Source organism: Solea solea, chromosome 19 (assembly GCF_958295425.1).
Source record: "Solea solea chromosome 19, fSolSol10.1, whole genome shotgun sequence".
NCBI lineage: Eukaryota > Metazoa > Chordata > Actinopteri > Pleuronectiformes > Soleidae > Solea > Solea solea.
Genome location: NC_081152.1, coordinates 4,528,339 through 4,630,519, shown reverse-complemented (window position 1 = coordinate 4,630,519; position 102,181 = coordinate 4,528,339). Strand labels below are relative to the sequence as shown.

At 42.0% G+C, this 102,181-nt stretch overlaps 4 protein-coding genes across 5 annotated transcripts; 3 read left to right on the top strand and 1 right to left on the bottom strand.

The window, feature by feature from the left end:
* Positions 1 to 514: 514 nt before the first annotated feature.
* Positions 515 to 22,783, top strand: dmgdh (dimethylglycine dehydrogenase). The gene is made up of 16 exons (XM_058618124.1): positions 515 to 728; positions 2,010 to 2,178; positions 4,423 to 4,521; positions 4,623 to 4,787; positions 5,030 to 5,234; positions 13,436 to 13,684; positions 13,772 to 13,970; positions 15,416 to 15,585; positions 15,686 to 15,839; positions 17,656 to 17,821; positions 19,212 to 19,342; positions 20,084 to 20,301; positions 20,660 to 20,817; positions 21,108 to 21,167; positions 21,737 to 21,871; positions 21,983 to 22,783. The coding sequence occupies exons 1-16, from the start codon at positions 604 to 606 to the stop codon at positions 22,193 to 22,195; spliced, it is 2,616 nt and encodes an 871-aa protein (XP_058474107.1). The 5' UTR covers positions 515 to 603; the 3' UTR covers positions 22,196 to 22,783.
* Positions 22,784 to 24,535: 1,752 nt separating this feature from the next.
* On the bottom strand, positions 24,536 to 29,847 carry LOC131445816 (arylsulfatase B-like). The gene is made up of 8 exons (XM_058616502.1): positions 29,419 to 29,847; positions 27,951 to 28,137; positions 27,284 to 27,474; positions 26,700 to 26,907; positions 26,381 to 26,624; positions 26,205 to 26,275; positions 25,702 to 25,833; positions 24,536 to 25,309 (listed from the first exon to the last, which is right to left on the bottom strand). Exons 1-8 carry the CDS (start codon positions 29,662 to 29,664, stop codon positions 25,053 to 25,055), a joined length of 1,536 nt encoding a protein of 511 aa, XP_058472485.1. The 5' UTR covers positions 29,665 to 29,847; the 3' UTR covers positions 24,536 to 25,052.
* A 1,191-nt stretch (positions 29,848 to 31,038) lies between these two features.
* LOC131446653 (arylsulfatase B-like) lies at positions 31,039 to 43,656 on the top strand. Its single transcript, XM_058618037.1, has 8 exons — positions 31,039 to 31,423; positions 32,549 to 32,735; positions 33,233 to 33,423; positions 33,567 to 33,774; positions 36,030 to 36,273; positions 37,364 to 37,434; positions 42,195 to 42,326; positions 42,396 to 43,656. The coding sequence occupies exons 1-8, from the start codon at positions 31,178 to 31,180 to the stop codon at positions 42,650 to 42,652; spliced, it is 1,536 nt and encodes a 511-aa protein (XP_058474020.1). The 5' UTR covers positions 31,039 to 31,177; the 3' UTR covers positions 42,653 to 43,656.
* Positions 43,657 to 50,105: 6,449 nt separating this feature from the next.
* Positions 50,106 to 100,698, top strand: lhfpl2a (LHFPL tetraspan subfamily member 2a). Of its 2 annotated transcripts, XM_058617847.1 has the most exons (4): positions 50,106 to 50,350; positions 71,935 to 72,024; positions 89,470 to 90,168; positions 99,399 to 100,698. In XM_058617847.1, exons 3-4 carry the CDS (start codon positions 89,748 to 89,750, stop codon positions 99,653 to 99,655), a joined length of 678 nt encoding a protein of 225 aa, XP_058473830.1. In that variant the 5' UTR covers positions 50,106 to 50,350; positions 71,935 to 72,024; positions 89,470 to 89,747; the 3' UTR covers positions 99,656 to 100,698. The 2 variants fall into 2 exon arrangements, with proteins under 2 accessions (XP_058473830.1, XP_058473832.1); XM_058617849.1 differs by lacking the exons at positions 50,106 to 50,350; positions 71,935 to 72,024 and adding an exon at positions 84,941 to 85,040.
* Positions 100,699 to 102,181: the final 1,483 nt, after the last annotated feature.

Here is a 102,181-nt window from a genome sequence, read left to right as displayed (position 1 = left end):
AAATCTTATGTACAATTTACATCCAAAAATGACTTTTGATACTTAAGTACAGTAAATGTCTTATACTTTAAGACTTTTACTTAAGTAATGTTATAAAAAAGTGACTTCAACTTCTACCAAAGTCCTTTTCTGGTAAAATACTTTTACTTTTACTCAAGTATCCCTTTATACAAGACTGTTTACTCTATTTAACACCCTAGCATTCTTGTTATTGCTGGTTGGTAGCATGTTGATTAAAAAGGGACAATTAAAATACTTATTTAAAACATTTGAACATAGGAGAGAAAGGGAGAAAATGCCAGACAAATGAAACGCATTTTTATTGATGCTCTCTAAGTTGTTGTTTATGGATAAACTCAATGTTCTACAGTGGACCTTTAAAAACCTTTTTAAAACAACATTAGGCTGCAGCGGCGTGACCTGCATTCACTGTGGCACATGAAGTGTTAACTCGGTTGATGTGGGTAAAGTTTCTTCACCGTGCACATGTAGGCGTTCCTGCGCCGCTATCTGTCCCTGTCAGAGTGCGATATTTGTGCCCGCACTGCGCAGTGCCGTGTCGCTCACGCTCCGGGACCCACGCATGTCGCGAGTTATTATTTAATGATGTCTCGCATTTTAAACGTAATCAAAGTGCAGCTGCGCAGAGACGTGGCTGCGTGTCGAGGGACCGCGCGGCTGCCACTGAGGACCATCTGCTGCACTGCGAGAAAACGCGCCGAAGACAGGTTGGCAATGGCACCGTTGACATTTATTCACAAAGCGAGTCACGTGGCAGATGAGCATTTATTGAGAACTATTCATGACAAATATGATTCTTTTTTAAAATCCCTCTTAAAGTGCTTGCACGTGCGTGCGTAAAGCTGCGCAGCTGCGTGGATCCATCGTCAGCTGCGCAGCTTTACGCACGCACGTGCGTTAAATATGTGACTGACTCGTTTGATTCAGACAGTTTTTACACTTTAACAGTCAGTGGACACTGTTGCAACAATGGCACAATGTAAAAAGACACAGATACAATCTCATTACCATACATTTTCCACCCATATATATGTACATAGACAGTATAACGTGTTTTTGTTTTTTTATAAAATGCCTTATCACAGGTTTTCATGGTCACACATGAGTGTTGCCCATTTTATAGATTTTTTTTTTTTTTAATCGTTCTTTTAAGTTCTAACAGCAAGGGCTCAAAGTGTCGCTTGCACATTATCAAATTAGAACTTCTTGATCATGTCATAATTAGTGGCTTAACTTAATCGATGAGGAAATGGTTGTGTTGGATGGTAACAGGATGTCAAATGGTAACTGGTAAATGGTCTGTTTATATAGTGCATTTCTAGTCTCGATGACTATAGAAAACCACTGTTGCATTTATTTGTGACAACCTAAAATTCTCAATTATACAACCGCACTGTGATGAAACACAGCGTTTACTGTCGTCAGGTTCATCCATTTGAATTGTTTTGTCATCGTCGTGACTGAACAACAAGAAAGTAAAGGAAGAGTTCCTTGAAACTGAGTATATTTAGTATTTATAAAAACATACACAGTGTGTCTGCTGGATGTTAAAATACATTTAGATGTATTCACCTATAATACACATTACCTAACTTACAAAATCTTATATATAACAACAACATGGTTATGGCAAGAGCCATCTGATTGTGTCTGTTTTGCAAGGTTAAATCACTCTTTCCTTTCTATTTATTTCAGTATTTAAGGTGTGCCACAGTTTGAGCCACCTGACTGACAGAGAGACAATGCAGTGACTTGTATCTTTGGTTTATCAACTACCAATGTTCCTCTCACACTGAATTGACTGTTATATTTTAAACCGACATTTACATTTTAAATTTTCCTAATGCATTTCCCATTCAGAAATGATAGTAAACTGTATATTTTGGAATTCTTTGTTTAATTTTTCTCTAATTTATTGCCACATTTTAAATATAATCAATGAAAACAAACCCTTTAAAAACCAAAAAAACGTTCCTTTGTTCCTTCAGGAATGCATCGTCAGTCCTGGGAAAGCGGTGGAAGGACACGGCAGAGACCGTCGTCATCGGCGGTGGGTGCGTGGGGGTCAGCCTGGCATATCACCTGGCCAAAGGGGGCATGAAAGACGTGGTGCTGCTGGAGAAGAGCGAGCTGACAGCTGGATCCACCTGGCACGCTGTATGTCAACTGAAGTCTACTTTTTTTCTTTTTTAACAACATAATGCACTATTCTTCCCACAGCGGTTTCCCACCGGGGCAAAATAACCTATCTGTGTCCAGTATGATACTGATTAATTGATTTATCTCTAGGTAATTTTCTTCATCTGTTGATTTTTCACTGTAAAAGTTTGGATTGTTGTAGAAAAATGCACAAAACAGTTTACATAAGTGAGATATTTATGTATATATATATACTGTATATATATATATATTGTCATCAAGTATTGGCACGTACTGGATGATACCAGCTGTAAATCACACCGGTGTCCACTCATGTGTATTGCTTTATCATTTATTTCCCGCAAAATTGACATTGTTTTCTATTGAAGACGAGCTGAAACGAGTGATTGAGACTTTTCCCATAGACCTTCATTCAAATGTATTTCTTTTTTGCACCCCTTGGTGTCTAATTGCTACTTCTGTCCTCCTACCTTGGCTAACTAACTAACTTGAAGGCTTTGTCCACTTTTATACACAGACTATGGTTGTATTATAACAATGTAAAGGCTATATATAAAGAAATTAAGTATTTGGAATTGTCCGGTAGTTGAATTTATTCATTTTCTCTCACACAATCACGACCATCTTCCCTAAATTAAGAAGCTGGAGTGATAGCACTTTACATTCCATAGATTGATTTTAATTTCTTGATAAATATCAGTGCGATGTGAGTGTATGTACTTTGACTTTCTGGTCATGTTATTAATGTGTGATCTGACAGCTGGTGTACTAGGAAATCAGAGCATGTGCTGTTTGTTCCTCAATTGTCTCATTTAGTGAATGTGTTTACAACCACGTCTTGACCCACTTTCCCCTCTGCACTGGCCCTCATGCAGTCACAGGCGCTTCACTGTGACACTATTACCACATGGTAAAACTTTAGTGCTTTACTTTCACAAGTATGTTACCAGAAAATGACTTGGGTAGAAGTTGAAGTCACTTTTTATAGTATTAATGAAGTAAAAGTCTTAAAGTATATGACATTTACTGTTCCTAAATATCAAAAGTTGTTAGGATTGAGCCATGGTAGCTCAGTGGTAGGGTGAGTTGTCTTTCAACTGGAAGGTTGTGGGTTCAATTCCTGGCTCGGCTGGTCTGTGTCCTTGAGCAAGACACTTACTAAATATAGTTAGAGGAAATGTAGTGGAGTAAAAGTCAAAGCTAGAAATATAAATATAAAGAATTTTGAAGTTAGTACACTGGTTACTTTTAAACACAATTCTTTTAGATGGAAACCATTAATTTAAGGTATCAGCTCCATGTCCCGTGTCACCTGCTGCACACAGGAAGTTATTAATTTCTTGTCAGGACAGACTTCATTGTGTGAAGCGCCCACAAAAAGTTTCAGAAGTGAATTCTTTTGCTCTTAAACAGCTGCTTGTTGAGGCTTCTTGTGCCCGCCTGCCCCTGCGCTGCTGCTGCTGTATACACACAAATGCTCCCTCGGTCAGGTCTGATAGTTTTGCTCGACAGACTCAGCAGAAAAATACGATTACGTTGTTTATGGTCGAATGATAAAACCAAAAAAATTACCAAAACTTACACTCTACGGTGATGTGAATGGTGAAGGTGAACAGCATGAATTATAGGGAAGTGAATTTAAAGGCAAGGCTTACTCTTACTCTTCACAATGACTGCAACACGATAAAGAGAGTGAATTATATGGACCAGGAAGAAACTGTTGGAGTCAGTCATTGTACTTGGAAATACCTGGACACAGCCAACGCTGAAGACATTTCACAGCTGCAGGACAGATTTTGGACTGAAGCTCTAAAGGTTAAAGTTAAAAACCAGACTCTCATTATTTGTTATGGTCAGTTCTAGCTGCTTATGTTAAAAGTGTACAACGTAGGAATAATATCAGGTTTGGAGGAGACAAACTGTGGAGAATTCATCAGCAAAGACCCAGATAATGTTTCCTTCAGTAGTCGGTAGAGTACAAAATGGAGCAAAAACAAAAAGGGACAATGTGGGCTATGGTGAAAGGACAATATAAAATTTAACCAAAGTTTAAAGTTTAACTTGGTGGTAAAAGATACAAAAATCACAAAAAATAGAAACAAATAAGCTTTATTCCATCACAGATCAGATCCACACAGATAATAATTCATACAGAATTATTATCATTGCTTTTTTCAGTGCCTTGTGCAATAATATTGTGCATCATCGTCACCATGGTAAGTTGTGTTTTCTGCATTTCAGGCTGGTTTGACAACATATTACCACCCCGGCATCAACCTCAAGAAAGTCCACTATGACAGCATTAAACTGTACGAGAGTCTGGAGGCTGAAACTGGACAGGTGAGACGCTTTCGCTCGTCTGCCGGGACTCGGATGTGAAGAGAGGGTGTGGCCACGTGTTGTGCGCTAATATTGTTGTGTCACGTTGTCCTTCTCTGCAGGCGGTGGGCTTTCACCAGCCGGGCAGTGTCCGTATTGCCTCGACGGCGGCTCGCGTGGATGAGATGAGATACCAGATGACCCGCACGCACTGGCACGTGACGCCACAGTCCATGATCGGACCTGAAAGAGTCCAAGAGCTTTTCCCTCTGGTCAACGTAGACAAGGTGTGTATGAATTATTGACAGATTGGCTTGTAAGCTACAGTTTTTTTTTGTTTGTTTGTTTTTTTTTGCGTTTTTTCAAAATAAAAGGTCTTTCAGACTCTGATAATCAATAAAATATATTACCAAATGACCCAAGGACCGGTGAGGCTGCAATTACGGCTAAAATTCAGTCTTTTACTTTTACGTATTGACAATCAGGAAATGATATTGAGTGTAACTTGTACCCTTCTGTGTAATTCTAGGTGCTGGCAGGTCTGTACACCCCTGAAGACGGCCACATTGACCCGTACTCTCTGACTATGGCTCTGGCTGCGGGGGCTCGTATGTACGGCGCACAGATCTACAACCCTGCCCCCGTCACTGCCCTCAAACCAACCGCTGATGGCAAGTGGGACGTGGAGACTCCTCATGGAACAATCCGTGCCAATCGGATCGTCAACTCTGCAGGTTTGTAGTTCATCGGGGGCAAATCCTGTACACTGATAGAGCTTTTCTCTTTTGGGTGTGTACATATTAGGGGTCCTCATGCTATACGATAATCAATGCTCCAGGGCAAATATCGATATTGGAATGAACAAATTAAGGAAGTCCCTGCCAGTTTTGCTCACTGGCTGTTGCTACTTCATGCTTCCTTGAGGTGACACTGCTCTAATGAATGAAGGGAACTTGGTGCGTAAGTTACCTGGCTGAAGAACAAAAGAGTTTACGGCGGGATAATAGTGTAGAAAGCTACGTTAAGAGATGCTCCAGCTACGTTCAACACATAGACTTTATGCACTTCGTCCTCTATGTTGTGAATAAGTCGAGAAATCCTGCACTTTTAACTTTTTACGGACAATTAGTTTTCTTCAGTCGTGATGCATCGCTTTATGATTGTCTTGCAGGATATTGATTATCACAGAATGGTTGTATTGTGATATTATTGGTATCGTGGACCGTGTATCGTGAGGTACCGTGTGATTCCCACCCCCTAGAACATAAGTTGTAGGCCACCATTGCTATAATGACCATATAGTATGATTCAATTTGATCAATTATCACTCTATTGGAACATATTTTTCAGCTTATTGAATAATAATATGACCCTGTCTGGAGTTGAACCCAAAATTAACCTGTTTGTCCTGCGATTTTCATGCATTACATTCACACATTGTATCAGTTAAACTCATTGATAGTTCATATATAAAACTTATGCAGTGGTACAAGGACATTTAGTGCCAAATTAAACAGAAATGAAACGGTTATATATTATAATTGTTGGCCTCTCATGGATTATTTGCTGAGGGGTCATCCTGAGGGAAGGTGCTATTTGATTTGTTGTTGCTTTAAATCATTGTGTTTTGATTGAGTTTTTAATTTGTATTACTATTATTATTATTATTATTATTATTATTAATAATAATAATAATAATAATAATAATAATAATAATAATTTATTATTAGTTTCTAATCCTTTGTATTTGTATACATTTGTTTGCCCGCTCAGGCGACTACTGTGCTACTCATGGACACTTACATTAGATTACTGTAATGTAAGAAAATAAAAAAATATATGATTATTTAAAAACAAACATAAACCCACACAATCATCTGAGAGATTAGCTGAAAAAGAATCCATTGAGAAACGCCTGAAAATGACAAATCCTGATTCAAGAATATTTATAATCAATAGCACGCGTTGATTTGATTTTCATGTGATCATTCTGATCCAATAACGAGTGAGTGACACAAGTCTCTTGTCTGACCTGGACATCCCAAAGTCACTGCTCTATAAAACACGTTATCTTGTTATTATACAGCAGCAGCAGGAGACCTTTGCCCACACTGACCACTGCTCGCCGAGTTCAGAGAAAAGAGCGGCTTGGCTTGAACCGGGTCAGACCAGTTCTAGGGGGAATTTGTTGACACTTGCTGTTGCTTTTCAAGTGTTTGCTTTAGTCTCTGCAGCCCCCCCACCTCACCCACTGTAGAAGATATTGTATAACGCTTAATTGTTTTTATTTACAGGTGCAATGGCAAATGATATACCAAGCCAGATAATTAGGAAATATATGTAAAACAATAAAATAATACATGTCCTGTCCAAGACAGGCAGCAGTGTGTACACTGTAGGTTAGGGCACAGATACACAACATAATAAATCATATCAGATATACTTGAATTAAATGACTTAAAATGTACACAATCTACTGAAAATATACAACCGTGATATATATAATAACATAATCATCTAATTATTCAATAAAAATCAATAAAGTGCAGTTAGGCAACACATCTACAGCCCTTTGTTTCAGTTCATTTAAAAACATTTAAAAAGATTTTTCAGTTCAGTTCAGGTTAATCGTGTTCCAGGAGGAAGGAGCAGATAAAACGGTGATATAAAGAGAGAACAACAATAGTTCCGCCAAAGATCCAGGGATCAATGTCTTCTGCCGTGTGTCGACAGTAATCACTATCAGAATCAGTTTTTATTGCCAAGTACTTTTTAAACATAAAGATTAAAGAAGTATCAGGAACAATATCAAGGCAAATTAGGTTAAGACAAAAAACAAAAGAACTAAATGTCATAAAATGTATACATATATTTATATATATATATATTTATATATATACATTTAATGTATTCATATACAATCAAAGAAAGTATAATGCAATAATAATGTTGCAATTCTATATTTTTAAGGAGAAATAAATGGATCTAAAGAGTCAGTCCTGATTAAGAACTCAAACTTTGCTGAGACTTTTCTCTCTTTTTGAAAGCAGTTTAGTTACTTTTCTCTGATTTTATTTCGTCTGATTCTTCCTCCCGTCATCTCTTGTGGGTGTGAGATGATTTGTCGTGCATGTCACAGTCAGAATGTTATAGGATGATATTTGGTCTGCCTGTTGGTGTCCTCTGGTATGTATGTGTGTATATACTGTATATATATATATATATATATATATATATATATATATATATATATATATATACACAGGGTATATAGTAGTCGAAGTAGTAGTGACACATAGTGGGTATCAAATGGCTTTCTCTGTGCTCTGAAGTCGCAGTGTGTAGACTTCACTTGGCACCAAAATTGAACTTACATTTGTCAAAGGGCTCCTGATATAAATATAAAAAGCTCATTCTGCAGTAATGAAAAACAGCAACACATACATGTACAGTCGGGCGATTTGTATACTTGACGAGTGATTTCGTCTTAAACCTACATGTTGTGCAAAAACAGTGCTTTGATGGTGTCCGCAGTGCAAATGTCACGTCACACTTGACTGTAAAACGCCATCATTAAAACACCCGTGTATCAAACGGCTCATTCATATGTCGCTGCTCCACTTTTTCTCCCTGAATCTGCACATTCTGTTCTCTGGTTGAAGCCAGTTACGGTGTGGGGGCTCCGCTGACCCTTTGCCCTCTCTTGCACCTGATAGCCAATCCAAGCTGGCCATCACTGTCAATTTCCTCCAATCTTTAGGCAGCAGCACATGCACTCCTCCCGACACTCGCTTTTTACGTCGCTCTCGTCTCACGCCTGAAACTAATGTCAACGAGTTTGCAGTTGATCTGTTGGTTGGTTTTTTTTTTAGGCGACACACGTGTGTTTGTTTGCTTGTAAGTTTGTGAAGTGAAGTGCCAATACTCGATTTATCCATATGAGGCGTGTGTCTGTATGTTTTACTAAACCAATAATAACACTGTGATGTTCACAACTATCTATTATTGAAATATTTAGTCCACATTAACCCTTAGAACGCAGAGCATTTTGGCTGCTTTTTTCCATTACTATGTTAAAACATACAGTATATACAGAGGTTATAAGAATGTGCAATATAGAGTGTCTTATATCCTTTTTTTTTCAGCACAACCCAGGCAATCTGATAAAAAAAAATATATTTTCACCAACTATACAAACACACCTGAGCAAAAAGAAAAACGCTCTATTTTCTGACGTCTGCACAATTATTGCTACTTTATATCACTACTAAAAATGGGGTATAATATGAATAAACAATTTGACTCAACAACACGTAAAAAGACGAATAAACCCACAGCCTTAATGGAAAAAAGCAGTAGAAATGCTCTGTGTTGTCAGGATTATACACAAATGTGGCAAGAAGGCAGTGATTATAACTCAACGTGAGTGGAAAAATTCAAATGCTACAGATATTAGACACCAGACTCTCAAGAGAATGGGTAATTGTCACATAGCGCACCCTGAGAAATGATTATTCTGATATGCGCATGGTTTGTTTTTGTCTCTATGTGGAGTTTGTGCCAGTGATTTAATTGTTGCCGTGGTAAAGCAGCAAGAAGCGAATGCATTGTGCTCAGATGCCATTTTTAAAACCCACAAAACTCCCCAAGCAACAATCTGTAGTTGGACTCTTCTCTTTCTTGGCCCTCGTATAGTTCCACATTCTCCATCACCAATTAAAACAGAGCTTCATCCAGATCCACAGAGCCTAAGAAAAGGTCAAAGGTCATCATTCTTAGAATGGGAAGGCAACTGCAAATCAGTACATTTTATCATCAGTGTTTAAATGCTCTTTATTTATTGTTAAGGTTAATGATTCCCAACCTCCACCACATCATTCAACACCCTTAACTCTATAGCAGATCAACTTATATTATATATGGACGAGTAACGTTTAACTTGTTTTAATAACCGATTAATCATTTTTTTTGATTGTTTAAAGATAAAAGAAAGTCTTGTGATTTCATCTTCTTAAATCTGGTTTCTTTGTCCCACTATAAAGGTAGATTTGCCATGTTGAGGTTTCTTAAAATTCTGTAATTTATTTATTTTATTACTTAGTTTGGTAGTCAGAGACAACGGGGAAAAAAAAGTTACAATAACATAAAACCCCCGCTACTGTAACATAAATACAATATACAGAACATTAACTTAATGTAATGTATATTGTGACTTAACTCACTTTAACAGCACAGTGACAAAGTTGTAAAAGAAAGGTGCTTAATTATTATTATTATTATTATTATTATTATTATTATTATTATTTAATTCATTATAATTTTTCATTTGTTTCGATCACATACTCTAGTTTATACAGTAGAGCAGTATTTCTGATTTTCCTCCAAGTACCAACAGAGGAAGCCCGCGTACCACTGGCGGTACACATCCCACAGTTTGAGAAGCAGCAGGAATTCAGAGTTTGTTTCATTTTGACTGCACTTGTTGACTCGGTGCACTATTCCAGTACAAGCGAGTGAATGGGCCCAGTGTGCAGGCAGCTGTAAACATGTGCTCCTGAACTGCTCGCCTTCACCAAGATGTGGTGTTTATGCATCCCCACCCCGTCCTTCACTGTGGGACAAAGGTCACACGTGGAGCTTATATTACACAGCCTGGATATAAATGGACATAAGGTTCATTTTAATAGAATGCATAATACTCTAAAGTATATCAAGAAGAGTGCATTTAAACTTTGAATTGAGGTTGTTTTCGTGGAACACTGTTATGTATACACATTGCTCTTGCAACACACAGCTGAAGATAAGCAGTATTGATTAACAGGTCCTCATGGTCCAGGTGACTCTGGTCACAGGGGCTAAATTGGCACATGCCTGTATTGATTTTTGTTGCGTTCAAATGCCTACTTATAGATTCAGAACACACTATTTGCACTGTGGACATTAGTATACCAAACAGCTTATGCTATATATTCTATTCCCGTCTCTTCCTCTCGAGTCAAGCCAAGCCAAGCCAAGCCATGCTAGAACTGTATAATGGAACAGTGCGGCCACACCAAGGAATGTTAATGTCAACTTTTATTTATATAGCATTTAAAGCAACCCTAGTTGGCCAAGGTGCTTTCACAGGCACAACAAACACACGGGTAAAAACAAATCAAAAAGCCAACATTTTGAAATAAAATAAAATAATAAAGAGGCAGCACCATAGAAAAAGGCAAGATGATGATAATAACAATAATAATTTATATTGAAGGATTGCAGCTCAAAGTGCTTCACAATAAAAGGAGAATAAAATTAAAAAGCAAATACAACAATAAAACACAACACAAGAAAAAGTCTAAAGTAAAAAAGTAAAAACGCTGTTTTAACTTTAAAATAAACTAAAAATGCAAATAAAAAACACACATGGTGGATTAAAAAGGAGCCAGTTGAAGGCTAGAGTTTTAAGTCTTCTTTTAAAGATGTCTAGTGAGCTATCTTCACTGATATCTATGAGTAGTGTGTTCCAAAGTTTAGGGGACGTTCTGGATGAGCTGAAGTCTGTCAGTGGTTTTCTTTGGGAATAAATACATGACAATAGTCAAGTCTGCTGTCCAGATGTCCAGCAAAAGAGGTGTGTTTTCCGGAGGGACTTAAAGGTTTCTAGCGTCTGGGCTGTTCTCACGTGAGAAGGTAGACTTTATTCCAGGCACTGAAAAGGCTCAGTCACTGCTGCTTTTGTATCTTGTTGTAGGAACATCCAGGAGCAACTGTTTGGAGGATCTCGTTACTCTGTCAGGAGTCTGGAGGTGTATCAAATCACACATTTAAGTTGAGGCCAGCCCATTTAAAACCTTAAAAACAAGCAATAAACAAAATGAGAAATTGAGAATTACAGTTGTCCAGTCTTAAAAGTAGTAGTAAAGTACATGAATAACGCTCTCAAAGACTTTGTCGAAGAGGTAGGGTTTTATCTTTGTCAAGAGATGTAACTAGAAACCCCCCCGATCTGTTTGTCCAGTTTTGTCCAGGAGCTGTCAAAAATCACGCCAAGATTTCTGGCAGAAGAACAGGCAAAATTAGTTAAAGTGCGTGGACACAGTTTTCTACTCGTCCAAAAACAACAATTTCTCTCTTGTTTTCATTTAAATTCAGGGAATTTAATTCCATCCAGGATTAAATATCAGTTATACAATTTATTAGGGACTGAAAAGGATCTTTGCTAACATAATTCTGGTTATCATCTGCAAAACGATGGAGCAGCATGTACAGCACAAAGAATGTGGCCCAAGATAGAAGTCTGTAAGATATTAAGATTGGTGAGATGTATTTTATTTGATATTTTGTTGACTGGTTAGTTGGTTGGTAGGGGTGTTTAATGACCGTTAGCATTTGCCATCATCTGGATTCTTCTTTCTTCTGAATTTTTCCTCGTGTTGTTGACTAAGGCAGGGAAAGATAAGCTTGACCTCATTTTGAAATATTTAGTTTGGATAACAGAATGGAAATGGCAGTTGAAGCCAAGATGTTGTGTGAAATATGATGCTGGGATTTCTGGCTTGTGTTGGTGCAGATAGATGAGGATGAAGCAACTCAGTTATGTGGGATATTTGAGCATATTTCAGCTTATTGCTTTCTTTTTCTTTCTGTTTTTGTAGCTGCTCTCATTAGCTTTGTATTTTAGATACACGTACATGTTTTCATTCCCTCTTAGTGAACCTGCTGAACATAGTAGAGACCCAAACAGAGCTAAAAGAAAACTGAAAAAGAGAGAGAATGACATTAACTTGAAGTGAACCATCCCAATGTTGTTATTCTTGTCAATATTTCTGTCAGCTGACTTTTATTTCAGCCTCATTTTGCAGCTGCACGTGAGAGGATTTACTGTTTCTTAAAGCCAAACCCCATGGCAAGATACTGTCTTATACTGTGCACCTGAATAATATCCTGTTTGGTCACAAACAAATAAAATGTGCTTTGACGCTGTGCCTTTGGGCAACATTTGGTTGTAGTTTATCTGCCCTTTTGCCCTTTTACTTTTGTGCCGTCCTTGAAACGCAAAGATGGTAATGGGGAGAATTCTTGTGGTCACCGCCCTTCAAAGTCTTTTCCTGTGGCTGACACGACAATATTTCTGTGAGAGTTTGTCCATCTGTCTGAGTGCTGTATATCTTGATGCTGGTAGTCTGAACGTGTACATACTTCTAATCTGTTGGTACATAGGTCTTGTCTAGTTTGCAGTAGATGTATTATTTCAATATAATTTGACCAAAAGTCAGAGATGTCAGGGCTGGGTTTCTGCCCTCTGTGCAGATATTCCGTCATCCTCATGTGGACAAATCTGCACACACACATCGAGTCCCAATACTCCAGTTGGTTGTTCGCCATTGTTTTTGTCAATAGAGACATCGTAGAAGATGGTAACCATGGAAACTTGCTCAAGGTTATATGCGAAAGTCTGCCGGTAACCACTCATGCACATATGTCTGCTACTTTTCTATACTGAGCTAAAGCATGAACCATAAAGCATAACAACTGCCTTTGCTGCTTTGCCTTGGTGCCACGCTGGCAAAAACTCTTTAAGCTACAGTTTGGCTATGCACCCATTCATACAGCCACATCTACTGTATATGCAGCACACACTACCAAAAGGGTTTTTTGGGTTCAGTGTCTTGCCCAATGACATTTTAGCACACACAGGAGGAGCCGGGGATGGAACTTCGGCCTTTCTGCTCTCTCTTTTAAGTCAGAGTCATGGGAAACTGCTGTGAGTGAGATGAAAACATCAATACTAATTTTGTTTTCCGCTTGTTTACATCTAAACACTCATATGTAAGCTACTCTTTACCCATTGTTGACATATTTAAACTGAATGTGTTTGTCTAAATTTACCAAGTGATGCATGCCCACCACAGAGAGTGCTGCCGTAGTTGATCCCACTTGTGTTTGTTTTCAGGATTCTGGGCCAGGGAAGTGGGTCAGATGATTGGGTACGAACACCCAACCATCCCTGTGCATCACCAGTACGTAGTGACCGCAACAGTTCCAGAGGTGAAGGCTCTGAAAAAGGAACTGGCGGTCATCAGAGACTTGGAGGGCTCTTACTACTTGCGTCAGGAGAGAGACGGTCTGCTGTTTGGCCCATATGAACAGATGGAGAAGATGGTGCTTCAGGACTCCTGGGTCCGAGACGGTGTTCCTCCAGGTCTGGATTAAGCTGTGTCCACTCTTTTGGATTTAGTACCTGTCGTTTACATGTTAACGTATCCTTCCATTGTGTGTTCCGCTGCAGGCTTTGGTAAAGAGCTGTTTGAGTCGGACCTTGACAGGATAATGGAGCATGTGGAGATGGCCATGGACATGGTCCCCGTGCTGAAGAAAGCGGACATTATCAACATCGTGTCTGGACCAATCACATACACCCCTGACCTGCTGCCCATGGTGGGACCACAACAGGGAGTTCGCAACTACTGGAATGCTATTGGCTTTGGGTATGTGTGGGACTTAAGGTCTAGTGTGTAAGAATTAGTGACATCTAAAGCATGGGTCAGGCTTTATGCATCGGAGTGTCCACAGAGGTCTGTGTGATCCCCTTTTTTGTGGTGGTCAGCACCAAACCTTACCACGACTCCACGCAGAGTGTATGCACCAGCTGCACATGCTCCATGCACAACGGTTGGTGGCATGTTCAACACATAGCATTTAAAGAATACAAGGAGACGAACTCCTGGTGAGGAATCACCACGACTCAATGGGAACGTGAGATTAATTCTGCATGTGTGGAATGCTTCATTTGACATGGGCCCTCGTTTTAGTACGATCAGAACTACGGGCATGTACAAGAATGCAGAAATGTGAAGCAGCTATTCGTGGATGTGGAATGCGGTAAGTAAGTATGACCCGGCCCTAATGGTGAGAGTGCAGAGTGTATCAGGGAACTACGGTGGTGTACCACTAAGAATGTTGTTTTTCATTACTCGCAGATAAAAGAAATAAAGAATAAAAGAAAGTGACTTATTGTGACATGCAGAAGGTAAAGTTAAATCCGTGTTTTCCAAGCTTTTTTAATGGGGAACCGCGCACAATTTGTACTGTGACAAGTGTGCACAATATAAAGCTTCTTCTTTTATTGACAAGGTTTGAAAAATGAGACAAATGAAGTTTGTTTAGGGTGATAAAAAAATTCTCTTGTGACTTTGTCTCCCCAAAGAAAAATGCAGGGGTGTGTCTACTGGAGGAACGTGTGGACTTTGGTCCCCACTTAAGTGTGTACTTAAGTGGGGACCAAAGTCCTCAAACGTCGTTGTTCGTCAGTATTTGTAGAGAACACGAACATATTGTTAAACTCCCTTGTTCAACAAACATGCACAGAAGCGACGTTCACCTGCTGTGGTCACAGCAAAAGCGTGCATGAGTCCGTGTCCATTGGAGGAGTTAGTTCTATCTTCTCCTCACATATTCTGGCCAATACATTTTATGTGGGACCAAAGTCCGCAAATGTGGCGGTTTGTCAGTGTTTGTACAAAATAATAACGTAAAAATAAACGGTGATAAAGTGTTCTAAGCTTTTTTTTTTTTTTTTTTTTTTTAATCATTACAGCGATTGAGGAGGGGTTATGTTAACCCTAGGATATTGACCCTAATTTAAAAGCTTCTGAGTCCTTGTTATACAATGGTTCTGTCTGACCGAGCGAGTGGGCCACACGAGTACACATGGAATCAGATTTTTTCGAAGTTATCATTTTGAAGAGGAGAGATTTTGTATTTGCTGAAAGGCTGGGGAAATAAGATCTGCTAATTTTTTGGTCACCCCCCCCCCCCCCCCCCCCCAAAAAAAAATGTTTTTTTAAATGCTACTTTGTATTTAGCATTTATTTTGTTTCGTTCATTTTTTTTTAAAACGGTTACATTCCAATCTTGTCCCTTGTGTGTTCAGGTACGGTGTTATCCACGCTGGTGGTATTGGCAAATTCCTCAGTGACTGGATCAGGAATGGAGAGCCTCCCTACGACCTGATCGAGTGTGACCCCAACCGCTATGGCAGATGGGCGGATGTGCCTTTCATGTGTGCCAAAGCCCGAGAATCCTACGGCTTCAACAACGTGGGTAAGGTCGATGTAAGATGATCTCTCATTCATTGGGTTAAAACTTCTTCAGTTACATTGAAAAAAAACAAAAAACTGCTTAACTCTGTGCTGCCCTGCAGTCGGTTACCCCAAAGAGGAGCGCTTTGCCGGCCGCCCAACCAGCCGAACAAGTGGCGTTTACGAGCTGCTGAAAGACAAAGGCTCCATGGGCTTTCATACTGGCTGGGAACAGCCACACTGGTTCCACAAACCTGGAGATGACACTGGATACAAGTAATGCCTCATCATGAGTCTCTTTTGTTGAGAAACTGCATGTGCAAGTATTTCAGACCTGAATATAGCCAACATTTAGAAATTTGAACAAGATGTTTTGGCTTTTGTTATGTAACTGCTTTCACTTTAATTGCCATTGCTGTCCTCCAGCCAGATCACTCAGATTCCTGCTCTAGATCCACACCACATCCACCTTCCTGTTTTTTTTCCTTCACTGCTATGAGAGAAGGATAATGCAGTGGTGGCTCTTGAATACCAATGCATAAAGAAGGAAGCAACAATAGTCAGTCAACAGCAGGAACTCTAAATGCATGCATATACTGTATATTATTATTATTATTATTATTATTATTAATAACATAAATATACATAAATGCTGAGTCTGTGCAGAAAGACATGATTGAAGACCAAACAGTCGCCTCTTACTTCACACTGCACCATTTAGATGTGTAAATAGCACTCAGAACCAACACTGTGGGATGTTTAATTCGAGGCCGAAAGTTGCCAGAGAGGCGAGTTGTCAAACATTGTGGTAGACATGTGGAAACACAGAATAATATTCCCCATTAATGGGATGACTTACTTTCGCTCCTCCGCCGCAAAATCCGCTTGCGTTTCAGTCTATTTCGGATCAGGCACAATAAAATAACCTCTTCAGTGGTCACCGTGTTTGTTGATGCGTGCAACTTGGCACTCGGCACTGCCCTCAAGAGGAAGTATTGCGTAACGTCCATGCCAGCACAAAGGATGCACGGAGGTATGTAGAGTAGTGACTGGACGGATGTAAAACAGACAGAAATGGAGCAGAAATGAACTTGTTAGTAACTGCAGTGAGAACGTCTCATCTGAATTTTCATTAAAAACTGCTTGAGATGAGTTTCTTACCAGTACAAATGCAGCGGTCATAATCTTGCTATATAATGCCATTTCCAACATTTTAAATGGCTGTAGGGCTGGTTCACACTTAAACATATCTCAATAACATGGATTGACATGAAACTTGGGATATGCACAGGATGATTTGGGAAGCCTTTTGAGCAGGTTGACATTGATTGGATCCATGTTCCTTTAATGAATCATTATAGTAACTGTGGATGTTGCGCCAGTGCCAGGTAAAATGTTAAATGAGACTTTGCTTCATGATGATCAAATATCTGCAAAAAATGTATTACATTAATCAACAACAACCTTAGTTATGTTTAAGTTGTCGTAATATTAAAGAACATGGAAAACAAATCTTTTTACACATGTTTTGGAGGTCTTACATTTAAGGACTCATTTGAGTTCCCTTAAACCTAGCCCTAATTTAGTGGTGACCTAACAAAATAACTAATGTCTTCCTTGGACCATAACCTCCATCCTCAGAAAATGTCAACAAAATCCATCTTTACTTTTTTAAGTAATGCTGAACACAAACCGACAGGCAAACAGACGAATAATGTCCAAAACCAACTCCTTGACGGATGTAATTTGTAAAATGACTCTGATTATGACCTCAGAAAATCACAGAGTCAGCTGACCTTGTGTCATTGGGCGCATCGTTCCACCAGTGCGTGAGAGTCATGTGGGGTTCATGGCGTTATTGAGATGCGATGAGGAGCAGATGACAAGATGCATTCAGCGAATCTGGCAAAATTCATCATGTCTTGCATGGTCCTCAGTTTACTCTGCTCAGAGGAGGAGCTTCAAGATGCCTTCAAGAATAAATGCAAACACACATACAGTCCACTCACCAAATGCTTGCTGCTTTTGTCCTTGTTACTCATTTGAAATTTGGAATGAGATCTAAAGATCCACACATTGTGCTCGTTCCTAGGCCCAGTTTCCGTCGCACAAACTGGTTTGGACCCGTTGGTAGAGAGTGTAAGCTGATCATGGAGAAGGTGGGAGTGATCGATCTGACTCCTTTTGGCAAGTTCATTGTGAAGGGGAAGGACTCACTGAAGCTGCTGGACCGCCTCTTTGCTAACACCATGCCGAAGGTAGAGACCCGATGTGCTGAAGTGCCCGTGAATGTTGGGGTTAGAGGTCAACTGCTTCGGGATGCAGGATGTGTGCTTGCAGATTAAATTGAACTAGTTCTAGTAATTAGATGATCGTTAACCATTTAAAACTGAAGTTTACAGCACCAAAATAATCAGATGACATGATAAGAAAATACTTACGACAGGGTAAATTTGCAATGTTCATGTTGGGTTATTTAATCTTTTAGTGAGCTGCTTCAAGTTATTGTTGTTTTTTTAATTGATTTGTTTGGTACAAAGTTCCTGACTCCTCTCAGACTTTTGTTTTTCTCAGACATAAACTTTGAATTTTAAATTAAGACCAGTCGTGACCACATCTGCTTTATATGTATAAATCATTGCTGTATAACAATAAAGCAGATAATTTGTAGCCAACAATTGTTTCAGCTGCTATCCCTAACTGTAGCCCCTTTAGGCTAAAGTTAGGCACATGGATATGACACAACAGGGAGAAGCGATGTGATTAAAAGGTGGTAGAGATGTCGCCGAGTTGTCTGTCCACAAATTCCCTAAAGAATTACCGACCCCCACGTTCAGAGGAGTTGGTCAGAAAAGCTTTATTTTATTTATTTATCTTTTATTATTTGATTTACTTTATTATTTAGCTTTTTTTTGGTTTAAAGGCTGCATCACCAGTGGCATATCGCTAAAAGTGTGATCGAGTTATGACAGGTTTGATCCAGCTGGAGACTGGACATAAACTGCACAGTACAACCTTAAGAGGCTGCACATGGTCCTGTCAGTCACTTCATCCCATGCCAAACACCTGTCAGACAGTCTGAGAGTGAACAAATGCTGACACAGCACTGATCTGCTTCAATGTTTATGATTGGCTATGGTCAGGTAACAGCAATGACATCATGTTTAGATGATTAGGTAATGAAAATAATCATTATAAGTTTACAGGTCTCATTCATTTGTTCTGTTCTTTTAGTAAGAAGGTAGCGTTCCCTTGTAGTGTGATCTTTTTAGAATGATTTTTAAAGCTCTTTTTAGGTCAAAATAAACTGTCTTTAACAGGCGTAAAATTCTGTACAGCTAGCAGCAGTCATGCTGTACCGATGGAGAGGTCATGTGGTGTAAGCCCATATTTTACCTCACGTATATAACTTGATTTGTGATTGATTTAGTTCAGTATTACCCCCAAAAAAGGAACATGTATAATGAATAACGATCAACAGCTTTTAGTCCCCTCTTGCCCCGGATCCCCAAAAATCTGTGGACTCACCCCTGCCTTTTTACCACCTTACCACCTGCTCACGCACAACACTGCTGATAGTTCGACGTCCATCACTTAAATCCATCCTCTCTCTGACTCGGTGTCTTTTTACCTGTGTGTCTTTTTTAGGTGGGCCTGACTAATATCAGCCACATGTTGACGCCCACTGGGAAGGTTTTTGCTGAGGTCACCATCACCCAGCTGACACCCGGAGAGTTCCTGCTCATCACTGGCTCGGGGTCAGAACTACATGACCTCAGGTGAGAGCAGCTAAGAGCCAGTGATTTTTCCCTCAGGAGTAGGTCGAGGTCAAAAGTGAGCTCAAATCTAGGGCTTTTGTGTCCTCAGGTGTACACAAACACAAACACTTGTCCAAATCCATGTGTTGGATGGAAAATACTGTAATATGTTGTCATATGCCAAGCCATACTGCTTTTACAATAGATTCACTGACTTTGTGCATAGACGTATGGGGCCCTGCCAGTTTTAAGTGTCCTATCAACATCTTGCACATGGAACATAGTGTTGTGTGTGTGCGACAGTGAAGCAAACACACACACACATAGTATTGCTGTGCTGAATAAGTTACTGCAGGAACCTAAAACCTCCGAGCAGCTGTTGACGCGACGCCTCTCCATTTGCTCCAATCGGAAGGCAGAAGATTAAACCATTCATGTCCATTCCTTCACTCTAACCGAGGCTTTGACCACAGCTCAGGGCGAATGAGGAAGGTTTGATGCTATCTAGTGACCTCTAGTGGTGACAGGGTTAGACTACACAAAGTATAGGATTTTGAAGACTCAAAATGAACTCAAATGACACTGAACATCCAGTCTGGTCAGGAGGGACCAGTCAGCCCAAGACAACTTGACTCTAATAGAAGATATAATGCATTTAGTTGTCTTGAATTATGCTGAAACATGTTAGAAGTTAAGAAAAGGGAGATGCTAAAATGATGTTATATTAAAATGTCTTTGTTATGCTTGTGTTTCAAACTCTAGGTGGATCGAGGCAGAGGCCGCAGATGGCGGATATGATGTCGACATCAGCAACGTGACGGATGAAATCGGCGTGCTGGGAATCGCAGGTCCAAACTCGCGCAAAGTCCTCCAGAAACTGACCGACGAGGACATGAGCGACGCAGGATTCAAATTCCTTCACTGCAAGTCCATCAAGCTTGGCGGCATTCCTCTCCGCGCCATCCGAATTTCCTACACCGGTAATAAGTGCGCCGTCGGACAACTTAGGTCCCAGAAACTGTTGTTCCTTGAGACACACACAAAGACGTGATTGACTCAGCCATCACCTGTCTCACCTGCTGTGGAGAAGACGTGTGTCCAGGGTCCTGCGCCACAAGAACATCATATCAAGATGTTTATATCCGGTTATCTGGGTGCAAAATTGGAGTGTGTGCCACTTATAACTTCTAACTTTCTTTGTTGCCCCAAAGGAACAGGAAACATTTTGAACCTACATTTGAATGCAGATTTCACACAATAGTCCCAGACTGTATGGATCTCTATGGATGGGCCGCCCCAGCATTCACAGTATACCATATGTGTTGTGTGCTTGTACAGGTGAGCTCGGCTGGGAACTGTACATTGACCAGAAGAACATGGCAGCTGTGTACGAGGCCATGATGGAAGCAGGAAAAGATGAAGGCATTGATAATTTTGGCACCTACGCGATAGCCTCCCTCAGATTGGAGAAAGGCTTTAGAGGCTGGGGAGCTGAGGTAAGCACACACACACACACACACACACAAACACATGCTTACTTCTTTTTATATCTCAGTGAGGACACATCATAGACATAATGCATGTTCTAGCCCCTTACTCTAACCTTAGTCATCACGACTAACCCTAAAACCACATCCTAACTCTGAAAAAGGCAATTTAAAGTTGTCAAATTTCCCACAAGCTCCAAATGTCCTCACAAAGATATGTTTTCTTGGAAGTCCAAACACACAAACAACTGTTAGGAAAATGCAATGTGTCACAGGCGGAAACTTGTTGATCTTTACAGATGAACTGTGACACCAATCCTCTGGAGGCCGGCCTGGATTATTTCATCAAACTAAACAAGGTAAACCACTGGTCTTGTTTTTGGAGTTGGGCATGAACTCGGTTGAATTGGACGCATTGAGATAAAGGTCACTGGTTCGAATCCCGGTCCGGGATGCTTGCACGCTGCTTGTGTGTTTTGTGAGTTTGCAAATGTCAAACTTCTCTATTTTTCTTCCCAGTCTAGGAGAAGAGTATTTTTTTAACCTGCATGTCTGTCTTCAACTTCCTCTCCATTTTTAGCCGTCTGTTCTTGAATGCATCTCCACTTTTAGACGGGGAGTGAGGCTAAGGTGTGGTCAAGTGCAGCGTTTCTGACCCACAGCTGAAGCTGCTGTGTAGAGGCGACCGAATATCTAGTGCTATGATTTTGAAGGGTTGTACTACTGTTTGCATGTTCTCCCTGTGTGTGTGTGTGTGGGGGGGGTTTCTCCAACAGTACAAAACTGAGTGCTTCCCTTAGACAGCACTTAACAAAGGGCTTTTGTGTAACCAAGTGGACAACAATGCTTTCGCAAACTTGGCACTGTGTAAATTTTTCAAAAATACTCAGTGATATATCTCTAACTGTGTGTGTGTGTGTGTGTCCAGCCGGCTGACTTCATCGGCAAAGCGGCGCTTCAGGAGATTAAAGCCAAAGGCCTGAAGAGGAAGCTGTCCTACATCGCAGTAGATACAGACAACATTGATCCAGAGGGCAATGAGACTGTCTGGCTCAATGGCAAGGTCAGTGTCAATTGAAGCCCTCACTAATGTCCTCTGTTCAACACGTGCTGCTGTGGTGGGTTATTTCCAGGCCACTGTAACTCAGCTGCCGTCCATCATGTTTGTCTCCAGGTGGTCGGCAACACGACGTCCGGAGCCTACAGCTACAGCAGCCAGCAGAGCCTGGCGTTTGCATACCTGCCCCTGGAGCTGTGTTCTGTGGGCCAGAAGGTGGAGGTGGAACTGCTGGGGAGGAAATACCCGGCCATGGTCATCCAGGAACCCTTAGTCCTCACCGAGCCCACAAGGACCCGGCTGCAGAAGAAAGCAAAGAGTAAAGCATAAGCAGCAACTGGTCCTGGATCAGTTTGTCACCGGCGAATAAAGAACGATGCCACTGTGAATTATGAATGAGAGTGTGAGAGGGTGATGGGTTAAAGGTGTGAAGGGAAACGAATCATGTGCAGTCAGTGCCGTGTCCTGCGGAACACCAACCATGTGACGGTTCAGAGTGGCTAAACAATGGCCTTTTACAGTAACACAAACTGCTGCATGATGCCTTTGTGCCACAGTGTCTTAAAATGTTGGAAGAGTAATTACATTTTTTATTGTAATTCCATGGTTTACAGGTGAATTTGTTTTGAGGGGCGAGGGAAATCCACTTGTTGCTCAAATTGCGGCACATTTCATTGTTACAGGAGCACTGTGACAAAAATAAAATACAAATAGCCTAAAGAAACAGAATGTTTGCAAACTTCAAAATCAGCTCATTATGTATATAAATTGGTGTACATTCATACCTTGATAATTAAAGCAATGCACACACTGTCTTGCGACTCCCTCCTCCCTCCTCCATCCTGTCCGTCTCCCCACTTCCTCCTACTTGAAGCATTTACTGTTCCTGTGCGATGACAATAAAGGCTTTCTATTCTATTGCTTTGTAATTTTGTCCCGTCATGGCGTCTTTTTCCCAGAAACTCCATCTTTATTTCAACAAGACATTGTCTGTTAAATAAAGGTTTGAGTGAATTAATAAATTACACAGTTTACTTTTTGTAAACCATCTGTAAGATATTTCTAGGCCAGACTCCTCCCATTTCTGTTTAATACAATATGATGTAAGAGTTTTTGGATTTTGTGGGGCTTTGTAAATTTGTGATACGAGGTGTTTGTTGCCGCCTTTAGCCTTATACTGTATGTATCAATTAATATGTTGATCACGGGTCATGGACCACGCGGTGGGTGTAGTGGTTAGCTCTTTTGCCTATGCAGCAAGGGTTTGCGACCCGGTCGGCACAAGGGCTTTTCAGCATGGAGTTTGCATGTTCTCCCCATGTGCCGTCGTGGGTTATTAATTCACCCCATGAAGTGGGAGTGAAGTATTGTCTGTAGTGGCTCTGTGTGTCTGTTTGTGTTTCCGCACTTGGCAATATGACCAACAGAGGGCGACAGAGGCTTGGTGCGTGTCTGCCATCTCTGATTGCCTTGTTGTCTCTGGTTTCCTCTCACAGATTATTTGAGGATTAGGGGAAACTGGACATTCTAAATTGACTGTGAGAGCGGATTGTTGTTTGTCTCTTTCTGTGGCTGTGTGTGGTGGACTGGTGACTTGTCAAGGGTGTACGCCGCTTTTCGCCCTATGTCCACATGGTGACCCTCATGTGGCATAAAGTGGTAGAAAATGAATGAGTGAGGTTTGGGTCATTATTCACTGATTGTTTAATTTCTTTGTTGAAATGATCCCTTACCTGGAGATACCTGGCAAAATAATTTCTCCCCAAATTGTATGCACTTAAAGCACATGTGTCAAACTGGTGGCCCGGGGGCCACATGTGGCCCTCCAATCGATTACATTTTTATAATAGTAATAAGACATTCGGTTGTAATCATTGTTTTATTAAATGTATTACACTCAACATGAAATTACATATATTTAAGCTGTTTTAATCACAATTATCCTCGTCATTATTTGCTAAATTTTCAATTTAATTCTCTGTTTTTGTGCATCATAATTTTTTTTTATTGTGAATCATTTTATATCAAAACAAGTAATTTTACTTTGCAATTCTGTTTAATATCATAATGAATATCTTATATTGCCCACCGTCTACTAAATAGTTATTTTTCCCACTTTTTTTCCCTCTATGTCGGCCCCCACTTGACCAGACTAGATGCTCATTGGGTCATTTGAGTTTGACACCCCTGACTTAAAGGAATACTTCACTTCACTTGCATTTAGCTTTGTATTACTAGAATAGTGGTAGTATTTTTTGAAAAATTGTGCTTCCCAACCTCAGTTTCCCTGAGTTGAGAAATATCTTCATTATTTTCTTTGTTACGTGCCCACTGGGTGGACACTGTTTACATTCTGGGAATGAGGTCCCGCCCCCCACGAGTGGGTCTAAAAATTAGCGCTGCAGTTTCAAGGCTCGGACCAAGTGTCAGTGGTGGGCACGTAACAAAAAAAAGAATGACAGACTTTTAATTTGCTCTCATCATCCTCCTCTTTCTCACATTTCTTCAGACACTGGAAGAGTGATAATAGATTAAGACAAGGTGACTCTAACTATTATTTATTTAATTTATTATACTTTATTGTGCTTTGTTTCATTTTCTACTCCCTCCAGTCAAAACTCCTCCTGGGTTTTGGGAGTTATAATATAAGAGAGACCTGAAATCCAGCAGAAATCCCTCACATTCACATTTATTTACAGTTCAGTCGACAATGACAGATAGATAAAAAAACACACAGCTGGCCTGACCCTTGAACGGATTTTATGAAAATAAAAGAAATCTGAAAACAGAGAAATACAATTTTTGATCAACATTTCCATAACAAACTAAAAATATAATAAAATCCATCAGTTACATTTTTTTTTATTAATTGGTTGCCAGATAATACTGAAGCTGATGGGTTCTGAGATTGGTATTTAAACGATGTACGGACATAAAAAATAGTTTTTTTTCCCTTTCCTGCCGACAGCAGCGTCAAAAAGCTAAAAAAAAAAAAAAAGTGCAAATACCTGAAACCACAGTGAGAAAGTTACAAATCAGTAACACGTGTCGTAAACACTTCATTTGAACCGATGAGCGCTTTAAAGGATTGAAAAAGAAGGACCTAGACGAAATCTGTCCCTGAATAAATGTATAACATTTTTCAATAAACCCATCCCGTATGGCTGCTCATCACTGCCTTCTCCATCTAAGCCCAGGGTCCCCAGGCTCCCCTGGAAGTCGGGTCACACCTGGGGTCAGATTTGGGGTAGTTAATGGGCAAGGCACTCTTCTGGTATTGGCTGAGTCTTTTGAGGAGATAATCCACCACACCAGCGAACCGATCTGATAAGTCGTATCTCTCCTGAGGATCTCTCTCTACGTCAAAGAGCATTACAGGCTTCAGTCGGTCACTCTGCGACAGGCTTGTGTTGTGGGGGGGCCGAGGGAACCACTTGTCACACCCTGGAAGTACAAGGATGAAGGGCATGAGCAGCAGTGGTGGTACAGTCAAGGGTCAGTCATCGTCTATTCAGTTGTTGAGTTCTACAAAGTGTGAATGCACCATGTGAATGTACCTTGAATCACATTTGGAGGCTGTTTCGGACAAACTGTGTGTGCAACTACAAATCTATCCTCAGGACGATTTATCACCCGATTTATTCTTTTTCTGGCTGGTTTGAATCTTATATCCTTCCCCTCTCTCCTCACTTCATCACCTCATGAATTCACAAATTCACCAACAATCAGTCTTACAGTCTCACTGCCTCTTTGTACAGTTCTGGCTCCATGTGTGCTTCATTTTCCACTCCGCACTTTGACTAAACATGTCATTATGGGTGACAGAGGACACTGACCTGGGTTGCCAGTCAGCAGCTTCCAGTTAGAGACTCGAATAGCAGCGTGAATGGACACATTGAAGCTATACTGTGTCCAGGGTTCTCTGCTGGCCACCTCAGATAAAGCTAACCGATACTCCTCGTCTTGACCTGCAGAGAGAAGAGGACAGAGCTGATCATCAAAGTCATCCATCTACAAAACAATCAGAAAGGTTAGGTGGTTAAAAGGTTATCGGACAACGATTGTAATGTAAGACACCCTCTGTAAAGTGTAAAGTTAGTGTTGGAAGACTGTGACAGTAAATATTTTAGGAAGAAAAAGATGTCCTTTGGGAAGCAGCAGTAATCTAGTGATTGGAAAAGTGACATAAACAATAAAGGTTGAAAAGCTGTCATTTCTTGAAGACTGTACAAGCAAACCTATAAAAAAAAACAGTTTATATGATCAAATTACACGTGTCAACTGCAGCCTCCTGCTGCATTATGAAGAGAATGAACGGTCAGTGGAAAAGGGAACTTACATGGAGTTTCGTCTTGAAACATAGGGTCGATGTTGTGCAACAGCTCCTGTCTGGGTGAGGGAAGCCCATAGCTGTAACATAAGAGTAAGTGTTCCTCGTAAACACACGATTGCACGAAGGGAACAGTCCGAGCAGTGAATTCCCAGATCTGTGAGAATCTTTATTCCCCCGCTCACCTGATCGATTTCCACATGTCGAATCCATCCAGGGGCTTTGTGGTGTTGATGCTCCCTCCTGCCAGGCCAACAAATGTAGGCAGCCAATCAGAGATGTGGATGAGTTTGTCGCTGACACTTCCAGGTTGTTTGAGTAGCGGGCTGGCGACAAATCCAACTCCACGGACCCCGCCTTCCCACAGTGACCATTTCCGGCCTCGCAGTGGCCAGTTGCTGCCACCAGTCATTGTCTGACCTCCGTTATCTGCCAACATGAGACAGCCAAGACTTCAAAAACCTCGCCCGACGGAAACAGTATCGTTCAGTACGATAAACATACCTGTCGAGAACACAAGCACCGTGTTGTCCCAGAGTCCAGCCCGATGCAAAGCCTCTGTGATGTTGCCCACAGCTTGGTCCATAGCTGACACCATGCCAGCGTAGATCCTGCGATCATGGTTTTCGATGAACTGGTAAGGTTTCATGTATCGCTCTGGCACCTGCATGGGAGAATGGACGGCCTGCAGGGCCACGTAGAGGAAGAGTGGCTAAAAACAAACAAACAAAAGAGGACATGTGATGGTTCCTCTTCTCTGTGACTCAGAAAAAAAAGCTGGTTCTGAAACTCTAAGTCAAAGGTCTGGACAATCATTAAAGCAGCAGTAGGCAGGATTGTTTTGGGAACACAGCTCATCTCATATGTTTCATTTGTGACAGGTGATGAGACGCAATCTCTGGTCCAGTAAAGGTAAAAACCTTTGGGGACACTTTGTCTGGACATTAAAGGGCTTTTTTCAGGGTTAGGAATAGAGTTAAAATTGGGTTTAGGCCCTTAGTTGTAATGGTTAAGGTTAAGGGAATGCATTATGTCTATGATGTGTCCTCACCAAGCTATAGAAACAAGTTTCTGAGCGTGTGTGTCACCTTGTTGGAGTTGTGGTTTTCGATGACACTGGTGGCCTTTTCGCTGAACAGCTCCGTTGAATATTGTCCTTTGTATGTAGTAGCGACCTCTTCTCCATCCCTCAGGTCCAAGGCACAGAAACTCTTATTTAAAGCAGAGTCGGAAGCACAGCGTATATGACTGTAGTAGTCCTCGCCGCCTGTCAGGTAGCCTGCAGGAAGCAATGAGCCCAAAAACAATTGGTTAATGTTATGATTCGTGCAGCTTTCTAGTTAATTGCCTTTTCTATGTGGGGTTTGCATGTTCTCCTCATGTGCACGTGGGTTTTCTCCAGGTATTGCATTCTAAATTGACCTTAGTGTGAGTGTGAATTGTTGGTCTTTGTGTGTCCAGGACGTAACCTGCCTTTCACCCTCTGTCAACTCTCCACAAAATCCTAATGTGGAGGATAAACCAGCAGACGATCGCTGTTTCTTATGATGCATACTTCTCTATAGATGTGTCCTTGTGAAACTCCAAGTACGCAAGTACACAAGGCAATTAATCAGGTCTCTATAGAATATGTATGTGTTTTAAGTATAGCATTACTGTGGAAAATTGATAACCAATGAAAACATTATCTATGCTACATCACATGAACTTATATAAAGATAAATCATCTTTCTCAACACTTTAAAATATACAAACCAAAGTATGTATCAAAGCCCCGGCGGGTGGGCAGACAGTCCTTCTTGTACATGCCCAGGTGCCACTTGCCCACCATGTGTGTAGCGTAGCCGGACTCCTTCAGATACTGGGGCAGCAACTTCTCATCCAGAGGTACACAGTAGGGCTGACAGGGCCAGATAATCGCGTGTTGCATACCTGTGTGAATCTGCAGAGGAGAACATTTATACTTTGTTTATGTTTGAAAAGCACACAGAGCCAAGACGGATCTAAGAGGCTATGTGGGGACAGAAATGCAAACAGACGTTTCAGAACAAGTGAGGCAACTTTATGTCACGCCGCTTGACGTAAGACTAGAGGGATGAATAAACAACTACAAAAATCCATCAACTATTATGATGCATCATCAGGTCTATGTGGGATAATTAATTAAGAGATAAAAACAGTATCTGTGATTTCAGCTTCTTAAATCTGAAAGTGCTCTAGTTTCTTTCGTCCTCCGTGAAACTGAACTGAAAATGTTGGTTTGTAGTCAAAACAAGACATTTGAGGAAGTAGCTGGTTGGCGGTTTGAGAAACATGTTTCAACATTTTCTGACATTTATAGTCATTTATGAATTGAATAAATACTGGGCTGGTAAATTCATAATGAATCTAATTGTTTATTACATCCACAATCAGATTTGTTCATTAATATGTCCACTTTTTAGTCTCTTTTATTTGCACCTGAGAGAGCAGATGGACTGTTATTAATGATAACTAAGGATAATGAATGATACATACACTTTCATTGTTCAATGTACACTCAGGTATTAATGCTAAAGATGCACAATATTTGACTTTTTACTGATATCCAATATGCCGATATATTGGGAGTGCTTGGGCTGATAACTAATAAAGTGTATATAGAGCAAATGTGTATAATCACAGTATTGTCAAATGAGACAATTTGAAGTGGGATAGGATGAGTTACTGAAATTGTACGATTATTGTGTGTTACTGTGTTTTATGGGAGCGGCAGCTAGCCCACTGCTCTTTGAGTGCTTTCTAGAATTAATAATAACAATAATAATAACAAGTTGAAAGTGGACAGTAATGTTTGCTTCTTTACTTGGATGAATGGAAGGTGCACAGAAGATAAACAACATAAAAAAACATTCATGTTGTCACATTTCATAGTGATAATCAAAGCCAAACAAACAACAATGACACTGGTTTGGAGTAAATAACACAACTATGATTAATGCATTTTAAAGTGTTTCATTTGTATCAATAATAGTCTGATGGGAGGGGGCCCCACAAATCAAATTCAGCTTAGAGCCCCAAACAGGCTTGGACCAGCCCTGGTGATAATGACAGTACTTTTTAAACATTTAAAGTCATTAATTTCGTCACCAGCACTGTATTAACCACCAGTATCGCACTTCTCCTCTCGCCTGACCAGGAAACTAAAGCACGGCCATGAGCAGCAGAGGGCGGGGGCTCTCACCTGGTACCTCCCGGTCATGAGCTGGTTGCGGGAGGGGGTGCAGATGGGCTGGACGTAGTAGTTCTCCAGACGGACCCCACTGGCTGATATTTTGTCCAGGTTAGGAGTGTTGATTTCTGATCCGTGGTATCCCACATCGTTCCAGCCGTAATCGTCGGCGAGGATTAAGACTATGTTTGGCTGCTGAGCAACAACAACCACAGGGAAAGCAAAGAAACACACAAGCAGGAAAAGTCCCTCACTCATCTTAGTGTCGCAGTCACACAGCGGCTTAAGTCTCACCGAGTCCACGACCGAGACAAGCAGCTCAGCATGTGACCTACATACGCATCACTTGGAACCTGTTTTTATTTATTAAAACCACCCACGGAACTTTAACCGCTCCCGGCTCATAATTGCTGTCAAGTCATGTGCTCGTGCCTCTTCCTGTGACGTACCCGGAAGTCAGACACTTTTTCGGAGCCGTCCGCGTTCTCGACTTGCTCGGCGCGTTCACGAACAGTTAAAGGCGTGATGGGAGTAACACAGTATTGACAGCTGCTGAGAAAGAAGAACTATCTTGTTTACTGTGATATTTAAGAATTTAATATGACATATTTTCATACATGTTATTTCACAATGCTGTATTTAGCATCTAGTGTATTTGTGATGCATTTTAAAAATGTTGATCCGCCCCAGCTCGTCATTTAACGGACATATACTGTATGATAATAATCAAAGTTACTGTCAACTGAAAAAAACACATTGTATAACATTTTCTGTTAACTGTATGTTTATTTGACATCATCAAACTTATGAGTAAACACATTTTAAATAATTCTACTACTGTATGTAATGTTGTTGTCCAATAATGTTGCTTTCACATTTATAAAGCTCACAACCAATCAACAATATTATTATTGTTATTATTATTATTATTATTGTTATTAGTAGTAGTAGTAGTATCATCATTCTTACATTGATATTATATTAATACAATAATCATAACATATTAAAATAAAGCCAGAACACCTGCAGACTCATGATCATATTGTTAGAAACAATAACAAAGTGTTAAAAGTAGTTTTATAACTCCAGATTAGTTCACTCAACCTGTTTATCTTCAACTCTAATTCACAAGTTCAGTAACTTTATGAACTGATAGTGACGATAAGACCTAAAACCTGCTTTGTCGTAATATTTTAAATAAATAAATTTAAAAAATGTAAACGAAATCCCCCATTTCCTTAATTTATTCAAATAAAGTTTTCCTATCGTGTGGTTCACTGACAGTAGCGCCGTTCCCGAGACGCCACATGACCGCGCTTTGGCGTGCTCGTACTCAGCTGTGACGTCACTCTGGGAAATAAGATTTTTTCCGGGCTTTTTATGGCCTTTAGGAAAGTTATACAAATATGAAACTCTATGGATAGAAAATATAGAATCTAAAGATCTATAAAAGCCTCTCAATGTGTCCTGTGGACACTTTTACAGGCGTCTCTTTTACAAAGTGGTCAAACGGAAAAACTGCTTTTTGGGCCGCATGAGTATTTGTTGTTGCAGTACCATGAAAACAACTGTCTGAGGGGGCGCTGCACCTATACAGTTGCCCAGGAGCCGTGCTTGTGATTTGCGGAACCGGGAGCGGTTAAAGTTCCGTGGGTGGTTTTAATAAATAAAAACAGGTTCCAAGTGATGCGTATGCAGGTCACATGCTGAGCTGCTTGTCTCGGTCGTGGACTCGGTGAGACTTAAGCCGCTGTGTGACTGCGACACTAAGATGAGTGAGGGACTTTTCCTGCTTGTGTGTTTCTTTGCTTTCCCTGTGGTTGTTGTTGCTCAGCAGCCAAACATAGTCTTAATCCTCGCCGACGATTACGGCTGGAACGATGTGGGATACCACGGGTCAGAAATCAACACTCCTAACCTGGACAAAATATCAGCCAGTGGGGTCCGTCTGGAGAACTACTACGTCCAGCCCATCTGCACCCCCTCCCGCAACCAGCTCATGACCGGGAGGTACCAGGTGAGAGGAGAAGTGCGATACGGGTGGTTAATACAGTGCTTGTGACGAAATTAATGACTTTAAATGTTTAAAAAGTACTGTCATTATCACCAGGGCTGGTCCAAGCCTGTTTGGGGCTCTAAGCTGAATTTGATTTGTGGGGCCCCCTCCCATCAGACTATTATTGATACAAATGAAACACTTTAAAATGCATTAATCATAGTTGTGTTATTTACTCCAAACCAGTGTCATTGTTGTTTTTTGGCTTTATCACTATGAAATGTGACAACATGAATTTTTTTTATGTTGTTTATCTTCTGTGCACCTTCCATTCATCGAAGTAAAGAAGCAAATATTGCTGTCCACTTTCAAATTATTTTTATTATTTTTTTTTATTATTAATTAGAGAAAGCATTCAAAGTGCAGTGGGCTAGCTGCCGCTCCCATAACACACAGTAACACACAATAATCGTACAATTTCAGTAACTCATCCTATCCCACTTCAGATTGTCTCATTTGACAATACTGTGATTATACACATTTGCTCTATATACACTTTATTAGTTATCAGCCCAAGCACTCCCAATATATCGGCATATTGGATATCAGCAAAAAGTCAAATATCTTCCATCCTTGGCATTAATTACTGAGTGTTCATTGAACAATGAAAGTGTATGTATCATTCATTATCCTTAGTTATCATTAATAACAGTCCATCTGCTCTCTCAGGTGCAAATAAAAGAGACAAAAAAGTGGACATATTAATGAACAAATCTGATTGTGGACGTAATAAACAATTAGATTCATTATGAATTTACCAGCCCATTATTTATTCAATTCATAAATGACTTGTTTGATTAATGTAATGTCAGAAAATGTTGAAACATGTTTCTCAAACCACCAACCACCTACTTCCTCAAATGTCTTGTTTTGACTACAAACCAACATTTTCACTTCAGTTTAGTTGATGGATTGTTGTAGTTGTTTATTCATCCCTCTAGTCTTACGTCAAGCGGCGTGAAATAAAGTTGCCTCACTTGTTCTGAAACGTCTGTTTGCATTTCTGTCCCCACATAGCCTCTTAGATCCGTCTTGACTCTGTGTGCTTTTCAAACAAAAACAAAGTATAATTGTTCTCCTCTGCAGATTCACACAGGTATGCAACACGGGATTATCTGGCCCTGTCAGCCCTACTGTGTACCTCTGGATGAGAAGTTCCTGCCCCAGTATCTGAAGGAGTCTGGCTATGCTACACATATGGTGGGCAAGTGGCACCTGGGCATGTACAAGAAGGACTGTCTGCCCACCCGCCGGGGCTTTGATACATACTTTGGTTTGTATATTTTAAAGTGTTGAGAAAGATGATTTATCTTTATATAAGTTCATGTGATGTAGCATAGATAATGTTTTCATTGGTTATCAATTAAAATATTGATAACCAATTAATCAATGTGAATTGATTAGGGTACATCCTGGACACACAAAGACCAACAATTCACTCAACTCACACTAAGGTCAATTTAGAATGCAATGTCTGGAGAAAACCCATGCACACATGAGGAGATCTTGCAAACTCACTCCCACACAGAAAGGGCCTGGTTCAGACCGGGGTGCAGACCCAGACCTTCTTGCTGTGAGGCAACAATTCAATTCTTTCTAGTTGTTAGTGGTTGAGCAAGAACAGAACAATGTTTAAATGTGTTTTATAGAGTGAATCCAACAGAACCCTTAAAAAGTAAAGGGACAAAATAGAATTTAACAGCCTGCGTTGTCTCAGCTGCACGAATCATAACATTAAGCAATTGTTTTTGGGCTCATTGTCTCCTGCAGGCTACCTGGCAGGCAGCGAGGACTACTACAGTCATACATCCTGTGCTTCCGACTATGGTTTAAATGAGAGTTTCTGTGCCTTGGACCTGAGGGATGGAGAAGAGGTCGCTACTACATACAAAGGACAATATTCAACGGAGCTGTTCAGCCAAAAGGCCATCAGCGTCATCCAAAACCACAACTCCAACAAGGTGACACACACGCTCACAAACTTGTTTCTATATCTTGGTGAGGACACATCATAGACATTACAACTAAGGGCCTTTTTTCTGAGTCACAGAGAAGAGGAACCATCACATTTTGTCTTCTTTTTTTGTTTTTTGTTGTTGTTTAGCCGCTCTTCCTCTACGTGGCACTGCAGGCGGTCCATTCTCCCATGCAGGTGCCAGAGCGATACATGAAACCTTACCAGTTCATCAAAGACAATTATCGCAGGATCTACGCTGGCATGGTGTCAGCTATGGACCAAGCTGTGGGCAACATCACCCAGGCTTTGTATGAGGCTGGACTCTGGGACAACACGGTGCTTGTGTTCTCGACAGGTATGTTTCCGTCGTGCGAGGTTTTTGAAGTATTGGCTGTCAAACGTGTGATGAATGAGGGATAATGAACTGGTTGTTATTATATAAAAACATGAAGAGGAGACACAAGGTGGCAGTTCTTTTCTACGCTTTATATACTCCGCTGAATAGACTCATAAGCACAGGTGAGGTAGGCAGGTACCTGCTCGGAGGGAGAAGAAAAGGAAGGAGGAGGACAACAGAGAAACTGATACATAACAAGCTCGAAACTCTGTTTACCAAAGTTGTTTCTAACAGCGTTGTTGGTCATACCGGTTCGTGGGTAAATGCAGCTCGTTTTCTGCCGGAACAGCGTGCGATTGCTGTGTTCACACAAGCCCATTAGAACCGATCTAGGGGAGAAACGCTATGAAAGCACCCTAAGAGTCGATTATAGGATCTATGCAGGCAAAATAAGCAAGTGTCATTTATCAGACAGAAAAAAAACCTAACTAAAAAGTAATTGACAGATTGTTTATTAATGAAAATATTAGTATTTTTAAGTAGTGCCAGAATAGAAAACAAATCAGTAGAGTAAAGTAGAATTAAATTATATGTTTAATTCTCAGGTTGTCCACTAGAGACCAGTGTTCCGCTGTGTTTGTTTCATTTGCAGAAAGAGGGGGAGGACGACGACACTTGGCTCATGTATCTTCTGCTGGTGCCGCTTCTGTTGACTCTTGAAAAATATCCCTGCTTTTAACCTTTGGGAGAACATAATAAGGCCAAGATGAGTCTCAAGCCATTATGTAAACATGTGCCTACTCATTTGTTTCCACATGTGGAACTTATAATGAATTGCATCTGAAGTAGGTAATTCCTTTTAAGGGTTATTTTTAGGGGTTTAAATGGGTGATTAGAGGAGAGGAACAATGCTGTGAGTAAAGTGTGAGGTTTTCTTTTATGGATGCAGTGTGTAATAGGTGGCCTGTTTCATTGTACTTCTGCACATTTACGTTGGCTCTGTCTCACAGGATTCTGCCCGCCATATGCTTTTCACTGGTTATATAATCTCTAATGTGACCAAAATATAATTCATTAATAACGGCTTAATCGTCCCTTTACTGAAAGGTTATCTAAAAAAATATCAAACAACGGCTTTATTAGGGATTTTTCCATATGTGTCAAGCCCAATGGGAAAGAAATGAGCCCTGAACTTGTTCCTTTATAATGAAGTGTTCAGCCAGCTGACGGCCTCACTGGGACTCCGCTCTGAACAAATGAGCGAGAGAGACACAGTGGATGTGTGTGTTGGGGGGTGTGGGGGGAGGAGGGGGGGAGAGAAGTGGTCAGCAGAGAGCCAGAGCAGCTTGAAAAGGCATTTAAGGGGCTGACGGTCTTTTCCAGAACAGTTCAGGAATCGACACAGACTACTTCCTGCACTTGGGTGCATGACAGTCGGCCACTGAAAGGGGAGCTTTGGCTGAATATGATTGGTCGAGACTGTTTATACTGGACTGACTGATTGAGAGGATGACAATCAGCTGGCTCTGTGTGTGTGTGTGTGTGTGCAGTATGTGTAATGTGTTGGATGTTGTGCAGGACTATCTGTCGAGTTGGGGGAGACAAACGGATGAACATGACTGTTCACGGTCTTGGATGAAGGTTGTACAAGGTACTGGACACCTGAGACACAGAGACACGTGTCTTGACTGGAGAACATGGCTGCCAGTGGATGTTCACTGCTTTATCTCGATGTTGGACTGGAAACTTTACTTGTATGTAGCGTTTTGGCATAAAACCACGAGTCATGTGGAGCTGATTCGCTTTATTTGACGCTGGTTGAATATAGTGGGTGTTTGTTTATAAAAGTTATAATGCTGCAACTAACGATTATTTTCATAATCCCATAATCTGACGATTATTTTCTCGATGAATCGATTGAAAAATGTTGAGCGGTGTTCGTCAAACCTGGAAATGATGTTGTTCTCAAATGTCTTGTTTTGTCCACAAACCAAAATGATTCAATTTTAATGATTTCTTTGTTGTCCAGAGTAAAGAAACGAAGAAAATACTCACATTTAAGAAGCGTAACAATCAGAAATTTTGTTTTGATCATGAAAGAAGCTTTGAACCGATTGATCGATTATCAAAATAGTTGTCGATTAACGTAGTAATCAATTACTTGTTTCAGCTCTATAATGCACTACAACTTTGATTAGTCTAGATCCTTGTTAACATTCTAATGTAAAACCCTGTATTTGCCTTTGTCTCGTTTTCCCTCCTCATGTTGGCAGATAACGGGGGTCAAACAATGTCTGGTGCCAGCAACTGGCCACTGCGAGGCCGGAAAGGGACCCTGTGGGAAGGCGGGGTCCGTGGCGTGGGATTTGTCGCCAGCCCGCTACTGAAACAACTCGGAACTGTCAGCGACAAACTCATCCACATCTCTGATTGGCTGCCTACATTTGTTGGCCTGGCAGGAGGGAGCATCAACACCACAAAGCCCCTGGATGGATTCGACGTGTGGAAAGCGATCAGGTGAGCGGGGGGAAAAAGCTCGGACTCGGACTGTTCCCTTTGTGGCAGGTCAGCCTGTGGCCTGCAGTGGAAGCAGGAATGAGAGCAGCTCTTGAGTTGTGACAGTCTACCCTCTCTGTGTGCCCCTTCCTGAGTCTTTCCCAAACTCCCTCACGCTCAAACTGCCTCTGCCTGTCTCCCTGTCTCCCTGTCTCCCTGACCCAGCGTCTTTTTCTTATAGGAGCTCCTGCTTCTTCAATAAGCCCTTTGTTACTGTGGCAATAGGAGCTCAAAGAGAAGGAAATTCCATCAGTCATTCTCACACAAATCCACAGTCCCTCCATCCTTGTTGTTTTTTTATCATGACCCACTCTCCATCCGCAGCTTTGTCTCTCACAACTGTGAAAGCTACAAATCCTACTATGTTGAATTATTTATATCTATAGATATATCAGCAGTATTTTAGTGATTAAACAAGTCGTCCGTTCTCACATTTGTGCGTGGTCATCACATCAGCTGTCACTGAGACTCTTTATGTTTGTAAACTAAATGTGGACACCACAGTGGAGGAGGTGAAATTGAGGCCTGCAGCAGAGCTCCAGCAGAAAATCAAGGCTCAGCCAGCACCGCAAACTACTACTCACGTAGTCTCTACATGACTCGGTCGGCCGGCGTACGTCAGCTGACCCAAAACGCTGCTCGCGCCGCTGTGCGAGCCGCACAACAACACTGGGGAACAAACTGCTGTTTGTTTTCACTGCTTTACGCTTTCACGTTGTGTTTCATTGGCTCACCGCTTCCAGACAACGGCAGCCTGACAGCTTGGCCCGTGAAATAGGAACCAAATGAAAGTTAAACAGTAGGCAGGGCAGGCAGCAGAGAGGGAGAGTTATTTTAGTTGTGTTATCACACACTGTGGTCAGTGAGAGCGGTGCGCTTTCTCGGTGGTGGAGTGCGGTCGGAGCATGTGACTGTGCCTGGTGAACAGCGGCCAGCTGGTTCATATTTACAGCTCCGAGTGGACCTCGCAGTCCATGTGTTCCACGTTGTTGTGCATGTGTGTATCTTTTGGTTGTGTGTTTTAAGAGGAACACTTACTCTTGTGTTACAGCTATGGGCTTCCCTCACCCAGACAGGAGCTGCTGCACAACATCGACCCTATGTTTGACGACTATACTCAATGTAAGTTCCCCTTTTCATTGACCGTTCATTCTCTTCAGAACGCAGCGGGAGGCTTGGGTTCAACCAAGAGATCAAAATTGCGGGTAAAGTCCGGAGATTTGAATCTGAACATTTCTTTAAGTGTACTATTCACACATGACAACCACAGCGGGGCCACACCGATGGCCCCCGCAACGTGGCGTTGTATCGGTGCTTCGACAACGGGGACGGCGACATTGAACGCAACACGGCACAGCAGACCCCAGACAACAATGGAGGACATCCAGCAGCTCTTTTTTTTGAAACACAGATCTTGAGGGAGTTAGGTTACGTTATAAAGGTTTATTCTAGGCTAATGAAAACCAAAAGTATTTAAGTAATAATGATTATTTGATTCATCGATTATTGACTATTTTCTGGCGTCTTTGCTCCATAAGAAATCATTAATACTGAATAGCTTTGGTTTGGGGACATAACAAGACGTTCAAGAACGTCATTATTTCCAGGTTTGGTGAACACCGATCAACATTTTCCAACATTTTCTTTACGGACCAAACAAGGACTCGATTCACCGAGAAAATAGTTGACAGATGAATTGAAGATAAATCCAAGATCTTACAGACTCTGCTGGTCTTCTATCTTCTCCTGCAGCTCCCATCAGGCCCATTTCTAAACACATACTGAGGAATATCATTATATAATCGTCCTTTTAGAGGATAAATCGGAATATTTTGTTGAGTTCACTGCAAAAACGGCGTTCTCAGCTGCACCTGTTGGATCCGGAGTTGTTCAGAAACCTGTGAACTGTGCTGGAATGTTTTCTTAAAACTGCGTTCATTTGTTTTCATTTAAATTTACTGGCACAACACTCATGGTTTCCAGAGGATGAAGCTCAGTTATCCCCTTGGCTGTCGACTACATCCCCTTTAATTATCTGCTGACCTTGCATCACTCTGGGAACCACTAGTTTAACTCCCATCCACCTACCCATTATCTATGTATGGGGCAGATGCCTGAGGCCGGAGAGGAGGGGTTCACAGTGGGCAGGTCACCACAGTCTGTCACAGGACAGATGATCCTTCACCACTCCAGACGACTCAGAGTCACCAGTTAACCTCAGCAGTATGTTTTTGTACTGCGGGAGGAAACCTGTGCAGACTCCTGGCCGATTTTAAACGCTCTGGGCTCTTGATAACCTGAGCCCTCTCATTTACCGGCGCTACCCCCTTTCTATTATTGTGTTCCTTCTTTCCTAATGATGTAATTCCACTGTTTCCACTCTCTCTTTTACCCAACAAGGCCACAAGTATCAAGGCCTCATTGTTTGAGCCAGTACTCACAACAACCAGACATTGTAAAATCCAACTGACGCAAGTAAAACAGAGCGGGGAAGTGGATTACATAACATCTGACTAAACCCCAGCGTTTTAGCCTATTAGAAATTAACTAAACTAACACTCACTGGTGTGTCTGGATGACCGTCAGTGGAGCTGATAGATTAAAATGATTGTGTGTGTGTGTGTGTTTTTTGTATTTTTTTTATCTCTGGAATGTGCACTGATGACATCAGGTTGAAAATGTAATCAGTCAATGTTGAAAGTCTAATCAGTCGTCTGAGATCGCTGACATTTGTGAGCCGTGTGTGTGTGTGTGTGTGTGTGTGTGTGTGTGTGTGTAAAATAGAAACTCGGTTTCCTGGAAATGAGTGAGTCTTGCAACTGTAAGGTTTTTTTAAGCTGTGAGACACCGTGGAGTGTCTCACAGTCTCATTCTTGTCAAAAGCACTCACTATTAGGTGAACCACAGGGTCCTGGTTCTGTGGCTGGCAATTTCTGACTCTGTGGAGGACGCTGCACCTTTGTTGTACTTTCAGAAATAGTCGAGGGATGGGAGGGAGTGCGTTTTTGTACAGAAATGTTTCACAGATGTAACATAATTGGCACATAGTGGATTTCTAAAGAGAGCAGATGTGTACCGTTTTCATCCCCCATGAAGGTATTGCATAGTGTCTGATTCATCTGCTCTTTTCCAAGGTTTATGGAATCCCATTTTTTCTCTTTCATGTACATTTCTTTCCCTTTTTTTTAATCACATTCTGAATTTGAGTGCCCAATTACCGATGATCAATGGGGATTGGGTACCATGCTCAGGGGTACCCCAGCCCTTGACCTGTTGGGAATTTGAACTGGCACCCCTCCGGTTACAAGCCCATTTCCCTTCTGCTCGGCCATTAAAATATTATAATCTCTTGTCCACAACAAATGTTTGATAGTTTGGTATCGAGCCGTGGTTTATCCTCATGTTTCCTCACCACTCAACTGCATTCTTCAATTATATTTCATGAGGAGGTCCCAGATTATTCCCAGATTACGGGGTTTTGGAGTATATTTTTTTACATCCATCCACGGTCTACTGCTATATCCTCCCTCCTCCCTTCCCCTCTCCATCATCACCATTTAAATCATATGGACGATGAGGGGACCCACTGAAGCGTTCACCCCCATGTTTTATGTTTGAATCTTTATTGTCAACCTCCTCCATGACAACCGAGTGCATTCCAGTGCGAGATCCCTCTTTTCTTCCGCTCTCTTTCCGATGAGCCCGTCTCTCCGTCCCTCTTCATACTTCTTTGGAGTTCTCTATTTAGCTCCCTTTATCTTTACATGCCTCTCTCCTTTCAAGTAACCTTTCAGAATATCCCTCCCCTCTGCTCTTGTGCTGTGTGGGAATAAGGGTCTCAACTAAAAAAGTTTGAACTTGTGGAACGAGAGAGAGAAAGTCTGGACTTTACCCAAGCCCTAAATCACCCCCAACTTTCCTCTCTGGACTCCTTTGCTCTCCTTCTGTCTTCAACCCCCCCCCTTTTTTTCCTTTTTTTCCTTGAGCCTGTTGGTGGATCCCCCTGCTGTGGATTCAGACGAGGGAGGCCATGCACTGAGACTCTCTTGTCCTGTGCTCATGGGAAGAATTAATGTGAGAAAATGGACTGTGTTTCTCACTGTGTCTGAGGACAAAGAGTGAATGAAGACCTCAAATCTAACTCTGACATTTGTAAAGCTCTGAGTAATTTGTCGTACTTGCAAATTCCTCCTTAACCAACAATTCATAATGAATGCATTTTAAATTCATGATCGTGATCTTCATGAATTCAATCATCAATTGTCATAATAGTCGAAGATGCACAGGGAGGACTGTACAATGGCACAGGTGTGCCTAAATACGGACATGTTACCTGGGTAACGTGGGTAATTTGAGCCTTGTTCACACTAGATTTTTTCTTACAGGATTTGCCAAGTTGTGGCTCTTGGGATCTAATTGGCTTAGAGAAAGTCACAGAGTGTGAAATATGCAAAAACGTCCTTCCTGAGACCCGTCTCTGGCCCCTCCATTCGCCTCACACACCCCATGTCATTCTGAAATTTGGTTGAAGTCAGGGATGACTCCGCCAATCACAATGACTCTGAATGTAGTTACTGTGGATTAAGTCAATTAACCCTCTAACTCAGGGGTGTCAAACTCAAATGACCTGGGGGCCAATGAGCATCTAGTCTGGTCAAGCGGGAAAAACATCGAGGAAAAAAGTGGGAAAAACAACTATTTAGTAGCCGGTGGGCAATATAAGATATTCATTATGATATTAGACAGAATTGCAAAGTAAAAGTGCTTGTTTTGATATAAAAAACCATATTTATGATGCACAAAAACGGAGAATTAAATTGAAAATTTAGCAAATAATGACGAGGATAATTGTAATTAAAACAGCTTAAATATATGTTATTTCATGTTGAGTGTAATACATTTAATAAAGCTATGATTACAACCGAATGTCTTATTACTATTATAAAAATATTGCCGGCAAATACATTGAGTCTTATATTCTGTCTCTATTCCATCACCTTGCACAGTGGTGGGCGGGCCTCATGTAATCGATTGGAGGGCCACATGTGGCCCCCGAGCCACCAGTTTGACACATGTGCTCTAACTGGTAATCATTTACATCCCCGCTCTTGAGTTACCAGCTTAACGAGATTTTAAGAGCTGATTTTTTTAACGCCTGACCTGTGATACGTTTGGTTCAGAGTTGGCTGCACGTGCATGTGCATGTGCACGTGTGTGTGCATGTGCATGTGAAAAGATCAGGAAACCCGCATGTCATTTACACAACAAGCAGTGAGGATTTCACTGTCACAGCTTTTAACATGTGGTCGCAAAAAGTGCTGAGATCTGAAATCTTTGAATTCTCCCGTCGTGTCGCTGTGGTCGATTCGGCTCTATAAAACGGGAACTTTGGGTGGGTGGAGCTTTTCTGTCCATATGCAAAGGATGTGAGGAAGTAGTTGTTTTTGACAGCGTGAGGAGGCCAAAATCTGTCTAATCGGGACCATATTGTTGGGGTCAACCCACGGCATGGACCTGAGAATTCTCTCAAGGCCAGAAAAAAAAAAAGTCCATTGGAACACAAATACTGGGCTAGAGGCTTCAACAAATAAATAACGAATAATTTTACAAGCATCACATACACCAACACCAAGTTGGATACACAGATTTTTACCAGGTTAGAAAAACTGGTAAAATAATTCAGTATTATGCAGATTTCTGCTGCTTCCTAAAAGATGTCTTTTTAATAAAGACGCATAAGTTCCTCCAACTCAAACCTAACACTTTACAGAGGGTGTTTTACATTCGATAGTTGTCTGATAACCTTTTAATCAGAATTTTTTTTATGATTGTTTTGTAGATGGATGACTTTGATGATCAGCTCTGTCCTCTTCTCTCTGCAGGTGAAGGCAAGGAGTATCGGGTAGCTTTATCTGAGGTGGCCAGCAGAGAACCCTGGACACAGTATAGCTTCAATGTGTCCATTCACGCTGCTATTCGACTCTCTCAGTGGAAGCTGCTGACTGGCAACCCAGGTCAGTATCCTCTGTCACCCTTGACTGTACCACCACTGCTGCTCATGCCCTTCATCTTTGTACTTCCAGGGTGTGACAAGTGGTTCCCTCGGCCCCCCCACAACACAAGCCTGTCGCAGAGTGACCGACTGAAGCCTGTAATGCTCTTTGACGTAGAGAGAGATCCTCAGGAGAGATACGACTTATCAGATCGGTTCACTGGTGTGGTGGATTATCTCCTCAATAGACTCAGCCAATACCAGAAGAGTGCCTTGCCCGTTAACTACCCCAAATCTGACCCCAGGTGTGACCCGACTTCCAGGGGAGCCTGGGGACCCTGGGCTTAGATGGAGAAGGCAGTGATGAGGAATTAATGTGGAATTAATTTCCACATTACAGTTACATTACAGTGATTACAGTTTATTACGTCTAAATCAGATAGTATTGCATCTTTAATCAAGCAATATAAATCACATCATGCTGATTTATGTTTTGTGGGAAATATAGGGTTGTTGTATACAAAACAGAAGCATCGAGGTAAATGTTACACATTTATTAACATTTTTCAATCCTTTAAAGCTCTCATGGGTTCAAATGAAGTGATTGCGTAAACTGTGTTTACAACACGTGTTACTGATTTGTGTCTTCCTCCCTGTGGTTTCAGGTATTTGCACTTTGTTTTCCTGCTCTTGAGAAGCTGGGGCTCCTTATTGTGTCAATCACGAAGCTGCCCAGGAACAAGCAGGCACTATTTAACCTGGTTAAAAAAACTGTGATGCCTCTTGATGGTATTTTTATTTGTTTTTAGCTTTTTGACGCTGCTGTCGGCAGGAAAGCAAAAAAAAACAATATTTTACATCCATACATCGTTTAAATACCAATGTCAGAACCCATCAGCTTCAGTATCATCTGGCAACAAATTAGCCTTTGGGGGCAAGAGCCAGTCATTTGGTATAGATAGTACATATGTGAGCCAAGACTTGTCTTTGCTGTGTCATGTTCACAGTCATTGGAGCAGCAATAGACACGAGAATGTATTTGCAGTTCTTTAAAGGGAATATTTTCTGTTGGGGTTTTCAGCATCTGCATAAATTAACTTAATATTTCTATTATTCTATAATAAGTAGACATCGTGTCCTTCTCACGGATGTGTAGGTTAAGACTCGTCTCACAGGCCACTCGGTTAAAATGATGGATTTTATTATATTTTAAGGTTGTTATGGAAATGTTGATGAAAAATTGTATTTCTCTGTTTTCAGATTTCTTTTATTTTCATAAAATCCGTTCCAGGGTCAGGTCAGCTGATCTGTCATTGTCGACTGAACTGTAAATAAATGTGAATGTAAGTAAGTATCCTGCCTAGTTCTGCTTTAAGTCAAACACTGAACCTTATATCCTTATAGTGGAAGCTAAAATGGGATGCTTTGAAATGGGTAATTAACATAACTGGAGTCTGAGTGGCAGAAATTGAACTTCCTTGATACATACACCCAGTTTGACCTTTGGCTCCTTAGTGTTTGACCTCCTCCTCGCAGCAACATGCAGATGAACACAGGAAATGCTCCCTGCAGAGAGCAGGCGGTCCCGTCCTAATGTGGGCTGTGACCCTTGACCTGCCACTGTGAATTGAATGGCAGCTGAGTCAGGCAAACAACAATGCAGCAGGGTTAGGGTTATTTGACAGCAGCAGCAGCTTCAGCCACGTTCACACTGAACATTAGCGGATAAGCCCAGGATTTGGAACCCAGGTTTACTTTGTGGAAAACAGACTAATTAACATCACTCCCATCATCGAAGGTTGTTGAAAGGAAAAAGAAAGGGGGAGAGGTAGAGACCTGGAACAGAAATGCACAGTACACAGGAGTAAAAGCAGGAATAATCATTTCCAAAAATAACGACTTTTTTATTATTACGACTTTATTCTCCTAAAATTACGACTTTATTCTCGGAAAATTACAACTTTTTCAATATTACGACTTTATTCTTGTAAAATTGCGACTTTTTTAATATTACCATTATATTCTTGTTTAAAGGGGACATATTATACCCTATTTCCCCCATTACAATAGTTCCCTGGTGTCCTAATGAACATGTCAGTGACATGCCTTGGTCAAAATACCATAAGGATGAAGCATCATAGCAGTTCAATAACCCTGCTAAGCCCGCCCCTTTCAGAACGCTCGGTTTTCGTGCGTGGTCCCTTTACATGCAAATGAGACACAGGCAAACACACACCCACTTCTTCCAGGGGGTTTCTGATTTGTCCTCGTTACAGCGCTTTACAGCTCTATTCGTCTCCCCCTCCCTCCACTAGTTCTCTGACAATATCAACATGGCAGCGTGCGCAGAAAACAGCCAGAGTGCCGTCACAGGAAGAGACGTTCTACATAAGGATCGAGCCGAACAGTGCCGAACTGTTAATCAGTTAAAAACACTTAGGAACAGCACCACTGATCGCCAGCGGCGCGCGGCGAGCTGCATAAGCTGGCGCTGTATGTTACTGTATCAGACCGGTGACTATGCTCCGGAGACCTCGTCACCGCGGCACCGCTGATCGCCAGCGGCGAGCGGCGAGCTGCCTAAACGCATACAGCGGCCGTTTAGGCGGCTCGCCGCTGGCGATCAGCGGTGCCGCGCTGGCGATCAGCGGTGCCGCGGTGGCGATCAGTGGTGCTGTTCCTAAGTGTTTTTAACTGATTAACAGTATAGTCATATAGAGCATAGTCACCGGTCTGCACCGGAGCTGGCGATCAGTCGCATACAGCGGCCGTTTAGGCGGCTCGCCGCTGGCGATCAGCGGTGGCGATCAGCTGATTTTCACAGAGAGTGCAGCACCTCTGCACAGAGAGTGCAGCACCGCTGATCGCCAGTGGCGAGCAATGCCGCTTGCCGCTGTATATGTGATTGTATCAGACTGAGTCTGTGCTCCGGTCATGGAGGACGTACTGAACAAATATTTTTAATTAGGACGTGTCAGAATGGTCAGTTATGAGCTCTATGTGACCTTTTCTTAACAACGTGTGTGTGTTTGTACGTCGGTGAAATACGTCCCCTGACTAAATACGGCGACCGCTGTCTAGTGCGAACACACGTTTGCTGACTTTATCCGGCACATTAGCTTCATATATCAAATCCTCTGTGGAAGTTTGTGTAAAACACTGTGCTCCACTGTGCAGCCACGAACAGCACACTTGTCCCTCTGCGTTGACATAATACCGCTCTTCCTCCCTCGCCTGCACTCTCGCAGGGACAAGGTGGAGCTAAGGTGGAGCTCTCGAAGTAAACTTACTGGTGGGGCGGTAACATTCGCGGTGAAATGCGCATGCTGACGTCATAAACGCAGGGAATTCAACATCGAGTGTTTTATCGCCTATACTTACACTAAGCGGAACCACGAAAACATGACGGAGTATTCTTTTTCCACACTTTGGTGACTGGTAGGGCCCCCAGAGTCCCAAATATAAGTATTAAAATGGTTAAAAAGTTGATTTTGCGTAATATGTCCCCTTTAAGTACGACTTTATTTTCGTAAAAATTATGACCGTATTCTCCTAAAATTATGACTTTATTCTTGTAAAATGATCATTTAATTTCATAATAGTATGACTTTATTCTCTAACGATTTAAAAAAAAAAAAAAAAAGGCTCTCTACAATTTGGTCCTAATGCTCCATCGTTATTTATTTATTTATTTTATTTACTATAATCTTTGAGTTGTAAAAAGTAAGGTTCACTACAAACAGTCATGGCTATTTACATTGCTCGCAGTCAGAAGATGAACGCGCGTCATAGCGTTGTCCTGGAAAGCACGTAGTCATTTGCATCATTGCGTCAACAATGAAGAAGACAAAGAAGAAATGAGCATGACCACGTGGGCTCTTGGGCATCTTGGTTTTGGTCTGCAGAGAATGCGAGATTTCAGACTCCTGCCACCTTTTCTAGTCCAACCTCTGTGTGAGCTCATTGTGCCGAGACGGCATGAATCGCTCCAGATAATTCACAGTCACAGATAATTCCTCCTGCATGTGCCACCCAGACTTCACCCATCGCCTGGGTGATCCAGACGTTCTCCTCCTGGTTGTGAATGCATCTGTCTCAGATGATCTCCTGCTGCATTTTTAGCACATGAAGTGGAAAATAAATAAATAAATAACCTGTAAGCGTTAATAATTCGCCCCATTGTCAGCTAGGATTGGCTGCAGCTGCCCTGCGACAAGTCTTGATAGCCACGCTTCAAAGGGCTGAAAAGAAAAGGCTCTACTGCTTCATAAAAAGACCTTAATTCATATTTCACTGAATTCTTTGCTGAGTAGCAGTCGTGGTGCCAGTTACTTGTTTAAAATATGAAAACCTAATCTCTATTTTTGTGTATTTTCTCGGTTGTTTTTTTTTACAAATTGGTGGTTTGACGCCGTGAACCGATGCACAAGTGTGTGATGCACGTGTCAAACGTGGCTGTTATATTGAATTTTAAACTGTGATTTTGGTAATAACGGGTGACGACCAGCGGACCGCATATTTATTTGATGTTCCTGAGAAAGCAGCTCTTGCGCCGCCGAAGCCATAAATTTGTCACTCGCTTGTTCTGTTCGTTTACTCTGCAATCAGACCTCTGCATTTCACCATGATGGCATGGTTGATATAATTAGATGTTGCCACTTCTCGCCGTTCGAAACGGAGGCCTGCGAGTTTCTCAGTGTGGCTGCAGACCACTTGTGCATTTCATAGAGCTGGTCTGTGGTGAGCTTCCCCTCCTGACAAGTTATTCCATCCCCCCCCTTCCCCCTCCTCCTCCTTGTGATTATGAGCAGCCAACCTTAGCGGTGTCACACTTGTCTCCCCCTCGTACTTTTTCAAAGCAGGGTTTTGGTGTGTTTTTCGCACTTAATCCCGACTCATGACAAACATGCTCCGCTCTGGCGTCGCCCTGCGACCCTCTCATTTTGTTTTCCCAGCTGTGACAAAGCGCTTTGTGTGCCTCCTGAGAGATATGACCATGTAAAGATATGACAACAGAGCATCTATGACCTTAACTGAGAGAAAAAAAACAAAAAATCCTTCACTCTTAATCTCCATGGTTTTTGGACAGTGGGAGGAAACTGGAGAACCCGGAGAAAACCCACAAACACTGGTCTTTTTGCTACAAGGAAACTATATTATTATATTATCTATATCACTAGTTACCATATGTGTGTGTGTGTGTGTGACGTCACACCCAGACGCTTTGATTGTGAGCACATGTGAAGCACAAAGACGGATGCCACCCTGAATTTTCATCTGCGGTATGTCCACAAGGAGAGACACAAAGCGAAGGTCTCTTGCGGCGAGGTAGACGCTGGAATTCCAAACAAGATCGCGTCTTGTCTCTGCCTCTGTGCCGCTCTCTGCCTGTGAAAACAGATTAAAAATCGTGCTGACCTGTGTGGCCAGGAATGTGTTGAACTTTGAGCCCGGAAGGGGGGAATCCAACGGCTCATCAGGTCTAAGGAAATAAAGAAAAAAAGAAGCATTCAGAGTTTAATGACTTTACTGAAATGAGATGCTTGACGGGTTCTGATTGTTTGTTTTTCATTGACATCAATTCAGCGAGAACTCACTGGGTCTGACTCAAGCACGTTGAATCACTGACTATCAAACTCACATAGGCCCCTTTTCAGACTTGGTTTTTAAAACCTGCCCTCGGTGATCACATCACATCGGGACAGAGACTGTTCACACCTGGAATTAATAAAGCAGATGTGTCTCCAGTGGCCACATTTGATCAGCCATGGCTTCCTTGCTCCCTATTGGGTTACACAATGGTGTCGTGTTTGTTAGCACGACCAACAGTTTGTTTTTGAAAAGCCAAGTCAATCAAATCACATTTGCAACGAGCGGAACCGATAGAAGAACCGGTTCTCGATTCCCATCCCGACCTCTCATAGTCCAAAAACATGGTCAATTGGACACTGTATGTCCAGTGTGTGACCCCGCCTATCGCCCTATGTCAGCTGAGACCCTCATGTGGAGGATAACGTGGTGGAAAACGGATGGATGGATCTTTAGACGTTCATCTGTTATGTTTGTTTTTTCCATCTCTAAGTCAAATTCATCATAACCAGAAATCAGAAAATCCCAGCAGAGCAGCTCAAGTTTGTGTATACATGCAAATCCAGTAGTAAATGTTAGAAAAATGTAATATATTATTATCTTTGTTCATGTAATTGGATTTTATCCCAGGTTTTCATTGAAAGTGCATTGTCTGTACCCGTAAATGTCTGGAAATAGTCAAATCAGAGCTCCAACAGCATTCATTCACAGCATGAATCATCCAGGTACTCGGAGGTAATCAGAGTATTTGTTCTGTCAGTCTGACCATCAAACCAAACTTCACTCAGAGTCACACTGATCCCAACAAAGAGGAACAAGATAGATAACATCGGGGCTGTTATTACTCTCAATAACTGCCCGGTTGTTTTGCCAGAAACTCCCCGACCGAAGTCATGCGACTAACCTTGTGTTTTCCTTCCATTCACGTCTCATTTGACCGACCAAGGAGCACAAATAAGAGGTCACTGAGGTCTGAGGTCCTGGCACCGGTCGCTCCCCTCCTAGTCACAACACTCTCAAAATAGAGCGTTCACACTCGTTGACGGTCGTGCAAACCAAACGTGACAAATCCAGACCTTGCTGTTTCTCTGCCGACTGCACTTCCTCACTCTGTGTTCTTCAAACATACAACACTGTATTGTGTGTTTGTGTCGCATTTGGCCACAATTGGAAACTTCAGATTAGGAGGTGGTGCATTCACAGACTCGTGTGAAAGAAATAATGCTAATAAGTCTGGCTTTCTGCTGTGCAGTGTACAGAATGATGGGGATGAGATACAGATATCTGCCTCAGGATCAAGCTTGAGACCTGGACAAGTAGAAATACTGCTGCTGTTATTATTGTTATTATATAATACTGCATAATAACAGGACACCAAATAAAATGGACCGTGTGCTTCAAGTTTCAATCATTGTTGGAAACTTTAAAGATCATAGGATGATTATTTATTTATTTATTTATTTATTTATTACGAATGAGTATTAGGGCCAAACTGAAGTTTTTAGTTTCATAATATTATGAGAATGAATAATGAATCTTTGGGGTTTCCCAAATAAAAAAATACTTAAGACTATATTCTCGTAAAATTACGACTTTATTCTTGAAAAATTCCAACTTTTTTAATATTACGACTTTATTCTTGTAAATTTACGAGTTTATTCTTGAAAAATTCCAACTTTTTTAATATTTTGACTTTATTCTTGTAAAAGTACGAATTTATTTCCGAAAAATTACGACTTTTTTAATATTACGACTTTGTTCTCCTAAAATTACGACTTTATTCTCGAAAAATTACAACTTTTTCAATATTACGACTTTATTCTTGTAAAATTGCGACTTTTTTATTATTACCATTATATTCTTGTTTAAGTACGACTTTATTCTCTTAACAATTATGACTGTATTCTCCTAAATTATGACTTTATTCTCAAAAAATTCCGACTTTTTAATATTACGACTATATTCTTTAAAAGTATGACTTTATTCTTGTAAAATGACAGCTTTATTTTCATAATATTATGATATATTATGATATTCTCTAACGATTAAAAAAATGTTCTCTACAATTTGGTCCTAATACTCCATCGTTATTTATTTATGTATTTATTTACTTATTTATATCTTAATTTTCAGTGAGGAGTGAGCAGAGTGGAGCAGTGATTGGTGGGTGGGGGAGGGAGCTCGTGGATCAGTCACTCCCATCATCCCAGCGGTGGATTGAGTGAGTGAGTGACCGCGAGACACAGCCCAGCCATTCATTCTTCTGTGATTCCGGAGAAAACGTGGAAGAATGAAGGAGAGACACAGAGAGAGCTGCTGATGCTGGAGAAACAAACAAACAGACAAACAAACAAACAAGCAGAGGATCGCGTCCCACACACGTGAACCTAATCTATAATCCCGAAGAGCGAGAAGTCACAGGAGGATCGACTCACTGTCGCTTTACAGACTCTACACGTAAGTAGCTAACGTTTCTTTTTAAGAGCAGGGACACGAAAATCACACGAATCAGCTCTGTCTGTCTGTCTGTCTGCCTGTCTGTCTGTCTGTCTGTCGCGTGTAGTCGAAAAGTTCTCAGTCTCAGCTGGGTTTGGTTTCTCCCAGAGTTTCCTCTCCGTCTGTTGGAAAACTCGTGGCAGGAAAAGCGAGCAGAGCAGACACAGATGCTCTGCCAGGCAACACACACACACACACACATGCTCATTTTCTGCATTGTTATGGTTTAAACTGGGTGCTATAATATACACATTTAACAAGTAAGCATACAACTTTAAACCAATGCCATGTTTAGTTTTTAAACATCATCTCCAGTTACTCAGGATTGCATTTATCTCTCATTCTCATGCAAACTCTTTGATTATTACATCTTTGGAAAAGTGCTTTTTTTTAAAAAACAAACAAACAAAAAACAGGTTATTGTAATTGTCATGATCGGTGGTATTGGTTTTATTACTGAAATGAATATAAGAGTGAAGTTGTGGACTTGTGCAACATAATCACTTAACCCACTGATTATTTTTGCACAATTAATCGTGAAATAAGCAAAATTGCAATATGAAGAATGTAGCTAAGTATTAGCTTATGAAATCAAGTAAAAAAAACACCTATAATAATATGTTTTGTTTGTTTACATCATACATACAGTGGACATTGACAGGTGATGTGATTTGAGAAGATGAAGAAGAGATGCATAAAGCAAAATTAAACCAGGGAGAGCATTAAACTCTGGATAACAACAAAATAACAACTCTCTTCTTTTGTTACTCATTTAATTGAATTCAAGTTTTTGGTTGTTCACTGAGGCTTTAACTCGCTGCTAAATGCGGGGATGTTCGTGTTGTGGAATATATCTTCTAGAATATTTAGAGTTTGCAAAGACATGAGTTTTAGCCCTATGGTCAATGCAAAATTCAAGCTATAAGCAGTTTCCTTTGTTATATTTATCAAGTTTGTTATTCCATGTGCAATGTTACCCAGTTAGCACCTGCTTATCTTGTCAGGATAAGGATTTGACATGCGTACTTCTCATTACCGTAACTCCTAAAAACTATGGACTTGCAAATGTCAGCTGAGATTGGCACAGCACCCCGTGTGACCCTCATATGGAGGATAAAGTGGTAGAAGATGGATGGATGGATACAGGAAAGCAGAGAAACAGATCTATGCGCTCATATACTTGTCATTACGGTAGCCCTCAGGACTTCTGCGCAACGACCGTCCAATCACAGATGAGATTCACCAGCTACTCAGTACTGTAATTCCTAAACGGTTGAATAACTGTCAGATGTCTACAGTGAAAGTTATCTTGGATAAAGGGGCAGAAGCACTCACTCACTCATTAAACATTTTTTGACAATTCCACAGCCATAAAATCCAAATAAATCATCGTGACGGTCATCAGAGGGTTAAATGGTGGATGCGTGGATGTCTGGAGGTCTAAACACCTGCCGGTGACGCGTATGTGTCAGTGCATGTATCTGAGGTCTAAGGTTGCTCCTCTATTGTCTGCCACAGAGACGGTCACAGTCATGACAAAGTGCGACACAGATTCTCGTCCTGTTTGTCGTGTTGTGTTTCAACAGCAAACATGAGACCTGGTTCCACCTGTAAACCACTGTTTGTGGTCGCCGCCTGAGGACCGAGACTCTATACTGTGTACAATACGTGTATATGATGGAGTCAAGGAACCGTGTTGTGTTTTCAGCCCAGCTTTTGCTTTTCTCACAGCAAGCAGGGATTGTTTTACGCCCTGTGAGATGATGTACTGCAGTGCATTAATAGACCGCGCTCACGAGAGATGTCATGCTGTTCCAAACCTCCGCCGCTGACTTTATCGTGGTAGGAAACATCAGAGTCATGCGATCTGTCTTTTTCCACATAGATGCACTCTCTCTGTAGATTAACACAAACGATATCACTAGCTGATATAATGACGTCCTTTCCAAAACTGAGTCCCAACTTTGGCATGTATTACAAGCAATACATGTCTTAAAATGTGATTTAAATAAAAGCCAATAACACAATAGGGAATAAAAATAAACATATTTATGCAACACAACTTTATCATGTGCTTAAAGGCTGAAAAAAAAACATAACTTCAGACCAAATCCTGTTTGTGAGTAACATTAACTTGCTCCATGGGAATTTGTCTGCGTAGGTTTAGAGCAGAAAAGTTTTTGCAGAAAGGATAACTTTAACTGTTTTTTATATTATTTGGGTTAAGGTAATATGGCCACATGGTCGGTGTAGTGGTTAGCACTCTTGCCTTTGCAGCAGCAAGACCTGGGCTCAAGCCCCTGTTGGAACAAGGGCCTTTCTGCATGGGGTTTACATTTTCTCCCCGTGTGTGCGTGGGTTTTCTCCGGGTTCTCCGGCTTCCTCCCACAGTCCAAAGACTGTAGGTGTGAGAGTGAATGGTTGAATGTGGCCCTGCGATGGACTGGCGTACTGTCCAGGGAACGTACCCCACCTATCGCCCTATGTCAACCCTGTGGAGGATATAGTTGTAGAAAATGGATGGATGGGTTAACTAACATACTGTAAGTATGTGGTATTGTATCGTTGCATAAATGGGTACGATAGTGCGTGAGGCATTTGCATGAATCTGTATCAAAACATGTCTTGATACTGTTCAAATTTCTTCGGTTTTATCTGTCATCACTTTATTTTTACCTGTGCGGTTCTTCCACGGTATGGTTTCTGCTCAGAGTCCATATTCTGTAATTAGCTAAAGCCACATCTTTGTCATTTCTTTTTTTAAACTGCGCTTCAGATGTTTAATATTGCTGATGTCATCACTAAATGAGTGGCTAGGATTAAAGATGGTGGTTAGAGTCTACTGTCGGGGATTGCCAGTGGTTTCAGCGTATGTTTGCCAGTGCACGTGGTCCCTCAGGGATCCGTGTTTGGCCCATTAAAAAAGCCTGGGCTTCATTCATTACGACCCTGCAGAACGCTTGTTTCCTCCGTTAAGGCCACAAGAAAAGCAAAAACACTTGGGTTTTTCTCCCTTGGCAGCGTCACAGAGCAGATGCTTTGGAAAACTTCTTATAGTTTTTTTTTTCCTCTCTGTCCCCTTAACCGAATAGTAAACTTTCAAGGGGTGGAAAAAGTCTAACCAGTCACCCTTTATGCCTGTTGCAGATGATGCAGCTGGTGATACTTTTAATGCAGAAAAATGTTTAACTGCTAATTCATTCATGCAGACCACATCATCTGCCTTTCGTGCGTCTCTTTAGCTTTGATGGCAGTGCTTTTTTTCATTAATCCAGGATCCTGGCTGTAGTTTATGGGATTGGTCAGCATAATTTTCCTGGAATTACGCCTTTTTTCAGCAGAGTATGTAATCTACATCTCCACACATTCTGGTCCTAAATAAACACTTTCTCTATGCGAGTCTGACTTAGTGGCGTACTGATGGAAATCAGAGTTGGTCTCTATCAGTATGTTGTTGAAACTCAAACCAGTACCATGGTGTCACCATGACCAGAGTGTGAAATCCACTAATTGAACTGCTGCTCCCGTGTCAGAGGTTAAACCAGACGACTCCGGCCGTCTGCGACCAACATCTGGAACTCCCCTTGTTGCAGCAAAGCCTCACCGTGCATATCCGCTTGTGTAGACGTCCCTGGTAACAACAAGGCGGATTTATTTGTACCATATTTCTTCAGACTACTGTAAATAGTCTAGTTACACTTGTATGTGGAAGAGCCACATCTGTTTGTTTTTTTTGCCTCTCAGTTAACGTGGCTAATAAAACTTTCAGCAGGAGCATCCAGGAAGTTCTCTAATGAAACCAACACATCACAAAAGTTGAGGTTTCTTTTTTTTAGTTCACCCCCTGTTACCCTGACGATAGTGTATTTGGCTATAAAATTGATGTAATGCGGGGGAAGAGAGTCCTAAAACTCAGACACATCTTAACTGGGCCACATTACGTTATAAGGCTTTCCATCTCAAACTACTGAAAGGAATGTTCCTGAGTGAAATGAAGCAACCATGTGTCCGAGTTGGTTTCTGTTTTATAGAGTCAGAGATGAGCTGTTGCACTGGGTCTGGACATTTCTGCAAAGCTCTTTTTCCTCTTTCTGCTTCAGATAACAAATACATGTTCAGATAACATTTAACTGAAAATGTCTGTTTTAATCGTTCATTGTCTGGTATTACTTCTCACGTGTATTATAGACAGTGATGCCGACTAGGGCGCCATCTACTGGAGGGTTGCCGGATGACTACAAAGAAAAAATATTTTAAGCCATACTTTGCTTAACAAATAAACATCAAATCCCACCAAAATACATAGTACTGGCCATTGTGATGCCAATGCAGAAGTACCTGAAGCTTGACATTCAGGGGCCGACTCCACAAGTCTGTTTCCAAGTTCATCAATTAAGAATTACCCAACTTCTCACTTGACTTATAACGTCAGTAAACATTGTCTTGAGCAGTGTAGAGTCAGGCAATAAAGAAGGGCACGTATTAGGGGCATGTTCATTGTGTGATTGACGGTAGGTGCATGACTATAGGTTTAAGTGGATGTGGCTTCGCCCATGCTTTTTGTAATCCATTTTTTTCCTGTTTTGAAGAAGCAAAGATGGCGCTGGCCAAAATACAAAAAATGCTCTTGAGTTTTAACATTTAATATGTTTTAACTAAAATAAAAGGTACATGTTAATAACGAGAAGCACATAATCCCCTTCCATTTAATTTGGAATCAACTTTTTCGCTTTCCTAGTCTTGATGACCACTCAAAGCTGCTTTACACGACAGTTTTACCATTCACCCATTCACACCGTTCACTGACACTTTCATACAGCACATCTATGTGCAGCACATTTTCTTTCACTCCATCTTTCATACCTATCCACATCAGCATGTAGACTAGCAGAGTCAAACTGGGAATCTAACCCAAACGCTCCAAGTTGAAAGACGTCGCCCCCAAGTCACCATGCTATCGTGTGTCCATTTGTCCATTTGTCTGTGTGATGGACGAACAAGATTATCAAACACTGAACATGTGACGCGTGCTGCCAGATAGTTCTTACGGTTTCTCTTCTTCATTGAGGACTGCGCACTACTGCCATCCACTGGTCAGTGGACTGAAAGTAGTTTCCTCTCGTGCAGTCACAGGAAGTACGTGCCATTTGCTGGTTGGACATGTTTTGGTGTGTGTTATTACAATGTTTATACTTGACACACGCTGTCATGGTTGATCGGCCTTCTTTGCAGTCAGCTGACTGTTGAGACTGAGCTGTGTCCTGAGTTTTAGAGGCCTAATATCAAATATGTTCTGCCGTTGGCCTCACCCCTTCACCTCAGGGCCTCAGTTTTTAGACTCGCAAGCAACAGTTGTGACACAAAACAGGCTGCATCATAGTCACGTGGAGCGTGACGATGTCCAGCCAACGGCCACTAAGATGACCTCTCCTGTGTGACCTCCTGCCTCTTTTCCCTCCATAGCCGTTTGAAAGATACTTGATGAAGTTTTCAGCATCTCTGCCCCCTGCTACAACACTGTGGCAATCATGCATGTTGATTAGATTAGTCAGTGTGGGAGTTCATCACCCTTCTCTACTCATAGCCTTCTCTTGAAGGCCTGGTCCTGCCCCTTCCTCTTGGTCCCCAGAGATGAGTCTGTCCTGATAGTACAGCCACCTCCGGGGTGGGGTCCTGGCAATAACAATGACTGCACCCTACACTTGTTCTTTTTCCTCAATCCAGAGACGACCGTATAGGCCTGTGTGGCATAAACACACCCCTGGGAAGAGTGAGACATCCAGGGGATTGAATGACTCAACAAAGGGTAGGACATGGGGAGGCATGACCCTCGTCTTGGGTGAAATGAGGAGAAAGAAAGAAGGGAGTTTTGTTCCTTTGTGGTGAGCTGGGGGTCAGTCTCAGGGGAATGTGCCAGAGACAGACGGTGGGTTTTGCAGCTGCATGGCCTTCAGCACTTTATCTAGTCCCTGAGCAGCTGCGGGCTCATTAAACTCTGCCGTCCATGTTCGACACTCACTTCTACTCCTCTCAGTGAGAGCTTCGTCTCATCTTTATCCCCCCTCCCGCCCGTCATTTGTCTTTACTGGCAACCGCTGTTTTGGACATAGTTCAATATTGATTAAATAGGAACTGCAGTCAGGCTGGGACTCACAGCCTCACAGCTGTATGGTTATGACTTTCCTAAAATAGTCTGTGCGAGTGCGATAAGGTGGTATCAGGTGGCCAGGTTGGCTTAGGTCATGGAAAAGGCTTTAAGATGTTTGAATGTGATAAGACCAAACTGCACATTGTGTCTCTGATGTGGCCCAAACTAAGGTTTGCTTCCATGTACCAGTGTTTTTTTTTGTTTTGGGTTCATGTTTCAATAAGAAAACAATGACTGTCAAGAGCTTTAGAGCTGGAGCGGTTAACTTATTTTAAAATAACCTCTCAGCGTAATGTAAATCAGGTGATCTGAGGGGAAATCTGGCTGTGACAAGACAAACTGGCCAATCACAGGACACTGGGGTGTATATGAAAGGTCGCTATTATAGTAACATCTGCTTATACGTCAAAGGAACCTACAAAACAGTCTAAAAGTTGGACAAAAGATTCAATAAAATGCACATGAATGTCAAGTTTAAATTAATCTAATAGGGCCACACGGTTGGTGTAGTGGTTAGCACTCTTGCCTTTGCAGCAAGAAGACCCGGTTGGAACAAGGGTCTTTCTGCATGGAGTTTGCATGTTCTCCCCCTTTTTACCTGGGTTTTCTCCGGGTTCTGTGGTTTTCCCCCCACAATCCAAAGACATGCAGAGTTGGGATTAGGTAAATTGGACACTCTAGATTGACTGTAGGTGTGAGTGTGAGAGTGGACGGTTGTTTGTCTCTATGTGTGGCCCTGTGAGGGACTGGCGATCTGTCCAGGGTGTACCCCGCCTATCGCCCTATGTCAGCTGAGATTGGCACAGCACCCCCTGCGAGCCTCATGTGGAGGATAAAGTGGTAGAAGATGGATGGATGGATGAAATTTGAGCTTTCAAATGAATATATTATATTAGAATGAATCATGAGTAAAAACCAACCAAGTATGCAACTTCTACGCCTTGTTTGCTAAATCAGAAATGAGAAGGTAGATTAAAAGGTGGTGAATCCTCACATTTGAGAAACTAGAAGCAGCAAATGATTGCATGAAAGAAGATTTAATTCTATAATTCTGTCATGCTCTGCTTTCCCCATCCTCCATGCTGCAGAAACTGATTCAGTACGAGTCTACAGCACATCCTGCCGTTTATCTACTCAGTAAAATCCCAGATTGGCTCGGTCGTACTGGACAGTCCTTTCACTTTCACCCCCGTTTATCACAAAATCTCTGTACAACTGAGAAATCCTGCAGCTGTTGTGAGCCCACATTACCTCCAACTAGAGCCGTGATTCCCTGTGTTTGGGCTTCTCATTTCACCGGCACCATGGAAACAGTATTCTGGTTTGGACTGGCACACGGTCACCGGCCATTATCACCACTGCTGCCTGGACCAAAAAGCTATAAGGCTTTCTCTGTCTTTGTCTACATCCTGCATTGGCAGACCTAGTTTTTTTTTTTTAATAAAATTGACCCATTCTCAATGTAAGGCAGGTCACATTCTGTTCACATTACGCACTCACTCACAGTGAATGACCATTATTCTTCCATAGTTACTGTTTCTTTCCATTTTCACATATGACGTAATGCAGGAAAGCACTCAAATCATGTAAATGAGATAAAATACAAATGCCAATTCTGCGCCATATGAATAGTTCAAAAACACCTTTGCACTTGAATTTTAAATAATCTATTAGAAGTCAGAATGTAAAGAATGTTAATTACCCTTATGACTGTTTCACTTTTGTACATACAGATGTAATAAAGAAAGTATGGGAACTTAGAATTTAGTAATATTATATTTACTGTCTGAACTTTATTCTGTTGAATTTGTTGATCCTACAGTTTTTTGTGGGAATCATTTTTGGGGGGTCTTGTTTGATGGAGCACTTCTTTATGAGGTGGGTTCAGGTTGGGGAAAAAGTTTTATCCTAATTTAAAGATAATCCTAATTTATTGTACTTTTAGTTAAAGGGTGATGTATTTGATTATAAAGACCGTATTTATTGTTTTATTTAAAATATTATTATTTAACATATCTTAATTTGAACATTGCCTTTTTTCACTGCATACAAGTAACTATTTTCACGAGTACTTTTACTTCTACTTGAGTAGTAAACGTACTGTTACTTTAAGATAATAATTAGAGTAATTTTTTTGGCTACTCTACCCACCTCTGGTCCCGATACCACCACATCAAAAACTGCAGTATCCACCGACATCGATTTTATTCCGATCACTTTCAACGACACAACACATTTGTGCTGAGTCATTTCAAATATATAATTCTGCAATATTGTTCTCCCAAAAAAGAAGAAACAAACAGCCCAAACATGACTCAGCGAAAATGGTTTTGCTGATTTTGCCTGCGAGATATAGATATATATATACATATATATATATGAATTTTACATGATCTGACACCTAATTTGAAGCATTTAAAGACCCTTTGTCAGTCAAATCTGGCAAAGTAACACATTTTCTTGTGGGGCGACAACATCAGAGGAGATGATTTTTATCGCTTTACACGCACGTTAAATTTGGTTATGGTTCAGTGTAAAACGCTCATGTAACATTTTGTGTAAAACCTTGGGAACCTCTTAACTGAATGTCTCCATTAATCTTAACTGTGTCGCTGAGAGGCCCTGCACGCTCACTGCCTAATGGTCTGTGCAGCTGTGAATTGATTTGTAGCGCGAGGACTGGTCCAGGTGAGGGTGACTGCTCCTCCAGACTCGTCAGAGATCGCGTTACAGCTCCCGCGGGACCACGCAGATGTGCACACGGGGGCCTGCAGGATTTCTTTCCCATTGTTTCATGAGTAAATTAAGACATTTAATATCACGCAAAGGACACAGTCGGAGTCCGGCTGGGACTTTAAAAGCTCAGCTGTTATAACACACTGATGTGAATACTGATGGTTGACTGAATTTAACGGTGGGTTTGGTTTTCAAATGGCAGATTTGTCAACAGATGCATCCTCTCGGAGTGGATCTGAGGTGTGAGCAGCACTGACGCAACAAATAAATGAACTGTATTTATGTTTGTTCTCACAACTCGTTCACTTTGACTTTTATTGGTTTCTAATCTGTTTTTCAACAAGTCCAAAAACCGCTGACTAACATCTGGCCTGTGTCAGCACTGGCACTCACTCCCGGGTCAAATGACTCGGCAACAGAGGCGAGTTTTTATCAGCACAGATGGAAACCTGACATCTGAGTGGAAGCGCTGTGCTTTGCCAGTGTTGCTGCTGCATCTGCTGCTTTTCCATGTGAAGTTATGAGAGCTAAAATTATTCAGTCATGCTCCACTTTGTAAGTAACAAATTTCGATTTGTAATCACTGTAACGTTGTCACTGTTTTCTATGATGCTTCCTGATGTTGTATGACGTACTTCCTGCTCAGCACCATTGGTTTTCACCTTGTTTGCTTTGAAAAAAAACAACAAACTCCAATATTTGTATAAGATCTTTTTATCAGATGCTTCGTCCACACTGCAACATTTTATAGTATTCATTATAAACCACATCTAACTGCTATGTTTTTGCCAGCCGTCCATTCTAACCTGGAGTTCAGGAGCATCTTATTCATAAACCTCATATAAAAAGTGGTTAAGTTGTGATTTGCATGTCTGTGTGTGTAGTTTGGCTTGAAGTGGCTCGACAAGCTCACAGATCAAACATTATTAGCTGGACACAATATTCCCCAACATCAGCTGTCATTATTTTTCTGATGCAAGTAGTAATTTCGTTCAGGAAATACACAATCAAATGATGAGATGACTTACTGTACTGCCGCGTCTTCGAAGTGGGTGTGTCGTCTTCTGTGGAAAGTTGTAGTGGGATCACGTAAATCTTTTGCACGGATGAAAAAAAAAAGGTAATGCTATTTTTTGATTGGCTGTTACATTTTTTAATTGATTGACTTAAAAACGCTGAAAACTTGTGTTTATCGTTAAAATTTAACATAATAATATGAATATTTAGTCTGGTGTATTCAGCGACAGCACTGCTGTCGAGCCGCATCACAACTCCTGCCGCTGTATTTCAGTTCAGTGACTGTTTTCAGACGCAGTCTATGCTCCAGTCGTTCAGGAAGTACTGAACAAATCTTTGTAATTAACTGATTCTAATGACTCAGTACATTGAAAATATCCGCTTTAGAGCTGCAACTCACGATTATTTCCATAATCGATTAATCTGTCGATTATTTTTAAGATTAATCGATGAATCGTTTGGTCCATAAAATATCAGAAAACCTTAAAAAATGTTGATCGGTGTTCGTCAAACCTGGAAATTATGTTCTCAAATGTCTTGTTTTGTCCACAAACCAAAATTATTCACTTTTAATGATTTCTTTGTTATCCAGAGCAAAGAAATGAAGAAAATACTCACATTTAAGAAGCTCAAACTATTGAAAATCTGGTTTTAATCATGAAAAAAGCTTTGAACCGATTAAACGATTATCCAAATAGTTGTCCATTAATTTAGTCATCGATTAATAATCGATTCATCGATTAATTGTTTCAGCGCTAAGTCGCTAGTCACTTGTTTGTGTGTGTGTCGCATATAAAAGTCCAGTTGAAGAACATTGACTGTGCGTGGAAATGTACTGACTATCTAACTATGGCTGTGAAGCTACAACTGTAATCTAAAGTGTTTATAGTTTAAATGCTTCTGTTTGACTGTATTCTCCGACTCTCCCTGTGACTGACCTTTGCGCTTCGGCTCGTCCAAACATTCCCATTTGCTTTGGAGACAAAGAAAAGAAAGCAGGGAATGAGGCATTTCTCTGTTTGCTGTCGTCATTTGGTGGCGGCCGTCGACAGCTAAGTGGTATTTGCCGTCTGAGGACAGTGGGAATTACGGCGTCCCTTGCTGCGTCGGCGGGGGAGAGTAAACACACGCGTGAAAAAAGTGAATTCTGGAGGGTGGTAATAACAGTGGAGGGAGACTGAACGTGTACACAGAGGAAAGCAAATCTCAGAGTGAAAAAGAAAGAGGGAGATGAAAAGGAAAAGGACAAAGGGTAGTAAACTAAAGGGCAGAAAGAAAAGAGGAGGTGAGGCTTTTGTTTCACAATTAACTGGAGTGGCTCTGGGTCACACATCTGTGACCTTTCACCTGCAGGCGAAGGCATATAGTACCTTTAACTGCCCTCATTGCACAGCTCTGAATCTTGGAGTTACTTCAGGCTACAGCCGTACTACTACTTCTAGACTTCTTCTTCTTCAGTAGAACATGATGTCAATTTTGTGAAACTAAATGTAAGGCTACTTCTATATTACTATGAAAACTAGCATTTTCAAACAAACAGGATCTGTGTCCAGACAAGAATTTCATTTTCGTATTGCCTTAGTAAGAGCAGTGAGTTGAAAGTACTTTTTGACAGCTGAGTTTTGGCGAATAAGAATCAATCAGAAAGCCAATGTGGATAACTGCGCCCATCATTTTCATTGCTCTTGTTTTCTGATCGTCCACACTAAAATGCAGATCCACATTATTTCAAACTACGCTGGAGTTGGCAGCATTTCTAACTTTCTCTGTTTTCGGTGCTTCAGGGTAGTATGGTTTCTGGAGTAGATTTGAAGCATTTTTTTAAAGGAAAATGTGGAAGTGTGGATGTAGCATAAATGTTAATGGCAGTTTTCAGTCAGCTGATTGTAGTGTCGCATCTTATTTGAACCAACGAGGAAAAAATATGGGTAAATGCGTCATCATTTCCATGGGTCTCTTTTCCTCTCTGCCCAGATTTAAACCCTGTGCCGGAGTTTTCAAACTAAAATAGAGCGTGCGGCATTTATAAACCTTTAGAAAACAGTGTGGAAAACAGACACAGCCTTACCCAAAGATGTAGTAGTGTGGACGTAACACCAGAGAGTTTTAAATCAAAACTATCATAGTATAGTTTAATATATATGTTGGTACTGAATATACAGTATTTTAATGCCAAAACAACACTAACACTTGTTTTAAACAGCTCACTAAAGTTAACCCAGGGTTGTCTTGCTGCTATATTTAGCCTTTTTTAAGCATCTACATTTCAAGACGTAACTAGAATTAAACTAATTAGGAAAATAAATCATCGGGAACTTGCCATTAAAATGCAGTGTGTGGGCTGCAAACACCTCATTTTAAATGCATCTGCAGGAGTGTGTACTTTGCTCAGTTGAGACAGTTTAACGGCAGGCAGGCACTTAACCAGATTATGTAAACATTTGCAGGATCTTATCCGCGTCCCAGCATGGTTAGATACTTTAAAGAGGCCGTAACTGGCTTGTTACTGCAGAGCCATCAGATTCCTGGGAGCCAACGACCTGAGACGCTGAGCGGAACCTGCAGGTTCACGGGTTCAGAGGCGAGACGGGGAAGATGACGCCCGTTCATCTTTTAACTGAGTTTGTACTGTGTGTGCATGTGTGTGATCACACATACAGTACTTCTCAGGTATAAGCACCAGCTTTTTCCTCTGAGGCTCTGGTTGAGTTAAGTTAGGATTCATTAATTAATAATTGTGCATAACTTTAAAAAACAAACGAGCTACATGTCTATAATGTCTGCTACTTTCAAATCATTATCAGATTAATTCACACAATTCTGATTCATCAGGTCCACATAACACTCTCTGGAAACACATAAGCCTCACAGCGCTAAGTAAAGCAAGGCGGCTGCATGATGTTGGACTGTGGCCGAAAACACTAAGAAGCACTTGACCACTCGTGCACACAGACACACACACACACACACACACACACACACACTCAGCTGCGTCGCTTCCTCTCTCGCGCTTGACCACTCGCACAAACGCACTCAACTATAACTCTCTCTCGCTGGAGCACTCAATCATGGTCATGCATACAAAATACCTGGTATTGTATATTGTACCCTGCAAAAATGTTGACATTTTGAAAAATACCATGATATAAAGTAACAATTAGTGCTGGGCGGTATGATAAAAAATTATATACACGTATGTGTGTATATATATATGTGTATATATATATATATATATATATATATATTTATATATATATATAAAATCGCGATTAAATGAAACATCTGATTCTGATGTCAGTCTCAGCTGCTGCTGTTACTGCACCACACAGCTCCCAATTTTCCTAGACGCATTCTGCATGAGTAATGTTGCACCACAGAACGCACACATGCGCCTGTGTGTGTGTGTGTGTGTGTGTGTGTGTGTGTGTGTGTGTGTGTGTGTGTGTGTGTGTGAGAGAATCCTCTTCACCTATTATGTCTGTCATCACAGTCTAGGAGAGACTTGGCTTGCATCCACTCCAGAGAAATGACTCTCCTATCCACATTACAGAGCACTTAATACACCTGTCTTTTATCATACAGAGAGAGAGAGAGAGGGCGAGACCTCAGTCATGACTTCACCTCTTCTCATTAAACAAAATGGCACACACACACACACACACACACACACACACACACACACACACACACACACACACACACACACACACAAGCTAAAAGTCATCGTTTTTCCGTCTCTTCTTCCAGTGTCGTTGAGTGACTCCATGTGGCCATCTGTTGTGTCTCACACTGAGCTAACAAGTCTAATCACCGCTCTGTGATGTCATTCTGTGTGCAGTCTTTGCTTTACAAGCACACGCACATACCCAGATATATATATATATATATATATATATATATATGTACAGTATATATGAGAGGAAATTGGATAGAGTGTGGATAATCTTTGCATTAGTGCAGAGTATGTAATCAGTGTGTGCCTGAGGGAGTAAAACACACCTTGTGTTTTTACTTTTACACACATACACACACACACACAGACACACTACTCTATCTAAATGGCCCAGCTTGTGCTGCAGTGTTAAGTGCTTTTTGTGGAAGTGGAAAAGCTGGGTTGTGTGTGCGCCTGTGTCAGAGGAATTAGAGCCCAACTGAGGAGATGGAAGTGGACATTAAAGCAGTGTAACGTCATCGGCAAACGGGGGTGATATCACCGAGGATCAAATTTCATGTGCAGTTAATTGTTTTAAAGAATTTTAGGAGTGGATGTGAGAGAGATAAAAACACTAAACCAAAAAAAATCTCATCGTTATTTGTCAGGGTCTTTCAATCTGCTGTTAAAATGTAATGCCAGTTGTTCAGGATGCACAGGAAAGGTTAAACTGCAGCGTGCAGAGGAGCTTTTGTTATCTTATTCATTTATTGTATTGTATTTATGCGATGAATCAGCCTGCGAAGCCAAAGACAAATGTCCACATCTGTGCACAATCACCATTATTATATAATTTTCTATAACTGCTTTACTTTGTTGGGATTATAGACTGTAAGCAGAAAATGGAAGTTGTCCCTGGGTCTGGAAAGTGAAGCCGACGTGGAATTGTCTGACACCTGTGGCAAAAAGAAGTCTACTTAGTTGATGTTAGTTGATGAGGAAAATTAGCCTGCTTCTCATTTGGTAAACATCTTCCTGTAGAGTTTATGATCAGTTTCAGGCCTTCGATACAGCATTTTGTAAATTCCCAGCCAGCATGTCCACGTGGGCCCCATTAGGGTTATATATTCAGGGCTGGCAGTATGGGTCCCAAGCAGGTTTGTCCATGGTTTCCATGGTGGCCCTGCCCTTGTTTGTCCACTTCAAGGCCATTTCCAGGTAGCCTGGAAAGGGCAATAACTAAGTGGGCAATTTATGCAAGTCCCATATGGTTTCAGTAACATGGGCCCCACATGGGAAGCCCATGTACATGCTGGCTGTTTGTTGGTCCCAGCATGGAATGCTTTCATGTGTAGCTTTGGTGTGATTGGTAATGGGTGTCACACACAGTGACCTGTCAGTCCCTGATGCTCTCAGTCAGATGTACCCATCACTTCTTCATCAGCTTCACTCTCTCATCCAAAGATGGGTCTCTTTTGGTTTCAAAACACCAAGATGGCGTCAGCCAAACTGTAAAAATTGAGACTTCTTTGGTGGGAACGATGTGTACGAAGTTTTAACATTGTTTACTGGACTGAGGAAAATGAAGATTCCAGCAAACTGTGGTTGGTGCTTCCCCTTTGTGTTTGCCAAGATGCTTCATCATCAAAACGGAGTAGAAACTAAAAAGAATTACATTTAAGCCAAACGGCACAACATTGGAGTGAAACAACAATTTAATCTTTCATTTTATCACATCATATTAGGCTTGTATTGACGAAATATCTTTACATTACAACCGAAGAGTAATGCTAATTTGGAATTATCGATTGTTTTTCCTTCACGGATCGACAACTGCTGAGGATTCTATCCTGTGTTTAACCCAAGCTTTTTAGCCTGAATTCTTATTAAGTATGTAGATGATACTGTGTGGCCATATACCATTGCTAAAACAACAAATCTAGACTTGTGCACGGTCACTTTAGCCCTGTCACTCTCTTGAGTTGAACAAATTGCAGGAGATTGTGATTGATTTGACTACTTTTGAAAAATAAAATAATATTGTGATACTTATTGTCCGCCCTACAAGCTGAATTGATTTGTTACAGCTGAGGAAATCTAACAGTAGCCTATATGTTTTTGTTGTTTTTTCACTTTGGCAACTTGAAATGTGAAATCTGCTTTTGTTTTCTTCCAACTGAAATCATGGAGTAATTGCTGGAAAAGGAGTCTCCATGGTACATCTGCCACCGGTGTCATCACAAACATCATTCGTGCCGCTGTAGCAACTCTAAGTCATCACTGGGGGAGTGAAACACCATTGTCTCAGCCCCCCTGTGGCCATCAGCAGGTCATGCTTGCATCCAAACTCAAAGCGGAAGTTGCACAAGCACCAGAAACCCAACGGTTTTTCCCTCGTTCTCTTTGAAGAGCTCCTGGCAAGGCTTTCAAAGCCCCTCTGTCTCAACGCTGGCTCCTAAAATAATGTGTGGTGAATGTGATCCAGCTGCCCAGCTGAGCGAGAACAGACAATGGTTATTATACTCAGGAACAATAATTGCTTTGATTTATCCATTCTTCATGTTTTACTTCCCCGCGTTTGGCACATTCCCTGCGATTTTGCACGGCGAAGGGCGGAAACACGAACGGAGGTTTGTGTTTTGAGAAATATTAGTCCCCCTGTCTCACATGTATGATCCTGCATCTAATGTGCTGCCACTGAGCGGTTGCTGTGGTGCTGATGCAGCAACAGTTCTCTAGTCCTGTAAAAATGTTCCAGTGACACACACTCACACACACACACACACACACAGGCTGCCGAGTGCAACGATGAAGTCATTGTTTGTCAAATCTGTTTCTTATTGTATGAGCACACAGCAGCTGCAATGCCCATTAAGTTCCAGTCTTAAGATAGCAGGACTTGTAGAACCCAGTTCACAATGACAATATGTCATTTTTGTAAATTCCAGATGTTCCCATGTGGTTCACAATTGTGGATTCATGTTGTGTTTTGACCTTTTCAGATTTGTGTGCCTGGTATTTGGCTCCAGTTGCTTCTTCCCTCGCTCGTGCATTTCGCGCTTGCAGAAAATCCTTTTTGTTCCAGTGAATGCAGAAGCAGCCGTTGCCGAGTGGCATCATGTAACACCTGCGCTGTGGACGTTAGCCTGAGGGATGTGGTTCCTGAGCTGGTTATTATTATTATTATTAATAATGAGAGTGTTTTCTCTTCGACACATGCCTCACAAGCGATGATAGGAGAACATATGGCGACGGCAGTGGGCAAATGTTTGGTTCCCTTGCTGTCTGGGTGTATTAGGAGCTGTTTGATGTGTCACAAACCGATGCAGACGCAACCTCGAACTGTTCACTCTCTCCTCTGCACAATGCAGCTACAAAAACACTTCATGGAAAAGAGTTTGACAGTAGTTTAAGGAAAACTATCAGGGCTGGTTCTACAGCGGTCCAATACAAACCGGTGCGGTCCTCTCCAAAATAGATAATAAAATGAGTAACCTCTTGGCTGAACATTGTAGTCGGATGCCTTAAGCCTGGATTACATTGTATGATTATGGGCTGTGGTGTAGCAGTGGTGATACCCCGTATGATAGCTTCAAAGACAGCCATTGTCCTGGTATTGATGGCTGTGTCAGCGAGGTACGTAGTGTGATATCGTACCTGTGTAACGGCGACATTGAACGCAACACGGCAGCACCTGTTTGGTTTGTGACTAGTTTGATAATCGGTTGTCGGTTTGAAGCCTTTCTCATGATTAAAACAAGATTTCTGATTGTTTAAGCTTCTTAAATGTGAATATTTTCTTCATTTCTTTGCCCTGGACAACAAAGAAATCATTAAAACTGAATCATTTTGGTTTGTGGACAAAACAAGACATTTGAGAACATCATCATTTCCAGGTTTGACGAACACCGATCAACATTTTTTAAGGTTTTCTGATATTTTATGGACCAAACGATTCACCGAGAAAATAATCGACAATGAATATAATCGTTAGTTGCAGCTCTATTCTAATGAGAATACCTACAGACAAGGTTTGAACAGTTTAACACTGTTTCTATCTCCAATGCTCAGGCTCCAGCCTGGCCCTTCCTGGTAATTGGTAAACTTTTGAATTATTTTGTTCTACAGTTCTCTTTAAAAGTCTCTAGAAGCAGAATTGTGTCGCCCCCTGACCAGTTTGTTGCTCCTGCTCCTGCCATGTTTCAATCCAGCAGTAACAAAATGGAAATATGTCACGTTTACGTGGCTCAGACACGTGATAGCACCAAACCAGGCAGTTATGATCTAATCAACTGTTGATACAAACACCGATCTGAATGACGATCAGCTTATACCTTTTGTTATGAATGAAATATGTTTCCAAATGGGCTGTATCGAAATCGAGTTTTTGGATACTCATGTTTACATGACATATTCTCATTTCGACTGCTTGTGTCCACGTAAACATCGATCTTGATTGTTTAATGGTAAATGGTAAAAATAGTACAGACTGAACTACTAGATGTGATGCATTAATGACTGAGCTTTAGGGAACAGAGTTTTTGTTTCACACTTTGAACAGAGCCAGGCTAAGCCCCTGTTTCTGGTCCTCATGCCATGCTAAGCTCCCCGTCTGCTGGCTGTATCCTCACATTTAACCGATATGAGAGGGGTATTGATCCTGTCATCTAAGTCTTAGCAGGAAAGCACTGAAGCCATGTAACCAAATGTTAAAAAACTATTTCTTTAAACGTTAACAACCCACATATTTCCCTTCCATCCTGTTCCCAAAGCCCCCTACTATAAGAAAGAGCCTTTTGTGGTGGGACTGGCAGCAGCCAACGTACCTACAGACACCCCCCCCCCCCCCCCCCCCCCCCCACCATGTCACCACATAATAGCCTGCCCCCAGCTGTGGAGCGGTTCAACAGCTGAGCTTCAAACAGCGACTCCTAACTCATTCTAACAGGAGAGGTATTCCCATGTTTAATTCATGTTAGGGCATTATTTTCAGCATTGCTTTTTAGTGCCAAAATAGACTGGACTGTGATGCTTGGGGGGAAACTCTACTCAGCTTGAAAGGTTTTTTCCAAAATGCCCAACAAGAATGTAACTCAACTCATATCATTACGGTTGGACATCACTTGGGTTTTTTTGGACAGCGTTGCTCAACTGATACTTAGAAATGGAGCCATGTGTTTCTATCATGGTATGGTTCAGTTTAGGACAGTACGGTACAAGTCAGGCGTGCATTTACCTGTCAGACTCACTTAAAGATAGTGAGGGCTCTAAATATAAAAGAAAGTCTGTATTTGTATGAAAACTTTATTGAATGGATCAGCTCAGATTTAAAAGCCTGCGCGCTCGCTGTGTGGTTGGTATGTTGTTTATTAGTATTTCATAGTGATCCCGCTGACGCTGCTGCGTAGAATTGTATTATTTCAGGCTTATACCAGTGTTATTGTTGCAAAATGCTGCTTCTTTTTTTTCCACTTTTCATAAACTGGATGCTGGTTTTGATTTTGTTTTGTTGAACTATGTTGCATTTTATTATCAGGGAGTCTTTGACACAGACATCAAGGCCTTTGCTGTAGAGTAGATCCGGTTCAGACTGATGTCAGTATTTGAATCCCGCCGGATGCTCAACTGTTGTAAAGAAAGAGCACTTTGTAGAATTATTGAATTTAAATCCAATGTCATATCGGTTAATGTGATATTCTGCTCTGCTGACAGGGTTAAGAGTGTTCAAAGCTATGTTGCTATATGCTGCATCTGTGGCTGTTAAAGATGATAATAATAAGATAATGGAAATACTAATATGTAAACTTTATTATAGGTTATCACAATAAAACATTTTCAAATATAGTTTTCATTTAGATTTTCTTTAAGATGATAATGACACATAGTCTACGTAATATTGTTTAATTTTCAAAAACAACTAAAACACAGCAGCACGATTTCTTAATGATGCAAAGATACAGAATTAGACAATCACAGTTAAAATTTGAGCAAACGAAACAGCTGTCCTTCTGCAGCCTGCGCTTAATTAACTCAAACCTTCCTCCTGCTCTGTAGAGACTTAAACTTGGTGCTCACTTCAGAGAAAGACTGCTGCAGAGGAGATTGTCATTAGGTTGTGTCTTTGTCTGGAAAAGACAACTTCCTGCGACTATTTTTCTGAAGGCTGAAACTACGAAATGCTGCCACACTTGAGACTGGAATCACCATGGCCGCTTCGGCTATAGTTTTGAAGTCAGAGAACATTTCTCTGAAGGAAGTGATCACAACTCGGCAAGACTCTCTGAATGTGGGACTTCCCAATCCTTACGGCTGCCGGCACCACTGTTCCAGGTGGTCTACAGGTGGTTATTGACGGTGTTGTGTGTGAATTCGCCCTCAAAATGACAGTATGGTAGAAAAAAAATCTATCAATGATGCAGAATTCTCGAGTAACGCGACCCCAGGTCTAGACACCAGTTGTCTCCACACACTGTGGTAATGGTGTTTAGTAAGAAGCTCTGCAATCCTGTTAATGTTGGAACTATTGATGTCAGATCTTCTGAGCTGACTGTTAACTGAGCTGAGTGCTGCTATTCCTGGACACAATCCATTAACGGGGGCGTCAGCCTAAAGAGTCAATGGGAAGAGAGTCAGCCATTAGTTAATGATCTACAGTCTGATGTATGTGTGGATTTAGGATAACAAGGGCAGAGTGACCTGAACAAAGATGTTTGAACAGTGTCAATGGTTCCATTGAGTTTTCAGTTCAAACAGGAATGATCAGTGTCTTGTGCACTTTATTGATACGGTAGCATTCAGGGAGTCTCCAAATCATTAACATATTGTGGCGTTGCAGTAGTGTAACTGGACGGTGGAGAGCCAGGATTCATTCCCTTGCTGCATCAACAGCTAACCCCGAGGTTGAGGTGTCCCCAGGGAAACATACACAGGGTGGCCAACTAACTAGCTACTCCCATAGAACCCATCGCCGGCTTACACAGCCTCTCTCGTCCACAGCCACAAACTTAAACCCTCTGAACTACTTCCCCGCCAATTACCAATAATCTCCATCAATAACTAGCCCAAACAACAAGTGAAACAAATACATGAACAATACCCAGAGTTATAATATCTTTATATTTAGAATGTTTTATTATTTTCAAAGGTCAGCCCATGGCCTTGAGGAAAGGCAACTTGGTTTGTAACCATAAGATTGCTTGTTCAAATCCCAACAGGTCCAGGGATGGGGTGTCTCTCAATCTCCATTGCTCCCAATTGATTGGGTTAATTAGACAAACAAACCCAGTGTACTCCAGTGCTGGTCTCAAGCCCTGATGAATGGGAGGGTTGTGTCTGGAAGGACATCCGGCATAAAAAGAAAAAATCAAATATGCGTAACATAGGGAGAAGCCAAAATTAATCCAACACAGACAATTATCAAAATAATCTTCAAATCCATCTATTGATGTGTGAGATCAATGACATGGCGACTGAAAAACAAGTATTTTGACATAAAATAGTGATTTGAATCTGTGTATCTTAAAGGTTTTAGGTTAATTTTTTTTCTTTATGGTGCTCAGCTCGACTCCACTCTGCTCGGATTGGTATCAGGGGCGTAGTTTTCCATTCCGTTAACCAGCGAGACTCATCATGAATAGGTGTGTGTTTATGACTAATCCTGCCTGGTTGAATTGCGTAAAAGTACACACAGTGCAGTGCATTCTGTTGTCCTGTCTCTGCAGCTTTGCCCTAAAGGACCCTCGTAATATCCAATGAGTGTTGCCGACATCAGCGTCTGTCTTTTTTAATGAACACATGAAACAGTTTAAAAGCTTTTCCAGGTGCAGTGGCTCCTCACTCTGAGGTTTGGATGGAAAATACCGATGAGCGCAGAGAAAAATGATGCTCATTTTTGTTTTGGGGGGGCCAGCAGTGACTGAACTCTGGTTGCTCTCTGGAGGTGGTATGGTTTAGTGATTTGGACTCATTGCATTGTTTCTACTGTCTCTACAGGTTGTGAGGGAGCGGGAAACGGCTCACGCACCATCTGGATTTAACTGGAGAAATTTGTCCGTGTGCTCGACCCAAGATTCCATGCAAGAGGTTGGTGTTGTGTCGTAACACATTGTGTGTTTTTTTTTTCCCCTTCAGTTTCATCTGTACTCCTTTTGTCCATCCTCACATGACTCCGGTGTGGTGCTTTTTCCTCCGGAAATATGCGACTCTTTGGTGTTGTGCAGACCAACAAAACAAACAGAAACGTGGCTTCCTGCTTTTCTTCATATGATGTTACTGGGGTTCCTGGCAGCTGCCTGTTACTAGTGGAAATACAAGCTGATCCCATGGCTCCAGTTGTTCTGGGCAGGTGTTACCCATCATCATCATCATCATCATCACTCCTTTAAGGGCCTTAAAAACCTCTCTTATGGTCAATTACTTCCTACTCAGAAATCTGTCAAAATGAAAATTCCATTTTTGTTCTTGTTCACATTCTGCTGCGTCACTGTGTAGAATTTCAACCTTCAAATCATGTATGAAAAAAGGCTTATTGCAATTGTTCAAAGCACCAAACGCCGGGGGGTCCCACGATGCAGGATTTTAATTGAACAGCTTCAGAGTCATTGTGATGGCTCGCTGTAGGGATCCACTCCTCCTACTGTCCGTTAGTGGAAAACCAGCCTTGTAAGATCAGGGCCGCTGTCCCGGAGTCCTTGGAATCAGAAGGTCTCGCAACGTCATGACACGACACACACGCCCCCTAGCCAGGTACCGACTATAAGATGGAAAACAAATTGAAAACAAATGGATAATGGCTACGAGAGGGGAATGGATGGTGGATTGTCAGTGGTAGGCAATTGATGGATGTTTATTTATTGTGATACGCACTCCCAATGAGTTTCTTTCTTTTTGTGCCTTTCTGGGACAAATTTGCAAATGTATTATTGCGCTTCCCACTCATGACACTTTTTAAGCAGTTTTCTGAGTATTCCCGAAATGTGATTGTTATTTTCATGACATCATCCACAGTGACGGGTCTGCAGACCATGTGGGAACAGTTAGCTGAAGCATCTTTATCCGCTCCCAGTCCCCTGCTTTATTTTCATTGTCTACTGTGCTTGCTCTTGAAATCGATCTGGTATATTTATTGTGGTCGGGGTCGGAAATTGGGGGGCGTTGGAGGGGAGGAGGGGAGGTGGGGGGGAGGCATGTTTTTCCAACATGGAGGAAAACAATGGCAGCGAGAGATAGTGAGCACAGACCACCTGTGAAGGTCATTGCAAAGTGGAAAGCCCCCGCTAAGACAAACAAACAAAGCGATCGTTTGTCACTCTGCTCCCGAAATAGGGAGACGTTCCACTTCCTGTTATCCTCCTTTGTCTTCGGGCTCTGTTTGAAATGCTCTTACTTTAATCAGGAAGTGATTGACCTCATTCCCATCTTCTCAGCTGTTAACCAAAGATGCTCATTAATTCTAGAAATATGAGACGCGACGGTCGTCGTATATCCTGTCATGTCTGCCTTAATTCAGACAGATCTTGTGATCTGCAGCGGGTGTCGCACAGCGGTGGTGTCCATATCTGCAGTGTTCCTGCTATAATTTGACACGGACAGGGGCTTTGAGGGGTTTTATAAGAGACGGCTCCTCAACACTCGCCTCTTTGTCTGCGAGTGAAAGCACTGACACATTTCACTTTACTCCCCCGAAACCGGTCGGACTATCTCAACACGCTTCTGCATTTCTCGACTTCCCACCTTTTCTTTCCGTCACCAGCGTCTCACATTCGCTCGGCCTCTCGCCTCGTTTGTCTCCGTCCTTCGCCTCCTCATCTCCTGCACATGCCGCTAACGTGTTTTGCCAAGACCAAGAGAGCAGCGGGGATGGTATCACCTGATACTTTCATTATCTGAAACTCAAGAGAGAGAGAGGAGTCCAGCATTTGTCGGTGGTGCTTACTTTTGATTTTGAGCCGAGTATCAGGTTAAGCTTTGAGTGCCCACAGCAGCCAATGCAACCCCCACTCACCCCTCACCCCCTCAGGGCCCTTTGGATAAAGCGGTCAGCTAGGTCTCAGCTTGCAGGGGGTTTGTGTTTTCTTTTTGTGCGTGTGTGTGTGTGTCTGTGTGTGTTACAGTGGGAAACTCAGCTGGGAGCAGCAGGTCAGAGCCACAGGGAAGTTGGGATTAAACTTCTCTCTTCCCAAACACAAAACACAGCGAGAACAATGGCTTCAGCCCCCGTGAAGAAGAGGGCTGAATACCATCCACCCAGCTCAGCAGAGTCTGGGCCAAGAAACAGAAGCATGGAGGGATTTATTTGAAGTGTGTGTGTGTGTGTGTGTCTGGGGGGGGGGGGCTTTTCTTTTCTTTTCGACCCCCTACCTTCATGGATCCTGGGGCTGTTTCCAGGCCTCAGGTGGGGCTGGAAATGGTTAAGTATAATGGAGACAGTGTTAGGCTTAAGGGCCCCCAAACTCTACAAATCTGTCGTGGTGGGAAAATGAGTTGAAGTGCAGGGGCTCCGCGGGGCCCCCGCACTCCATCAACAGTCAGAGGTAATAGGTGTGAAGAATGTACACAATCATTTCACAATCATTTTTTTTAACTTACCATTATAATTAGTTATATAATTAGTCTGATGAGGCTTTTTTTTAGAACATGTGCAACAAAATAACTTTTCATGAATTATCTACGTGTCATTGTATTAAACTGAGTTACTTCAAGTTTTGAATGTTTGATGGACAAAACAAGGACATTTAGAGATGTTGTGAAGACACATTGTGCTTTTATGCAATCAGGAAAATATATACTACATAACATGCCGACTTTACATATTTCGTCGTCGCCGTCTTCCGCTCATCCGGGTCTGGGTCACGGGGGCAGCAGTCTTAGCACGGAAGTCCAGACAAACTCTCCCCAGCCGCTTCCGCCAGTGTCTCCGGGGGGGGGGATCCCAAGGCGTTCCCAGGCCAGTCGAGTGATATAATCCTTCGGGGTGTCTTGGGTCGCCCTCCCAAGGTCTACTCCCGGAAGGACTTGCCTGAAACACCTCCCCAGCTGGCTCCTCTCAATGTGGAGTAGCAGCGGTTCTACTCTGAGCCCCTCCAGGCCTGGCCACCCTGCGGAGGAAACTCGTGTTGTGTTGGGGAATCTATGTAGACTTCAAAACTCAAAGATAGTAAGTTTGTCGCACATCATGTGAGACGGTGCACTTGTGTCTCAGTAAAAATCAACATCTGCCGCTTGTTTGTAACGTCAAACCTGACTTTGGCTCATTTCTTTAAAGTTCCTTAAGCTTTTCTTTTTAAACATTTGTTCTGCTCTTGCAACTTCACCTGTTCACATGTTACTAGCATTGGAACATTGGAGTTGAACACATCCTAATGCACTTGTGCCACAAAACCTGGCATTACTATACATTTCCTGTGATTGGATTGCAATCTGATAGCACCTGACCACTTTTTTTTTGCTTATTTTAACCAGAAAATGACCAGAAAATGTCCTGTGAGTAAGTGCCTCCCATTTTTTCCAGAATAACTTTCAATATCTGGCAGTTATTTTCAATTTACTGCATGTCAAAATAGTGTATCAACAATTTAAAATGAAGGAAAACCAAAAGTTTTATATAGAAAGAACACTGTAGTTGCACACAATCACCAGATTTTGTTAAATTTGAAATTTGAATAGTGTAAAACATATTTTAAATAACCTTTGTTTGAGTCTTTGCCTCAATGTCCAAAAACAGGCCACTCTCTCTTCTTTGGTGACAAAGGAGCTGATTCGCCGGCTTCCTGCAACAGCGTGAGTGAAATTACCGTAATAAACACACATTGTGCTTTGACGTGCAACTTCTCAGCTTTGAGAAACTGTTGGAATTTTTCCGATAGCACAAACTGTTGCGTAATTACAGTAACGCAAAGTGCGCTTGTGTCGTGTTGTCTGCGATACGCTCTGTGTTAAAGGGTTAATACCAGGTGTAAATGCATGTAGTGAAGCACTATCTGATCGATATCCCATCCCAGAAAACTCGTTCTAATACCAGGTGTAAATGGGGCTGTATATTCTTTAAACAGGGCCCTAAAACTCCTCCCCTACGTTATCCCTGCAGCTTTTTATCGTGTCGTGCAACAACCAGTCTCTCTGTTTTGGTCTGCATACCAGGAAACCGTAGTAGTGATCATTATAGTCCCGTTATCAGTCTGTTGTGATGGATGTTATCTCTGTTTTGTAGCTGTGTCTCAGTTTATTTAATCCTGAGCTGAAAAAGCTGCAGCTCAAAGATACCAGTCAGATGGAGTCAGACCAGGAACAAATAAAACTCCCTCTTGTGACAAACAGAACGCTGCTTTCATGAGATAGTTATCCAGTGAACCAATCACACATCCTCCCCCACACGCACATGAGACTGTGGCGGCCAGCCGGCCACCCACTTTGAGGTTCGACCGCGATTTGTCAGATGGCCGTTGTTTTCTATCGCCTTCTTAACCCTCATGGCAGCGGTCCCGCCTTGCAGCGGGTGTTAAGGCCAATACGAGCGGATGAGGGATTGTTGACCTCCGCCTTTTCTCCACAGAAGCACAGCTGAAGAATTACCCCCGTCCCTCCTTCTGGAGTAACTCCTGCTCCACCTCACCGCTCACACCAGACTGACACCCGGTCACTCGGATTGTATAAACAGATGTTTCCAGTGGGGAAATGGTTGACCACTCACTCTGCGATCAAACGGAGCCGTGCATGTTTTTGCCTGCTCACGTCCACGTGTGCATGTGTACACTGCTCTGCTGTGTTTTTATTATGCATTTAGACCAAAGGAGACTCTCTTGGGATCGGTGAACTTGTTTTCTTTCCACCCACACTCATACTTTTCTCCACGGTTGCTCCATCTTTTGCTCTCAGTTGGAGTTGGTGTTACTGTAAGTCCTCTGTGTCTTTGTGGCCGACACGTCAACTCCACACCTCTTGCAGGTGTACTCCCTGCCAACCGCAGCCTGTGGGATCCGCTGCACCAGTATTCCCTTTTCCTCCCTCTCTCTTTCCCACGCTCTCGTCTTGCCTCAGCCTCCCCCCCCCCCCGCATCCCCGTCTGAAGCTCAGTGTTGGGATTTCCTCACCTTCAGCACATCCGCATGTTTATGCTCCGGCGGTACTCCCCAGAAAGTTAATAAATATAGGAAATGTGCTGCGGCAGAGATAATAATGCAGTTACTGCAGTCAAACCAGTGTTGACAGTTGTTATATTTCCCAGCAAATGACTAGCATTTCTATTAAAAACATGACATACGATGGAATTATTGTGCATTCTTCTCAACTCAATCTTTGTTGAAATACTCAAAATTTTGCTGCTTGGATTATTATTAATGGAAATGTGAAACTCAAGCGAGAGCACTGTTGCCTCACAGCAAGAAGGTTGCTGGTTCATGTCCTGATCTTTGTTTGAGTTTGCATGCAAAGCTTAATTTGACATTTAATTGCCCGTAGGTGTGAGTGTGAGGGTAAATGGTTGTTTGTCTATATATCTCGGCCCTGCGGTAGACTGGAAACCTTTTCCAGGGTCTAGCTTGCTTTTCGCCCTATGTCAGCTGGGATTGGCACCAGCAGACCTTTATGTGGATTTTTAAAAATGCAGGTTTTTTTTGTCTTTTTATGTCAAAGTTATTATTCACATTATTAGTTGTGATATAAAGTAGCAATAATTGTGCAGAAGTAAAAAAAATAGTGCGTTTTTCTTTTCTTTTGTTCATAAAAATGAGCCAAGTGAACTTTGAACTGTGACATATTCCCAAATTTCCCAAATTCAATCCAATGTTACACATTTTGAGTACTTTTTGCTCAGGTGTGTTTATATAGTTGATGAAAACAGGAAAAAAATGGTCTAGGTTGTGCTGAAAAAAGCATATAAGACACTCTTATTGCACATTCTTATGACATAGTGATGGAAAAAAGCAGCCGAAATGCTCTGTGTTGTAAAATAATTTAGTTGTGAAACGTTTAAATGTCTTAAAGGTACAGAAGTTGTTCATAATAACATTGTGGCATCATTTATCAATGATCTGAGAATGTTTTTTCTCATCATGAGACACTTTTGGTCAATCGTGGAACGGTTCACAGAGAGGCAGCGATGCTCTTGGCTGTTCTGATGGCAACTACTCTGCACATGGATCACTTCAACGGAAAGATCACTGCTCCAGCGCTGGCAGCAACTGCCTGTACCGCGGAAAAAAAAAAGTCTAAAAGAGAGTTGGACAATAAACGCAGTAAAACATGTGTCAGTATCAGCCGAGTCATCTGGTGTGTATAATCCAAGCATCTGTCCGTGCTCATCTGATGAAAGGAGCCCAGGACGGAGACAGTCAGTCCAGAAAACGTTCATATTTTAACAACCTGAAACTCAACTGTCAACCGTTTCCCGAGCAATCCCGCTTCAAAGACGAGTTTCAAAGAGAGTTCGCGTTTGCTTCGTGTACAGGAACTCGTGTACTAGTGCATCAGTGCGAGCTCTGCCCAGTCATACCTAGGGAGTTAAAAAAATACTGTATATATGGTGCAGTTGACGCAGCTAAACACATGTCTCCATGTGCCTGTTGATGGAACCTACACCCATCAAGCTGTGGCTTCATGGTTGTAAGGCCAGATGTGGTGTAAGTGGCCAGATGGTCAGAGCTGCTTCTCCCCCTGTGGTATTCAAGCTAAGCTCCGACTTCTCTGATTGCACAGAGACGCGAATGTATGGCAGCGGAGACTCAGCGACGTCCATATGTCAGATCTGCTTTTAGACTCGGCTTCTTTGGGGGGTGGCGGAGAAATGCCTTGCATATCTGAAAGATAAAATGGAAGGGTATAGCGTTTACCTCCCTGTTACCACCTGCTGTTAGATCTGCCCTCTGTCTAGACACTTGTGAGTTTCTCTAATAACGTGCATCTGATTCCAACCGCACAGCGAGCAGCCGTTACTATTTCCCTCAACTGGGAATGACTCTAGCTCTTGTCGGGGCCAAATATCAAATCTATCCCATCATCCCTTTCCGCTTCTTTCCGTGCACCTCTCCTCCACTGCCATAGTTTTTTTTTCTTTTTTCCTCAGAGTAAAGTAAACCCCTGTAGCCTCTCCAGGGTCGCAGGGCGGTGGAGTGACGCAACGTGAGCGAGTGCAGTTGTGATTGAAAGCACGTGGAGATAAAAAAACCTCAGTGAGATATCTGCGGCACATCGAGGAATCGTGCATCAACGTGGGCCAAAATAAAGCATTTGTTTTCTGTAGTGTGAAATCTGTTCCTTCCTGACTCAGTCTGGACCTGAATCTGATTTCAGGCCACATGAGTATGGATACAAAACCGTTTAATCTCTGTTGTTTCAGTTTGTATGGTTTTAAATGTTCCTTTGCCTCTGATAGTAAGCTTGCTAAATATTTTCAGCAGATAAGGTGACGGACGTGACAGGCTCTTTTTTGTCCTGCTGCATTCAAAGGTTGTCAAAGATCTGGCATCAAACTTTATTTTGAACCAGATATTCCGTCGTAATGCAGAAATAAAATGGAAAATATGTCAAAGCACCTGAAGCAACACATTTAAATCCACTATTCACTGCACTTATATCTCACTTTTGATCTCCACCAAATCATAAAATAAACATCTCTACAGTGTTTGGCTGCTAAAGACAATATTTTTCTCAATAACTAGTAGGTAACTTTGTTTGTCTGGTGAAAAAGACAAATAAAACAAATCCAAACAACAAGCTGAAAGACTTTAAAACACTACTTAAACCTGAAACTGCATGGTATGGTAAGATTATTCTCTTCGGCTTTCTCATAAATCCACTGATTGCATTTGCTTCATGTTTGTGTCTGAATAGGCAACCACATTTAACCCTAAGATGGCCTTCAAAAAAGTTACGTTTAAACACCTAGAGCACCAAAATGTGCACATAAAAAATTGAGCTATAAAAATGGTATAATTTGTTTTTTTTTATTGTTTTAAACCAACATCATTCCTTATCAGACATATCAAATATTAATGAATTTAAATGAAGTATACATTTATTTTTTTTAAACCAACATCAGTCCTCGTCATGCGTGTCAAACTTTGATGAATTTTTAAAGTTTTTGTCTTGATGCATCAAAAATAGTGATTTGAATGGGTTTCAATGAGCACATTTTTGTGCGTAAGGTGTGTCGGTGTGAGTATTTTATTTTTTATACTTTAGTTAACATTGTTTACAATAAACTACAAATAAAAAATACATGAAGATAACTGAGAACACTCTAAAATGTACAACCTGGCATACATTTTTAGCAATATGCATGAAAGAATTATAAAATATTCTCGAAATGAAAAGCCAAAAACACAAAAATGTGTCTTGGTGTGTTTAAGGGTTAAATAAAAAAACGTTTAATGGTTCCTCGGGACATTTGATTGCAATCTCCTCCACATTTAAGGACAATACCGATATTATATTATTATATATAGTATTATTCTCACAATCAATGAATAATTGATCATTTTTATATAAGAAAAGATGTCGTTTCTTTTCTTCTTAAGTGAAAAACTGCTGCGTCTGTTTGTTGTTAGAGACCAGCATTAACTAAACTGACAGTTGGATTTCTTTTGTCCAGCATGTTATCTGACTCCCATCAGATGTGACCCTGCCTTGCCTCACGCTCATCCACTTTCTTTAGATCTACAAGATACTATTGAGCGGCGTGACAGTGAGTGATGACTGAGCAACAGCCTCCACAAGCACACTCTGCACAGAGGGCGCTGCTGAATCAGTATGAAGGATGGTTTTTGCCATCCGACATGTGTCTGGTGTGTACATGTGTGCGGATGCTCTGCTGGGATCAGGACTGCAGAGGATCACCTCTCCCCCCTCTGTCCTCTCTCTCTCTGATCCTCCCATCTTTGATGTGAGGGTCTGCTCTGTGTCACAGCCCCAGAACTAAAGTCCGACTGTAGCAGCAGCACCATGGGCTTTACACGAGGCTGTAAATCGATTCCCTGCCAAGTCAGTTCCCTGTCGTGCTTGTATCTGTATCTAAAACATGGGTCATGAGTGTTTCTGTGCATTAAGGCCTAATCCTATCTCTCTTTTTTTAACCCCTGCTCCTCATCCATTGCCTCTCAAAACCGAGTTACAGGGAATAGTGTTTTAAATTATTATTATTATTAGTTTACAAACCAAAATGATTCAGTTTTAATGATTTATTTGTTATATGGAGCAAAGAAATCAGAAAATAATCACATTTAAGAAGCAGAAAAAAAGTGTACAAGTATTTATAAGTGTGTAAAAACATTCAAACTGATAGTAATTGGTTAATAATAGATTTGTCGTTGCAGCCCTATAGTTCAACATATACCGGTATTTTCTGTAACTGACACAAAGAGATACCATCAAAAATACTACTCTGTATTATAATGCAAGAAACATGAAACACCTATTAAGATTTACAAGAGTAGTTCAGTTACAGTCTCTACAGCAGATTTTGTGATTTGCTAGTTGCATATTTTCAAATAGCAATTTTATTTTACAATATTGTGCAGCCCTAGTTAAAATCCAACCCCCAGGAAATGGAACGCACCCCCTTCAAGAACTTAATATGTCATCGCATAAGCAGCAGACGCTGGAGATGCAACCTACCGTCAGCAAATCAAAAAACAAAAACACGTGATAGGGCTCAGTGATAGAGGCACAGGATGAAATAGGATTCAGCCTCTAAGTCTGCTCACGTAAGCTTTTCTCCTGAAGGGGCTGAGATGACTCTGATACATGCAGTACTGCACCATCACACACGTCAAGTGTGTTTATGTTAAAGGTGCATCAGGTTTAGTAAAATGATGTTACTTAATTAAAAGGATTTTAGTATGATGTCACATTTAGACCCAGAAGCATCTCATGACATGACAATCCACAATGAATCTCCTCACGTTTGGTCTTGGAACTGCGATGTGCAACTTTCTCACGGAAGTCTCGCTGTTCTCCTTCTTCTGTTGCGCGCCGCCTCCAACTCACATTCTTGCGAACTACATCATTTTTTAGGAATGTTGATACGACACATATGAAACCTGAAAACACATTTGCCAGCCCAAGACATAACATTCAAGATTCAAACTTGTTACTTCTCCCATGATTGGCAGTGAAGGATAATAGCAGTGTACAGACGAGCAGCACGCCACAGTTTCAGAAATAGTCCAGTTATACCAGACGCAGCAGGTGTGTCCAGCTCTGGATTTCTCCACATGGTGAATTGGCGTGCATGTGGCTGTGGTGATACCGAGACTCTGCATTGTGTATTTGTAGAGGGTGGTGTCATTTCACTCTGTCATAAACCAGAAACCACAAGAGCAGAAGGGTAAGGAATGTGTGTGTGTTTGTGTCTGCTGCCATTATCATCGCTTCAAAGTGTGCGTCCGTGGCTTAAAAATGAGAACCTGCTTCTTTCTACTTGTGACTGAAATCAAGGAGCTTCTCACGAGCTGTGAATCTGCTACTGTCACCACTGTAACCTGCTGTACATGAAGGGAATAAGACAACAATATACCCTGGGAGGGCATTTTTGGGAATTGTTAGTTCTTTTATTTATTTATTTAAAAAAAAAAAAAAAAAAAAAAAAGGCATTTCTAGAGAGAGTTTTTGTGGCTTTAAACTTCGTCATTAACATTTTCCCATCCATTCACAGCAGCAGGAAGAAAGTGAGTCACCAGGTTTTATTAGAAATGGGTCAAAGGAGAGGTTTTATTAGTTCTGGTACATTCAGCCGCGCTGAAAGGCCTCTATTTTTGGTCTGGCGTGGCCTAACATCCATTCAGACTGATAAGAGCGGCCTCTTCCTCGGGGCCTTCCACGCTGCGTTCAAATGCCTGGCTGACCTATCAGCTTTTCTTCCTGTTTGAGTCGACTGTTACCCCCCACCCCCACACTCCCACCCTCTTCCTCATATGGAAGTCATTTGTGTGAGAACACAGAGTCAGACGAATGCTGTGGCTGACTTCAGTGTTGGCTGAATGCACCCAGTGCTGCTGTAAGCAATCCTCTGACACTTTGCTCCCATCAGCCTCAGAGCAAATCTATTATTCAGACAGGGAAGAGTCTGCTCTTATCAGTCAGTTCTCACATGATCCAGGCAACCACTGAATGTGGCATTCACATGTTTGTCGTCCTCCACCAACTGATAAGTGTTAATGTGTTGTATAAAGGCCACGATGCTGGTGAATATAATACTTATTGTACTTTTACCGTAACAAAATTCACAAAGTGCTTTACACATACAATTAGAAATATGTTCAAATAACTTTAGAATGCTGTAAAATAACACAAACAAAACAGCTTCCATTGTTCACTTTGATGCTGAGACTGCAGAGTGCTACAGACACAGGACTCCTCCACTCAACCTTCCCTTTGCCAAGTCCAAGGCAAATACGGTGGCCTTCACATACCAAAAAGGCTGTAAACACATTTCACACATTTTCCACCCTCTATTGACTGTGAGCTCCTGTTTTAAAGCACAAAGCACATGACTGTTTGTGCCCAAAGTACAGATAAAAAGGATTATTCCAAAACTACGGATAACTTTTTAAACTTTTTTTTTATTTTAAAGCCATTATTCACCACTTATATCACATAATTTGGGATAATATGTTCAATTTCTGCCAATTAACCACCCTAAATGTTACATACTGGACCCGAAAGCTTAAGGTAATAGTTAAGGCCCTGGTGTATACCCAATTCGCACCGCATTCCAGTTTTGGAACCGCGTGCAAAGAGCGCAACGGATGCACGATGATATATGATGCGCAGTGCAGTTTGCTGTTTACGCTTAAAACACCAAATTTCACATTCAAAAATACTTTGCATAGAAAAATAACACTGCGACAGCAAACTTTTTATTCTTCAAGGTATCTTAAACTGAGTTTAAAGACAAAGAGTCTTCATAAACACAACAACATATTATTATAAAGTGCATCTCTACGTTCAGTCTGTAGTGCAGCTGTGTCCGTCAAGCCGTCTGTGGAACTGATTTTCTGTGTACGTTCATGGTCTGGCTCCTCTGTCCTCGTGTACACCGACATTTCCAATTGTTCGCCTTAAGTCAACAGGGAAAGAGCTGCTCCAGCAATATTTTCCTACACATACAGTGGGATCAAATACGTGGTAGCTGGGAGCTGCTGCAGTACAGTTTATCTGATCCCTGATCAGTTCAACCACGGAGTGACTTGTGTGGGTGAGAAAGCGCTGACCTTATTCTTGCTCCGTCAGAACGAGTTCATAAGACGTGCCGTCAAAAGTCAAAGGTTTTCATTCATACACCGTCCCAACGGTTACTGTCGGTTAGACGTTTACTCTCCGGTTACACACACGCTGTCCTTGCCTGGCCATTTGTGGATAAGATTGTGACCCTTTTTGAAAGTCACCCACAAAAATAAAGTTTCTGATTTGTCATCTGGCCAGATATACATAATATATCACCACAAAATGCAAAATGTTTAGTGTGTAAGAATTAGTGACATCTAATGGTGAGACTACAGACTTCCCACCACTCATCCACCTCATAAATGGCTTATTCTAAGACAACAAAAACAAAATGATTTTTATCTTGGATTAATTGTACATTTATACAAACACACTCCCTGGTATCACTTTCCGTTTCTGCCGGTAATGAAGCCTCCTAAATGTCACACACGGCATCTTTAATACTGTGGAATTCAGGCCGGCTGTTCCCTGAAAAGAACGTGAAAATGCAGTTGACATGTCAGCTGACAGTAACATGTTGGCATTGGCCGATTTGAAAGATTGCAGAGAGCAACGAAAACAGAATGAGAAGGTGCTAGAAACTGAGACAGAGACAGAGAGAGGGAGAGAGAGAGAGGGGAGCTCCAGCTCTTGTTGTTTTAACCCAGATTCAGCATTGAAATATGGCCACCATGTGGACCCTCTCAAGAAGTGTGGTTCCAAGTGTGGGCCCGGCCAATCACAGGAGACCGTGGCGGTCCAGGAGGAGGGCCTGCAGGGGAGGGTCTGTGAGTCAGAGTCTGAGAGAGGCATTTGAGTGTGAGTGAGCAGCGGAGGAGAGTCGAGGCAGAGAAGTCACATCTCCAGGAGAGCTGGACGATCCACCGAGCCAATGGAGACAGGTTTGGACCACCGTTGTCTTATTCTTCTGCATTACCTTGCATTCGTTTCCACTTTGAGGCAGAACTCGGCGGTTTGAAAGTGTCAGCTGTGTTCTTGGCTGATGTAATGGGAGATAAATATTATGTTGTAGGTGCTAATCACAACCTCCTCGTAGCGTCACAGAGCTCCAGGATGCTGAGCAGATGTGCAGACGTGTTAGGGGAGAAGACGGGTTTCTTTGCTGCTGTGGAAAATCGGAATTTGCACTGACTGTGTTGTTATTGATGGCTGTTATTACAACTAAAATCTACAATTTTCCTAAAGTAATGACAAGGCTGGGGGTTCATTCTGTCCTCCGGTGCTTTCACCGGCGCTATGAAACGACACAAAAAATGAATGCTATTCTTCAGATGTTGTTGTGAAGTTGTGCATGATGGTCATTGATCCTAGTGGTACTTTTTCCTTCCACATGGTTCGTCTTAATCTCAGAGCTGTTATTAGACAAGGAAGCGTTCTTGGACTATAGTGTTTGAGGTTCTCTGTGACCAATCACCTCCTGAATTCCCCCTCCATAGCTGCAGGGGCTTCTCATTCAAACAGATCCTCACAGATTATAAACACTGGCTTTGTTTTAGATTGCTTTGCTGCTGGGTCACAAAGGCCAAAGACGTGTGGCCTGAGAAAGTAGGGCATCCACAAGAAAGCTGGATATATCAGTGGGTCACCGTCTCACACTTACACTGTCAACTTTGATATTATTTGGAACGTGGGATGTAAAGTTCATGTTTGAACTGTAATGATCTGTTTGAAATTGATGCTGCATTTGAAGTAGTACGCCTTAGGTTCACAGAGTAACCACAACTCTCTGTGAGCTGGCTCATAAATATCTCAACCGCCGGTAATATTGTAAATGAAATGGTAGCCACACTCGTGTTTGTGGCACATTATATCATAAATTAAGTCATTGACTCTCAATTCTATGTTTGGACACAGAGCTGATGTAGTTTTATTTAAATGCTGCTGGAGCTTCCTCCTGTTGTCAGGGAGGGTTTATTTCATCCTACTCTCCTGAGTGCTGTATATGCTAATGATAATAAAGTAGTAAATAAGTAATGAAAACTGTGATGTTTGCGTATGAGGCAGTACAATAAAATTGTGTCATTATACATTTCTTTAAAGTTGATTTTCTTTTAAAAAGTGACAGCCCCTAGTTCCACTATTCTACCACAGTGAGGTAGCTCGTTGTCTGATGTCCTCTCAGTATGTTGACATGGTGTCCATGTCTCCATGGTGACGTGTGTGACTCCACCCATGCTAAGATTGTTTTCCAGTCAGCGTTTGTGTAGAAAGGTGTTCTTTGCACTTTTTACGTCTGTGATAAGAGAAAGGCTGAGTGGACACTTGGAGCATGGGCTGTGCACTCAAGCTCCTGACACATTTATGGGATGGCAGAGTTATTCATTGTTATTATTGATTTATGAGTCTTGTCCAAGGATGAATCCGAGGATGAATCTTACTTACTGGTTTTTCCCTGTTTCTTCTATGAAAGTTTCAGTTTCATCCTGACGGGGGAAAGAGTTGTCCAGCGAGTCATGTTGTCCAGAGGACAGCTCGTCTTCAGCTGGGTGATGCTGATGACAATTAGATTTTTTAACTATGAAACTCTGGATTAATCTTACAGACAGATGATTTCCTGGCCTCTTGTGATTCAATTTTCTGTTCCGTCTCGACAATTATTGGCCGTATGAACATTAAATATTGTACAAATGTTCATGATGCCCAGAGGACAGATTTTAAAAATGTTTCTCAATATTTACCAAAAGGATTTCCACAGAATTGAGTTACTTCTCTGTCCTTTATTTCCTCTGCCATTAGGTTTCGTGTGTTAACTCTCCACATCTATTGCAGATTGAATGGTAACGTGATTATCCATTCCATTTCCTTTAACATCGTTATGTCCGTGCACACACACACTGGGGATTAGTGTTGAAGGGGTTCAAGGGGTTGGTGGGTGCAATCTGAGGGCCGTAAACTCATGTGTATGTAAACTGAGACTCGAATAATCCTCTGTCCCCCCCCCCCCCCCCCCGGGTTACACAGGGAGTATAAAGGACACCATAAATCCATCTCAGGCTTCACACATACAAACGACCAGGCCTCACTCTATCTTGGGAAGCCCCTGCTCATGATACGGCTTCAGTTGTGTCTGTCGAGGAATAGCGAGGAGCAGACGTCTGGACATTTGCTGTGACAATTAATAGAAGCACACACATGTCCAGACTTGTTCCAGATCGAATGACCCGCATTCAAGGTGGCTGCAGACACACTGAGAGACTCGGACAGCCTGGTGGACAATACGCGTGAAAGCAGCGCGCAGCGAGGCGGGGTTAAAGGTTAAGTGTCCCGGTCTCCACAGCGTCGTATCTCCCCATGTGGTTCAAATTGTTTGAGCTGCAACAATATTCCTGTCAGTGAGGAATTAGTCTCCGCAGCGCGCCAGCAAATGTTTGACCTTAAAACTTTTGGACTGCCCGTGCTTCGTGCCTGCAAAGCCGTTTGTCTTAAACCCTAACGTCAAACATCAGTCTTGTCAAAGGACCCCCGCCCTCCGCACTCCACCCCAAACATCAACGGTCTTTGTGTGAGTGGAGGAGGGAGGAGGTTTTCCAGAAGAAGAGCTCAGCGAGTGAACGTGTGTCTGCATCTGTTCCTGCATCTGTTCATTGTGAGATTGACAAAAATGAATGTTGCTCCAAATGGACAGAGGCGGCTGTCCGTGCCTGCTCTTATGATCTCATCTAGGTCACAGCGGCCCAAGCGTACTCGCCGGCGTTAGCACACACAAAGACAAACAGTTTCTCCACTGGAAAAGATGAAGCAGGGGGAAAAAGAAAAGAGAGCCTGTTGTTGATATCTCGACAGGATGACAAAGATCAAAGTTTGTATAATGCTCTTACTCACTGGGACGTGCCCGCAGAGGGACGCCTCGTCACTGTTCAGAGTGCACCGAGGGAACATCACGGTGCAGGCGGCACACGTGTCAAGTGCTGCGCTGCCAAACGCTGGTTGGAGAATGACTTACAGACACCCACGAGACAGCGGGGAAACCAGAGCAGGAAGAAAAAAAAAAAATGACTCAAAGAAAAGAAAAGAAACAACTGTCAGCTGTGGCTCAGAGCTGTATTTATAACATGGCCTCTGCATGTGTGTTTTCATCTTCTCTGGATATGCACCGCCTGTGTGTCTCAGACATGTGATAATAGAAATGTCTGCAAAAGTTGCCCCAGACTAATTTCTCAAACCTCTGCAGCCAGCGTCTTTGTTAGAATCCTGACCTGAGTGAGCTCATTGGAGAACTCTGTACCAAAAGCTACCAAAAGAATAATTCACAGTCCTGCCTCCTGCATGCTCAAAACAGGCACCAGGAGTGAGCCAATATGATATTGGGTATCGGTATCGTTTGAATATCGCAATAACTGGCGATCTGTCCGGGTGTGTGACCCCGCCTCCTGCCCTTTGTCAGCTGAGATTCATGTGGAGGATGAAATGCTAGAAGATTGTAGATGAACGTGGGATGCTCATGGCTGCTTTGTGACTGCGTGATCATTAGTGCATCAGTGCAGATGTGTTCAGAGCTCGACTGTTTAAAACTGGAATGGTATCAGTAGATACTCAAGGTGGTGATATCGGTATTAGGAAAAAAAACTAGTACTGATCCAGGTCTACCAGGCGTCCATGCAGATGTTTTCCAGATTTTGTGTCGTGAAAATGTCAAATGTATGTTCTGAAGCAGACTTTTTTATGGCTGCGTGAAACCTGTTATCTGTTTATTTCCCTGAATTCTGTTTCCTCAGACGATTGAGATTGTGTCTTCATCATCACAGTTATCATTAAGATCAGACACCAGATCTCCTCCTTCAGTCTATTGTCAGGAAAACAACCTTTTTATGAACTGCTGCTGAGGTTATCAGCCGGTCATGTGACAGGCGGACGGACGTTGTGTTATCAACCGTTTGCTGACCCCAGGTCAGCTGTGTGGGCCGCGAGTGAGGCCTCAGGCTTGTTTTTCTCTCCGTCTGCATCCGCTTCTCATTCTTCTGTTTCCAAATCTATTTCTATGAAGACACACTCTTACACATACTGTGAAATCATTTCTCCTTATTATAAGACGTGTCATTTATGACGATACAGTACAGCGAGTACCCTGATTACAAATCCTTTAAACATAAACACAGTGGAAACTGAAGAGGCCCACTTCAAACACACACAACTCATTAGACCCCTCAACACCAGGATCCTCCCTTCCTCCCCTTTCTCTTCTTCTCCCCCTCACTTTCTTCCTTCTGCTAATTCTGTGGGGGGGGGGGGACAATCAACTCAGTGCTTTATCTGTGCACGTAGTTCCATTTTACACTCATGCTGTTGTTCCGCCTCTGCTTTATCTCCTAGGTGTGTCTGATGTGACGCCAGCGGGCTGGCTCAGGGAGAAGAACTTCAGTACAATGTAGACACCTACAAAAAGAAAGGAAATAAGACGAGTGAGAACAGCGAGACGACACGAGGAGGGCGAGCTCAGGGGAGGAGGAAGATCGACAGCACAAGATAAGACGTCAGAAGAGCAGTGTCAATCATTGACGTGATCCGTCTGTGTACGGCAGTGTCGTCTGGATCCCACGTCCCTGGACGGCGTCTCGTAGAGGACAGAGAACTCCGGGGCAACCGTCAGCATGTGCCATGTGATTGTCACCTGCCGCTCCATGCTATGGACTCTGCTGAGCATCGTGGCGGCGTTTGGCGAGCTCATCGCCTTCATGAGCACTGACTGGCTGGTGGGATTCCCCCGCACCCCCGACGCCGTCTTCGGCCCCCATGGGGCCACCACCGCCGGGGAGGCCTACAGGCCCACTTTAGGCATCTACGGCCGCTGTATAAAACTGCCCCACCTGCACCGCGGGATCCTGTGCGGGCCGTACGCCGTGCACTTTGGGGAGATTGCCAGCGGGTTCTGGCAGGCCACTTCCATCTTTTTGGCCACAGGGATCCTGCTGCTGTGCGCCGTGGCGTTCATCTCGGTCTTCACGATGTGCTTCCAGAGCATCATGAAGAAGAGCATCTTCAACGTGTGCGGGTTGCTGCAAGGGATCGCAGGTGAGGCGCGTGCACGCGACACAACACACACGTTGCTTTGGTACAGATCACTGATGGTGACACGGTGTCAGAAACCTCAGTTTAAACACATTATACCTTGTTAAATAATCAAATAAATACAGATTTCTGCCGATTTCCAAGATTGTTGAAAACATTTTTCTCATTTTGTTGGTAGACAACAACTCAACAAAATGACATTAGTCTCATTGTTTTTAGATATTTAATGTAGAAATGTTATACATATTGTATATGTTATCCTAAAGTTTGTGTCTTTTAGGAACAATAACATTAAATTATAATACTTTACAGTAAATAAAAGACACCAGAAGATGTGAATGATGTGTTCACGGCAGTTATTTATTTAAATATTTAGTCTATATTAAAATAACTAAGAACTGGGTTTAAGTTACACATTTTGCCAACTTGTATATTTTGATTATCATGAACATTTAAACCACACAAGATCCATTTTATATAGTGTCCTGCTTAGTTCTGCTAGTATTGTTACTGAACATTAGTAAAAATGATTTAAACATCCAATAGATAATATTATTCTTGTTTAATAAGAAGAATAAAAATTGTATACACACTAGAATCGGGTGAAAGTGCTGCTAGTAAGATTTAGAAGTGCCAGTACTGTGTTGCAGACAGTACTGGTCCACTTCAGCGCTGAATATAGACTTAAAATATAGGTTTTTTTGAATGTAATGAAATGTTAAAAAGAGTGTTTGACAGCTACAACAGTCACAGTTTTTTCCTGGACTCCACATGAAAGACTTGTAACCGTGTAATCATGAGGACAAAGGGTTCCCAAATCATAAAAACTCTCATTGTTTCTGTTTATTCCTGCGGCATCCACCCTTTATCAAGGTAAATGAAAAGTTGTGCTCGCGGCTGAACGCGTTCATTACGAGCGCCACGACTCCTGCGGCTCCTGAGTCGTGTGTGGACTGAACTAGACAAGGTCTGAGCTGTCACACGCCGCACTTCCTGCTGCTGTCGCCTCACTGTTTACTCTCTGCCTGCTCAGTGTGGGATTCTCTGACATTAAATTGGCCCCTTAAGAAAAGCAGTTGTCCACGCATGCGTATCTGAGTTCCAGTGTGTGTGTGTGTGTGTGCTGTGACTACGGTTGTGTGTCTGAGGCCAAATCACGGGCCACTCTGACTCACTGTGGTGAATTATGGAAGGGAGGAGGCCATGAGATCAGCCCTGCTGAACCTCTTCTGTTATTTTTCTGTAGCTCTCAGCTCTGTCTCTGGTGATTATGGCTCTCCTCCCCCACAGTTGTTTATTTGGTGTGGGCCCAAACAGAAAAAAGGTGGGTGTGTGTGTGTGTGGTGAACAGTACATGCAGCTCAGTGCGGCCCTGCTGACCTGAGTCACGACACCAGCGAACCGGTGTGTGTGTGTAGATGCATGTGACGATTCGTAGGTGATAATCTAGAATAATCTCTGTGCTCCAATCTCTTCACAGTGAAGGATCTGACCCAGTAACACTGTGGTGCGATGGTGCAGATCGCTGAGCGCGGCTCCTTAAAGGCAGTGTTGGATTGGAGTATTGTTTTTCATGTCGATGTGATGAAGTATTTTAATTTGTTGGGACACGGGCAGACATTCCTCGTTGCTTATTTCACACTAAAAACAACCTTTTTTAACAAGACTGACTCAAAGGCTGTTTGTACGCCACAGAGAATCTATTATAAGTGTTGTCCACATGAAGGCTGAAGACCTGTGTCTGATAAAGGACTAATTTAATGTGAAACGAGATACAATAACAAATATATTGGTTGATGTTCTTGTCTTCTATCAGTATAGGGCTGCAACGATTATTTAATTAATCGATTACTAAATGAATCATCAACTATGGGTTGATTGTCAATTATTAAAACAAGTTCTCTTGTAGATTTTTTAGCTTCTTAAATGTGAAAGATTTCTGGTTTCTTTGCTCCATATAACAAATAAATCTTTAAAACTGGTTCATTTTGGTTTTGCGGACAAAAACAAGACATTGGAGAACATCTTCATTCCATTTTTCAACATTTTCTGACATTTTATGGACCAGACAAGTAAATAATATAATAGTAATAATCGTTAGTTGCAGCTCGACTAAACACATGTTTCAAAAGTGAACTGATGGAATTCAAAATGTGCCATATTCTCGATACATAAAGCATCCTAACATATCTATGTTAAACCAGAATGGGCTAAAGTCTCGTGCTCAAAATCAGTATGTAAATCATGTATTACCAGCAAATATTGATTCATCCATTCACTCATTCATTCAGCGTTTTTTAAGAACAAGTCGGCATCAAAGCTGCGATGTTTTGGCCCAGGGGTTTTTGAGGCTCTAGTATGTTGTCGTGGAGAAACATACTGTAGATTCATACTGGATTATGCCATGGAGAACTTTAAAGTTTCTTATCTATAAGATGAGTTTATTGATGTTGCTCCCCTTAAAGCATTTGATCCAGACGAAGGTTTTCCTTTAAGTACGCTGCTTATGGGTTTGTGTGAGTGTGTGTGTGTGCGTGTACATGTGTAGACTGTGAGGTGAGGACTCATTTGGATTCAAACCTGTGTCTGTGAAGACATTTTGGTTTGTCCTCCCAACTTTAAATGGATCTTTGTGGGTTAAGACTTGGTTTTAGGGTGAGAATTGTGTTGGTTGAGGTTAAAGGTCATGGTTAAGAATGTGGTTGTGGTCGTTAAGGGTGTTTAGGGTTGGGCTTACGTGTGTGTGACTCTAGAGCACCACCAGGAGGAGCTGTACATCGGTTATATTCTGGGACCAATGAAGGCTTAACTTATACAGGAGTGACTCACATGAGGTTTTAACCGTTGATATCACAACAGTAGGTTCACCTGAGAACACATTTTCAAAGATTCAGAAAAGGAAATGTGAAATTTCACGCAATTCTGGGAATTAGTTGGTGATAAGTGATGCAAAGGTAGGGCCACACGGTTGGTGTAGTGGTTAGCACTCATGCCTTTGCTGCAAGAAGGGGTTTAAGGGTTTGAGCCCCAGTTGGAACAAGGGCCTTTCTGCATGGAGTTTGCATGTCCGTGTGCGTCTCTGTGTCATAGCAAAGAAACAAACTGATGGCGTAAATAAAAACATCCAATAGCTGGTGATACGTGGACACATGTCGTTGCTGCTTCAGTTCATTAGTGTGGTAATATTTAGTGGTGGACTGACGTGGTTTCCTCATTTAGTCCACACATCCCTCCTCACCCTCCTCAATAGTCTGATGTAGACGCTCTTAGTGTCGTGACACGGAGATCCTGCTGTTTACCGCGAAGCAATGAAAGTGAGGAAACGCACCGCCGAGTCTCCTCATTGTCGGGAGGATGAGGATGTGGAAGAGGAAGAGGAAAGGGGGCGAGAGGAGCATCAAACGGCCGAGGAGGCGGGAGAGTTTCCTTCTGGAGCCAAGCGCTGATAACCCTTGAAGAGATCAGTCCTGTGTGACATCCAGCATGAATCATTCAGCTATAAGTGGCGACCTGAGCGCTGTCTCTCCTCTGTAAATGATATCACTCTCGCTGATATCCAGCAGCAGCAGCAGCAGCAGCATCACATCGCTTCTCTGCTAATCATTATTTCCACAGTGTGCGCCGACCCTCTGGTAATGAGAAAACTGGAGCCAGATGGCAGATGTTGGGGGGGGGGGGGGGGCAGTGATTGACCTCAGATGAGAGGAGTGTGATGACGTCGCCAGAGATTTTCACATCGCTGCTCTGGAGTTTGTCCAAACCCTGAGACCTGGTCTCCACATACACTCATGTCACTCTCCAGTGACACACTTTGCGATTAAAGTGGCGTCTACGGGTGTGTTTTTTCTCCAGATTTCAGCGGAGGGTAAATCCATTCATGTCCTTACGTAACGAAATGTCTAGAACAGTCTCTTCTGCTGAGGGTCAGTCGAGTAAACTTCAGTTAAAGGCCCCCGAAGGCTTCTTCAGACGACCTGTGAGGGAATTCTCTGCACATTTTCACTCATTCTCGTTCCCATTGAAAAGGATTAGAGACAGGACTGCAAACACACTGGGCTGTAAAGCCGTCTCTCGCTCTTGCGCGTTTGGTGTCAAATGCTTTTATCACCTGCTATAAACTTTCCCTCCAGCCGTGAGTCACCGACTTCATCCCAAGTTTAACTGCTGACCGTGACTCAAAGCTCCAGCGTGGAAGTCAGGAAGGAAAACAACAATACCTTTACAGGAATGTGAGCAGAGTTACGGGTTTTCGGCGATGACTCCGACTCTTGTGTTGCGCAAAAGGGGAAAACAGAGTCACTGATTAACACACACCAGTCGTATATTAACTTGCTGTCAACTGGATATGGAGCTGTGACTCATTTCATTATAAACATGCAGAAGTAAGCGGCTGTGGAAACAACTTCTGCATACACAACATGTTGTGTAGTATTAATAATATAATTAAAAAAAAAAACACTCAAAATGAGTTAATGGTAGGGTATTTCGCATCAGAGGGAAGTCGTAAATTGAGAAATGTTTTAAAATGTTATGTGAGTGACTTAGATATACATACAGTCCCGGTGATTTATCTTCCTGTGCCAAAACGAGGAGATTTAAGGTTTTCCCCTTTTAGTTTTCAAACAAAAGAACTTGTGTTTTTGTAGCATTATCACAGTTTAATACGGAAATGAGTGTTTTTGTATCATTTTGTGATACTTTTTTTTGGTAAGAGTCTAAAAGAAAAGACTGTATCCTTATCGTTGGTTGACAACGGTCCAAACCGCCCCCACTTCCGCCAGCTCCTCCTGGGAGATCCCGAGGCGTTCTCAGGCCAGCGGAGAGATAGCCCCGGGGTCTCCTCCTGGAAGAATGTGCCCGAAACACCTCAACTGGCTCCTCATGACTGTATATTGAAGCATATTTTAGTAATTATCCCGTAACACAATTATCAATGGCCCCATGTCTTCTTACAGGTATGTGTAATATGTTCAGATACTTAAATATGAATGTTTTTTCTTCCTTTATTTTTTTTTTATCACTTTTTTATGCATTGTAAAGACAGTTTGATGAAATCTGCGAGATTGACTCAGTTTAGCTGATTTCAAATATGCACAGAAGTTCAACACTATGGCCCTGTCGTGGCACTGTAGCACCTCTACACGTTAAACTTAAATTATTTTTTCCCGGAATCGCTACAGAAAGAGAACGGTGGGACTATGACATCATCGTCGTATCGGTTGTCTAAGTTTTTGAGATTTCAGGGCTCCCAAAGTGCCGTTTTCCGTGTGGATGAAGTGGCGATAACGTTTTATGCGCAGTCTCTGCTCTGACCCAAACAATACGCCTCTGCATTCCTCATACGTCAGCAGCAAACTTCAGAGATTTTCCGGGGCTCTATTTTCTGGACATTTCACGTCTGAAAATCTAGCTTTTGTCACGGATGATGTGAAAAGTCTGGCACACACTCGGTGCACTCGGATGAAAAGTCCAAAGTCATTATGACTCATTCTTTTCAACCGTCTCTGAACCTGTCCTTGAACCATGTGTGCGACGGCAGTTCGTTTGTTCTTCTGTCGTTTAGAAAAGACGAGGATTCTACTCGTAAATGAATATTTCTTTTGGATCTGGTTGCCAGGTTGACACTCGTGGTGTTGTCCTGACAAGAAAGCCTGGTTCTTTCTCTTCTCATGTGGAGCCGAGGATTGGATGTGGCTCCTCTTCAGATTTTTTTTCCTGGAAAGGAGAGCGGTGGCCAGATTTCCTGGAGCAGAGTGCCGACATGCTGTGCTGTGTTACAAGGTGGAGGCCAGAGAAGGAGGAGGAGAAAGAGGAGGAAGAGGAGGCAGAGGAGGAGGGGGTTTGGTGGCAGGGAGTCGCAATCAGAAATAGATAGAAATAGATTTACTGTATGTTGGAGAATTGACAGTTTGGTTGGAAGTTAACCGAGACGAGGGCCTTGCAGAGGGAATAGGGTGGAGTGCAGCGGGATATTAGGTCAGAGGGCCTTAGGTCTTGGGGAAGGAGTGTGTGTGCGTGTGTGTGTGTGTGGGGTGGGAGTCCTAGTAGGGGAGCACTTGGGAATTAAAACCATACCTTCAATCCATCACTGAAGCCAGTCTGGACGTCAGGGCAATGCAGCAACATGTGGAAAGAATTTATGACCTAGTTTTCATTTCCTTGTTGAAGACGATATTGGGTGCTCCGAGAGCAGGAGAATGGGAGGAGAAAGAAAGGAAGCAGAGAGGGAGAGATTAAGGGCCAATGAAAGGAGAGAGTTTCCCCCCCCCCAGCAGTGCGACCTGTCTACCGTCGGGTGAAAACGCAGAGTCTGAAATTCTCATCTCCTGTCTGCTTAGTTTATTACCTGTAATTTTATTATCTTACATGTTTCCTGCTCAGCTCTGATTGGTCGCAGGCTCCGACTGATCCGCTTCCATGGGAGGAAACGTAGAGCAGGGAAAACAAACAAGGGTACTGAAGAAATGCATTCTCTTCAGCTGAGGTCATTATATATCTGTTGAATTCTCAAAGGCCTTAAAAAGGTATTTTACTTGTACATATGGATTAATCCAGTCCAGTTGCACTTGGCATTACAAAAAAAAACAATTAAATCAGATCATCTGCCTCCATCATGTCCTCCTCTCCCTTGTGTCCTCTTCTGTTACACAAACTGTCCTCATGTCCTCCTTCACAACATCCATGAACATTCTCCTCCTGCCCGGCAGCTCCATCTTCAGCATCCTTTGTCCGATATAATCACTATCCCTTCCTCTGCCACGTGGCCAAACCACCTCAAACTCCACTCTCTTATACTTCATCTCCAGATCGTTCATGTCCATCCTGGTCCCCCCCAACGAAAACCTCAGCATCTTCAGCTCTGCCACCTCCTGTCTTTTAGACCGGGTCACTGTCTCCAAGCCATACATCATAGCTGGCCTTTAAATGAATAATTAAATAAGACATGGAACAACATAGAAGCACACAGCACAACTTAAAGCAATCACAGTCCCCCCCCCCCCTCCGTCACAGGACGCTGGAGGGTCGACCTTGGCCCGGGGGAAGGCGGCAGCGTTTCTTTGCTTACCTTTTCCTGTTGTTCTCTTCTCTCTCTGCTGCTGCACGCGTGCCAACCTTTGTGTCTTGCAGTTGCTGAACCTTTTTTTTGCTGTGATGATCTTTGCTCACATTTCAGACAGTCGTCAGGAAGTTGTTTCTGCGTGGTGTAACTGTTTTTCAGCCTGATGGGATGCTTTGAATGCCATGATGGCACCGTGACAGGAAATGATGTTTTTTTTCTGCTGCAGTCATCATTTACAGATGCAGCGTGAACAAGTTTGAGTGATTGGGGTTTGTGTTTTTTTTGACGTGACACTGGTGACATCCGTTGGTCAGTTTTTCACATTTTCTTTTTGGATTTGCGTGTTTTGTGCCTTTTTTGCCGCAGCGTTTGTGAATATGCAGCTTGTTTCTCCTCCTGCATGTGTTGTGGGTCGTTGCGTTGCAGTCCCCGTAGACTTTAATGTGAACTATTCATTCTAACACTTAAACACAAAGAGCAGCACACTTGTTTCTCGTTTATGTAAATTGTAAATAAATTATACGCTTTACATTGAACTTAAAATACTAAAATAATAACGTATAAGTAAGTCATACAGACCAGAGAGAAAGGAGAAGGCAAACTCACCGCTGTGTTGTCAGAACAACACATCACACGCGTTTCCTCTGTGACTCGCAGCCATATTTCTGCTCGGCCGTGATGCGTTCACTGATGCTCGTAAAATCCCCTCGCTCACAGAATTTGAGCACACGCACACATTGCCCTGTGGCTTTCTCCAAATACTGGTGAGGACATGTCCCCACTGTCCATACACAAACCTACGCCCTTGGTCTTCAGTTGTATTTTAACAACTCTCCCACAGTTGTACAACTTGACTACCTTCATGGGAGCACGACCCCTCTTTATGGGAGCTCAGCTCCCATTGGCCCCCACATAAATTGAACCCTAGTCATGATTGTCCACTCACAAGGATTGAAACGTCATTACATCGCTGTCTTATGGACCACACAGTGGTCTGTTGCACATCTAGGCTGTATATTTTCAGCTCAGATGGGTTTTCAGGAGTTTGACCGCCCTCTAATTTTTAACAGTTATCTGAATTGTGGATAAAAAGTAACAAGTTTGTTTTAAAGGCAGCGCCACACTCAGGAACAATTGTATGTTTTTGGCTCTGCTGCATGAATAGGAACCAAACCCTGTTTAGTTTCATTGTAAACACCTACTGTCCAATTCAGATTCAGATCTTATTCTGTTTATGTTTGAAACCAAACAAACATCTCAAACAATTGTTTTCATTGTTTGAATATATTTTCCTGGAGTGGTCTCGAGGGTGAGGTTTTGTTCAGTTGAGTAACCGTGAAAAGGTTTTGTGTATGCAGTCGAAAAGACTGAAGTCGAAATCGTTGCCGGATGTTTTTTTCTGAGACAAATGAATAATCAACGTCACATCACATCAGCCACCGTTTGTTGTTTTGTCCACGTTAATCTTTCATGCGTTTCCATGGCAACTTTTCTAGCCACAGCTTCTTAACCAAGCAAAGAAAACGTCATCTGAAGCACATGATGACCGTTTAGAACAAACAGGGACATGAGACATGGTGGCCAGAGTGAGAATAATTTCCTTTGGGAAACATCAAGGGCAGCCCATGCTCATGATCGAGTGGAAAGGAATTGGGCTTGTAACCTGAGAGGGTTGCCAGTTCGAATCCCCGATAGGTCAAGGACTTGGGTTCCACTGAGCAATGTTTTTTTTAAATTGGGCCACATCCAGTGTACTCCAGTGTAGTGCCGGGATAAATGGGAAGGTTGTGTCAGGAAGGACATCCGACATAAAAAATCTGCCAAATTAAATATGCAGATTATCTGCTGTGTCAACCCCTAAAAAAAACAAAACATGTAGGAATGAATTGAGAAATGAGCTAGTGACTGAAGTCTACAGTTTCACATTCTGGTTTTATGATGTAGATTATGTCGTAGATATTCACCACCGCCATGAGTTTGGCAAAGATCAAAATCTTCGTGTACAAGTCCTGGAGTTGGTAAATCCACCTGCTACAGTGTTTCCACGCGACACCATGCCGGTTTAAAGGTTTAGTGTTAAAGGGTGTCATGTGCTGAGGAGCCTCTAGGGGCTGCTGTGTGTAAAATCGGCTACCATGAGTTCATCTCCTGCTTCCTGTCTCCCTTCTCTTAGGTCTGTTTCTGATCCTGGGTCTGATGTTGTATCCCGCTGGCTGGGGTTCAGACAAGGTGCAGCTGTACTGCGGCCCCGACGCGGCGCCGTACCGCGCCGGGCTCTGCTCCATGGGCTGGGCCTTCTACACGGCCATGGGCGGCACCGTGCTCACCTTCGTCTGCGCCGTCTTCTCTGCGCAGGCGGAGATCGCCACCTCCAGCGACAAGGTCCAGGAGGAGATCGAGGAGGGGAAGAGCCTGATCTGCCTCCTCTGAGGCCTCAGATACTGAAGAAGAAGAAGAAGAAGATGAAAAGAGGCCAGTAACCATCAACGCTGCCTCTCGTGTCTTTTCCCACGAGGGCCCAGCTTGTGAAATGGAGGCCCCAGAATTTGTTTACCACTAAAACTGACTCTCATTGTGTTTTTTGTTTTGTGTTTTTACGTGGGAGAAATCTTCAAGTGCCAAGTTGTTTTTTTTTTGTTTTTGTTTTTTAATTTCCTTAAATTGTGTGTTTTTGTCTTTCTGCCACTAGAGGTGCTGTGTATGTTATTGTATTCATGTGTAGCCATGTGGTCTCAGGCTCTGTACGGTCACCACATGTCCTGTAAATAAGTGTGATTATATATATATTTTGTACATAGTTATGATCACAGAATGATGGTTGGCTTGATCCAAGCTGGGCTGATGAAGTCACTCTTGCCTTAGGAAAAGAAAAAGGAACCACACACACACACACACACACACGCACACACACACACTGGTGTCACTGTCACCAGACCTCGACCTTGTTTGCCACGTGTGAGTATTAAGCTCGACAAGGGAACCACTACACAGTCAGAATAAACTACTCGCAGAATCAAACGGTCGTCAGCTCAGTGTGGACGTCCTTTTAAAAGCTTACAGAATGTACTGTCATAGGGAGGATGTGTGTGTTTGCAGAGACCCTTGAAATGTATCAGCCAAACACACGATGACTGCACAGCGATGATGATGATGATGATGATTGTCCACGCGTTTCGTTTGCCCTCTGCTTCTCTCTCTCTCTTTTTTTTTCTTTGAAAAGGAAAGTTGAAACAAAGCGGCCGCGATTCTCGCCCAAGCTGAGAGCGATGACCCGTGAAGGGGTCGTGGTCGTCGTGGTCGTCGTCGTCGGGCAGAACTCCTGCAGTCGCTGCACAAAGACATGGACGCATAGATGAAGTATTGCTGTCACGAGTCAACGTCTGGTTTCAGGGAGTCTGTGTGGAGTCGTAGATGTAGTGTCCGATCATGTTCTCGTTTGTTTTCTGCCAAATGAATAAAGAGAAAACATCACAGTTGTTTTTGTCTTTTTCTTTTTTTCCCCACACACTGAACTGTGAAAGGCAGCAGCGGAGCATCCAGTTTTATGCTCAGGCCTCGGTTTGGCCTCAGGTGGGTTGGGTTGGGGTGCGGGGGGGGGGTAGGTTGCATTTTCCATCCAGTGGGTGATCAATTTTTCCACTGATGCAGAAATGAACTTGCCTTGTGTCGAGTACATCACTAAGTTTTTTGAGTATTTCCACGACTGTAACGTGGAAAAGTTCTCCACCCACTCAACCAAAACACACCAACTTTTGCATCTTTCTGTAGTTATTTTGTGTCTCCTTGTCTGTGTACTAGTTACATACATATATATATATATATATATATATGTATATATATATATATATATATGCATATATATATATATATATATATATGCATATATATATATATATATATATATATATGCATATATATATATATATATGCATATATATATATATATATATGATCCCTCTGCATCTCTTTATGTTGGTTTTCTGTCTCTTTGTGATTATTTGGTGTCTCTGTCATTTTGTGTCTCTGGTTGTTTTGAGTCTATTTTTGTTTTTTTTTCACCTTTCCGCCCCATGTCAGCTGAGATTGCCACAGCGACCTTCATGTGGAGGATAAAGCCGTAGAAGATGGATGGATGGAAGTTGTTTTGTGTCTATTTGGTGGTTGTTTTGTGTGTCTTTGTTGTTGTTTAGCTTTTCTTTGTGGTGGTTTTTGTGTGCTGTTCTAATCTTTTTGTGTGATATTCTGATAATCTTTTCTCTTTGGTTGTTTTGTGTGTCTTTTTGGTAGTTTTGGTTGTCTTTGTGATAGTTTTGCATGTCTTTGCGGTAGTTTTGTGTGGCTTTGCAGTAGTTTTTTGTGTCTTTGCGGTAGTTTTTTTGTCTCTTTATGGTAGTTTTGTGTGTCTTTGCAATAGTTATCTGTCTTTGTGGTAGTTTTGTGTGTCTTTGCAATAGTTATCTGTCTTTGTGGTAGTTTTGTGTGTCTTTTTGGTAGTTTTTTGTCTCTTTATGGTAGTTTTGTGTGTCTTTGTGGTAGTGTTTTGTCTCTTTATGGTAGTTTTGTGTGTCTTTGCAATAGTTATCTGTCTTTGTGGTAGTTTTGTGTGTCTTTGTGGTAGTTTTTTGTCTCTTTATGGTAGTTTTGTGTGTCTATGCAGTAGTTATCTGTCTTTGTGGTAGTTTTGTGCGTCTTTGTGGTAGTTTTTTGTCTCTTTGCAATAGTTTTGTGTGTATTTGCAATAGTTTTGTGTGTCTTTGCCCATTTCTGATGGTTTTGTCTCTTTGCAGGTGTCTTGTGTCTCATTCTGACCATTTTGTGTCCAGTCATCCAGCCGCGCTTACCTCTGTTTTGAAACACATCATTGAAAATGGTGCTTCCTCCCCATTTTGCCCCTGTTTTGAGATGTGTAAAATACTTATCAATACTAATCAAAAAAGTAAAGTGTACCTCAGACAT

Bases quoted from the DNA above. Each gene is read 5' to 3' on its own strand.
- LOC131446653 (XM_058618037.1), top strand. From the start codon at position 31,178: ATGAGTGAGGGACTTTTCCTGCTTGTGTGTTTCTTTGCTTTCCCTGTG. The intron at 31,424-32,548 runs GTGAGAGGAGAA...TCTCCTCTGCAG, and splicing joins TCATGACCGGGAGGTACCAG to ATTCACACAGGTATGCAACA. The intron at 42,327-42,395 runs GTCAGTATCCTC...TTGTACTTCCAG, and splicing joins GCTGCTGACTGGCAACCCAG to GGTGTGACAAGTGGTTCCCT.
- lhfpl2a (XM_058617847.1), top strand. From the start codon at position 89,748: ATGTGCCATGTGATTGTCACCTGCCGCTCCATGCTATGGACTCTGCTG. The intron at 90,169-99,398 runs GTGAGGCGCGTG...CCCTTCTCTTAG, and splicing joins GTTGCTGCAAGGGATCGCAG to GTCTGTTTCTGATCCTGGGT.
- dmgdh (XM_058618124.1), top strand. From the start codon at position 604: ATGATGTCTCGCATTTTAAACGTAATCAAAGTGCAGCTGCGCAGAGAC. The intron at 4,788-5,029 runs GTGTGTATGAAT...GTGTAATTCTAG, and splicing joins CTCTGGTCAACGTAGACAAG to GTGCTGGCAGGTCTGTACAC. The intron at 20,302-20,659 runs GTAATAAGTGCG...GTGCTTGTACAG, and splicing joins CATCCGAATTTCCTACACCG to GTGAGCTCGGCTGGGAACTG.
- LOC131445816 (XM_058616502.1), bottom strand. From the start codon at position 29,664: ATGAGTGAGGGACTTTTCCTGCTTGTGTGTTTCTTTGCTTTCCCTGTG. The intron at 26,908-27,283 runs GTGACACACACG...GTTTGTTTTTAG, and splicing joins AAAACCACAACTCCAACAAG to CCACTCTTCCTCTACGTGGC. The intron at 25,310-25,701 runs GTCAGTGTCCTC...TTGTACTTCCAG, and splicing joins GCTGCTGACTGGCAACCCAG to GGTGTGACAAGTGGTTCCCT.